Here is a 144,179-nt window from a genome sequence, read left to right as displayed (position 1 = left end):
GCAGAATATAAAGAGCGGCAGTTCCACTGAAGCACTTTTAGTGATCCTATTTTTTGGAAAGTGCCGCAGTCGAAACTGCCTTCTGCAGAATGTTATCCTTCAGCACATCACTGGACTGACTTTTCTTCGCTTTTGAGTGAGGACCGGAGGAGGAGTCTTCACTAATAGACGACATGGTTCTTTTATATGCTCGAGCATTTTGTTCTACCTCTGTCATCTCCAAATCTGTATTAACCAGATTACAAGTTGTAGGACCCGCAGAAGAGGGATTTGAAAGTCCAATATCGTTATTGCAAGGATTGGCGTCTGATCTTTCATGATTAGTTTGGTGCTCAGGATCAACTGTTTGCGTTGGTACAGGAGCTGGGCAGGTAGTTTGCATCAAATGAGATAAATGACTAGAAACGGCTTGTGAGATACATTCACCAAGGCTCATTGCCAACCTTTCCATAGCCTTTGTAACTGCCTTTTCCACAGCGGCCTCTATAGTTGCAGTAAGTGATCGGTCCGGGGTAAGATTTTGTCTACCTATTATCCCCGCATAGCCAGATGCCCTTTCTTTCACAATGTTTATGGCCTCCATCCTAGAGCAGCGTCGACGATCAATTATTTCAATCACCTGTAACTCTTGAGCCCTAACAGAACAGTTTAAATAATTGGCTGGATGATTTCCATCACAGAGGCAGCATCGCTCTTCTTGGGCATTACAATCACTTTGAGCGTGTTCTCCCCCACATGCGCAACAACGTTGTCTTGATTTACACCCTGCCGTACTATGGCCGTATCGCCAGCAATTGCGGCATTGAATCGGACGCGACGCCAGGGGTTCAACTCTGAACACAAGGGGCCACACCTTTAGCTCTGACGGGCAGGAAGTTCCAGCAAAAGTCGCAATCACTGATTCTGTTGGGACCCGCTTATTGTCTACCACTCGAGTGCATCGGTAAACAGCAATTACTCCAGTCCCAGACAATCTCTCAAGTGTTTCAGCGGGAGAAAGATCAGCATCGACACCTCTGACTATTCCCTTAGTGCAGGCGAGGTGAGCAGGGATAAAGGCACTCACCGGTAATGACGCGAATGACGAGCACTTTAGCAAATCCGCGACACAGGACTGGTCTGGTGACCGACACACGATACCTCCTCGGCCGAACTGCCTCACTTCCGTGATGGTCTGGTATGAAGAGGTAGCAGCTTGCAGGGATTTCTGGATCGCCTGGGGGTTGGTTAGACGTATAAAGCCTCCATTTGAAGGAACCAGAGCCACCGGGATGTTGCTCACACCACTGCGGATGAACAAATCTAGAGGTAATTCATCCGTTGGAATAGAGGCCGCCCATGGGGACAAACCCCTGCCTGGGGAGTTTTTAGACATCAGCCTAGGAAGAAGGTGGCGTTAGAATTAGTGAGAGCTCAAGAAATAAGATTAGTAAAGCCTAATATCACCCAAAACCTGGCCAAGTGACAGAAGCCGCAGCGAACGAGCAGGACGCCTTGGCTAACGTCGTTTTCCACTTTTTCCCTCTGGCTGTCTGCGCGGCAGCCGTGGTTCATGACAAAGCTCGTGACATTTCCCCCGCTGGCAGACGAAGCCCGCCGGGCAAGTCAGGCATCTCGTGGGTTGTAACGCCTCAGACGCGCGACGTGTGTCACTTCAGCCTTGGCCGAGCGTCGTCCATTGCTCGTGAGACGCGCAATACGATAGTTCACTTCGCTGAGGCGCTCCATAATAACGTAGGGGCCGACGTAGTGGGCGAGAAACTTCTGGCACAAGCCACGCTTCCGCAACTGCGTCCAGAGCCACACAAGGTCACCAGGATCGAAGTAAACGTGGCGGTGACGCCCGTCATAGCGCATCTTTGACCGGTCCTGCGATGCCAGGGTGCGTAGCCTAGCGAGGCGTCGCGCTTCTTCTGCTCGACAGAGCATCTCATCAATTGATTCGTTGTCATGGGCGAAGTAGGGAAATATTGTGTCGAGGGTGTAGCGCGGCGGACGAGCATAAAGAAGGAAAAATGGTGAGTAACCAGTGGTCTCGTGTCTCGTGGTATTGAAGGCATAGGTAATGAAAGGCAAGACACTGTCCCAATTGTGGGCTGAATCGACGTACAGTCGTAAAATTTATGAGCGTGAACACGGGAAAGCGTGCCGAACTGTACAATCAGCGCAGTCTAGCGCTCGCTGGCAGTAATTTCGCGAATGAGATATTCGCGGCTAAGGCTGTTAGATTAGCGGATGCACTCCCTGCCACCAATGCGGTCTGTTGTCCCTTCTAGACCCGCAATCTGCTGCGTTAGCTATCTGCAACACGTGGTGATAACAGGTCAAGAAAGGCGCACTGATGTGAACCCTACATGCCGAGCGCGTAACGATAAGAATACTGACGTGCTGTCCAACTCTGGAGTTTTTGTGCTTTTGTTTACAGCGCAGCTCTTATGCGCCCGTCCTTTGGTTTAACCGCGCCGCCGTCGGCGTTCCCGGTGTAACAGAGCGAAAGGGCCCGTGCAGCTAAAAACGGCCGAAAGAAGAGCTCTGCGTCGCTCGCTGGTTGAGACGTTTGTGATTGGTTGAATTTCTTGATCATAAAATAAAACACACATGCTTTTATAACGCTGATACAGTTTTGCGTATAAAAACATTCCTTGAGCGGTTTTCTTTCACTTCTTCGGGAGCCACACCATGGCGCGTGTACCCGACAAAGAGCGACGGCACATGATTGACCTAGCGTTGAAGGAATACAGCCAACGGTCTATTGCGGCCATGACCGGCCGACCGCTCAAGACTGTCAACAGAATATGTCAAGCCTGTAAGACAGAAGGAAGAATCGGCGATGCTCCACACCGGCGCCGACCAAGAGCAACGACGGAAGGGGAGGATCAAGGGGAGGACGGAAGGGGAGGATCGGAAGGGGAGGGCATGGCGGAAGCAATGACTAAGGCGCGGGAAGTGGTTGGGGTCAGTACGGAGAGCGACAGCTTGGTCATTATGCATTCTGGGCTCAATGACGTGCTTAAGGGGAGAAGCCAGGACCTTGAGAGGCACATTGCGACTGGGCTGAGTAAGCTTAGAGAGGCCTCCGGGAGGGTGCATGTAACCATATGCACTATCCCAGAGGTCCAGGGCCAGGCTTACCAGGTAGAAAGGAGGGTGGTTGAGGCCAATCGGGTCATTAGGAGTCTGAGCGGACGACTCGGGTACAGCGTGATGGAGATCAACAGGGACGTGTACGGAACCGGCTTCCGGCCTTTTGTGCAGGATGGCATTCACTACAGTGGTGCCACTGGCAAAAGGAAGGATAGGGGGCAGGATGGGTCGCCAGGCAACAGCTTTTTTAGGGGGACCCAGAGCCCTGAAAGAAGCAGTGTAGGCGTGGACGATTCGAGGCAGGAGCCACAAACACGCAAACATCGGTACTGTAGGAGAGGTGACAGGTATAAGCGCAAGAGCCAAATTCAGTCAGACATAGGGTTCATTAACATGCAAGGTGGCAGAAATAGGCCAAAATGGGAGGAAATTGAAGAACAACTAAGGCAGGAGAACTTAATGGTTTATGGGTTTGTAGAGACACATCTTAGGGACATGGAACAACCACCCTGTAACCCTGATTATGCATGGGAATACTGCAACAGAGTGCAGGGTAGCAGAAAGGGCGGGGGAATTGGAGCACTCATTCATAAAAATACAAATTGGCAAAGGGTCAAACAGGAATGCAAGGAGCATTTATGGCTAAAAGGAAAAGTAGCAGGGGCGAAAACACTTCTAGGCTTTGTATACCTTTGGACAGGATCAAATGCTAAAGAGGAAAACAAAAAAATGTTGGACTGTATAGCAGCGGACATCAATGAGCTAGGAAAAGGATGCGAAGTAATTGTATTAGGAGACATGAATGCGCATGTTGAAGATATGGATGGGTACACAGACTCCACAGGTAACATGCTGCTGGATATGTGTGAGAGGCTTAACTTAGTTGTTTGTAACTCTACTGAAAAGTGTGACGGGATCATAACATGGGAGGTAGGGGGTCGACACTCGACAATAGATTATGCGTTAATGTTACATAGGATGTACGATAGATTAGGAGCCATGAATATAGATGAACAGGGCTCCAGAAGTATAGGAAGCGACCACAAACGTATCAAGTTGAGTTTTAAGAGGGAAACTAAAGCACGAACGACGCGCGAGGAAATGCCAGATGTGATTTTTTACTCAGAAGACCAAGTGGAAATAGCGGCCAAACAAATTGAAGAGGAAATATCAGAGGGTACTGAAAAACTGATTGGACTTACCCAAAGGTAATGAGACTATTTGAGCGTGAGCTAGGTAAGGCGCGAGTCAGGAAAACAAGGCAAGGGATACGAAAACTCAAGAGCTGGTGGGATGAAGGCCATAAAGAAACGTCAGGAAGCCTCCAGGGAACACAGGTATTCCAAAAGTAAGGGAGAACCTGAAGCAGAAGTAGAGAGGAAATGGGTAAACTACATAAAATGCAAAAGGGAAGCATCCTATTTGATCAACGAGAAAATCAAGACAAAAGGGTCCCAATGGCTGTCAAAAATAAGCAATAAAAAAGATAAACAGGCAGCTAGAAAATTCTGGCAACATCTGAACTCCTTGGGTAATAGGACAAGCCTAGAGCAGAGGTATATAGTAACAGCTCAAGGTACTCGTTTAGAAGGAGAGGAGGCAATGGAGCATATAGGAACCATGATGAGGGAAAAATTTACAAAACAGAGAAATGGTACATGCAGTACGTCGGAGAGGGATAGCCCGGTCAACCCACTGCTTTCGCTTGGACAAAAAGAGTGGGAAAGGGCTGAGAAGAGGGTACCAAGTAGCACATCGGCAGGCCCCTATGGTATTCCAATTATGTTAATAAAAAAATTGGGCCCGAAATCTAAGAAAGCATTGAGGGAGGTGGTGAGCAAAATGCTAATGGATGGTAAAGTACCTGACGAATGGAGGCTAAGTAGGATGAGAATGATATATAAGGGAAAGGGGGACAAAGCTGACATAAATAACTACCGGCCTATAACAGTGACGTCAGTGGTTTACAGGGTGGTTATGCAGATTATAAAGGACAGACTGCAGGCATGGGTAGAGACGAGGGGATACTTGGAGAGCTACAAAATGGGTTCCGGAAGCATAGGAGGCTAGAAGACAATCTGTTCTCACTAACACAGTGCATTGAAATAGCTGAAAAGAAACACAGACCCCTATGGCTGGCTTTTTTGGACATCAAGGGAGCCTATGACAGTGTACTTCAAGAGGGCTTGTGGGGCATTCTGGAAACTTTAGGAGTGCAAGATGGAGTAACCAATTCCTTAAAAGATATCTATAAAGGTAACCGGGTGATTATACAATGGAAAAAGCAGGTTTCGGAGCCTGTAATGATTCGGCGGGGGCTTAGGCAGGGGTGCCCATTGTCACCTCTGATATTTATATTCTGTACCTACAAGGTTTAGAGGCCAAAATACAGCAAAGCGGACTCGGCTTCAACCTATCATTTTTCAAACAAGGAAAATTGATTGAACAGTCATTACCAGGACTGATGTACGCGGATGATATTGTATTAATGGCTGACAATGCAGAAGATCTGCAGGAATTAATGGACATATGTGGTACAGAAGGAGACAGATTAGGCTTGAAGTTTAGCAAAGAAAAATCAGCAGTCATGATTTTTAATGATAACATTTGCGGCGAGCATAAGATACAGGAGGCCACGCTGGAGATAGTCGATAAATACAAATACCTTGGGGTGTGGATAAATAATGGCATTGAGTATCTGATAGAGTACGAAAAATATCTAACGACTAAAGGTAACAGAAGTGCAGCGATTATGAAGAGTAGGGCACTGTGGAACTACAATAGGTACGAGGTAGTACGAGGGATATGGAAGGGGGTAATGGTTCCAGGCCTGACTTTTGCCAATGCAGTTCTATGTATTAGAGCAGAGACCCGGCAACAGTTGGAAATTAGGCAACGTGGTGTGGGTAGGCTCGCTCTGGGAGCACATGGCAAGACACCAAATCTTGGAGTGCAGGGGTATCTGGGATGGTCTTCTTTCGAGGGCAGAGAGGCTAGTAGCAAGGTAGCATTTGAGGAGCGATTGAGAAAAATGGGGGAAATTCGGTGGGCTATGAAGGTTTTCAGTTACTTATACACGAGGAATGTTGACACGAGGTGGAGGAAGCGAACTAGAAAATGAAACAGAGATGCAAACCAAATCGGCATTGGAGACATACAGGGCGTTTAAGCAAGAAATAGCCAAAGAAAATATTTACGATAACTCCAAGTGAAGCTCATTGTTGTTTGAAGCCAGGACAGGTGTACTGCGGACTAAAACGTACCGAGCCAGATACCAGGAGATAGATTTGGTGTGCGAGGCGTGTGGAGAGGAGGAGGAAACGGCTGAACACCTGATACTTGCTTGTAAACAATTTCACCCTGCAGTTGAATCTAACGGGGAACTATTCAAAGCTTTGGGTTTTAAAGACAGTAAAAGTAGAATAGACTTTGAACATGTAGAAATAACTAAACGGAGACTATCTGATTGGTGGATAATATCAACGCAAAAGTAAAGGAGTAAATACATAGGTATGCATGCATATAGAACCATTAAAGGCTAGGTGGCGCGCGCCGCCGTCGCCCGATTCAAAGGGTTGAGCCTCAATCATCCATCCATTCATCCACCCTGCCTGTTGCGGAGGAAGTTACGATTACTAGGCTGGCGCGCTCTCGACCAATGGCTTGACGAGAGAACGTGAGTCCTGCCTCCGAGATTGCAACAGACGCCGTTAAAACCTCGGAGGCAGGGCTACGTGATTTAGGTTTGCAGCGGCCACCGCAGCTAGCGCTCGCAGACGACCCGGGTTAGAGTTGCTACCAAATATGCTACCTTTGGTAGCATATACAGTAACTCCAACCCGGGTTAACCCGGGTGGGGAAGAGTAAAAAGGAGAGGGACAGGAAGTAAAGGAAGCATTTTTACTAATTACTATTTTTTTATAGTAAAGGAAGCATTGCTCTGACCTTCAGTCATGCCTTCCTCCATGGTTGCTTCAGTCGTGCCCATGTCTATGCCAGTGCCTCCTCTATTTTGCACTATGCCCATGCGCATAGAGTTTCTCACTATAACACCTAGAGGGTAATCTGGCGATACCGTCTATGGGAGTTTCTTAAGGGGGCACCGTGCCGTCATGGGAATGACGGTGTATGTGTCTGCGAGGCTCGTGTTGGCTGGTGTTGTAAGAGGCTTCGTCTAAAACGTGGATATGGCTACGCAAATAACGCGTTCTCAAAGTAAAATCTTCATAAAATGTTTCCATTCACGCATATTACATCTTTACTCACCCACGATCATAGAGTTTCTCACTATAACACCTAGAGGGTAATCTGGCGCCACCGTCTATGGGAGTTTCTTAAGGGGGCACCGTGCCGTCATGGGAATGACGGTATATGTGCCTGCGAGGCTCGTGTTGGCTGGTGTTGTAAGAGGCTGCGTCTAAAACGTGGATATGGCTACGCAAATTAGGCGTTCTCAAAGTAAAATCTTCATAAAATGTTTCCATTCACGTATATTACATCTTTACTCACCCACGATGCATGACCAAGCGAAGAAAAGCCAGAACAGACGACCAACTGTTTCAAAGCGAGCGCGAACCTTGTCGTCTGTCCTCCAGCTTTAGCGGCCCGCTGATACTTTTTACGTAACATGTAGTCGTACACACAATAACAAGTTCTCATAGTTAAAAAAAACATGTTTTCGCGTAATAATAAAGCTAAAACAGCTTTTCACGTGCTGTTCTAGTAGAAAATGAATCATTGTGACAGACGGAACGGTACTTGCCAAGCGCGTCTTCAAGGCGTCCTGTCTCTACGAGAACGATGCCAATCCGAATCCACAATATACCGGCATTCCCATGCATACCACAGCGCAGCAGCGCCAGATTTCCCTCTAGGTAATGTAGTGAGAAACTCTATGCCCACGATGCATGACCAAGCGAAGAAAACCAAGAACAGACGACTAACTGTTTCAAAGCGAGTGCGAACCTTGTCGTCTGTCCTCCAACTTTAGCGGCCCGCTGATACTTTTTACGTAACATGTAGTCGTACACACAATCACAAGTTCTCATAGTTAAACAAAACATGTTTTCGCGTAATAGTAAAGCTAAAACAGCCTTTCACGTGCTGTTTTAGTAGAAAATGAATCATTGTGACAGACGGAACGGTACTTGCCAAGCGCGTCTTCAAGGTGTCCTGTCTCTCCGAGAACGATCGAATCCGAATCCACAATATACCGGCATTCCCATGCATACCACAGCGCAGCAGCGCCAGATTTCCCTCTAGGTAATGTAGTGAGAAACTCTACGCCCATGCGGTCGCGCCAGTTTGTATAGACCGTTTCATCGGGCGAGGAGGATAGGGTGAGCCGAGAGCCTTTCCTCCTCTCTGGCTTGGGCGATCCGGCGCGGCGCTGCTTGAAAGTATGCTTGAAGTGCTGCGGAACGATTTAGAGATGTTTTAGATGGTACTTTGTGAAATGTACGCCATATCCGTTCTTATAAGGCCGTCAGGGAAGCCTTTCGCTGCATCGGTAAAACAGTAGGCGGAAATATCTCTTGGGGGCGCAAAAATGTGACGTGCGTAATCAGCCGCGGTGTACGCACATTATCAGTCGTGGTGTGTGTATGTGTTGTGAACTATTTTGCTTATATCGGTTTTAATTCAGCAAAGAAAACCGGTGTCTCTGTATTAGCAGCATGAAATGGTAAATCTGCTCACTATCTGATAGCTTGGCGTAGGGAGTAAAACAAAGCATAAGAGCGAACGCTCGTGCACGGCCAACCTAAGGCAACCACGAAACATCTAAGCGGCAGGCGCCATCAAATATTTGTGATGCACCGGCATCGTTCTCGCGCATTTCAAGTCTAGTAAGCTTCAAATGACCGGGGTAGTTGGAGAAGTATGGGAGAGGCCTTTGCCCTGCAGTGGGCGTAACTAGGATGATGATGATGATGATGATGATGATGATGAAGAAGCTTCAAATTACCATGCGTCTACGCTAGCCTTCCTACATGAAGCCGATGGCGCTGCTCAACACAGCGATCACTGCGGTTGGAGAACCAGCACGATACATATGTAAGCTGTGCGCTTCGGCATTGCTTTTTTGGCCTGCATATATCCATAATATATGAGAGGGATCGCATAAAAAGAATGCGATGCCTATTTTGAGGAAAAATTTCCGTAATACGTGTGAGTGCGTCGTAGAGAACGGAACGACCATAACCGAAAAAAAATTTCGGTTATCATCCGCTTTCTCGAAAAAGCAAGACGAAACGCGCTAACGCCGCAACAGGACCTCGCATAGTCACGCCGCACAAAGTTTATAAATATATAACCGCTGATGCCGTATGCTTGGACCATGCGGTATATAGAACAAAGATATATGTAATCCAGCACCTACCACTGCTTAGGACGCTCGCACAGTTCGTAAACAGTGCCTTTGCTGGAAAAGCTTAATTCATATTGTAAGGCATGCTGCTATTACTTGCCGAAACAATTTTATTCGGGGCGGAAACCTCATAAATCGAACTAAGTAGTCACGCAATGTAACATGCAGCGAACAGTTTAAACGCTTGTCAAAGTATAACGTCACAGCTCCTATCGTAGCAGAACGGTACCCACGCTGTTACGATCGTCGCGTATGTTTCATGGCTCCTAAACCGCAGCTTAGAAACAGAGGATAATACTGCAATAAGGTGACATTAGTGAGTGGAACATTCAGAAATACACAATTGATCTCCGAGGCTGATTGTAGGCTCAAACATGCGCGCACACATCGCGCTGCGTGTTCCGTCCAGCTCAACGCCAGCAGTAATTCCAGCCATGACGCCTTAAACCACTTCAGCACGTCTCACAGAACCGTTTACCACGTAGAAGACGCACGTCATACTAAACAGACCGCACGACCACGAAAACAAACGCCAGAACCTACCGCCGAGAGTATTGGTGGCGAGGAGTTACGGAGTCGCCATCTAGCGGAAGCGCCTCGCTGGCGTAGTATGAGGGATCACGTGGCGCGCTCCTCATAGGTTTTGCTGTCAGCGCTCACTGAAAACAGCACGCGCGAGCTCTCCCGGACATTTCTGTAAGTACTTTCGAAACGGGAGAAGTTTTTTACTGTCTAAATAATAACCTTGGGCAAACTGAAAGCACACAATCGTTTACAGACGCTATCTCTTTACCGAATACGTACCGTGAACGCCACTGCGCGCGGTCGCCGCGATGGAGTCTCCCGAACCAGCTTCTTGCGTGAAAGGTTGTTGAACGCTGAGAGGAAGCTATGTGAAATATGTTCTTATAGTGTTTGTATAACTAAATGGAGCGTAATAGAACGAAGCCTCAATGCAGCGATCGCGCAGATTCCCAGCGACCGGCAGGTCTGGATGCTTGTCCGCGCACTGTTTCGCTTTCCCCGCGCGCGCGTTTTCGCACCGCGCCATGAGCTTTAGGCCGCAGAATATGAGCATTTGACAGAATACAAGCAACCATTGTTGCGTGGGTGCTATCAGAGCTGCTCAAAGATAACTTCATTGTAGAGACTTCGACGCCTACGGGGACTGTGATGTGCCGTCGCGACGATTCAATCTTTTTTTTTCTTCTAAATTCTTTGACCTTTCCATATTATTTCTCGAGTTGCGTCGCACTGTATGTTTATCGGTGTTCTCAGCGTGCAATTTCCCGCTGCTCTTTTTTTGTAATCCAGTGCATGCATTAATTCATAACACAAACATGACCATATGCCAGGCTTTTTTTAATGTCCTTCTTACCGCTGCCTTTCCACTCCACTCAACTTGCCAGTATCTATAGCATCGACAAGTTCATAGACCAAACCGTCATGACATTAGTCGGGCGAGCGTCTCAGTGCACGTTTTCAGAACATCGCAGACCGGGCGCCGTAGCAGAAATCTTCCTCGCGTCTGTGCTTGCTGCATACCCGAGTTGTAGCCGATGACTGTTTGCCGGTTTTATGTTTCGCGAGCCAAGCTTCACCCAGCTTCTTGTCCTGCGGCTACGTGTGAATAAGGCTGACACCGGCCTCTGTTACGTGCGTTCGGCCCTGCGGCACTGAGCAGTAGCCTACTATGTTGCGCGCCTTCAAAGGCAGCCACTACCTATTGTAGTGCTTTCAAGCGTTGTAAAGGATACACTCGAAGCGCGAAAATTTCGCCACTTAATGAGGACCGCAGCGTACGAGAGAATTTAACCTCGTTTTCAGCTCGCTTCGGCGCTCCCGAAGCAGCCGACGCGGACGCTATGTCCACGTGATCCCTCCTAGCACGTCACGCCGACGGTGGCGCCAGCTTTTCCAGTGGTGGAGCTCGAGGCCAATACCTTCCATGCAAAAGACCGCTTTCACCCGGCTATGGGGCTCTTGCATTGCCCAGAGGGCGCTGCGAAAAAGATGCTAAAAAGCGCCCTCTGTCCTAAAATGGGTTGTACCAAGCTCGGTCGTCTGCCTCGGAAAGCACGTTTACAATATGGACCCCCCACTTTCGTTTGGGTTGTATCACGGCCTGCAGCGAATATCGGGCGCCGAAGATTTTTGCAGGGATGACACGCTGCGTAAAGGCAAGAAATTATGCAGTGCCGATTACGTGTACGCCGTTCAAGAATTAAGCGGTGAAGTTTTAGCGCGGTGTCAATGGCAAGTGAAGCGAGTCGCGTACGAAGTAGAACTTCAGGTAAGGTTTGCACGCTGCTAGATTCAGGCGCACAAACGCGAGGAAATGCTCGCTATAAATGAATCCACAGCAGCGATAAGCAGACATCATGTGTACGCACTGCTCGAGCACACGACGGTACTCGCCGCGATGTACGAACTGCTCGAGCGCACAGTCGTACGCGCCGCGACGGCAGCGGTCTTTCGACATGCCGCGAAACGGCGGGCCTCTTGCAATCTTTGTTGACTGAATGCCGCTAAACAAGTAGTTATGCCTGCGCTGTAGTAGCGGCCATCTGTCCCTTTTAATAACTGGTACTAACTGATGCAATGCATATGAGCTCGCACGTACGTGTGAATCGCGCTGCAGCGCGAGCTCGTGCGCTGCTGGCTTGATGTAGCTTTTAATTATAGCGCTCGAACATCGATCTGCTTCCATCAATACTACCTTGCTGCGCCGCCTCAACATGCTGGTTTGAGGTCAAGTATGAGCACATTTAACTCTATAACCTGTGCTGCTCGTAGTGGGGTAGTGAATTGTCACCGAATCGGCCCGGCCATTTGTGGTCATTTGCACACACCTGGTCACTTCACCACTTCGCATCTGTCGAATTGTTAATTGTCGCTGTAGCCGGGTCTCTAATCGTGAATCACAAGCCATGCCTGCTGATATATATGTCGGTCTGCTGTCGGGACTGTAGGTGCAAAAGGCCGAATTATTAAGAACGCAGATAATCAAGCAAGCTTCAAGACAGGCGAAGCAGTCAGCATGCCGCGAAGTTTCGCTTACTCAGCGCGACGAACTGCAGCTATGCAGCGCGCCCGTCGCTCCACTTCGTGAGGCCTTGAAGAAAAACGGTAGAACCTGATGTTGGGATTCAGGCCTTCTTGTTCATGGCAGCCCACGACGCAGAAGTAATGACGGTGACGCCTTTTCGAGGCTGCGCTAAGTCTCTCCGGATCGGCGTCACCGATTCCTTCTGCTCCCAGCATTACGTCCCACGGCACACGGAGAGTCCGTTTTCGTTAAACTATACACCAGAACACCGTGAATTCAAAGGGCGCCGCCATATTGATGAGCGCCGGTCGCGCCATCTATCCCAAGCGCCGCGAAGTAGCAGGCCTGGGCTGCCACGCCGGGAGATGCGACCCGGCGCGAAAGCGAAACTTGGGCTTTTTAGCTGGGCGGAAGGCATGTTTCGCGTTTTTTCTAACCTGTCATTTTCGCTGTCTGGATTCAATCAAACTTCAAGACCTCATGCAAGTCCGCAATGGCCACACTGCGTGCTGTGCAGACTGCAGAAGCGAATACATCGGGTAGGTACGCTATTACGTTTGTACAAACCGCGCGGTACGCTATTACGTTTGTACAAACCGCGCGGTATATGCTAGAATACGTGTGAGCTTTTTGGCACGTAATCTGTGAAGGAATTTACAGCACTGTGTTGGTGCCATATATTATGAAAGCACGCAGAACACTGTCATCTGCACTTTCAGTTTGGTCTTGTTTGTCATGGTCTCTACTGGGTTGGCCGCGTTTGGCAACCAACCGGCGAGGTCGTTTGACTGCCTTGTTAGCAGACGCCTGCCCTTCACCACCTGCACATTGAAAACAAAATAGATGTTATAGTAAGAAGGGCTGTAGTTCTTTCCCATGCCACCACTGTTGCGAAGATATAAAGTCCTCTCAAAATGAAATAGAAAATAAACCAGGCCAATTGTATCCTGCAACCACTTAAGAGTAAAACATTCAGAACAAAAGCCTACAGCACTCGAACAAGCAGCATATGATGCTAAACCTGCACTCATTGGAAAATGAGGTACTACAGTAGTTATATTATAATGTTCAACTACATGTGCATTCAGAGCCCGTATAACAGGGCGAGCATGACAGATGCAGGTGTTGTACAGTTGCACAAACCATGACAGGGCACGTAAAATTACCATCCCTACTTAAAGCTGCATCATCAGGACCCCTTTGGTACAAGACAACAACCGCACCTGCATTCCAAGAAATTAGCCCCACCAACTGCAGCTACCTGGTACCAGATCTGTTTCGCTTGTGCGAGGCCATCGGATTGTTGGCGCTCCCTTAGAAAAGAAAACAGTAAAAAAAAAACTAGTGAGAACGATCAAAATTTTGTTACGATATACAAGAATAATTAAGCACCTTATTTTCCTCGCCATATGAACGGAAATATTTTGCGCTTTGCCCCGCATAACAGCCCGCACGCAGTTTAAAGCTCGGGAGGCTCAAATGAATTCGTTACGAATGACACCTGCAACACCAGCTCGTAAAGGTAGGTGCGCTGCAAGAACACCTTCGGCGACGAGTAGTCGTCGTTTACGTTTTTGTGGACGCATGCTACGTGACGAGCAGACTTCGGTTTACTTTCTTTAGCAATAACGCTCACCAGCAAGGCCTACAACTTGTCGTTCACGCTTAATGGTCATTCCGTGCACCAGCTGCAAGTATCGCTAACCGCAAACTCAACTGTTCCGCTTAACCGTCGGGAGCTCTGCCTGAATGAAAACACGAAAAGGCTTGCCTTTTTGTTATAGCCAAGGCGAAGCACCGGCGCGGGATTCTGCTCTCTAGGCTTGTTGCCCAGAAAGTGCTCGGAGCAAACCTGCGTGTTACACGTATTACGTTCGTAGGGCGCAAAGTTGAACGTGGCACCAAAATATACACACATCGAATACTCACTCGTGCATTTTCACTGGGTTGGTAGTTCTTCCTATTCACTGCAGCTATCTACCGGTGGCGCAGCTTGGCATTCTTCGTTGCGGATGGAAATCGGCGCAGGCTGAAAACACCGCACCGGCACGATTCCCTACGTGTGTTGTGCTCTTCGCAAACAGCGCTAAGCGACCTGCTCCTTTTCCGCTGGTTGTTTTGGCATCCAAACACGACGCAATGATGCCCAGATGACTTCTTCTACTTTGGATCCGTGTGAACGGGCACATTTCCGCACTTTGGAGCCCTAGAGCTGCCGCTTGCCATGTCTACTGGTCGCCGGCGAACACACTTTGGCAGCCCAGTACAAAATTGCGCCGGTCGACCGGGCAACCCGGGTGCGAGAGTATGCGTTCGGTTAGTCTGGGTGCGAGACTAGCGTGTTCTGGTCTATAGGCTGCGGCGAGCTCGCAGCGTGGTCAGCATGGTCTGTGAGAAGTGACGAGCCTTTTCGCACTCGCAACAGGGCAGAAATAAGTGCGAATCGACGCAAAACTCGGCCTAGAAACGTGCTTCGCCACAGCCAGGGCTCAATACGACCCAAGCTTGTACGACCCAGATGTCGTTTCCCGCGCCGCCACCAGGCGCCGCTACCATACCTCAAACTCCAGCGCAAGACGCCCATGGTCACCATAACCTGGCTTTCACCCAAGCCAGTATGGCCGTATGGCGCTGCTCATAGGTGGCGCCACTGCGTTCCCAATATGGCGGCGCCTACGAAAAAACGTTCTGGTCGCGCCACGCCAGTCGATGCCAGTCGCGCCATGGTCGCGCTATGGTCGCGCTTATTGACGTGGCGTCGACCGTGCGTGTGTCTGGGCAGCGCGCGCACGCGAACCCGATATGGAACTTTTTCCTTAAAGTGCCTGCTGAAGGTGAAGCGCAGTGCGAGACCTGCGGAGTTGTTTTGAAGACGTCTACTAGCACTACGACGACGCTTGTCACCCACTTGAAGAAACATCCAGGCAAGTAGAAAGAATACTCGGAAATGCGCCAACTTTAGTTAGCCGAAAAATAAAAGCGAATCAAAGGGGCTATCATCGCAGCTGTCCGTGGCAAGTTTGTTTAAGCCTAAACTTCAGTCGTCATCGATAAAAGCGCAAGAAATGACAGCATTCTTTGCACGCGGCCTGCAGCCGTACAGCGTGGTCGAAGAAGAAAGCTTCATCGAAATGATGCGCTGTGCAATTCCGGAGTACGTCGTTCCGTCGCGGAACACCTTTTCACGAACGGTCATTCCGAACTTGTACGCGACGAAGAAAAATGACCTGAAGAAGCGCGTTATGGACGTATTCGGCAACGGTGGTGCCGTGTGCTTCACTTTGACAACGGATGGGTTGACATCGAGGCCCGGCGGCAGCTACGGGTGTGTTAGGCGCACGTGATGGATCGCGACTTCAAACAGCACGCATACAACAGCCTGCTAACCAATGCCACAAGAGCATACTGGAGAAAATATAGTTCAGTTTCTCCAAGACGTGATGAAAGAGTGGGATTCTCCCGATACATCCCGACTTTTGTAATTACTGACAACGGCGTTTCAACTGTTGCCCAATCGCAGTGGTCAGGACTTCTCTGTTTTGCGCATACCCTGCAGCTGTGTATAAATGATGCTAAAAGGGAAGCGGTAAGTTTTTCCCAGCTTTGTGCGAAGTGTCGAGCGATTGTGTGTCGCTAGAAGAGAAGTGCGCATGCACGTGCACGGCTTATGGACATTCAAAAGGATATGCACATGGTCCAGGATAAAGGGATTCAAGACGTCCCCACACGCTGGAACACCGAGTACGCCATGATGGAGAGACTCGTCACACTCCGTGCCCCTGTTTCAGTTGAAGTTTGCGAATGTGGTGTGGACAACTTGAACTCCTAAGAATGGAAATTAATGGCTGCAGCTGTAAAAGTCTTGCAGCCCCTTGACCAAGCAACCACCGAGCTGTGCGCAGACCGCTACCCCACACTTTCTCAAGTGATACCTCTAATGCATTGTACACAAGTGGTGCTGCATTGGCATGTGTCTGTTGAAGAAGCAGCACCATTTGCAAAGAGCCTTCTGCACAGTCTTGCAACAAGGTTCCCTGGCTTAAAAAATGGCACATGTTCCAGCAAATGCAATGCTAGTTCACCCTCACTACTGAGACATTTGCTACACTGAAGACAGAAAAAAAAAGTGGGCAAAAGCCACACTTTCAACTGCAGCAAATGAGCTCATGCCAGCCCAAAACGATTGTGCCCGGACATCTGTTTGCCCAGACATGGACAAGCTTCCAGCTAACACTCAGTGAAGTGTTTTATGCGAAGCATATTACGAGAGCTCAACCCAGCTCCTCAGGCGCGGCGGTGTCGCCTTCAATACCACGTGACACCGTGACGTCACGACAGCGGAGAAACGGCGCTCCAGCTCGCGCCGTCGCCCCCCGCACCGGACGCGGTGAGCGTCGAGCAACGCAGCGTTCGGCGCGACTACGAAATGTGCGCCTGAGCCGACGCCGACGACACCGGCTTTTCTGCGACACGAGCTCCTTAACGCTGTCGCGTTAAAATAAAGGCTTGTATGCTTCGCATCCTGGGCTTAACCTTAGCTAAGCCACAGCCATTTTTTTCCTTCATTACGCTCCAACGTAGTGCACAAGAATGCACATGAAAGTGTTTCTTGCCAAGTGGCAGACTACTTGGCTACCTACCCCTGTGCTTCCAAGGTCAGAAAACACTTTGGAGTCGTGGAAGGGCCACGGCAGCCGGCTGTACCCAGCGCAGGCCAAGGTTGCACAAAAGTACGTCTTGATTCCTGCCACACAGGCAAGGAGTGAGAGGCTGTTTTCAGCAGCAGGAAATGTTAGCAGCCGGCGAGAACTACTGCTCCCTGACGATGTGGAGCAGCTGGTATTTTTGCATGAAAACTTGTGAATGTAGTAAAGAAAAGCAGTGTGTGATTTCTGAATAAAATTCAACTATAATAGTTGTCAATTTCACAAAATGATATGCCTACAGGTGTTCTAATTCTTTAAAAGTTGTGTAAAATAGTCAGGTCATGGTAAAAAAAAATTTTAAATTATGTGATGTATACTATTTCATTTGAGATTACCCACCAAATCACTATTCGCTTCGAGCCTCAGATTCGCTATTTGCCCATCCCTAAAATATGCACATATATTGTGATTTTAATGCTTGCAGGATAACTTAAAGTGGTGCAAATTAATCTGCGAACCCCCATGGCATCCCTAGCAGCCAAACTATGGCTTTGGGACATCTATGGAGAGCTGTGTTGGGTAGTATCTTCACAGAAACCAGAACCAACATGTACAGTCGCCCAAATCTTTAACTGGTGTGCGGGAGCGGCGACTTTTCCGTGCGTCAGCGCCGTTTGACGGGGCGAGGCTGGAAACAGTCTGAGGCTAAGCGCATGCGGACAAAGCGCGCTCAGCTGGGCCCATCGTCTACTAGGCTGTTTCCAGCCTCGCCGCGTCATACGGCGCTGACGCCCGGAAAAGTCGCCGCTCCCGCACACCAGTTAAAGATTTGGGCGACTGTACATAAATGCTACATGGCTCTTCGCTGCCTGCGGCAACGCCATGACAAACTTTGGGCATGTCCAAAGTATCGTAGATGTCTGCCCTAAGCTTTGGACGGGCCCTGGGGACAAAGACAGTCCACAATAGTGGTAGCGCTTGCAGTGGATTATCAGTGGCCAAGCTCAATTGAGAACAAACAGGAATCATTGTGACTAACACAGGAATTTGTCAGGTCAACAAGTTAAGATAAGGCCTGCCATTTCTTTTTCTCCAATAATGCCTTAAAGAACTCTACCAGGGAATTTCTTTTTTGAAGCTTCCATCAAGAATTTTGCAAAATTAGTTTATCTTGGATTACTATATTCTGCTCGGCATTGTGAATGTAAATTCTAACGATTGGCTTGTGGGGTTTAATGCTGACCCAAAGTAACAAGGGAGTTATGCAATATACACTGTGGTAGCTGCTACAAGAGGGTTCCATATTTATTTTCACCACCCGAGTTCTTTATGTGCTCCTGATGCTTGGTATTTGGGTGTTATTGCACTCTGCCCCCATTGGAAGGCAGCTTCTGCAGCAAGATGCGAGAGTGGGCTAGTTGATATTCCATGATGATGTAACCAGCCCGAGAGGCAGTGCCTATTGCAGGAGGCAACTGTGTTAGTAAACCATCCATAGCGTTGACTGATGAATTTGCTCACTTGGGGTCTGCAAGCGGGGGCCACCTTAGGCCTTCGCACGCTCTTGTTGATTTGTGGTGCTTACGTTAACTTACACAAGTATATCTGGTTGTAGTCACGTTCATGAAGTTGTATATTTATGCCTTTTTGTAACAAATACCAGTTGGAAGTCAGCGCACGTCCTTGTTGCTTTTATTGTGTTCTGTGTCCACTGTTACATTGATTACATGAACAGCTTCTGCAGCAAGGAATTGAACCTGTGACGTCATGCTCACGAGCAGAGAACCATAGTCGCTGAGCGACCGCAGCGGCGTAGTTACAACTAAAAAGCTCGTCCAGTTACATTGTTCAGTCATACATTTCTCATAGTTCTTTTTAATGTTGAATAGCTGCAAGGATGATGGAATTGGTACACAGGTGACAGCCTGTCTTCAAGAAATACTATGACTCATTGCTATAACAATGTCTCGTGTGTATATATAATTATTTGATAATGGCTGTCACCGTCAAATGTTATAACATTGCTTTAAACATGAAACATTGGTGGATTTCATCAGCCTTTCTTTTTAAATCTCTTGTTCAATTTTATATATATATATATATATATATATATATATATATATATATTTGGAAAGTTACCAATTTACCAGTTGTTTCGTAGATTACTTTCAATACATTCGTAAAGAGATCGTCTCAAAGAATTTTCTTCAGTAACATGCCAGTGAATGTCACGCCTGACACCGGCGAAAGATGCCGAGAGTGAGTGGGGCTATACTAATCCAGGTACAACCAAATTAGGAAGGCGCACTAAGCTGAGCAAAGACACTCGCTCACCAGAAGAGGAATTGGCTTCCCTAGTGCAGTATTCAGCCGCAATCTCCCTCGTGATATCTTCAATTAACCGATGGCCCTCTGTCCCCGACTGCTGCGGAGCACCTGACCAAGGCAGCAGCAGACCTGTAATGCAGCAGAAGGTTTTAAGAATACCTGGGTCCGGACAGGCCACCAATGGAAACTGACCCTTGCAACATTTCACACCCGAGAGAGAGAGAGAGTAAACGTTTATTGTAGTATAGGTTGTTTGGTTATGGTGGGTGGAGCCCCTCCTCCAGGGCCCCACTGGTTACAACGGCTCGCCGGGCTTGGTCAAGGGTCGCCAGTTGGCTTCCCAATTCCACTTCCGCGAGTCGCGTCTCCCACACCAGTTATGGAGAGTGTTGTCTAGCAGCAGCGAGGTGGCAGCCGCCGGACGTAACGCACACTGGAATGTTATGTGTTTCGATTTTGGTGTTCCTTCGCACCATGGGCATTTGTTGCTGTATTTGTCTGGGTACATTTTGTGTAGCCTGTATTAATGTGGGAAAGTGTTTGTTTGCAGACGGCACCAGTCCTGTGCTTGCCTCCTGTCTAGGTCTGGGTGAGGAAGGGCTTTGGTTCACCTACTTAGCCGTTGTAATTCGAGGATTTCTCTTGGCGCACCGGGTGTCGAGGTGTTCTCTCGGGCGGTGTGGCCCGTGGCTCGGCCTGTCATGCCTTGAGCCATACGGTCTGCCCGTTCGTTCCCTGCTATCCGTGTGCGATGAGCACCAGGTCACGCAATGATCCATAGTGAGTTCCATTCCTAGGATGCGGAAGACGCAGCCCGGTAAAGCCCCCTCCCCCCACAAGGAAGAGGCAGCAGGCGTGCTGCGAGTCTGTCAGCACATATGCCGATTGGCCTTTAGCTTCTGCGGCACGTGTGGCCAGGACTATGGCCACAGCTTCGGCTGTTGCAACCGATTTCGTGTGTATTGATGCTGCTGCGGTTGTTCGTCCTTGGCTAGTCACGACTGCTGCAAATGTATTGACGGTGCCTGTATTCCTGTGATACGAACTTGCGTCTGTAAAGTAAGTATCCAGATCGCTTTGCCGCCTTAGTAGGGTGGCTGCCCGCGCGCATCTCTGTGCCGCATGATGGACTGGGTGTATGTGACGGGGGATTGGCGCCATGTGGATCCGCTCTCGGATTTCAGATGGCAGTAGTATTGTTTCATCGCCGCAATATTGTGGTGTCAGTGGATAGTGAAGTCTTTGTAGCACCCAGCATCCCTGAGGTGTCGTGTTTAGCCGTTCACGCTGCGCCATTAGTGTGGCCGCTGCATATTCCTCGAAAGTGTTCATCATTCCCAATTCGTTCAGTCGGATCGTGCTTGTGCTTTCAGGCAGGCCGAGTGCTGCTTTACAGGCGATTCTTATGAGCTTATCCGCATGTTCGATGTCGTTGCGCCGCGTGGTTTGGAAAGGCAGGGCGTACGCTAGACGATTAATGACTAAGGCGTTTACTAGTTGCATGTTGTCTGCTTTGGTCATGCCTTCTCGGCTGCGCGCAGCTCTGCTAATAAGCCCGCTTACGCCCTGAACAGTGCGTCTGAGATTGGAGAGCGCTATGCTAACGCTGCCCGTTTCTTGAATGCACATTCCCAGTGTACGCAGGTGGGATGCCCTCTTGATGGGCTCTCCCTCCAAGGTGAGCTGCAGATCCAGAGCCCTGGTCGCTTGGGTATGTCTAGGTCCCATATGAATGTACTCCGATTTCACTGGAGCGCACCTCATGCCTGCTCGCCTCGTATAGCTTTCAATGGTGCTGATGGCCTGTTGAAGCATGTCCTGTCAGTTTTCGTAGGACCCTTTGCAGGCCCAGAGTGCAATGTCGTCTGCATATATGGAGCAGCGAAGGTCCCGGTTCTTCTGTAAGTCCAGGGCCATTCTGCATAAGCCAATGTTAAAGAGAAGTGGTGACAGTGGGGATCCTTGAGGAGTTCCCTTATCTGGTAGGCGATACAGGGCAGAACGTGCTGAACCCAGTCTTATTTTCGCGGACCGGGTGCTTAGGAAGTCTTGAAGGTAATGAAATACTCTTTCTCCACACTCGACATCTCGTAGTCCGTCTATTATTGTAGTGTGTGAGATGTTATCAAATGCCTTATGGACGTCGAGTGCTAGCAGGATTCTGTCCATACTGCCCGGAGGAGGATCGAGAACCTCATCTCTTAATAGAAGAAAGACGTTCTGTGCACAGATTCCCCTGCGGAAACCAAACATGGATTCAGGGAAGAGTGAGTTTCGTTCGATGTGGGCTTCGAGTCGGGTTAGAATTATTCATTGAAAGAGCTTGCCCATGCAAGACGTGAGTGATATGAGCCTGAGATGATTGAGCTCGCGCGGCTTGCCCGGTTTTGGTATAAGCACGATGTCTGCCTCCTTCCATTCTCACGGTAGTATTCCGTCCGGTCGCCAGACCTCTCCATTGAAGAAGTTAACTAAGTGCTGTAGGGCTACGTCACTAAGGTTGTGCAGCATTGCGTTGGTGATTTGGTCAGGTCCAGGAGCCATGTTCTTGAAGGTTTGTGCCGCTGCGTAGAGCTCTGAGAAGGTGATGGGGGCGTCCAAGCTCGAGTTATCCTGTCCTTGGTATTCTCTCATAACGCGTGAAGATGTCTGGGCAGCGCCGGTGTGGGTGCGTTTTAGGTGCTTGAGTAGTTCTTGTTCTGAGCCCTTGTATTCTCCTAAGAGTCATCGCATGAAGTTAGACGTTTCGGTGCGCGTGATGGTTGGGTCTAACATGCACCGAAGAATGGCCCAGGTCTTCTTGGTGCTGAGGGTGCCTCTGAGAGAGTCGTAGAAGCTGCGCCAATTTTGATTATTCAGCTCCTTTGCATAGGCGTTAGCTTCGTTTGCCAGCAAGGCTATTCGGCGCCTAAGTTTGCAATTACGCCGCTGCCGCTTCCAGCGTTTGGTGAGGCTTCTGTGGGCATCCCAGAGGTGGGCGAGATGGCTGTCTACTGCTGGTGCTTCTGTTGTGGTCTTGATCTTTCTGGTGGTGGCAGCATGGGCTTCCTTGAAGAAAGTTGTCCAAAACGCGGCGGTGGCTGGAAATGAGGAAGCAACCTGTTGTCGTTCTCTATACTTTTTCCAATCGGTGAGCCTGGCCACCCCTAGGGGCTGTCGAACTTTAGCTGTGTTAACATTGACACACAATAGATACTGATCACTACCTAGCGTTTCGTCTAGGTTACAGGTGACCCCCGTCTCATTGTTGACAAACGTAAGGTCCGGCGTGGTGTCCCGGGCAATGCTGTTTCCTATCCATGTAGGAGTGCCTGGCTGCGTAATCAGTACAAGTTCGTGGGACTGAGTTTCTCGTAGTAGATTGAAGCCCTTGGTGGTGTCACGTTGATAACCCCATGCGGAGTGCCAAGCGTTAAAGTCTCCAAGATAGATTAGTCGGTCTTTCGTTGAGAGCAAGGTAGATACATTACTTAAAATTGATGAAAAATCGGCCCTCTTATCCCTAGGGGGGCTATATACGTTGGTTATCAGGCACTTGGGACGACCCTTCTTAACTGGCCAAATGGCGAGTATTTGGTGGTGCATTTCTACGCCAGCTGCTATGGTGACAGTGATTGTCAGGTCCTTGCGGGCCAATGCTGCCAGTTCAGGGTAGTTCGAATCGCTGTAAAAACGGTAGCCCCCAATAGGTATCCGCATTTTCCCCACTTCCTGAAGACAAATAATGTCAGGTGGGACGAGCGCCGCCTTGATATATTGTGTAAGTGCAGCATGTTTGTTATGTAGTGATCGGCAGTTCCACTACCAAATTACGAGATTCTCTTGGTGTGTAGGTGTGTAGTCAGCCAGAGTATGGGCTCTCAATATGTTCTGTGTGTGTGGTTACGGTGACCTTTGGATCTCGGTTGTCCAGGCTAAGGTTGCTACGACATTTTCGCGTTTCTTTTTTTACTCCTTTGAGCGAATCGTCGACGTACCGCTTAAGGTTGTGAAGCTCCGCAAAAAAAATAGTTGCATTTGTGCGCAAATATTGTCTAGTTTCCCTTCCAGATGAGTGATGGGTGTAGGCGTCTGTGCTATAGGCTGTGTTTGTGATAGTGATTTGGTCTGTGTTGGTTTCATCTGTGTGTTGGGCAGTTGGGCGGGTGCGTTTGTTTTATGGGTTCCTCCGTGTGTCATCATGCTTGCCATTTGTCGTTTAAGCGTTTCGAGTTCATTTTTCATGCTGTCCAAGCTTGCCTTAAGTTGTCTGTTTTCGGCAACTATTTCCTTGTACTCCTCGTTTAGTGTGATAGGTGTGGTTGTGGAGGACGCGACCGCTGCCCAGCTTACCTGTGGATTTTTCAGAACTGAGGCCACCTTCGGTGCTTCTCTGGATGATCGTTGCGTCTGCCTTGTTTCTCCTCCCTGAACGGGCTCTCGTGTTCGAGAGCGGGATCTGCTCAGGTGAGGTGACGCTGATCTGGACCGAGCATTCAGTTGGTGCGGAGATGGCGATCTCGTCCTTCTCTGTCGGTCGCATTGGTCGCTTCTATGGCCTTTTGTGTAGTCTGATTCCTCATCCTCTGAGGTGAACCAGCTTGGTTTTTTCTGCCATTCACTGTGCTTGTCAGTGCTCTTTCTGACTTGAGGTTTTTTTGGTTGCTTGAGGCGTCATTGGCAGCTGCGGTCCCCAGGGACGTGGGCCCCCTCACACGAGGCACACTTTGGCTCACACGAGTGTCCATCCACTGGGTTTCTGAGTCCGCAAATTCGGCACACTCGCAGGTCGGGCTGTGGACAGACGTCTGTCCAATGCCCTTTTCCATGGCATGTTTTGCACACCTGAACAGTAGCACGGTAAGGATGACACAGGAGTTCGCCTCTGTTGTAGTACACTACCCGAGGTAGTGACGGGCCGCAGAATGTAAGGGCGGCACTCTTTGTTTTTCCGATCATTCTTGCTTGGATAAGTTCGACGGCTTGAGTCCGTATACGTATGTTTGCTATGATGGTCTCTGGTGGCATTCGGGATGGAAGTCCGTGTATAACTCCTCGGATAGCTTCCTCTCCGGTGGCAGCGTATACGTTAACGTCATGCAAATGTCTGTTGATAGTGAGGAAGTGGACTCGCCGTGCCTGCTCCGCGACCTCCTGACTCGATGTCTAAAATATAGCGATATTGGAGCCGGGCTTTATACGGAGCAAAAATTGCTCACCTCTTATTTGGTAGTCGCAGGCCGTGACGATCGCTTCGGCGAGGTCCGGCGTGCTGATAGTCTTCAAAGGCAGTCCGTGGTGTGGTCGGATAACTATCTTGAAGTCATCCTTAGGAAGAGCAGGAAGTTTGGGTATGCCTCTGCATCGTTTTTTTAGTTTTGCAGGGTTAGTGCCACCCGTTGAGTCCGTTTCTCGCTTGCACTCTCGAGCCTGCTGCTTCTTTTGCCGTAGTGTCAGGACTGTCTGCCAGTCGTCGTCCGTCCGCTGGCGTCCCCCGGTGTTGTGGCGAACGGAGCCTGCTATTCCGTCTTCTGTTCTGTCTACATTTCTTAGATCAATGTTGTCTGCTGGTGTGGTCTCGCCTTGCATTGTCGTCATCGTCTGAAGTTCGCTAAGCGTTCCCGTAGCCATGCTCAGGCAGAACAGTTGCTGCTGTTCACGTTCGTCAAGCGTCGGAGCAGCACCGGCTGCTGCGGTGCGTGAGAAGCACCGGCGGAAAAGCAATACGGGGTAGAATTCCTAATCCATAAGGACATAGTGGTCAACATTGATTAATTCTACAGCATTAACGAGATGGTAGCAGTAGTCGTAATCAAACTTACTAAGAGGTATAGATGAAAGGTAGTACAAGCTTATGCTCCAACATCCAGTCACGACGATGAGGAAGTAAATCAGTTTTATGAAGGTGTTGAATTAGCAATGAGAAAAGTGCAAACTTGGTATACAATAGTAATCGGTTACTTCAATGCAAAAGTGGGGAAAAAGCAGGTGGGTGAACAGGCAATTGGCAACTATGGCGTTGGTTCTAGAAACGCTAGAGGATAGATGCTGGTAGAATTCACAGAAAGCAATAAGCTGAGAATAATGAACATCTTTTTCAGGAAACGTAGGAACAGAAAGTGGGCCTGGAAAAGCCCTAATGGTGAAACAAGAAATGACATTGATTTCATACTTTCTGCCGATCCCAGCATAGTGCAGGATGTTCTAGTAATAAGTAGGGTAAAATGTAATGATCATAGGTTAGTGAGGGCCAGGACCCACCTGAATTTAAAGAGAAAAGAGTAAAATTGGTCCAAAAAACACAGGTCACCTTAGAGGCAGTAAGGGTAAAAGCAAACAAATTTAGGCTGGTACTTGCAAACAAATATGCAGCCTTAAAACAGGGAGATGATGGTAATGACATAGACGTAATGAATGAAACCATAACAAGGCTGACTTCAGAGGCAGCAATTGAAGTCTGAGGCAAGGCACCAAGGCAACCAGCAGGCAAGCTCTCCCAACATAATAAACAAACGACAAAGAGATACGATAGAATTCTCGGAACTGTCAAAACAGATCAGCAAAGCAAAATTAAGTGATATTCGAAATTGTAATGTGAGAAAGACTGAAGAAGCCATAAAAAATGGATGCAGCCTGAAATCAGTGAGAAGGAAACTTGGCATAGGACAACCCAAGATGTATGCACTGAAAGATCAGCAGGTTAATATCATCAGCAATTTCGAAGGTATAGTAAGAGTAGTGGAACAATTCTATACTGACCTGTACAGTACCCAGAGGACTCAGGAACACCCTATTCGAAACACTAATGAACAGTATACAGAAACTCCTCCTATAATTAGCGATGAGGTCAGAAGGGCCTTGCAAGACATGAAACGACGAAGAGCGGCACAAGAAGATGGAATAACAGTCGGTTTAATCAAAGATGAAGGAGACATAATGACTCACCCGCCGAGGTTGCTTAGTGGCTATGGTGTTAGGCTGCTGAGCACGAGGTCACGGGATCGAATCCCGGCCACGGCGGCCGCATTTCGATGGGGGCGAAATGCGAAAACACCTGTGTACTTAAATTTAGGTGCACGTTAAAGAACCCCAGGTGGTCAAAATTTCCGGAGTCCTCCACTACGGCGTGCCTCATAATCGGAAAGTGGTTTTGGCACGTGAAACCCCTTAATTTTTTTTTTGAGACCTAATGCTTGGAAAACTGGCGGCTCTTTATACAAAGTGTCTATCGACTGTAAGGGTCCCAGAAAACTGGAAGAATGCAAACATTATACTAATCCACAAAAGAGGGAGACGTTAAAGAACTGAAAAATTATAGGCCCATTAGCTTACTCCCAGTATTATATAGAATATTTACCAAAATAATCTCCAATAGAATAAGGGCAACACTGGACTTTAATCAACCAAAGGAACAGGCTGGCTTCAGGAAGAAATACTCTACAATGGATCACATCCATGTCATTATTTAGGTTATCGAGAAATCCGCAGAGTACAATAAGCTTGTCTTTATGGCTTTCGTAGATTACGAAAAAGCATTTGATTCAGCAGAGATACCAGCAGTCATAGAGGCATTGCGTAGTCAAGGAGTACAGACTGCTTACGTAAATACTCTGGAAAATATCTACAGATTCCACAGCCACCTTAATTCTACACAAGTACAAAGATACCTATAAAGAAAGGGGTCATACAAGGAGACACAATCTCTCCAATGCTATTCACTGCGTGCTTGGAAGAAGTATTCAAGCTATTAGACTGGGAAGGTTTAGGAGTAAGGATCGACGGCGAATACCTCAGCATCCTTCGGTTTGCCGATGACATTGTTCTATTCATCAACCCTGCGGACGAGTTACAACAAATGATTGCGGACTTTAACAGGGAGAGTGTAAGAGTGGGGTTGATGAATAATATACAGAAGACAAAGATAATGATAAATAACCGTGCAAGAGAACAAGAGTTCAAGATTGAAAGTCAGCCTCTTGAGTCTGTGAAGGAGTACGTTTACCTTAGTCAACTAATCACAGGGAACCCTGACCATGAGAAGGAAATTCACAGAAGAATAAAAATGAGTTGGATCGCATACGGCAGACATCGTGAGCTCCTGAATGGGAGCTTACCGTTATCATTGAAAAGAAAGGTATACAATCAGTGCAATTTACCGGTGCTGACATATGGGGCAGAGACTTGGAGACTGACAAAGAAGCTTGAGAATAAGTTAAGGACCGCGCGAAGAGCGATGGAACGAAGATTGCTTGGCATAATGTTAAGAGACAGAAAGAGAGCGGTTTGGATTGGAGAGCAAACAGGTATAGACGATATTCTAATTGACATCAAGAGAAAAAAAGGGCGCTGCGCAGGTAATGTAATGCGCAGATTAGATAACGGTTGGACCATTAGGGTGACAGAATGGGTGCCAAGAGAAGGGAAGCGCAGTAGAGGACGGCAGAAGACTAGAGGGTGCTACGAAATCAGAAAATTTGCGGGTGCTAGTTGGAATCGGTTGGCACATGATAGGGGTAATTGGAGATCGCGGGGAGAGGCCTTCGTCCTGCAGTCGACATAAAACAGGCTTATGATGATGATGAGGATGATGATCAACATCGTTAGTAAGGTATAACCAGTGGCAAACTCGATAGTTATGAAACATACTAATTCAATTTTGAAGCTATAAAATTTAGTGTACTCATATTTCTAGAAATAAAGACAACCATTAAATGAGTATCTACAAACCAGCAACATTGAGATGGGCCGTGGGTGTGAGAGGTCTATCCCTAAAATGCAGGGCAAATGTGTCAGTGTTGTGTTTAAAAGAACAGTAAAGATATTCTTCCTTTCCTTCCGAACATTAGAACCCACGTTCATGGACTGTGTTCTATGAAACTATGTTCATATACCATGTTTCACAGACTCTTGCTAGTTTCTTAAGAGGTGCAAGTAAAAAAAAAAAGAAAGCCTCTTTGTATTTCATGTGCCTCCAATTATTTTCTGATATAACCTAACCACGAAAAAAGCGCTGGGGATACTCTACAGTGGGTGCTACTAGCAGATGCTACAGCAGCTGTGTGATGCTTTTTGCTTGGCTCCGCTTCAGTATACATTAGCTCACATACAGTCAAACCCAAATAATATGAACGTGGTTAAAGTAAACTACTCTCTATACAGAACATGCAATTCTTGGTGACCAACGCGCACGTAAAACTGCTTCACCACGAACTGGACATATTGAACTTGAGGCGTCTGCTATGATTGCCATAAGGCTATAAAGGGAAGTGGACTAGAACAGATCTACTCAATCGCATGCATCAACAATGCCATTGTTAGTGATACTGACAGAAAGTTCCATGCACAGGCAAAAATTACTGCCTCCTGCACGTTGTTGTCTTCAATAATTGTATTTTTCTTTACTTTTCTCCATTGCAGATAACAAATCTGTATATAGCAAACGCATCACAAAAGTTCATTTAAATTCATTCTAGGTGTGTATGTATCTCATCGATTTTTTTCTTGTGCACAACCGTGTTCATTATAAGTGGGAATGACTGTATAGCACCACACAAATTGTGAGGTGCGGCACTCGGTACGTACCTAATTCTTTTTTTGAGAAAAGTGTCCCCTGATTGCACACAGGTAGCTGGTGTCAGAAATGGAGTATCATTTCCACATGCGAAGGGAAGACACAGGTCACAAACTTTTTCACTGTAGCACTTACGAATGCGGGCTCCAGCGCTGTTTTTCAACATTGGGACTTGTCACCTAATTTCAAATTCACTTCCATGAACAAATTCGAGGTGCCGTCTACAGTCAAGACCGTGTACCACAGGAGACGATGTTTTGAATGAAGCTGTTAATCAATGTGCTACTTGACAGGGCTAGTGCTGCAATTCACTTACTTTCGCTTGTTTTTCAAACCTTTACAGTTCTGGCGTAAGTAAACATGCTACAAAAAATGAAGTAGACAGAACACAACTGCATTGAATTATGCAGTCAAGGACATTATGGCGGTATCAACAAACCACATGGGAATTAGCTGCTTCTGGCTTGTGCCAATTCATGCCAGCGCCAGTGGATTTGCCATGCATGCCCTCTCTTAACTTATTTAAAGCTATAGACCGCCAAAGTATGGTACTTTAGCGACCTCTGCAACATGTCATATACTAATGTACATCTGGAATTAAAATTTATTTGGTGTCCCTCTAATAAGTTGCAAAAAAGAAAAGGCACTCCAGAGGTGGTTCAGGACAATGCTATGTAGAACAGCAATGTACTTTGCCACAAATTTCAAGGGCACAGTAAACTAGTTCCACTGTACAGAAAGAAATGAAACAATGGCACCCATGGTACCTTGTCTGTTGGCTTTGTTTGATTGCTATTGAGAATGGCTTGATCTCCTCAGTTCCCTTTATTCTTCTTGCTAGTTCCTGTTTATGTCCATAGAATGTGCTTAATTAGTGGGTAACCGGTGGATACCACATTGTTAAAAGTAGTGTGTTGCCAAATATAAATTTCTGATCGCTGGCATGAACCATTGTGTTACCAATGAAACTATTCTTGCTTTTGTCATCTTCAGATATCGTAATTTCTACTGAACTATATACCAATGTGCTTGTCCATTGAATAGCTCAAGCTTTGCAGTGTGATGTGTATGGTCACAGCATGGCATATTCTATACTAGATGCTTTGTCACCTTCAAAAGGAAATGAAGTGATGATCTTTACTTGGACCACCACTCAACCTATGTACAAAAAAAAGTCCCGTTTGTGATTAAGTCATTCTTTGTCAAGATTTCCACCACTACATCAAATGTGTGTTAATCACAACCACCTTTATCTTGTCCCTGAAGCAGCTGGCATTCAGCAAAGGCCAATGCTTCTGCACTCTGGGCAATCTAAAAGCCATGATTTATAGGTCTGCATAGTGAAAGCAGATGTATTATTTATTTATTCACTCAAAATTATTCTGCCTCATTTTTGGAAGTCTGCTGATTATAAACACAGATATATATATAACAAGTGAATTTCAAGTGTCAACCAAGTTTGTTCCATGTACTTCTAATGGCTGTCAAGAAAAAAATACTTTGTTTCTGCTTATTTAGTTGTGAATGATATTGGTGATTCATAACTTGAAAGTGTAACGTATAGCTCGCATGCCTTAATTTGCCGGGATTGGTGCCATAATCTTATGAAAGATTTTCTTCTGGATGGAAGAGGCTGCATCTGCAACATAGCGGGGCTGGTTTTTTGATGGTTTAGCACCTCCAAACTAATTCAACTCGTATTTTTATAGTTCTACTTCTTTTTTTTCCAACTTCACCTGCTGCAGTAGCGCAGTGACTATGACATTGCACTGCTAAGCTCGAGGTTGCAGGTTCAACCCCAGCTATGGTGGCAAGATTTCTATCGGGCGAAATGCAAAAGCGCTCGTGTACTTAGACTTAAGCGCATGTTAAAGAAACCCAAGTAGTCAAAATAATTTGGAATCCCTCAGTATGGTGTTCCTCATAATCATATCGTCATTTCGGTAGCTAAATCCCCAGAATTTAAGTTTTTGTAATTCCAGTATTTGAATATGTACAGATTATATAGGTAACGTTTTAGAGGCTGAAGTGGTAATTTGATGTTGCTGCCTTTAGGCGCAGCCATCACATTTTAGGAAGATTCAAAATACTTGCTTACAGAAGCATTCCACTGGCACAGCCATTAGTTTTATGATGGTCAAGTATAGTATATAGTATAGGCAATGGCCTCCCTGTTGCAGTATTCGGCCACTCCCTCCCAAATGACTCATTCAGTCAACCAATGGCCCTCAGTCCCCAGCAGCTGCGGAGCACTTGACCAGGCCACCAATGGAAAGTTACCCTGGCAACTTTTAACACCCCGAACTCTGTCGAGTGAGGCTGGCTTAGCAGGATTCTTTGAGGAACTATCAGGCATTGTTTGTGATATCGTTGGTCTTAGATTAGAAGAACGGGTGAGGCTCATAGAGTGCTGACTAATGGTGATTTCCTCTGCTTAGAGGTCTCCCGGATAAGAAGCAATGCGGGGTAGGATTCCTAATTCATAAGGCCACAGGGGGCAACATTGACAAATTCTACAGCATTAATGAGAGGGTAGCAGTAGTAGTAATCAAACTTAATAAGAGGTATAGATTAAAGGTAGTACAAACCTATGCTCCACATACATTCATGATGATGAAGTAGGTCAGTTTTATGAAGATGCTGAATTAGCGATGACAAAAGTGCAAACTCGCTATACTGTAGTAATCAGTGACTTCAATGCACAAGTGGGCAAAAAGCAGGCTGATGAACAAACAATTGGCAACTATGGCGTCGATTATAAGAACGCTAGAGGAGAGATGCTGGTAGAATTAATGGAAAGGAATAAGCTGCGAATAATGAACACCTTCTTCAGGAAGTGTAGCAACGGAAAGTGGACCTGGAAAAGCCCTAATGGTGAAACAAGAAATGAAATGGATTTCATACTTTCTTCCAATCCCAGCATAGTGAAGGATGTTGAAGTGTTAGGTAGAATAAAGTGCAGTGATCATAGATTAGTGAGGTCTAGAATTCACCTCAATTTGAAGCAAGAAAGAGTAAAATTGGTCAGGAAGAAACGGTCCAACCTAGACGCAGTAAGGGTAAAAGCAGGCCAATTCAGGCTGCTACTTGCAAACAAATATGCAGCCTTAGAACAGAGAGCTAAAGATGACATAGATGTAAAGAATGAAACCGTAACTACGCTGGCTTCAGAGGCAGCAACTGAAGTTGGAGGTAAGGCACCCAGGCAACCAGTAGGCAAGCTCTCCCAAGCAACAAGGGTCTAATAAATAAACGACAAGGTATGGAAGTGTCCAACTCAAGAGATAAGACAGAATTAGTGGAACTGTCAAAACTGATCAACAAGGAGAAAATGAGGGATATTCTAAATTATAACGTGACAAAGACTGAAGAAGCAGTAAAAAATGGACGCAGCATGAAATCAGTGAGAAGGAAACTTGGCATAGGACAAACCAAGATGTATACACTGAAAGATAGCAGGGTAATATCATCAGTAATCTCAAAGGTATAGTAAAAGCAGCAGAAGAATTCTATACTGACCTGTGCAGTACCCAGAGGAGCCACGATATCTCCATTTGAAACAGTAATGAACAGGTTGCAGAGACCCCTTCTATCAATAGCAATGAGGTTAGAAGGTACTTGCAAGACATGAAACAGGGAAAAGCAACAGGAGAAGATGGAATAACAGTCCATTTACTCGGAGATGGAGGAGACATAATGCTTGAAAAACTGGCAGCTGTCTATATGAACTGTCTATTGACTTTAAGGGTCCCAGAGAACTGGAAGAATGCGAACATTATAGTAATCCGCAAGAAGGGGGACATTAAAGAATTGAAGAATTATGGGCCCATTAGGTTACTCCCAGTATTACATAAAATAGCCACGAAGATAATGTCGAATAGAATAAGGGCAACACTAGACTTAAGTCAACCAAGGGAACAGGCTGGTTTCAGGATGGGATACTCTACGATGGATCACATCCATATCATTAATCAGGTAATCGAGAAATACGCAGGGTACAACCAGCCTATCTATATAGCTTTCATAGATTACGAAAAGGCATTTGATTCAGTAGAGATACCAGCAGTCACAGAGGCATTATGTAATCAAGGAGTACAGGCTGCTTACGTAAATATCTTGGAAAATGTCTACAAAGATTCCACAGCTATGTTAATTCTCCACAAGAAAACTAGGAAGGTACCTATAAAGAAAGGAGACAAACTCAAGAACAAGTTAAGGACCACGCAAAGAGCGATGGAACGAAAAATGCTAGGCATAACATTAAGAGACGGAAAGAGTCCAGTTTGGATCAGAGATCAAACGGGTATAGCCGATATTCTGACTGACATTAAGAGAAAAAAAAATGGAGCTGGGCAGGTCATGTAATGCATAGGTTAGATAACCAGTGGACCATTAGGGCTACAGAATGGGTGCCAAGAGAAGGGAAGCGCAGTCGAGGATGGCAGAAGGCTAGGTGGGGTGATGAAATTAAGAAATTCGCAGGCGCTAGCTGAAATCGGCGTAGAACAGAGGTAATTGGAGATCACAGAGGCCTTCGTCCTGCAGTGGACATAAAATAGACTGATGATGATGATATTAAATATGCTATTTCGTAGCATATGTATAATGCACATTCTCTGCGACTGTTGACGGCCACTGGGAAACTTTGAAATTTTCCTCTAGCATTTCATGGAGCCTGCCAGTTATTGTGCTTTTGCTTATTTGGTACTAGCGTCATTGTTACGATTTGTTGTATAGCGCGTTAGCAGTAATGACAGAACCTGCCAGGCAATGTTGTGTTTGACTTTCACATTCGCTTGATTGGGTTTACAGATCTCCTAATTTAACCAACAGGTGTTTTCATAATGTGCATTAAAGTATTCGGCTTCCAAGTTTCACAGTTCTGCAATGTTTTCTCTCCTTCTTTTGTTCCTCTATTTTCATATTATACTGCAGCATCACGGATGCCACACATGCGCTTTAGGGACACATGCTTTACAAGAAGAAGCAACACATCGGAGTGAAGGGTGGGTGGTATCCCCATGCTGGTGGACACCTAACTGTCTCATTTGCTCAGGCTAGGTTCCTGGACTGCTCTGTTGCAGAAAAGGAGCCATCAGTGCTCAGTCTTCCCAGGTGGCACCCCTCCAAAAGATTGACTGCAGCCAACGCTGCTCAGCTTCAGTGATCCGACAAGATCAAGTGTATCCAACACGACATGGCTGGCGATATTCAAAAACAAGAAGCTGTGCCTGCAGTTTTGCTGCACTTTAGCTGCAATATGAGCACAAGGCATGATAACAAATGTTGCAACAGGCAGACAACACTGCATGTAGTCTATTTTGTGGCAAAGGTGGTATATGCTAATAGAATCAGCCGTTAACCTAGACAGAGGTGTTGCAGAAAGTTCACACACACAGCAATATGAACCTGCACCCAATGCAAGAGAATCTGAAAGTTGGTGGATCGAAACTTTGCAGGTATGACATCATGTATGATATGCAGGCAAAACTGTGGACAAGCCACAGAAGTCCATAAGTCTGTAACTTCAAGTAACACTCACTGAAATGTTGAAATAATTGCTGTTTGAAAACTAAAATGAAGCACATACTCAAAAGGTTGCAAATATGTAGAATAATTATGAGAAGAAACTTTCAATGTCCCACCAATTGGAGCACGCTGCACGGATATTTAATTGCAAGTTGAATATCTGGCAGGTACCGACGTGCGAAGTTGCAGCCAGTACCAAAACAACTCTGTTAGTTATTTGCATCTGAAAAGGCATTTAATATAAGACTCAAATGTTAACTTCCAAGTGTGTTGGTTATTGCTTCTGATGTCTTTTATCAGGTTTAATTATTAAGGTATGATCAAGTGAGACCTTTAGGCAGGCCACAAACTGTTAAAACAATGGTGTGCCAAATGAGTCTGCTGTGAAATGGTGAAAGAAAGCGTAGCTTGTCTCGTGCTCATAAAAGTCAAAACAGGGCTACATTTCAGAGTGAAAGGCTGTGGCAAAATGCTCGCCAGTTGAATACACTGCACAAAGAGCAGTTAATTCTTCACGCTTGAATGCCATCTGCTAGGTTCAAATCTGTATATCGGCCTGAGGACACCACATATTTACAGGCAGTCAATTGCTCTTCAGTCAGACGCACCGAGCAACGCGTCAGCTAATTTGGCGAGGTCAAAAGCATAGCAAAACTGTGAATCATTTAAACGAGAATCTGTGGCATGTGCATGGCGCAGCGATCCCATCGCAGGTCTCGTCCAGATATATCAGCTAGAACCACTATCGCTGGCCTACTATTGGATACGGACGATATCCCCGAGCCCACTCGTGCGGCCGACCAATGGGCCCAGCGTAGATCGCGTGCGCAGCACTGTCGCCGTGGCGGGCCAAGGGCGTTTCCAACCGCTGGCCCAAGTGCGGTTCGTGGCAGGCGCAGTTAGGTAACACCACCTAGACAACTGTTGTTGAGCGAGGCAACAACACACACACACAAAAAAAAAGCTTTATTAGCACTGGCAACATTGCCACTTGCCACTGCCTTGACTCATTTTTTTTTGGGGGGGGGGGGGGGGACTGCTGGCAGTTCTGACGTCTAGATCGACTGTTCTGATATCTGTCAGCCATATCGTAAAGTGCCTTCGGCACAGCCTGGCTGGCCTCCTCCAATATTCGAATGAGTTCGGGGGCGTGCATCCAGTTCTCGCGAGTCACCAAGGTGACTGCCTCTCCAAAACGCCCTGCGCGGCCAGTCCTTCCTACACGGTGAACATAGTCTTCAATGTTGCGGGGAAAATCAAAGTTGAAGATGTGAGTCACGTCCTTGATGTCCAAACCTCGGGCTGCAACATCTGTAGCGATCAAAACTTGCACCTTCCCACTTGCAAGTTCATCCAGGGCTCTTTCTCGGTCTGGCTGTTCACGATCTCCATGTATGGAGTCGCACTCAGTGCCAGCCAAGACAAGTTCGACCGTGAGACGGTGAACCATTGCTTTAGTGCTTTAAAAAATGATCACCTTGTCTTGAGGCTGCATGGAGCCGAGGAAAGTGAAAAGGTGCTGTCTTTTCTCAATCTCTTCACAAAGAATGATAGTTTGCGTCACTGTGTGAACTGCATGCAAGTCCAGTGAGCCAATGAAGACTTGGAATGGGTTGCTTGTGTACTTTTTAGACAGACGATGCACGTCCTCTGGCCATGTGGCACTTGTCATCACGGTTTGGCGGTCTGGCCTGATGTCCAACATAATCTTCTTTATTTCCAACTCAAAGCCCATGTCCAGCATGCGGTCGGCTTCATCCATGACGAGAAAGGTCACGTATTTCAGGTCGATGTACTTGTTCATGGCTAAGTCGTTAAGCCGGCCAGGAGTCGCGATTACTATCTCCACACCTTGTTTTACAGCTGCGATCTGCTCCCGCCGATTGCCACCTCCATATATGCACACTGACTTTATGCCTCGGTAGTTGTATTTCTTTGTTTCTCGCTCTATTTGCAGGGCGAGTTCGCGTGTTGGGGCCAAGATGAGACAGGTTGGCCCTTTCCTCTTCTCCCTTGGAAGATCCTGGTTGTCGACGTGCACCAATGCAGGTAAGAGAAATGCCAATGTCTTGCCTGTGCCGGTCTGTGCAATACCAATCAGGTCCTGACCTTGCAGAAGTGGCCAGGCTTGTCTCTGAATTGGAGTCGGCTTCGGGAATTTGTTCTTGTAGATTTCCCCCAAAATTTCTGGATGCTTTGAAAATGCCTGTTCGAATGATTCTACTGGCTTGGTTGTTATGGGTGGACACGACTGCTCTCCGAGATACTTGACAACTATATCATAGTCTGCCCTCAATTTTTCTACGTCTTCTGCAGTCATGCGCGCAACATTGGGATGCTCGATGTAGAAATCTTTCCTTACCGGTGGAAAGTTGGCCCAGCGCGTCCGTTCTGCTTCATCACTTTTTGCAAGCAGCTCGGCCCAGTTTATCAGAGGTCGTACTTTTTCTTCCATGTCGGGTTCTTTTTTCACGAAGCACGTTTCAAGCTTCGGCGGCTGTGTCAGTTTTTCAATGCGTTCCCGTGCTTTGCGGCGTGCTTCTTCTCTTCCCGCAAAGATCTCCACGGTGGTTACGTTACCAATATCACGTAGGACGATGTACGCACGTGTGTCATCCTCGATCTTCCGGACCGTGTTGCCATCTCTTCCGATGATTATCCCTGCGTAATCCCTTGATACAATCATTTCTTCTGTATCTTCTCTTGTAAAATTGTGTCGGTGGCGTGGTCTGGCGAAGCGGTAGTTCGGGACGGGAGGTGGATCGTCGGGAAACACATTCTCCTCCCAGACGTAGCTAAGTTCTTCACTACTACCGGACGCCATCGACGATCAATGGGCCGAATGACGACTGCACCACCTGTCACAACAGGCTTAATTCTTGCTGGCCAATGCCTGGCAGCCACATTCGATGGCAGCACGTGCGTGCGAGCTCGCGCTACAGGCGGAGAGAAAGAAGAAGATGTTTGAGCCTTCCGGACATAACGCATTCCACGCACAATATAGCACAAGATCGCCTGTTGCAAATAACATTTCTTGTCCTTACACATATCACGCCCAAGGACAAGGGATATTGCGCGTGATATGCGTTATGTCCGGAGGGCTCAAACATCTTCTTCTTTCTCTCCGCCTGTAGCGCGAGCTCGCACGCACGTGCTGCCATCGAATGTGGCTGCCAGACATTGGCCAGCAAGAATTAAGCCTCTGGTGAAAGGCAGTGCAGTCGTCATTCGGCCCATCGAACACCCATGGCCTCAGGCAGTAGCGAAGAACATAGCTACGTCTGGGAGGAGAATGTGTTTCCCGACGATCCTCCTCCCGTAGGTCGGGACGGGAGGAGGAGAAGTAGAAAAGTAGAAGTAGAACTATAAAAGTACGAGTTGAATTAGTTTGGAGGAGCTAAACCATCAAAAAACCAGCCCCGCTATGCTGCATATGCAACCTCTCCCATCCAGGAGAAAATCTTTCATAAGATTATGGCACCAATCCCGGCAAATTAAGGCATGCGAGCTATACATTTCGCTTTCAAGTTATGAATCACTAATATCATTCACAACTAAATAAGCAGAAACAAAGTATTTTTTTTCTTAACAGCCATTAGAAGTACATACAGCAAACTTGGTTGACACTTGAAATTCACTTGTTACATATATATCTGTGTTTACAATCAGCAGACTTCCAAAAATGAGGCAGAATAATTTTGAATGAATAAATAAATAATACATCTGTTTTCACTATGCAGACCTATAAATCATGGCCTTTAGATTGCCCAGAGTACAGAAGCATTGGTCTTTGCTGAATGCCAGCTGCTTTAGGGACAAGATAAAGGTGGTTGTGATTGACACCAGTGGCGTAGCTAGGTTGTCTGGCACCCGGGGCCCTTAGCTCTTCTGTCACCCCCCCCCCCCCCCGGGTGTAGTCAATTTTCGGGTGTCTTCAGACGTATATTCAGACGTATTTCGGGTGTCTTCAGACGTATAGTTGTGTTCTGTCTACTTCATTTTTTGTAGCATGTTTACTTTTGCCAGAACTATAAAGGTTTGAAAAACAAGCAAAAGTAAATGAATTGCAGCACCAGCCCTGTCAAGTAGCACATTGATCAACAGCTTCATTCAAGACATGGTCTCCTGCGGTACACGATCTTGACTGTAGATCGCACCTCGAATTTGTTCATGGAAGTGAATTTGAAATTAGGTGAAAAGCCCCAATGTTAAAAAAAATTGTCTGGGGTTCTGGGGTTTTACGTCCCACAACCACTTCTTGATTATGAGGCACACCGTAGTGATGGGCTCCGGAAATTTTGACCACCTGGGGTTCTTTAACGTGCACCTAAATCTAAACACACGGGTGTTTTCACATTTCACCTCCACCGAAATGCGGCCGCCGTGGCGGGGATTCGATACCACGACCTCGTGTTTAGCAGCCCAACACCATAGCCACTGAGTAACCACGGCGGGTGACAAGTCCCAATGTTGAAAAACAGCGCTGGAGCCCGCATTCGTAAGCGCTACAGCGAAAAAGTTTGTGACCTGTGTCTTCCTTCGCATGTGGAAGTGATTCTCCATTTCTGACACCAGCTACCTGTGTGCAATCAGGGGAGACCGTGCTGAAGGAAAGAATTAGGTACGTACGGAGTGTCGCACCTCACAATGTGTGTGGTGCTATACAGTCATACCCACTTATAATGAACACGGTTGTGCACAAAAAAAAATTTGACGATATACATACACACCTAGAATGAACTTAAATGAACTTTTGTGATGCGTTTGCTATATACAGATTTGTTATGTGCAATGGAAAAAAGTAAAGAAAAATACAATTATTGAAGACAACAATGTGCAGGAGGCAGTAATTTTTGCCTGTGCATGGAACTTCCTGTCAGTATCACTAACAATGGCATTGTTGATGCACGCGGAGTAGACCTGTTCCAGTCCACTTTCCTTTATAGCCTTATGGCGATCATAGCAGACGCCTCAAGTTCTATATGTCCAGTTCGTCGTGAAGCAGTTTTACGTGCACATTGGTCACTAAGAATTGCATGTTCTGTATAGAGAGTCGTTTACTTTAACCACGTTCATATTATTTGGGTTTGACTGTATGTGAGCTAATGTATACTGAAGCGGAGCCAAGCAAAAAGCATCACACAGCTGCTGTAGCATCTGCTAGTAGCACCCACTGTAGAGTATCCTCAGCGCTTTTTTCGTGGTTAGGTTATATCAGAAAATAATTGGAGGCACATGAAATACAAAGAGGCTTTCTTTTTTTTTTTACATTGCACCTCTCAAGAAACTAGCAAAAGTCCGTGAAACATGGCATATGAACATGGTTTCATGGAACACGGTCCATATACGTGGGTTCTAATTTTTGGAAGGAAAGGAAGAATATCTTTACTGTTCTTTTAAACACAACACTGACACATTTGTCCTGCATTTCACGGATAGACCTCTAGCACCCACTGCCCATCTCAATGTTGTTCGTTTGTAGATACTCATTTAATGGTTGTCTTCAGTTCTAGAAATACAAGTACACTAAATTTTATAGCTTCAAAAATAAATTAGTATGTTTATAACTATGGAGTTCGCCACTGGTTTTACCTTACTAATGATGTTCTCTGGCATGCTGCTGAAGACAATTCTTTAGACAATCTCTTTATGAATGTATCGAAAGTAATAGATGAAAGAACTAGTAAATTGGTGACTTTCCAAATATATATATAAAAAAACTGAACAAGAGATTTAAAGGAAAGGCTTATGTAATCCAACAATGTTTCATGTTTGCTGCAATGTCTTAACAATTGACGGTCACGGCCATCATCAAATAACTATATATACACACACAGGAGACATTATTACAGCAATGAGACCCACATTTTTTCTTGAAGACAGGCTGTCCCCTGTGTACCAATTCCATCACCCTTGCAGCTATTTAACATTAAGAAGGTCTATGAGAAATTTATGACTGAGCAGTGCAACTGGACGAGCTTTTTAGTTGTTACTATGCTGCTGCAGTTGCTCAGTGACTGTGGTTTTCTGTTCGTGAGCTTGACGTCACAGGTTCAATTCCTAGCTGCAGAAGCTGATCATGTAACCAACGCAACAGTGGACACACAACACAAAAAAAGCGACAAGGACAAGCACCGCCTTCCAACTGGAATTTATTACAAAAAGGCATAAATATACAACTTCATGCATGTGATTACAACCAGATATACTTGTGTAAGTTAATGTGAGCACCACAAATCAACAAGAGCGCACGAAGGCCTAAGGTGGCCCCACGCTTGCAGACCCCAAGTGAGCAAATTCTTCATCAGTCAACGCTATGGACGGTTTACTAACACAGTTGCTGCCTGCAATAGGCACTGCCTCTCGGGCTGGTTACATCATCATGGAATATCAACTAGCCCCGTCTCACACCTCTGCAGAAGCTGCCTTCCAACGGGGGCAGGGTGCAATAACACCCAAATACCAAGCATCTGGAGCACATAAAGAACTCGGGTGGTGAAATTAAATACGGAACCCTCTTGCTGCAGCTACCACAGTGTATTTTGCATAAGTCCCTTGTTACTTTGGGTCAGCATCAAACCCCACAAGCCAATTGTTAGAATTTACATTCACAATGCAGAGCAGAATATAGTAATCCAAGATAAGCTAACTTTCTGAAATTCTTTTTTGGAGCTTCAAAAAAGAAATTCCCCAGTAAAGTTATTGAATGCTTTATTAGAGAAAAAGAAATTGAGGGTCGTCTCTCAACCTTTTGATCAGACGAATTCCTGTATTGGCTTTGCTGAGCTTCGCTACTCATAATCTACTGCAAGCATCGCCACATTAACATACATAATTATTCACCAACACATTGGCATGGCACTTCCTTATGACACTGACACCCAGGTGCCATACATCTTGGCAAAATCACACATCTGCAAAAGCAGAATCACTGTTCCAGTTACAACTAACTTTTCTAATATATGCTAGAAATTCTAAACGCTTTCTACTGCCATCTACAAGCATGACAGATTTGTACTTGTTGGTGCAGTGATAACTACATGCTCAAAGCAATGCTAGTTAAAGTTTACTCAAACTGGTAACTTCGGGGTAATTTTTTGGGGCCATGTCCTTGTAGGTTTGAGGCTGCAAAAGAAAGAAAAGAAGATTGTGTTAATGATGTCTAAGTAAGGCAGATGATTGAACAGCTTCTTCATTCAAACAAACAAAAAAAGTCGCACGCAGTGAGGTCAGGCGAGCAAGGGGTTTGGGCACCTGATGTTCCTTACTTTTTTTTTTCTTTTTTGTTTCCTCGAATGAACAAGAACATGAAAGGACTGTGACTTCAAAATGTAGAAGAGGTGAAGGAAAAAACAGAAAGGAGCTATCAGCCATGAAAATAGAAGAGTTTGCAAAATGTTTCGAAGAATGAAATCGAAGATTGGACAAATTTATTAAGTGTAATGGAGAGTACTTTGAAGGTGATAAGGTTGTCATATAAAAAATCAATAAATAAACAGCCTTGTAAAAAGAATTCCGGTTATTTCCCACTGCCCCCTAGTATTACTTTGTTGTCATCTCACCTTTTGAATCAATTTTTGTGCATTTGTAATGTTGAGTTGCATATGTCATGTAATGTCAGATTATCTTTATTCTAGTCATGTTTACGTAATATGTTCAGTCTATGCAAGTTGTACATAATTATTGTATTTTTTGCCAGAATGTGAAATGTCTGCATTAGCTGGATGTATTTTCTATGCCAAATTTTTTTAAGACCTTGTATCTGCTGATTCTCATCCAACTAAAATCTCAAACAGGGATTGTAGTATAAATAAATAAATAAATTTAAAACAATTGCTACTAAAAAGTATGCAAACATTCTTACAAAGTTCGAAAGCATGTTTCACAGATCAGCTCCAGGCTCTGACCTTGCACTGAAGTTTCCATTATACAGTTGAACATGAGCGGTGCATGAGTGGTGGAAGAACATAATTTGGACATGAGTGGTGGAAGAAATAATTTTTCTTTCTGGTTACATTCAGGCACACTGTTTTGTTTAAAGTTAGTTTCATACGTCACTGGCTGCACCATTGATAAACATTACTAAGGCAAGTATTTAGAAGCAGCTGTTCTTCTATGCAAACAATTTCCTTAAACATAACACAATCATCAGCGAATAGCCTTACTTTAAGTTCAGGGATAGCTTTTACGTACCATTAATATATATTAAAGAAAGCAGGGGCCCTAGAAAACTTCCCTCAAGAACACCTGAAGTTTGGATGCGCTGTAACCGTTTATATTAATGAACTGTATGCAATTAGATAAGTAAGCAGAAAACCAATTTACAATAAAATTTGGAAGGCCGGTAGTTTTAAGTTTGAAAATAAGTTTAGCATGAGGAACTAAATCAAAAGCTTTCTTGAAGTCTAAAAAAATAACATCAATTTGCCCAGATTTTGATAGAATAGAGGCTAAAGTATGTACGACTGAGACCAATTGACTAACAGGGGCGCGATTGGAGATATTTTGTTTGATACGCGTTCTGTTCGGTTGCTGCAACGTCACAAAGTGGCAGTATGCAAAATTTGTGACAACGGAGCAGAGAGCAGCCAATCAAGAAGCGGTGACCTCCCCGGAAGTTTACTTCCGTCGTTTGTCGTCTGCTTGCAGACAGTATACTACAAAACGAAATGTTTCTCGTCTTCCAAATGTATGAAATCTTTATCTAAAAAAATTTATTTTTTTCTTCTCAAGCCTGAACACGTTTTCAAATAGTAGTACGTGTGACTACTGCAATTTATCCCTATTAGTTTATTTGCGCCGTCCCTAGGTGGTGTCGCGCACAGCGAGAAGAAAAAGAAAAAGAAACGACGGGAAGAGTGGTGCTCTTTTCAAGAGGCAGCGACAACATTCCAGTGGCTCGCTGGCACCGATGATGGGGTCGATTTCTCTGTACAAACACTGAATTATTTGTTTCGAGAAACAAAAACGACGCCGGAATTCACTTTCTGCCATTTCTTCAAACGCGCTTCGCACTGCCACCCGCTCTCCTCCTTCCTCTAGAAATGCCAGCGCAACAACCTAAGTTCCCAACGGAAGTGCCATTTTCTCGAATTAAACTATCGGTTGGATCCAAACATGCCATGCCGCAGCCGCCAGTTGGATCCAATCCAATCCACCAGGCACGTCATGCGAAGCCGTATGATCACTCTAAACTTCCCAGCTCCTGTCGCGTTCGGCGCCTAGCAGGAGAAATGCTTGGTGGGAGGATGATTGACAGGAGCGTGTCGTCATTTTGACGTCGCCAAAAACGTGGCCGCGCCCCGCGGCTGGTGACGTCAGCGTGGAGTAGGCCAATCGCGCACGCCGGTAACCGAACGAACGCGCCAATCGGAGATGGTTGTTTACCAGAATGGTAAACAACCATCTCCGATTGCACCCAGCTAGTGGAAAAACCTTTACAGAAACCACGTTGCAAAGGGGTTAATATATTCCTCTTGTTTAGAAAGTCAATGATATAGTTGGCTATGACATGCTCAAAAATTTTGCAACAAGAATAAGTGAGAGATATGGGATGATAACTTGAGACCAATGATTTATCCCCTGTTTTGAATACTGGCATGATTCGTGCTGTTTTCCAATTGTTGGGAATGTTAGATGAACGTAGGGAAGCATGAAAAACGATTACAAGAAAATTGGCAACCATCTTCGAATATCGATGCAGAAACACATTATGAATATTATCAGGGCCTGGTGAAGTTTTAGTCTTTAAATTGAGAGGCATAGACACCATGCCTGATAATGATACGATGTCAGAGTCGAGATGACATGACGTGGTATCGACACATGCGCCATAGCAAGCCTTTAAGAAAAGGCTCTGAAAGTGCACATTAAAATGCCAAGCGATGCTCTGCTTAGCTGTAAAAAGGGTGTCGTTATGCATTTTTTGTTTAATCCCCTCTTTTTTTCCGACACAAGTGGGACCAGAATTGTTCAGGGGCCATCTGGATAAAGTTTGGCAGCGTATGTTTAAGATAGTTTTGCTTTGCACAGCTTACAGATTGGTTGAATAGTATCTGATTAGGTAGAAAATGTATGTCTTTTATAGCGTTCTTGTATATATCTCCTTAAACTTCCTTTTTCTTCCTCAAACTTTCTTTAACTGCCTTGTAACGCTACATGGCATTCTACCTGGAGTAGTAATATGCAAGTGCAATAGAAAATGTGCACGTATCGATGCTACGCAGCGAGCATGTCACATCGCATGTCTCCTCGCACGTTAGGACGCATATATAGGGAATTTTTTCGCCGCATGCTAGCAAGTGCTGGAGTGGCTCAGTGGTAGAGTAGCTGATTCCCACACAGCAGACCTGGGTTTGAACACACGGGAACTGGGTCTTTTTTTTCTCATTCCCGGCAATAGCTGCTATGGACATTAGACACCAGCAGCAGAGGACACCATGCATCATTCGTGCATCTTCGCTTGCTTGCATGTGTGCTGTCACTAAAAAGCTGTCTGTTGACAGTCGGCACTTGTCAATGTATCTTTTCTGTGTCGTTCATGTCATTTTGCACTGCCAATCGTTTTCAGTATGAATTACCAACGTGCCCAATGTAATGTCCTTATGAACAAAGACTTGTCACCTAGTAGTACTGGTTGTTATTTGTGTCCTACCAGAAAGCTGGGCAAACTAGCGAGTGCTAACAAGGAGATACAGAAATGATCGCGTTCAGAGTTATCTCTGGCACTGATCACCTTTACTTGAAAGAATAGCCGTAACACCTGCATTAGCTCTGTAGTACCCTGCAAGTAGTGGATAATTGATAGCTCTGCTGCAGCTAATCACACATTCATCCCCACCATGAATAAAGGGGGGGGGGGGGGGGTAGGTAACACATCATCGCCCTTAGATGGGATGGTCTGGATTTTATTATCATCATTTTTGGGCAGTGTCACGTACTGCAATATGACCACTCTAGTCAACGGTCACTTGCACTGATACATTTTACCGTCAACTGCACATAATTAGCAAGGAAGTCAAGCACAAAAGAAAGAAAAACTGAAACTCCTGCTGTTGTGCCCTTTCCAGTCTTGGATAATGACGTAGGACAGAAATGAAAAGATCAGAACGTGGCAACAGAGCCATAAGTTCCCCACAAGTTTGGTGCTATCAGTCAGGCACTTGCAGACGTTACCCTCCAGTCAATTTGAAAAATTGACTGGAGTGCGACTTGTGAATTGACTGGAGTGACTGGACTGGAATGTGCTTAAGGTTAATGCAGGTTGAAATACCACACATTTCTAAATTATAGTAAAGAAATCAAATCAAAATTTCAGCTAGAAGATGCAAAAGGGCATCTAATGTAGTGATGGCAGCTTGAAGCACCACACACTTCACCACATTTGAGCATCTGCACAATGTCACTATGGCCATTGTCTAGAGGCTGCAACTCAGTTGAAAAAAAACCTGCTTGCTATATGATGAAAATTTCATCAGTTTTGCATTCCAGTACAAAACAGACCAACAAAAAATAAGCACATCTTTATAACATCTCAGCATTCCCACCCGTTCTATGAGTGCATCTTTTTTCTGTTGCAACAGTAGTTTCCAAATTTCATGTGTGTGTTTATATATTTTGGGGGGGGGGGGGGGGAGTTGCTACAAAATAGTGAAAGCTTGCATACATAGTTTTTGATGCACACACAATGTGAGAATAGTTACTTATGTATCTTTATAGTCTCTATGATAGGGAGTTATTAAAAAAAACATTTTTCACAAAGGTGGCTTAAAATACAAGCATGTGAAATTATGAACAAATTTTGAAAATGCAGCCTTTAGAGACAAATTCCAACAGTTGATTTGCAATCTAAAGCAATCAATTAAGGTGTAAAAGAAACTGGTACATGACATTTATTGCGAAAGAGCAGCATGTGAAGGAATAAAGAAAAGAACAAAACGGTAATTTGGGCTCCCCAGAATAAAAGAACCTCCACCAAAATAAGTGCCAATTTTTAAAAGAGCACACAATGCTCTATCAATGCGTGCAATGTTATAACAACATAAATAAGAAAGCAATGGCATATCCACAAGCATCACCTGACACTAGAATGTTATGGGAGATCGAAAGCTGCGTGTCTCCTGTTCCTGGTGGCATATAAATAGCAAGGTAGCCTAATAGGTCCCATGCTACCTGCAACATATTGGGAGTTAATCAACACTACAGAAGTAAAATGTTCATTTCAGTTTTCAAAAGCGTGCTGAAGGTGCACAAATGTCAGTACAGGTAACTATGATATCAAAACCCCCACAGCAAGTTCATACCAGCGACTTGCATAAGTCGTGGAACCGAGTCGGTTGCAAATGATCGCTTTGGTTGAAAAACGACACTTCCGGGTCGGTTTGCTGCTCGATTTTTGAGTCGTGCAATTGTGCTGACAAACCTATGGAACCAATCAGTGGCACAGCAGCAGGAAGTCTCTATACACTGATGCTTATTTTACGTGGTGACTGCGGTGCGAGCAGACGTAAAATGGAGTCAATGGAGAGACATTTCTGCGTGGTGACAGGCAGGTCGTACTTGTTGGTGTGAACATCGATCGTCATGAGTCGCTCCTTCATTGCCAGTTGCAGTCTATCGCACGACCGTTCTCCAATGCCAATCTCAATGAGCCCTTAGTGGTTCTCCATTACATGTCCGCCTAACCTGCAAATGCAACATCAGCATGGCAGCCTAAGCCTATTATGCTAAAATGTTTGGAAGGTCATACATAGTCGACCAGGCCACTGTCTGCCACCTTTCACTACTTTAGATGAAAAGATTAATAGCATGGATATATGTCATGCTGCTTGTGACACTTTAAACTACACAACATGCAATAAAATCTACAAACATAAAGACGACAACACATTTATGGTTGAGAGGCGTTTATCATACTTGAAGTTAACACTGAGACTGGACCAAATGGACATAAAAGAGCAATAGAAAACTCCTCAATATATATGCTCCATTGATAGTGGTTCACAAAACGGGTCTTTGGACATTCTGGGGACTGCAATAACAATCAGGTTGTCAGCAAAGGCCTTCCTTCTCAGTGAGCATGCTCCATTTCCTGTCTTGGTGCCTTATCAGACATTGTAATTTGTCCCCACACACCAAATGACATGCAGGTCAAATTGAATAGTAATTTTTTTGCAGGGGCAGTGGCATTCTTTCTTTGCAACACTGCTGAATCTGCACTTTTTGTAAGCGCTCGTTTTGACCAGTTGGTGAAGTACAGAAAAAGAGGGTGTGCTCAACCGCAACCCATAGGACAAAGTGACCCAGTGAGTGCTGCGCCACATCTTTCATGGCTAAATAGCAAGAAATGCCACCTATGCTTTTCCTGAAAGAGGGCTATCTGCTCCCCTCTACGTACTTAAAGCTATATAGGTATGTGCCCATCCTATAACTTTAACATGCTAGAAGATGTTTGTCCAGGATCCTGCAAATCCTGTTGAGTGTTCCCCAATCCTTCACCTTAAAGACAAGAACAAAAAATCCTCACTATGTTTATTTGCCTGCAGCATACTTGAAATTTACTTGTTATACTATGTTTCATATGGAGATGGAGTATGGATGTGTGAAAATGATGTGAAATTTTCAATTAAGTAATGTACTTGCTATACTGAGTATGTTCCATATATGCATGGAAATTTAAGCAATCTACTTGCTATGCTGAGTATATGCTGAATATGTTCCATATGCATGGAAATGTTGAAATGATGTAACACTTTCAATTAAGACAAAGTGAGTACTGTGATAACATGTAGCACTGTGTTGAAAGCTAGAAGCAAAACAAACAACAATATCTGCCTCGAAACACAACAGGGCTGAAGGGTACCACATAAAGTTGACTAGAGCTCACTACAGAGAACACAGGAAATTTAAAGACAATTCGAACATACCTGCCTAAGCAGTTTCTCATTGGCAGACATGACCACGAGTCCTCACCTCACAACAGGCATCTTAATGTCGACCAAAAACTCCATGGACATGCTGTACATTCAAACAGCACAAGAACATGAACATGTTAATGCAATGAAAGAAATTGGTTAAGCTAACTAGTGTAACAACTTAATATTAGAAAAATCTTAACATAGGTCATTACCGGCAAGGAAGAAGAAGACATCAGAACCAACAAACAACTTTAGTCTGAACACCATAAAAAAATTAAAAAGTGGACATCAAGAAAAGGCAACGTAAGAGCACACAAGCACTAATGCCTAGCAGATTCAGTAAATTTATCAATGTACTCTGACAATATGCTGACGATATACTTGTGCTTAAACAGCAAGAAATTTAAAAATTTAATAATGGGGCTTAACATACCAAAACCACAATCTGATTATGAGGGACACTGTAGTGTGGGACTCCGGAAATTTGTACCACCTGGGATTCTTTAACGTGCACTTGGGTGTCCTCACATTTCGCCCCCATCGAAATGCGGCTGCTGCAGCTGGTATTCGATCCCGCGACCTCGTACTTAGCCTAACACCATAGCCATTAAACAATCACGGTGGGTAATGGCAAGAAATGCTAGACAATGTGAAATTCTAGATCACATGGGACACTGGGCTTCATGCACTATCAATTCAACGGCCTAGGGTGCCACAGGATACGATGATGTATGATACATGATGCATGCAATCAAAAGTCACTCTCCCCACTCACACAACATATTCTCCGCAGCACTGCAACAGCCATTATATTTCACTAACAGCACATGATGATGCAACATGCTTCTGTGGAAGTATACACAACATAAGTCATTAAGACATGATATGGCTCACCACTTCATTCCAGAGCTTATGAGTGGTTTAATGAGGTTTTTCTGTGGAAAAAATAAAAACTAGTCACTTGTGTCCTACAAAAAAATCAATGTAGAACAACTGTTGAGGTGAACTAGTAGAAAAAAAGACACACTGGAAGAGCAGATGAACACATGCTCTGCTTCCAACTATATATTGGCAGGAAGGAGTTGTGTGTGCGCGCACGCACGCACAGACACACACCTTGCCACCTGTGCACATAAAGGTGTTCTACACTATCACACAATGACGCATGCGCTTCAATGGCGAATGCTCAAGAATTCAAATTCTGAGGTGTGCAGTGCAATTGATGGCTCACTTGGGCAAAATTCTGTTCTTTTCAATAAAATAGGCTTCCAGCACAAGTTTTAAGAAGGTGTTACTGCTCTTGCTTGAAATTGTTGTCCACAAGAAACAAGCCTCACAACCATACACAGCAAGTGTTCCAGAGGAGGGGTTTATGTTGTACCCATGTCTTGCAGTAGAATGTACATAATTGAAAACGAACGCTGCATGAGCAACTGCTTATGGGAGCATATGAAAAAAGTAAGCAAGAAAGAGGACAAGGATGCACATATGGTGGCCAGCATGTTACTGCATGTGGTTGCGAGGCTCACATATTGGGGACAATCATTCCAGGCAGGAGTGGTAACACCTCTTCAAGACTTGCGTTGGAAGCCTATCTTATTGAAAAGAACAGAGGGTGTTGCACAAAAGAGTCAATTGCACTGCACACCTCAGAACATCAACTCTTGTGCACCTGTCTGATGTGGATGTATCATCGTGATATTGCTGCTGGATATCTTGTGTGCATGTGTGCAACCTAGCTGCCCAAATTGGAATTTTCTCTAGTTCATCAATCAGTGTAACTTGCGGAGGATCCCATACGGCACCAGGCATAGTCTACACTCTAATAACAGTTGCACCCTTTGCAGTGTATATTTGCCATACAACAATAAACGTCATAGCTCTTGTCCGCATTTCCTTTCTTTAACGCTGCGTGCCCGGTGCTTCCAAGTCACAAACGGCATGCACGCTATCAGCATGACAGGGCATTCTCTACAGGAAAGTAGCGAGTGCAGCGTTTTCAAGAAAGGAAACGCAAGCAAGACGATCATTGTTGTGTGGCAAATATACACCCCAAAGAGTGCAACTGTTTTTAGAGTGTAGTATAGGTTGAACACATGTAAAATAGGCTATCATGTTTAAGCTTAGTTCCGAAGTTTTTAAGTAGCATTGTATAAAATTTAGTGCCCTTCCAGCTCTCCCAACCATGTCGCTTACATGCGCATTCCATGAGCAATCGGATGAAAAGGCTACACCTAGACATTTATATGGTAACTGCTTTTTTTACAAGCTCATTGTTTAAGAGGTACTGAGTCTTCATCAGCTTCCATTTCCTTGTAAAAGAAACATGGACACACTTTGAATTATTTAGGTTCATTTTCCATATAGAGCACCAATCCTGAACACATTTAAAGTCAGTTTACAGTTGGGCAACATCACTCTCACTCCTTATTGGTCTGTACACAATGCAATCATCTGCAAACAGTCTAAAATGCAATGAAATACCCACTGAAATATCATTAATATAAACTAAAAATAAATGTGGCCTCAATACAGAGCCCTGTGGGACTCCTGACATCATATCAACGTACCCAAAGCTTTTGCCATTTAAAACGACACATTGTCGACGTTGATACAAATAATTTTCTATCCACCTGAGCACAGCAGGGTCTATGTTTAGTAGTTTAAGTTTGTTGCAAAGAAATTAATGCATTACCGTGTCAAATGCATTATGGAAATCTAAGAAAATAGTCACCGCGCTTATAGTTGCGCCCATCCTCCTTCCTATTGAATTAGCGCTGTCATGTGACGCCATGCTCTTTTGATTTCACTGTTTAACTGCTTAGAAGAAAATTGCACGATTTACGCTCCGCCATTTTTGTTGCGGCTGCATGTCAGGGTCCTGCAGATTTTGCAGCGTACGTTCGAAAAAAAGATTTTGCGCTCATTGCTGCACTATTCTTGATCAAATTTTGCAGAAAGATTTATTTCGGAATCTACATAGTTTAGTATAACACTTGGCATAGTTAATTGCCTGGTTTTTAACAAAAAAAAAAGTAAATCTGCCTGCACTTATGTGGATGCGAGCTGCTGCCGCGACAGCGCAAGCATAAACTTATACCACAGCCTGCCGTTAGCTGTTGAAAGCAGCGTTTCAGTGAGGGCTGCTGCTTGCTGCCCCCTCCTAGAACCAGAGACTTCCCTCTGTGAAATGCTGCTTTCTGCAGCTGCCGGCGGGTGCAGACAAAAGTTTATGCTTGCGCCATGGTGGAGCAGCTCGCATCCCCATAAGTGCAGGCAAATTTGCACTTTTTTGTTAAAAACCAGGAAATGAACTGTGCCGAGTGTTATGCTAAATGACATAGAGCCCAAAATGAGATCTTTCTGCAAAGGTTGAGCAAGAACGGTGCAGCATTGAGCGCAAAACCTTTTTTCGAATGTACACAGCGAAATTTGCAGGACCCTATGCACCGGCTCTGTCGTGAATGCGCTGCCCAAAACGGCACGCTTGATGAGCTGTCACGCATACACTTGTAGGAAATGATTTAGTACAGGATGCCCTTTGTTAGGCACTGCGGATGGAGGCATGTAGCGAAAATAATTTGTGCGTGTTGGACCAATGGTTAGAGTGAATGGAGATGAATTTTAGCGAACAGCCATACTTGGTCGTGTTCTTGCGAGGTAAATAGAAAGCTCCAAAATTTCAGTGGATGCTACGAGCTTGCTCATCCCGTTGACGTCAAGTCCCCTGAGAATTAGTTCGTACAGTTGTTGCATTCGGTTTGTCCTTGGGCAAAATTAGGTGCTGCAGTTTGGCAAAGGATAATTCCCTTATATAGATAACTTCAAAGTTGATTTATACAAGGCTTTGACAATGCTGCAAGTAGAAAAAAATCAGTTTTACTAGCTATACACGACATGGATTTATTTATTAATTTTGATTATTTATTTATCTATTAATTTATACACAGGATTGAGAAAATGTAGCGAATGAGCATAAACAAGAAAATAGGTAAAACAAACTAGATACTCTAACAGTACTAACGACTATATAAAAGTTAAATTAATGGCAAGGAACGAACAGCAGTGGAAAATGAATTAATCTAGAACAAAGAAAAATGCCACATCTGCTATTTTATACAGTTTCTATTCAGGCATTCATGATGCACTTTTGTGCAGCGTTCACAAATTGATGAAGGACAAAGCAGAAGCACAGAAGACAGGCGCTGTTTCTTAAGCAACATTTATTTTGAAAAACATTAAGAAAGAAAGCAACCTGTAATCTTTGAACACATGATGAGTTCCCTGAAGCATTGCTGTCTTCTTGGCACATACTCAACTTTTAAAGCAAACAGCAACACTTCGAGGGGTTCATCCCGTGTTCAAAGATTAGGGATTCCCAGACAACACAAAGACATCCTGAGGTTGTCCGCAGGATGTGGAATCGCGGATACTTCAACAACCTCAAGTCATCCTACAACGTCTCCAACTGAACCTACTTGGATCCATTTGTCAATCCAAAGAACATACTATGAACAGTCTTTGGACATGTTGCCAGGACCATCTCTGGACCATTTAAGTACCTTTCCCGGATGTGCCCATGTACATATAAATAAGCCGTGAATGCGATTACATACTGGTGCTGTAAAATGGAATTACTTGTGTAAATGTCACTGCTGACCCAAATCTATTTCTTTTTCCAAATTACATACTGTGAACATTCTTTTGACACTCTGCCAGGACAATCTCTGGACCACTAAGGCATGTTTCTAGGATGGGCTCACGTCCACATCTAAAGAAGCCATGAATGTGAGTATATGGTGGTACTGTACCATAAAATCATTTGTGTAAATGTCACTGTTGACCTAGTCATTGGATATCTCATATACACATCACAATGCAGTGTAACACAGTTCTTTTTGCAAAAAAAAAAAGGCTCACGAAAGCTTACATATAAAATTTATTATAAAAAACATGAATACATAAGGTACCACTCTTAATGCTCAAAATATTGTCTGCCTGCTACAGCAATGTAAAAATGGGTAATAAAGTGTAACTGACTAAATATGACTAGAAAATGAGGAATTAAAATACAATCCTTAAACGTTAAAAACTGAAAAGCAAAAATGAGTATAAGAATGCAAAAATTGTCATTAAAAATAAGTTGTGGAAAAAAAGTCCTCTGCTGTGGTTGGAAATTGCTGCACTTCAGTGAGGCCTGCCTTGTCACTCCAGCAGCTCTAGAAAAGATGCACAATGCATCACAGATTCCGGGCCTCTGACTTACTTGTACAAGAGAAACAGGGAAAACAAAAGTGAAAGGACATGTCAGTAACTTAGCAATTCAAGGTGTACTGTTCAATTAAAAGGAGATTTTGGAAATTGTAACTCTCAATGAGGAGAAAGTAAAGGCATATACCATCGCGACAGAAAGTGACAGAAGGTAACTGTTTCCATTATAAATTCAGAAGTGCTTACAGAAAATACTTTCCATACAAACAACTCAAGCATGTGCGCAGAACCAAGAAACATTGGTTGACTAAGACTTGCCTCCAAGAAATAAATCGTAAAAATACATTTGAACTCTTCTTAAAAGATAAAAAACAAGGACACGTTAAAATGTTTTAAAGCCCATAAGAATGATGTTAACAGTCCCTTATGTTATCAAAAGAGAATGCACCTAAACAACCTATTCAACACTTATGTAATGAATCAATCAGAATTAGCTTGGAGTAGACTAAACAAGTTTCTTGGTCGTTGTGGTAATAAATTTTAGGCCTACTGAGCATCTGTTAGGCAGTAAAACTATCTGCAAGGCAGATTTGGCAAATGTGTTTAACGACTATTTTGTATCTTTAGCAAAGAAAGCGCACAATCCAGCATGTCCTACATACTTAACTGATAGGACCTCTGAAAGCATGTTTTTGGTGCTCACAATGGCCAGCGAAGTTATTAATGCTTTCGCGTGTGTAAAAAAAAGCGCCTGCTATTACGCAGATGACTTGCGGATTAGACACATTAAACATGTGTTAGATATTATTGCTGATGTACTGGAATATACCTATAACCTTATTTTTTCTACTGGAATCTTCCCACAGGAACTGCAGGTTGAGAAAGTACTAATGTTGCACAAGGGGGGGAGATAAAAACATGCTTAACAATTACAGCCCTATATCAATATTACCTGTAATATCAAAAGGTATGGAAAAACTGGTTTATAACCACATGGCTTCTTTCCTTGCTAAGCACCGTATCATCACTGCATCGCAATTCGGATTCATCAAAGGTCACTCAATTGAGCATGCTCTCTTGGAACCGAAGGAATTTATACGAGATGCTTTTGAACATGAACTTCATACATTAGGCATCTATGTAGATTACTCTAAGGATTTTGGTACCATAAATCATGTGACATTGTCAAAGAATCGCTACCATTACGGCTCTCGAAGTGTTTTTCTACAGTTGATTGAATCTTACTTAATGTATCGTCAGCAGATAGTTGTCATCAATAATCGCACCTCCAATTCACAAGCACTTTTATCGGGAGTGCCTCAGGGTAGTATTCTGGGACCTCTGTTATATTGCATACAGTCGAACCCAGCTAGTATATCAAACTTGCAAAAAAACGCCCTTTCAGTTCGATATAGAGCATAATACGATATAAGCCTGCTAAAGAATTCGATGTCATAAACGTACATACCATTTATAAAACCACTATTGATGAAACAGCTTAGTTTTGCATGAAATAGTCCTGTATTTTCTTCTGCTTGGGCAGTTTCGCTGCCTGCAATGCACGTACGTCTCCACATTGTCTGAGGAGTCCAAGCAGCTGAGGCCGCAACCTTCCACGTTCACGCAGAAGCACCGGACTAGCGTGAGTGCACTAATCACCTCGGAGAACGTGGCCAAAGGACTGTTGTTGCTTTCCTCATTGTGCCCACTTTCACTTGTACTCGGTACGATGTCGGCAATGTAGTCTTCATTTTCGGACTCTCCTGTGGTCACGACACCATCATCTGCACTCACAAACTCATCGCCCGTCGATTCGTCAACGGCTTCTGGACATTCTGACGGCTTGGTCCAAACTTCGGCAGCACCACCAGCGGCTTCATCGTACACATCAGAATTTACAGCCATCGCCGGGCATGTGGAAGCCGGCACGTCTGAAGTAATTTTGGAAGAACACTTGTACATGGCTGTGTGTACGTGCCGGGCGCCAAGGGCACCGGGTCGCGAGTTTGTCCGCTTTAGCTCTAATCTCGTCCGTTATTCTTCAAGATCGTGCTGAGAGCGCTCCTCAGATTTCTCACCGGGTTTGACCCGATTTACGATTTCGAGGCAAAAGGCGAATTCTGCCGCTTCATCACGGCGACACTGCGGGAGAAGGCCGACAAGGCGTAAACACAATGAACCCGAAAAGCAGCAAGACAACTCGCACTTGCGTCATCTTGCACAACGAGGGCACACGAGCCTCTGACTGGCTGTCTGAGCAGGCGCTGTGGGCGGGTCAGGATCATCTTTTGCAAGGGGGTGTCGACGGCTTGCTCTCCACGCAGTGCGGTCACGGTAGGGAGAGTGGTTTGATGGAGCCGCGCTGCCGGGTTTCCCTGCCACGGCGAGGGAAAGCCAACTTCTGGGGGCATTTTTCCACTGCTTGACGTTCAATATATCGGGAGTCGCTGCTATGTTTGTTCGATGCAAGCATAACTTTTGCTACATACAGTCGAACACGGATATATCGAACTCGAAGAGGATCACGAATTAATTCGATATATTAAAAATTCGATATAAAAAATACAGGCCCAGAGGCGACCTGTGGCGGACGATGACCTACCGATCGGCACATTCAAAAGCATACTAGCCTTTATTTTAACGCGACAGCGTTAAGGAGCTCGTGTCGCAGAAAAGCCGGTGTCGTCGGCGTCGGCTCAGGCGTGCGGCGCTTGCTCAGGCACACATTTCGTTGTCACGCCGAACGCTGCGTTGCTCGACGCTCACCGTGTCTAATGCGGGGGGGGGGCGACGCCGCGAGCGACAGCGCGAGTTGGAGCCCCGTTTCTCCTCTGTCGTGACGTCACGGTGTCACGTGGTATTGAAGGCGACACCGCCGCGCCTGAGGAGCTGGGTTGAGCTCTAGTAAAAATGACAACTATTTCCACACACATGACGCAACGTAATGCTTTATTTGCCTGAAAAAAAATCGCTTATGTTGATCTGCTTCTTCGCCTTGCAAATGAAATTAAAGACGCCAACCTCGATCTTATCGAGGCTGTTCAGGTGCGAAAGCCCGGTTCCTTCCATGTCACCGCAACAACGGCGAATCAAGCCTAACGCGGCCGCCACTTCAGCGGCGGAGTACGAGCGTGTAGCCGCCCCCTCGTCCGGACGATCTTCGCCGCCACTCGAGCTGTCGGCCTGGGTCCCTGCGACTGCAGCTACAATGTTCTCGTCGGCGAGGCTTGCAGCAGCCTGAACATTGGTGTCACCGTTCACAAAATCGGCAGCAGACACTTCGGCTGGAACGGCAGCCTCCGGGAAAAGGGACGACAACGCGCAAAACGCGTCGTCCATGCACTCGTCGCCGTAGCCGTCTTCGCAGGTTTCGGGAAGTTTGGCCGTCACAAGGTCTGCCTTCTGGAAGCAGTTGGCCACGGTATCCTGGTTCACGTCTCTCCAGGCGCCCGTCATCATTTGAATGGCCTCCAGCAGGTCAACCTTAAGCTCGGTGCCCATGCGGAGGTTCACCAAAAGCCTATCAATGAGTCGCCTCCTGTAGCCGACTTTGAACGACTTAATGATGCCCTGGTCGAGCGGCTGCAACTTCGCTGTCGTGTTCGCCGACAGAAACTTGAGCGCGATGTTTTCGAGCTCGCAGGTGGTGTGATGGGCCGAGCAATTATCGACGAGAAGGCAAGCGTGACGCCCCGACTTGCCCAGTTCGGCGTCCCACGCTTGCAGCCATTCTGTAAACAGCTGATGCGTCATCCACGCCTTCTTATTGAAGGCGTAGTGAACGGGGAGCTGCTTACAGTTTTTGAAGCAGCGCGGTGCCCTTGCTTTGCCGATCACAAAGGGCTGGAGCTTTTGAGAGCCATCCATGTTTGCAGCGAGCAGAACGCTCACGCGGACTTTGCTCATCTTGCCCCCGTGACACGTGCTGCCCCGGACGTCGAGCGTCTTGCTGGGCAGCATCTGCCAAAACAACCCGGCCTCGTCAGCTTTGAAGATTTCCACGGGTGAAAACTTCGCGCAAATTTCCGGCCATTCCTTCGAAATCCACTGCTGGATATCCTGGCTGATTACGGCTCCGCTTTCCCCAGAAATGGTTTTGCCAACTATCTTGTGGTGGTTCTTAAACCTCTGTAGCCACCCTGTGTTGTTGGCGAAGTTGTCATCACCGAGTGCAGCGGCAAACCATTTAGCTTTAGCCATTAGCATTGGGCCATGCACCGGAATGTTCTTAGCCCACACCTCTAAACCCCACGCATAGAGTGCCTTTTCAACTTTCTCGTGGGCAGGAGTGCACACACGACAAGCTCCCGACGTTCGTTGCTCTGCCAATTTCGACTTTATGTCCGCCTTGTTTTTTAACAAGGTGCTTAGAGTGCTAAGAGGAATCCCGAAGTCGTCTGCCACCGTCGCACTTTTCTCGCTCGCCTCAACACGCTGAATGGATTTCAGTTTTGTCACAAAGTCCAGGTTCTTCCGCTTCTTGACGATGCTTGTGCTTGCTGCGGCCATTGCTTCCGCGTCAGCCCACCACGATCCAGTCATACGTGTCGTGAGACGCACGCAAAACAATAATGCACACGAAACACAAGAATGCGCACAAAACACAAGAATTCACGTGCGCAGCCTCCGCCAACAAAGCGCTCGCGATGGCCACCTCCGAGGGCGACAGCGACATACGAAAGGCACGAGCTGTGGTTGGCTGAGCAAAACTCGTGGAAAAGCAACAGGAAAAAAAAAGGCAAAAGGAGGAGGCTGTCGGCGCCTTCGTTCCTGGCTACCTTTTCCGAGCCGATCACTATGGTTACGCGGGGGAAGGATGAGACATTGGGAGAGAGAAAAAAAAGCAGTTCCGCAAGTCGGAGAGCGTGCGCAGCGGGAGTACAGTCCGAGCCTCCCTCTCACTCTCACATTTTCCGAGCCTTTCGGGGGAGGTGCGGAGCTCGCGGGTGCGAGTGCCGAGATCGTGCGGTGTTCTATATATCCAATGGCGGGTAAAAATATCGTTCGATATAAACGTACGAATTTCTATACTTTAACACAGAATTTTCGAGGGGATAATTTACGAGTTCGATACAGACAATAATACGATATATGTGGGTTCGATATATCCGTGTTCGGCTGTATATATACTTTGGTAACTACACCGTGTTCAGAAATTGTTCGATATAAAGAATATTTCGGTGTAAACGGGTTCGATATAATCGGGTTCGACCAGGCACGTACCCAGGGGGGGGGCAGCCCCCCCCCCCCCCGAAATCAAGTGGCATAGCCGCCCCTCCCCCCCCTCCCCACCCACGCCACCACTCCTCACACATTCCTATAGTGTCGCCAGATCAATGTTGAGACTTGGCAGCTGTTCATCGGTCAGCATTATGCTGCCTTTTTCACTCCTTTTAGATGGCGGTAGTTATCGGCATCTCTTGTAAGGACAGTTTTCTCATAGATTCCGCACCCGCGCGATTGACTTGAGATGCGTTCAGTTGTCACCATCTATTAAACCGTCACGCGCATAGCTGTTGCTTTTGTTAGTTCAACCTTCTTTGTTTAGGCTGATCCTGGGACCAGGAGAGGGATGCGGCTGTTACTCAGCTGGTTTGTACTCTCATGGAACGAGTTGCAGCCGGAGAAAATGCCAATTGCGTTGAACTTTTCCCTTTGCTTCATTATTTCCTTGAGTTACGGCTCGCCGCGACGCTGGCAGATGCCCGGAACCATATACACGTGATATGGGTTAGATAAGGTGGGAAATAAAATAATGTGAAAGAGCGTCCATCATGAAACCCTGCAATAACCCTTAAACCCATAAGCAAGACCATTACCTCGTCTGTTTTTCCCTAATTGTATAGCACTTTTCGTGCAAAATTGGAAACTGGAAACAAAAATCGCAAGGAGTTGAGAAATTAGGTGATCTACTAAGGGAGAGAGCCAAGGCAACAACCAAACTGCAAGCAAAAGCGAATAATAAAAAGTTAACCGTTGTTTGTGAGAATATTTATGGATCAACATCTTTTTATTTAAAAAGGAAGTAGAGAAAACGCCGCCGGAAGTGGAGAATAATTACCTGCTTTGGATGACGCTTCTACAGTTATCGGTCGAACCGCCTCACGTAGCCACTTCTCTGCTGTGCTTATGTGGGTGTTTTTCTAACCTTTCGCGGTGAGCGCAGTACGTCTAGAATCGCAGAGTCCTGCGCTCTACGCGGTGGTATGGGACTGGCGGCTACACAGCGTTACGCAATTCGCGGAACTGTCAAAACTGATCCACAAGGCGAAAATAACTGATATTCGAAACTATAACATGAGAAAGACTGAAGAAGCTGTAAAAAAAAATTAACGCAGCCTGAAATCAGTAAAAAATAAACCTGGCATAGGACAAACCATGATGTATGCACTAAAAGATAAGAAGGATAATGTCATAAGCAATCTCCAAGATGTAGTAAAAGCAGCGGAAAAATTCTAAGCTTACCTGTATACAGTACCCAGAGGAGTCACGATACCGCACTTAGAAACAGTAATGAACAGGATACAGAAACTCTCCTGTAACTAGCGATGAGGTCAGAAGGGCCCTGCAAGAGATGAAACGATGAAAAGCGGGAGGAGAAGGTGGAATAACAGTCGATTTAATCGAAGATGGAGGAGATATAATGCTTGGAAAACTGGCAGTTCTTTATACGAAGTGTCTATCGACTGCAAGGGTCCCAGAAAGCTGGAAGAATGCAGACATTATACTAATCAACAAAAAAGGAGACGTTAAAGAATAGAAAAAATTATAGGACCATTAGCTTGCTCCTAGTATTATATAAGATATTTACCAAAATAATCTCCAATAGAATAAGGGCAACACTGGATTTTATCAACCAAGGGAACAAGCTGGCTTCAGGAAGAGATACCTTACAATGGATCACATCCATGTCATCAATCAGGTTATCGCGAAATCTGCAGAGTACAATAAGCCTCTCTATGTGACTTATATAGATTACAAAAATGCATTTGATTCAGTAGAGATACCACCAGTCTAGAGGCACTACGTAATCAAGGACTACAGAATGCTTACGTAAAAAGCTTGAAAAATATTGCTACATGCGTGTGGTATTTGTTTGCTTGAACGAGGTGCGTAGGCGCCATCACTCCAGAAAAGAGGAGGAAGAACGAACTGGGCTCGCACTGTGAATCTAACCGGTCAGCGCTGCAACCGTTGTTGTAAATATAATCTATAAATAGTTTCTCATCTTACTGACTCGTCCTTCGCGTAAGAATATCTACAGAGGTTCTACAGCTACCTTAATTCTACACAAGAAAAGCAGGGAGATACCTATAAGGAAAGGGGTCAGACAGGGAGACACAATTTCTCCAAAGCTATTCACTGCGTGCTTAGAAGAATTCAAGCTATTAAACTGGGAAGGCTTAGGAGTAAAGATCGACGGCAATTATCTCGGCAACCTTTGGTTTGCGGATGACATTGTTCTATTCAACAACAATGCAGACGAGTTACAACAAATGATTCGTGACCTTAAAAGAGAGAGTGTAAGAGTGGGGTTGAATATTAATATGCAGAAGATGAAGATAATGATAAATAGCCGGGCAAAGAAACAAGAGATCAGGACCGCCAGTCGGCCACTAGAGACTGAAGGAGTACATTTACCTAGGTTATTTAATCACAGGGAACCCTGATCATGAGAAGGAAATTCACAGAAGAATGAAAATAGGTTGGATCGCATACGGCAGACATTGCCAGCTCCTGACTGGAAGCTTACCATTATTATTGAAAAGTAAGGTGTGCAATCAGTGCATTTTGCCAGTGCTGACATATGAGGCAGAGACTTGAGAATAAGTTGAGGACCGCGCAAAGAGCGATCGAACGAAGATTGCTAGACATGACGTTAAGAGAGAGAAAGAGAGCGCTTTGGATCAGAGAGCGAACGGGTATAGACAATGTTCCAATTGACATCAAGAGGAAAAAATGTAGCTGGGCAGGTCATGTAATGTGCCGGTTAGATAACCATTGGACCATAAGGGTTACAGAATGGGTACCAAGAGAAGGAAAACGCAATCGAGGACGACAAAACACTAAGTGGAGTGAGGAAATTAGGAAATTCGCGGGCACTAGTTGGAATCGGTTGGCGCAGGACAGGGGTAAATGGAGATCGCAGGGAGATGCCTTCGTCCTGCAGTGGACATAAAACATTATGATGATGATGATGATGGAGGTGGTGGGCCCCCCCCCCTGAAAAAAAATCCTGGGTACGTGCCTGGGTTCGACTGTACACATCAATGACATTTTAAATATTGACACTTTCGTAAAGTATGTATGCTGATGATACAACAGACAGCACTTCTGACTGCATGAGATCATAAAAGCCTAATGAGCGATGCCAATAAAGTGCTGATGAAGTTATCGTTCGGGACACATGTAAACTCATTAACAATAAACACTTCCAAAACGAAAGTTGTTTTGTTTAGGCCTATAAATCGAAAAATTGTCTCCTACGCACCATTAGAACTTAATTAGGAAATCCAGGTGGTATCACGTTTCAAATGTCTAGGTGCAACTTTCAAATAACACATGTCATGGACTGTGCATGTTGAAACACTGCTTTCCAGTACATCCAGGATCTCTGACATTCTGTCAAGGAAGCGTTTTTCATTACCGAAAACAATCAATCTTCTCATCTATAATTCTTTGTTTTTATCTCATATAAACTACTGTCATCTTGTTTGGGGCACGGCTGACAAATAACTATAAATTACATATAATACAGAAAAATGCTATTTGTGCTATTGCAAATGTTCCTTATGGCAGTCACACTGCCCCACTTTTCAATGAAATTAATCTAATTACTCTACCAGACTTATCACACAATTATTATGAAGTGGTACCACGTAGGCCTTAGAAAGGATACATTTATAAGTAACTATGTATACACTTATACAGTAAAACCTTGTTAAACCGTACCCGCTTAAACAGTAGTTTCTTTTTAAAAGTAGCAAAGTCAAATCCCCGACTCAGCGGCCATTGAACATAAAGTGTTTTTTATCTGCATACACCGTACCAGCTTATTGCGTACATATCGGTTAACACGTAGTGTTTCCACTTTTCGTCGCGCAAACACGGTGGTGCGCCATCTCCATTGGGTGGCCCGGCAGAACAACAAGCCTCAGAGATCAGAACAACGGCCTCCAAGCGCCTTGTGCGTTTGTGCGTGAGGCAACATCAATATCAACAGCATTTCGGGGCCGTGCCAGAGAGCATTGTGGCGGCATGCAAACAAGGTCTCATGTTGTGCCGAAGCTCAGATAAAAAAGACGGCAGGTGCTCAGCATAGAAAAAAAACCAGACATTGTTCATGCTATCGAACATGACACAAAGCCGGCACTGGCACGCGACAGGGATCTAATGTTGCTTGCAGTGTGTGGCATTTGGAATGCGAAGAAGTTGCTTGGCAGCGCAGCCGCGACCGCAAAGCGATGTCGGCTATGAGGTTCGAGTTTTTGCCATCGTTGCCTCTGTTGCAGAAGTGTCGACTAGCGACAGTGATGAGGACGACACGGAAAGCGACAGCACGGGCGATTCAGGCCCGACAGTGGCAGAAGCTGCGTGTTACGTCAGCCTCGCAAATGCAATCGTGACGACGAGAACAGCACCCTGCAATGAAAAAGGTGCCCCACGACTTCTACAGCGCTACCGCCCACGTGCACGGAGAACATGCCATGCCAACAAGAAATCTGCCATGTGAGTGTTTGCCAAGAAGAGGGGGCTGGCTGAAAAGGTGGCTCGCAGCTTTAGTAAGTTTGAGACCGCTGTCGTCGCTGCTAGGCCGCCGCAGCATCTAACGAAAATAACACTTCTGTCGCGCAAAGTGAATAAATACTGCATGTTTTTTTTTTTGCTGTCATCGCAGTCTCTCTGAGTTCTGTTTTTGACAGGTGAGTGGGCGATCTCATGCTATTTCGGTTAAGCAGTACTACTGTTTAGTACATGCTTTTTCTCAGCTCCGGCCAACTACAGTTTAAAGGGGTTTCACTTTAATACTCATCTCGTTCAAATGTGGGAGGTTCAGTGCATGTGCACTAATTATGGTAAAGAAATGCTGCGATTTCTTTTGCTGTTGTACTTTAATTGACTAACAATCTGAAAATATCCGTTATGGCCCTTTATCGTTTTTTTTTTTGTACGTTGTTGAACTCACACTTGATGCACTATTTTGTTTATGCCACATAATCGCTTTTCTTATGCTATTACTGAACTAATGCCTGTTGTAGCGCAGTTTGGCTTTCACTCAGGACAGAGTACTGCGGGCCTGTTAGAAGATTTTAATGACTATATCTGTAACGAAGTCAATAAAAACAATGTTATTTTGACTCTTTTCGTTGACTTACAAAGAGCATTTGACACATTATATCACGAACGGTTACTACCAAACTAAGCAGATTTGGTTTCAGAGGCCCGTATTACTCATTAAAAAAAATTATTAAACAGGCAGACAGCAACGTGTCCTATAGTCCTATAATTCTTTGTTGTGTGTTAAATCAGGGGTACCGAAAGGGTCCATATTGGGACTGCTTTTGTTAACATTTACATGAATGACCTTGCTTGCTTAAGACTAAAATCGAAATTTATTTATACAACCTTTGTCCATAATGTTTCAAGACTGATTTATTTTCTTCTCTAGAACTGATTCCCCAATACAAATTTTTGGTGCGTATGTGTAGCGCCATCTTTTCGGGCTAACCTGAGCTATTTATGTTAATTTCTGTGGCAGCCGCTAGATGGCACTATATGTAGAAAAATACGTTGTCACTAGTTGTCTGCGCATTGTACTGTGAGTGAATGTGGTAAGATGGACATCCACCTCAAACAGCGTGTAAACATAAAATTCTGTGTGAAGCTTGGCAAGACAGCCACACAGATGGATGAGCTCCTTCGTGACACTTACGGCAACGAGACATTATCGTGGGCGCGAGTTTTCGACTGGCACATGAGGTTCGTTTCAGGGAGAATGTCAGTGAAAGACAACACAAGGCAGGGGCGCCCTGCAACCTCACATAATGAAAACAATGTGGCTCGGATTAGGGAGATCATACAGCAAGACCGCACCATTACACATGCTATCGGATACTCTCGACATTAGTGAGACAACATGCCACCAAATCTTGCGCGAGAACTTGGGGAAACGAAACCTGAATGCCAGATTTGTGCCGCGCTCCCTCATGCAGGACCAGAAGGACACGCGGGCATCGGTGAGCGCTGATTTGCTCTCCGAGGCAGAGAGGATGCTGCATTCGTCGACAGCATCATTGCTGAAGACGAAACATGGTGTTTTGAACACGATCCTCAAACAAAGAGACAGAGCACTGAATGGCAGTCCACAAGCTCTCCGGCATCGAGAAAGGTGCGGCAACAGCAGACCAAAACAAAAACGATGGCGACAGTTTTTTTTTTTTTAATGAGAGAGGCGTCATACACCACGAGTTCATCCCACAAGGGCAGACGGTGAATCAAGAGTTTTATATCCGCGTGCTCCAACACATCCGTGATGCACTGTGACGCCTTCGCCCTGACTTATGGACATCTGGACAATGGAGCCTTCTCCACGATAACACAAGGCCGCACACTGCTCTCAGCGTGACAAAATTTCTTGCCATGCACAGCATTACTGTACTTCCCCATTTGTCATACTCGCCTGACCTCTCCCCATGCGATTTTTTCCTGTTTCCTCATGTGAAGAGAGCACTAAAAGGTCGCTGGATGGGGAGCGTGGAGGCCATTCAACACGCCACGACAAAGGAACTGACAGCCCTGCCAAAAGAAGCATTTTCCAACTGTTTGCAAGATCTCATGCAAGAAGTGTTAGAAGCTGTGCATAGACTGCAAGGGAGACTATTTCAAAGGGGTGCTGCACAAATGATTTCAATGTTACACATTTTTTTTAATGGACTCAGTCTCGGAACTTTGACAAAAGTCTTATGCTGATGACACGGCTTTGGTTGTATCGAACAAACTTTTGAACGAAGCCACTATAGTACTACAGTATGATGTCTCTAAACTACTTGATTGGTTCATTGACAAAAAAATGTTTATTAATAAATCGAAGACTAACATATGTTTTCACAACCGATACAAAGTAGTTGCGGATATTTTCCCTGTTTATCTCCACACCAGTGACTGCCTTGCATGCTCATGTTCTCCGGTAACTCTGGTGAAAAACACAAAATACCTGGGGCTATACTTTGACGACACGTTGTCATGGAATGTCCACATTGAAGAGTTTGCAAGGCGCTTACGTGCCGTGCGCGCTCATTTGTCTGCTCTAAAATCTTTCTGTGATGTAAATGTTCATAAAATGGTTTACAAAGCACTTGGTGAATCGATCATTAGGTACGGAATAACAATTTACGGCTTTGCTTCTTCTAGTAGACTTAGGATAATTAACCGCATCCTAAAAAAAATTGCCTACAGCCTCTCGTATGGCACACTTGGTTATAGGGATGTCTTGCTGAGCATGTACCAGTCATGTTGTTTGTCGAGCACCAAGTTTTGTTTGACACCATGAGTAAGAATTGTTTTTCTACTAATTTCAAAAACGAACATGAAATCTCGCAGGTTACGTTAGATAGAAAAATATGTGGTACCTCGTGCGTACACAAACTACAGCAAGAGGACTCGTGCTTTCTACGTGCCGGCTAATTTCAATAATTTGAATGAGAATGATATCGCCGGAACATTGAAACAAATAAAATCACATTTAAGATCACGGGTGATACGTAATGCCCATATTTGTTGAACCTTTTCTTCAGGATTTTGAAGCATGTATACAAAGATGGAGCAATTCAGAAGGCTTCATACTTTGTACCCTTTCTTTTTCCATGTTGTTACCTATCCGAACCTGTTTGTGTGAGCCTGATTGTGAAGTTATCTTAAATGTCAATGCTTTTTCACACATTTTTTTTAATGTGTCATTATTTCCGTTGTGTACACATATCAGTACTTCCCACTCACTGCCCAACCTCGCACACAAGCATTGTTGCTTATGCGGGTTGGGTTGGGTTTGTAATGGCGACATGTTTGGATGTAATAAAGATTATTATTATTATTATTATTATTATTATTATTATTATTATTACTCCACTGTGGATTCCCCATTTGGCTTGCTTCTTTGTAAGACAAGAAACAGAAAGAAATAATCATGTTCACCAGCAGACCTTTAAAGTGTGCTACTGCTAAGTAGTGCCTGTGAAAGTAAACCAGTTGTGTTATAAGACAATGTTTAGAAGTTAAAGTTGTAGCCAAAAATGTGCAAAGGTTAAGAGGTTCTATAAAAAGCAGGAAAGAGACGATGCCAGATTACATACTTTTCATAAAAGAGTGAGCTGTCAATGATCTTTCAATGCCTGACGATTTTTGCTTTGCATCTTGTTCCCCTCCAGAGTCAACCTCACCCTCAGAGTCTGAAGTCTCGCTTGCACACATTTGTTCACACTGTACTGCACCTACATCACCTAAAAAAAGGAGAGGAAATACACTGACTCACGCGAATTACTGACAAGCACCAAATAATGTAGCAAGCAAATCACACGGAAAACCATTAAAGATAACTTATTAGATCCTCATCAAGAAGATACTAAGTACAAAAGCTCTGCTTTTTTGCCCAAGACTAAAAAAATTAAACTGGAGTTTTACACGCCACATCTGTGAAGTGGTTTTGGAACACACCGTAGTGGGGGACTCCAAGTTAATTTTGACCTCATGGTGCTCTTATCATTCACCAGAAAGTGACCGAAGCCAGGGTCAAACCTGTGACCTTGTGCTCAGCAGCACAATGCTACAGCCAGTTGGCTACCATGACAAGTGGTCTCTAACACCGATTGATATGTTTTAGTGTTCTAAAGAGAATCCTCAGTCGCTCTTGTGTCAAGTTTACTCTGTATTTCAAAATTCACGTCCGTTAAAATGCCATTAGAAACTGCTTTACATTCCACTTTTGCACCAACAGCTTCAAGTGTAAACCGTTGCGAAAACATGCCCTGCCATTTATTTATGTGCTCCACCTTATGCTGAGTGTTTTTCTATAACATGCTATGCTACCAGTAGATATATTTTTTAAAGATTATTGTGGCATTGTCAAGCATCATCTTGCAGCAGTTCCTTCTCAATATTCATTTTTTTTTTCAATAACAGCATTCTAAACATGTTTTCATTATATTATCAAACGGCACAGACTTACTGCACACGTTGGCAGCATTCGCCCTAGATGTTGATGCATGTGATGACTGCTTGTGAACAGATCTCCCATACCTCTTCTGTGCTCCTAAAATTGAAAAGACAGCATTGAAAGGATTCAGGAAACGGGCTATAATTCCTTAGTGGAACGACCACAAACAATGCAATTTCAAAGCTCAGATGTCCCCGGTTTCTAGTGAAAGCAGAGAGATCCATTTTACAGAGCTGTATATAAATTTACAATGTAGAGGTGACTCAGCAAAATGGCGGGTCACTGGCCACCTGCTAGGGGAACCATACAATTTTTGGGGAAATCGCATGTTTTCCTTGAAGGTGCAGGCCTACTCTCCGTTTTACCAAGAAAAATTATGTGGCATAGAAAAAGTAGTATGAAGAATATAGTGAAGTAAGAAAGCTTGCTAATATGAAAAACAAATAGGAAACACACTTTTCATCACAGAGGGCGGTGGAAGTGGTAGTCGCTGCACACTTTCCAGACTTGAGCAAGGGTTCTTCGTTGCTTCTTTCTTTTGCCCCTTCCCAGGTCCACCTCACTCTCCAAGTCTGACCCATTTTTCAGCTTGCTTGAGTTTTTGTTGCCCTGCATTATATGTTCCTAAGGAATGTGACAAATAATGGGCATAAATTCAAGCACTGCCCCAATAATTCAACTGACTAATTCTTGAAGTTTTTTAATAACCTTAAGAGATCTAGAGTTACCACGTAACCTTAAACAAGTTGCTGCGCCAGTGTGTATATAAGCTTTCATTTCTGAATGAAAAAGTGAGTGTACCCTTGTAAGCATGTAAAACCTACAGCTCTGTCACCAAAGAAAACAATCTTGCTAAAGTTCCTCTTTTTTTTTCCGAGATGTGTGCGCACATTGCAATTTTGAGTACATTGCCAACATGAATAAGGCTACTATGTGATGAGACATACTACAACATAATTAGTAGAGAAATAGAAAACTTACTGAATGTGTCTATGGGCACACAAGGCACAACTTGCCAGATGGACGATGGAAATGCTCCACATGTTGCTAAATACGAAATATTCTTGAAATCCTGTGGCCACAAGCACACATCACCATGCAGCCGCTTGGTATGTACAAGAACCACAGAGTCACCCTTCTCTGGAAACTTGATGACTGCACAGCGGTCACCTTAAAGGAAAACAATACACATATAGTAGAGTTATATATAAAGGGAAAACAGGGGGAAGGCGGTAGATGGAAATTCGAGATGATGAGCAAAACGAGAACAAGATGAAAGCGGGAGCCAACGTTTTGACAAGTGGACTGACCTTGAACAAGCATTGAAAAAGATAAGTTCATTTGTCGAAACGTTGGCTTCTGCTTTCACCTTGTTCTCGTTTTGCACATCAGTTCTATACACAGGAGTTTATTGATCATTTGCATATTCAGATGCACGAGAGGAAAAACAACCAGCTTCTTTTTGAATGGAACTCGCATGCATTTTTCTGACACCCATGTCAGAGGCCAAACCGCAGCAGAGAAGGCTTGGACACAATCAATATTACCAGTGCTGATGAGGGACATGGTGTCAAATATACATAATCTTTCTTCAGGAACTTCCTTCCAATTACGTATGGCATACCTTACGCATTATGGGCAAAGTTCTCTACCACAACTACACCTCCATCAAGGAGCTTGCAGAAGTTATTCCTCCTACTAGTGTCTAAGAGAATTCCTTCTGGAAAGGTCACTTTTTACAGCAAAGCTGTATACCTCTACCCTCCAAGGAAATTTTCATGTCGTAAGCAAAAAAAGCTCCCCACACGTGGGCCAATCCCGAAGATAGTGCAATGCCGGCCCGACTCGCGGCGGAGGTGAAGTAGGCGTTAAGCACTCTCCATATGTGGGCTGGTCCCAAAGATAGTGCAATACCGGCCCATCCCACGGTGAAGGTGAGGCATTAAGCGCTCCCCATATGTGAGCCGATCCCAGAGGTAGTGCAATGGCGGGCCGACCCGCGGTGGAGGTGGAGCAGGCGTTAAGCACTCCCCATACGTGGGCCATCCCGAAGATAGTGCCATGCCAGGCCGACTCGCAGCGGCGGTGCAGCTCCTCAGTAAGGGGCCCACATACACAGCTTCGCCGGTCATCCTTATTCACAGAGTGGAAGGGCACTGAGTTTTTTTACCTGTGGCCCTTGGCAAAGGGGCACAAGAGGCCCATCTTCATGTTGTGCAGTGAGCAAAGGGAACTGCTTACAATCATTTTCTTTCTGTACTGAAGCTTCTGTGTTTCAACTATTCTGTTCGACAGTTCCTCGAGCGAGTGCTGCGGCTTTCTCAGAAGCATTTCGATGGTGTTCAAGTGGCTCTCAAACGGAAATGCACTCCATGAGTCCAGTGGCCCCAAGTGTCTTGCATCATCGGCAAGGTGGCAAAGCCCATGTACATTACGGCATACACGGTGCTGACCATATATTTCCACAAAGCCTCTAACAAGTAACTTCAAAAGCTTCTTAGCACAGTTGAGCTCAGTGGCTTCTGTGCTTTTTGATGCAAGAATGGCTATTGCTACATGAAGACCAAGAAAGTTTTTATACATCCCTTGTGGCACTACAGAGGACAACACCAGTGTACTACTATAAGCACAAGGAACCTGAATTCTGTCACTTTCCAGCGATCTATGTCATGTAGGCCTCTTGGATGTTGGTTGAAGTCAGATGGTAGAAAAAGAGAAAGCTCTGTTTGCTTGGCTGAAATATGATTTTGTGCAGAAGCCCCTCATCTAATCTGCTTGGGATTTTGAATTCGCAGCAGCAATTTTCGCACGTCTACTAGGCACACAAGATGCATATAATCCAGTGGCACATCTTTCACCAAGTCAACTGGCCACTCCTCAAGAACCATATTGCCAAAATGGTGTTGCTGTTGAAATTGGCCTCGAAATGTGGTGTTGGTGCGCAGACTCCCACTCTTTGCCAGAAAGCACACTCTCCCTTCAATGTAGAGGCCTTTCACAGTGCAGTTTGTACAGCTGTAGTACCCAATGTGGTTTCTTACAGTCAGGATAAATGCTATTGCAGGTGCGTCACAGATGATGGCATTTATTCTGACTGGTATAACCTGCGCGCCAAAACATATGCCATAGCTAACAACTTCCTTAACGTCATCAACTGATGAAGAAACTCATTTGCCTCATCAGGTTTTTTTCTCGCTAAAGAAGACACCTACAGCAAGTGGGCCACGAGCTCGACCAATGTAATATATATTACATTGGTCGAGTGCTTGAATGCATTTTGCTATAGTGACTCTGCTTTAAATAAACAAAAAATGAACCTACACCAACTTCCAAATACAATTAAACTTTTATTGTCACCTTATACATATAAAGACCAAAAAGCACATATATGCATATTGTTCAAAAAACAAATATACCCTGATTAATAAAGGAAAATTTACAATTCCAATAGCAAAGCAGAACAAAAATTCTTATTGCCACCCTGCTCGGACATTTGAGTTTGCAGCATGGAATAAAAAATAATGAAGCAAAAAGAAGATAGGAATTAGCATTATTAAACTGCGAAAGCAACAGAAATGACATGAAGGAATTAATCTTGACCACATCACTTCAATAGCACTGCAAACGCCTGCGGTTAAGACGTGTGCAGCAATGGAATTGTAACAAATTTGCCATGCCAGGGTAACCTGACAAGCTTACGCACATTCCTTAATGGCCAACATTTAGCATCAGTTAGCACCGCTGTATGCCCAACATTTTCCTTTATGGCCCAAATGCAGTTTTTCAGCAAAATCGAAGGGCGCCGATGAGTCCGCGGTAGCTAAAGCAAATGTAGGCTCCGGGGTCCTGCTTACCAGAGAACCCACATTGACTTGTGCGTACATTTCTCCTGAAGGATCCTGTTCCCTTCTCACAGCGAAGTGAACCATCCGAAGAGTCACGTAGAGTCGATCCATTAGGGAAGCAAGGCACATTGTCCTTAATGCGCGTAGTGTCACAACCACCATCCTGAACTTCCGATGTCGCCTCGGTGCAGCGGCCAGCATCACAAGGCGAACAAATGTTTGCAGGGACAGCACAACTGCACATGTTAATGCAAGTGTGTGGCGTATATGCGCCACTGCACAGTTCTAGACTTGCGAATTCTTGAGCCGTTGACTGCTGGTTGCCGGTGCGAGATCCGAAATCCTCGAATATCGTCTTTGTTTCCAGCGACGCTCTCTTTCGCGTGTACGGCTTCTCCCGCAGTCTAGGCATGCTGGCACCTGGGAAGAAAACATTTTTCAATACCCAAACGAAATAAAAAAGAAATTGATGTAGCTGCCATACCTTAGTAGCTGAGCAGGAAACTTCGGCAGGCACGGCACGTGAAAACGATGCTCCGCTGCCCTTAAAACGATGGCTAGAGCTTGGATTGGATTGGATTACTACAGGGCTTTGCTTTGCCAAGGCTATAACACTTCAACGTGCATCTACGCAAATATAAATAGGTTTTTAAAATATTGTATTATTACACAGTGAAAAATTTACTTATTTTGGGAATATTCGGTATCTGATTTTCGGGTTGTTAGTTTCTGCTAACCCTCTCGGCGCCTTAAGGGCAGGAAAACGTAACCTTTGAGATTACTGTCAATGCATAGCGGCTCTGGCATATTGTAGCTTTCGTAATCGCTTTCAACGCACGCACGACACGCAGCCACCACAAGCGTAGCCTTCGAGATTTGTTTTTGTTACCTACAATGATTTAATTGTATGCAAAATTGAACACAGTAGACTACTTCCTGTTTTAAGAAACCAGCCAAAAACAGACGCACACAGGAAACATACAAGAATACAGGAAAGAGGCTGGAAGAGGCCTGTCTTTGAAATCTTCGTTTGCAAGACTTGTCACCGGTAGGATGATCGCCTTCACAAAATTTACACTTAGGTACGGACACATATATGTTCATCTCCTGGGTTGCGAGTACCACATCCCCTGCACTGAACAAAGTCAGGTGTTGGACACACATCAGAGCGGTGCTCGACCCTTCCGCAGGTGAAGCAGACGTCGAATTGCGTCTTGTAAAGGTAGCATCTCACTAGAGTGGATCCATATCTGACAATATTGGGCACTTTGAGTCCATCGAAAAGTACAATGACCGATCCAGACGTCTTGGTGCGCTTGGCAGCCAGCGCAAGCGGATTCAAATAATGCACGATATTTCTTGTTATCATAGCTTGCGAGTCTAATGTCCACTCTTGAGATGTCACCTCTTCATGTGGCATGTGGTGCCGCTTTGCATGCATTTACTTCGTATTCCGCTTCCATGATCTTGAAGGACTTTGATTCTAACGTACTTCGCCGCGTGTTCGGGCTTAGGTGTGCTGACTACGATAATATCTTGAGTGAAGTTTGGGCAAACATCCGGGCCTCCTCTTCCGTTAGGCCTGACGCCTTGATTACTGCGGAACCAATCGCGGTGGTGCTCACCTTGTTTAAATTGAGTCCTCCTCGAGGTCGTTTAATGCTTTTTCTGTGCTCCTCAGACAGTTGAGGCATCCTCGAAGCTTTGATAATCCGATTTTTAACCATTCCACCGACGGTGGTTCCATTGACGCCATGCTATCGCTGATTAGGTGGCAATGTACTCCCCTCATCCACAGCCTTTGTGCTAACTCGTGATCCTCGGCCAGCCACTACCTGCCAGCCGAAGTCGTCCTGAGCATTGTTTCCTTAATTTCCAGCAAAATCTTCATTTTCCATGTTTGTATCCGCCATGCCTGCTGGCAGGTGGGCTTACTAGGCCCAACAAAAGCCCTACTCCTCACTAAGCTTAGCTCCGCTAAGCTCAGCTCGGCGTGTAGGAGCAGAAAAAGTCCCGTAATATTGTGAAAATAGAGGCCCCACGTCGAATCTTGGTGTCAGTCGATTCGCCGTCGCTTCGTACGTGGATCTGGTGTATTTCTTTTCGTTGTACTCTCAAGATTGGCGAGCGGAGCATGGAAAAAAACGGAGCCGATGCTTCCACGTTTGCACTGCTCGGCTGTTCTTCTTCTTCCACCTCTCTTTCTTAGTAGATGGCTTAGTTTCTCAACTCCTTGCGACTCTTGTTTCCTGTTGCCAATTTTGCATGAAACGTGCTGTACAATTAAGGAAAAACCAGACAAGGTAACGGGTGACAGTCATATTGCTTATGCGTTTAAAGGTTATTGCAGGGTTTGATGATGGACGCTGTTTCCCATTATTTTACGTTCCACCTTATCTAACCCATATCGTGGGTATATGGTTCCGAGGGTCTGCCAGCGTCGCGGCGAGCTTCACCCGAGGAAGTAATGAAGCAAAAGGAAAAGTTAAACGCAACGGGTGTGTTCTCCGGCCGCAACGCGTTCCACGAGCATACAGACGAGCTGACCATGAACCGAATCCCTTTCCTGGTTCCTGGATCAGTCTAAACAAAGAATGTTAAACTAACGAAGCAACAGCGATGCGCGTTACCGCTGAAGAGACTGTGAGAACTGAAATCATCTCGAGTTAATCGCGCAGGCACCAAATCTATGAGAAAACTGGCCTTTACACCCCAGGAGATTCTTCTCTACTTCATCTACCTCGTACCGCTACCTATGCTTGTAATGTATCCGGTCGTATAATTTTTCCCCACCAATATTCTAAAGGTCTCTGACCGGCTGATTCGTATATGAAAATGGACTATTAAGTATTTTCGAATATCGAAACTAACCAAATATTTCGGAACGAACGACTCCGTCTGCTAAGCAAAGTATCGCAAATTAGTTAAAAATTAACACAACAAACGTTTTCGCTGCAGTGCTGGAACACAATGTGTGACGCAAGCTTTGTTTTTGGTTTCGCTGTGGTAGGCTATATGACGACTTGTGAATTCTGCTTGTAGTCTGTAATTCAGTGTTTCTCATAGTCTAGCCGCGTTTAGCAGCTAGCTTTAACTTCTACGCTAAAACCAGTCGTGTTTTCCTTGCAACGGGCCATTTTACATGCGTCTGCGGCACAGAAGTCTTTCAGCAGCTTCTTTTCTTTTTACACAAGCAAGTTAGACAGCAGCCATTCATCTTGGGAAAGCTTGTTTGCAACTGTGCTCTAAGGGTTTTGAGAGGTTGTTTGTGGAGTTCTTTTATTGACAATTAGTGATCTTGTGTTTAAGACTGATCCTAATTGTCCTTGATAGGTAATTGTACTAATCGGTACAAGGGTAGTGCATAATTATACGAATTCCTGATTATATATATATATATATATATATATATATATATATATATATATATATATATATATATATATTATGTATGTATATGTGAGGAGAGGAAATTTAGCGAGGGGCCTGATTGAACTGCTGGCACATTTCGAAATTCCAGAGACGCACTGTTCACCTCTCCGTCAAACGGGGAACCGAGAAACGGTGCATTAGGTGAAGCAGCGCAAACAACCGCCTCGGCGCTCAGTTATGCCAACTGCGTCAGCGAAGGCATTCGCGGCTTCGTGAAAGAACAACACGGCCGATAAATGAGCGCTCATGAGAGCACAGTCGCAATTGTCTTTATTAATGTTTTATGACGCGCAAAAAAGCGAGACTCACTAATCACCAAAAGAAAAGCGAGGATCAGTAATAAATGAACAGCCCGCAATATATGTAACACAGCTGCCGCGTTTTAAGTGACTGATATTGACTCGCCTCAGGGTGGAACAACGCGGCTCATATGCGCAGATATGTACGCTTTGCCACATTTTGACATTACTTCATACCAGCGATGCATCTTTTCCCCGATATTTGACGTTAACAACTATCAGTGGCTGTATATGTCGACGCAAACAAGTGCACCGCTTTGGTAAATCCGACGCGGAAGGCTGCGCTCGAGGAACTCTTGAATGCGGTAAATGGCGGTGTGCAAGTGCAGAAATCAGCGACGAGAAACTCCTAGGCATCATGTAGTGTCGCTGAGCGGAAATACGGGCCTGTAGAAACGGTGTGGAGAAGGACAGACGAAAAAAAAAAAAAAAGCGTCTGTCCCGTCTACTCCGTTTCTTCACGCCCGTATTTCCTCTCAACGACACTACATGATGCACCCCAACTGTCCCAACAGACTATGCTTCTGTACTCCAAGGCGCCGCGTCGGCAGACGGCACTCAGGGTGCCTTTATATCGGCCGCACTATTAGCACAACCGAACGCACTCCGGCCTGCTCACCCAGTAGTCGGTGAGGGCTACATGGCTTCGAGGAACGACATGCTGCCTCGGAGAAGCCATTAATAATTATTCGAGATCCACGAAACGCACAACCGACGTGCACTCAACATGGGTGGAGGGACACAAATCAACCGGCGAAAGTCACGGCGCCCTTCTAAAACGTTTCCAGCGGCGTACGGCAAAGGGTAGTACAGGAAAAAAAAAAAAAAAAAAGAAAGGCGTATTGAGCAACCGCGGCGCCCTTCTCCCATCACTTCTCCCATCCATTATTATTATTGAAATCATAATTTGACTGATAATATTCATGCGTCTGCGTTCCACTATTCGATTCGGTATTCCATACTTACTATTCGTAATCGAAAAACATGGTATTCGCGCACCTCTAATATATATGTGTTTGCATGCTGAATCAGAAGAAGACAATGACAGGAGATAAACAAATATATATTTAGTATAGAAAGATTGCCTCTATCCCAATGAAGGACCAACCCCGACTTCTCATTGAAGTCGGGGTTGAACTACTTGAATCCCAGTCGCCGTGGCTTTGTTGCGGATTCATCGAAAATCTCATCCGCAAATACAGAAACTCCTCTGTGCAGGTCTGACAATGCTAGGTTATTGAATCTCAACGCCCCTGCCGTGCTGTGTAGGGAGGTTTTCAAGCGCTTCAATGCGCAGCGGCCGCATTTCGATGGGGCCGAAAAGGCTCGGGCGACTATGGCCTCTAGTGTTGCACCCTATTCGTCTTGCGTACGTGGGGTGCAGACGATTCCACCAAGTGTCACATGTCGATGTGATTGATGATGATACTGAATGCGGCCGGCCGCCTTCCTGGCAGGCGCGTCGCCTGCCTCTGCTGGCGGCCGTTTCCCGTCCAGTGCGGTTTCCTCTTTATCGCCTATTTGTGGAACGCTCCACCGAAGTCGCGTAACAATAAATGTTTCTTTTTTTTTCTTCCTGTTTTATTTTAAATTTTTTCCTTTGCTTTGTTTTTGTGTGAGTGCCGCTCTCTCTTCCCCGCGCCTCTGGCGTTCGCGGAAGCCCAGGGTGCTGGTGTTCGTGGTGCGGACGGCGCGACAGGCATCGCGTTCTCGTTGCGCGTTTGCCCCAACGGGCATTCGCCATAGCGGCGGTGCCTGAAGACTTTAACACGCGCTCCGAGCGCGCCAGCCTCAGGTTGGTGCGCTCGGGAGACGGCACATGCGCGGCTTGTTGCTCGGCGGGGAACCCAGGGTTCTCGGACGTGCGGCCGTGTCGCGGCTGTCCGCGGGCGCCTCGTCTGTCGTTTAGTGACTTGCAGCGGGCGTACTCAATAAGATCAGCGCGTTTGATCACCTCACAGCTGGGACGTGTATTTCATTACCACATATCTAGTTTCAAGCACTAGCGTCTCATTTCACACAGTTCGTAATTTTTTTCTTTTCTTTTTTCTCTTTCATTCAAATTTTTCGTTCAATTCGCCTGCGCGTTCCACCGCCCTGCTTACGGGCGTGTGGAGGAGCGGGGCTGCTACCGGTGAAAGCATGGATGGAATGATCCAGTGGCCCATTCTGGTTAATATGTTTGCCGGTATCTATATATCTGAACTATGTAATTCTCGGGTTACAGCTTTTATTACTACACTTTCTTTTGCACAATCTAGTTGTTGTCGCCTTTTGTGTAGGTAATGACCACTAGTTTGGTTGCCAGTGCCCATTCTACGGGTCACTGCCAGGAGATTACTCTTCTTCATATTAGTTTTTCAGCTTCCTCTCCCTGGACCCGTCTTCAGGCATTGCTGTCCTCGGAAACCTGATGATGATTCAGGCCTACCAACTCTTCGGGCACCTGCGTCATGATCCCTTTGCTTCATCGTCTAATATTCTTCCGGTTTTATCATTAGACGCTTTACGCGAGGCCTTTTCGTCCTCGCTGAGTGAGTATTAGGACATTAGTAGTTACCGTGCCCACCTTTTATTTTTCCAATTGGCTTTTATCTTAAATTATGCGCTTTGGGACTTTCACCCCTTAATTTTTACCTTTCATTGGCTTTAAAACCGTTATTGCTTTTTAGTAGGTACGGGTTTCCCCCCTTTTTCTTTAGATTGCTTTAATAATTTTGGGGAAAAGATGAAATCCGGGGCCGAAATGCGAAAACACCCGTGTACTTAGATTTAGGTGCACGTTAAAGAACCCCAGGTGGTCCAAATTATTCCGGAGTCCTCCACTACGACGTGCCTCATAATCAGAAAGTGGTTTTAGCACGTAAAACTCAATAACTTTATTTAATTTTTTAAGCGCTTCAATAGAGAGGTATAGATTGGGAGACGCAAGTGGCTTGCGTCCTTTAATGGAAAGCTTATCTAATGTTGAAAAACGACCTCTCACTTGTAGATGTTACCCTCACTCTAACATCTACTCTCACTTATAGGTGTCGATGAATGCGCAGCTTGAGCAAGACGATCGGCGCTTTATAGGCAGAGGTGGTCAGATCATGCGTTGCGTGAAAACTATAGGCGAGCGTACCCTCATCGTTTCTAAAACGTCCTTACTATTGGCTAACGGGTTCCTCCGGGGGTAACAAAACTGATCTGCACTCTCGTAACTCGTGTTACTTATGCTGCTTGTTATTATTTATGCTGTATTGTGATACAGGAAGCAGGCTTCAAGACGCGGATGGTTCAAAGGAAACGACACGCTGTCTGATAAAATGCTAGCTAGTAATGCTACCTGCCCAGTAATGGTACTTGGCTAAAACCAGTCCGCACATGTGCCGAATCTGAGCCTTCGCGCCTATGCACGTGTCTGGCGACAAAGCCAGTCTCGTGCGCCAGCCGGGTGGATGACAATTTTCCCTTTCATGAAACTTCCTCCACCTCGCGGGATTCCGCAGAACTGACTTGCCATGTTAAGCCTGTATCACACTGCAGTGCAAATATTTTTTTCTTGTTTTTCTGACATATGTTGAGACAAACACTCCATGAAAATGTACCTCATGCTACCATTCTAAATAATGTTCAAAACACGACAGTTTTTTGAAGTTGACCTGAAAACGTCAATGGAAGCTTCTGTGGCTACCTTTCGCTCGGTTAACCCCGGCTGTTAGTTCCGGAAAGCGGGGCGAAGAAGGGAAGGGGGGGGGGGGATATGACGCTCAAAATTTGTGTAGAAACAAGGGTTCAGTTATTATTTGCAACGTTTCCGTTTTTTCCAGGAGCGTGAAAGTTCGCCACAAATTCATGCAAGATTTTCCCTATTTGCACCAAATTCGAAGGCGCTATTTCATGCAGTTGTTTTAGGAGCCTGGGAAACATTGCGAATAACGGCAGCATGACACCATCGAATGCTTGAACAAGTAACTTTCAACAGAGGCTGTAATTCGCATACACAGATTAAACGTTTATCGCTCGTCACTCAGAATGTGGCTTCCTACTGAACGATATATTGTTACGCGAAAACAATGTAAGGAAACTATCTACAAGCTGTATTTACAATGGGTAGCAAGCACTGGCCAACATGGAAGCCAGCCAGCATCAAGCAAGGCACAGAGTTTCTCGCTATATTACGTGTTCTAGTGAGAAACTCTATGAATCGAGGCACGTCGTCGTCCTCGCATCATCCAGAGGCCGCTCATGGGTTCGTCCCACTAAATCCAAAAGTCGACAGCATCTTCTTCGAGTATATAGCACGTAGCTTGACCCCCGGTGGCAGAAGCGCCGACCCGGCGCCTCGCCTTGTTCACCAAAGAAACCGGGAAGATATAACTACATACTTTGTATAAGGCATAAAAATTGGGAGAAGGCTAGTATTCAGGTAATCATTTTCGAAGCATGCGAGTAACTTACACACTTCAAACATTTCTCAACTGTCACCTCTAAAGTGACCTCCGTTTCCTCTTAATAAGAAATCTCTGCCATTCTTTGTGCTTTCAGGAAAGCAGAGAAACTTTTGTAGCGCTTCATATAATGCCTCTAAACAAACAATGGTTCTGCACATTCGACATGGTCGTTTACACCAACGCATCTAGGATAAGTCGATTCCACAATCCAATTCGTCAGTCAGACATGTCTGATGTTTTATTCCCTCCCCCCCCCCTTTTTTTTTTGAAGGTGATAAGAAACAGACTAAAACACTATGTCGAATATCTCGACAGCAATTTAACAGTATTGGTATTTGATAACCGAAAAATCGCATGCCGTAATCGTTGGGCGCTGCTGCTCATCATACTTTATCCGGACCGTCCCCTGGCTCTTAGGTTAAGTGGAGCAAGCTGATTTTGTATTTTCAAATATGGTTTAGCTGGTACAAAATAATGCAGGATGATAAAAGCACCGCAGGCTGAAATTTGTTTTGGAGAGAACTTCCTGACGCCAGTCTTCTGCGCAATGCGGAGGTGCAGGGCGTGTCCCGCGCGTCGTCTGCTAGTGCACGTCCTGGCGATACACGAAAGACAATCGTCGCTGCCAAAGCATGGAATACGTAATAAAGAAGAGCTTTACTTGCGCTGCCACCATAGAGTTCATTATTTCCACTATGTTCAGAAAGAAAATTTGGCCTCAGCTGTTTTGTTGGATATACCAGTGTGCAACAAAAGTGACTGCTTGAAAGGGAGGGGGGTCAAGTAGCATGCTTTGTTTCTGGCCTGATGATGATGATGATGATGATGAAGATGAAGAAGAAGATGATTATGATTATGTAGTGGTGGCCAGCACAAGAAATGTCAAAAGGAGCAACACTCCTATTTGGGCGCGCCTTGTATTGCACTTTCCGATGGGCTGCATGGCGCCTCAAGGCACGCTTTTCCTGCTTGCGGCCGCTGTGCGCCGCAAAACAGCCAACGTGCGCACTTGTTGTTTCGGCTGTTTGAAGAGTTGTTCTGGAATTATCGTCTCATGACATGGTTACGACTTTGTCAAGGTGCTGACAGGTTGTCGTACGGAAGAGAATGTCTTTAAAAAGAGCCAGAGATAAACTTAACAAGAGCGCCTTAAATAATAAAAAAAAAGAGTATCGAGGAGTGGTTCAGCGGTGGGCTCTTCCTGGTTGCTATATGTGGCCGTCTGAAGCGCAGTAATGTGCGGAATCATCCGAAAAAAAAAAACTTTAGGAACAGAAGCGGGAAGATATTTCACAACATTCTGACCATAATACAGCCTTAATTTATTCAATGCTCGCGAAGAGTGCTTGCGCCAATCTCACGCTGGGCAACTGTTGGGCTGAACACTATACGTGCTTTATTACTAGGCTTCTGCGCCCCTCTGTAACTTCCCATACATTGGCTATACTTTGCCGGCGCACGCCTCTCCTTTCCACTTCCAGGCGCCCTCCTGCCCCGGAGCTCGCTTTCTTCTCCGAGCTCGGTGGCTTCCGACATAATCTCACCGATTTCTCAGACGCGACATGTGCGCATCTGCGTAAAAACTGCCAAACAAGTTTCATGACGTGCCGCCGACGTGAGTTCAGCTGACGGGGCGCGCTTTCTCTCGCCGCAGCCAGTTAGCGTTCATGTAAGTCCGGAGCGGCGGAAGCGAGGAGGAAAGAAAAGATCAGGATGCGATGGCAAAGATCTACGAGTGCGGCCACTTTCCAGAATAAAGACGTTTTAGAGGCAATAATTTATTGGCATCCCTTTTGAAATGGGGCGGTGACAAATAGTAACCTAATCTAGCTGCTGGAGCGAGCAATGTTATACTTGCTTATCAGTCTAGCCTTTTGCCTACATCTTCTTGATAATTTGTCTCTTCCTTAAAAGCTCTAACTCGACCTTGTACAGTCACCTAAGCCTGTAATTGATGCGGTCCTATTAATCTCTTCCTTGTTTTCTTTTTTTTTTAACCCATTAAACTCTAACCGTTCCTCGCTTATCTCGACTGCTGGCAGGTTAAAGGGGCATGGTAGCCGGAGAAAAGACTTTAACGTTCGGTGAATATCTCAACTTCCACTCGCTACAAACAATTCAAAATTTGCGCAGCGATATAAATTTGCTTCTGCTTCTTTCATATGAAAATTCGACCAAAAATGTTGAGTAGTATGTAAGTTATAAAAACATAAATGAAAGAAATTTGTTACTTTGGTGAAGGAACATTTAAAAAATAACAATTCATTCTAAAGCGACGAAAGTGCTTCCATAAAACACGTTTTTTTATTGAAATAAAAGAAATAAGCTTCATAATAGCATTCCTCAAATACAGTTTTTTTTATAGATTTGGCATTATAACTAGGCGGTCTTTTGGATCGAGACAACGCTAAATAAAGAAAGTTTTCAATGGAAAATTATGTTTTTAATTAGTCTCTGCGATGACCACTGATCAATTATAGACTGAAATTTCGAAGAAAAGCGTTTATTCATTGTAGATAAAATGTTCCTTATACAAGTCGAAACAGTGTTTTCAAAAATCTTGTTTAAAGTTATAGCTTTTCGGCCATACTAGTACGCGCCTGGGGCGTAGTCTGCACCATCATCTGCGTCAGATTTCTTTCGGCGACCTTTTCTGGCACTTGCCTCGGCCTTCTTTCTTTGTCTGCATCACTGTTCCATTACTTTATTTATAGTGAAAATTGCAACGCATACAACCTGTTTAGAAGCCACGCCCACTTTCACGAGCAGGTATGCATCAGAAGCGCGATTTTTGAACCGCTTGTGGTGCAACTACAAGCGCGTCACTTGCTGGACATGTCCACAAGATGAAGTGTTTAATGGGCCTACTTTTGAAAGAAAAATTGTCTTGGGTACCGTCCCCCCTTAAAGCTTCCATCCACTTTGAATCCCAGCGCTTATGGAAAGTGGATGTTACCTAAGGGTCTCGCTTGGGGGTTACCTTCGCATTCGAATAGGATGCGCTGAGTTGTCCCTGGATTTTCGCTGCAGGTTTTGCGGCAGCAAACTGTGGGGTTCTCCTACCCAAGCTCTTGGGACAAAGGAACGACAACACAGTAGTGCAAACAATCACAAGGGCATTTATTGCACCTTTCATAGATCAATGCCTGCTAGGCGAGTTGCTATCCACAAAACATGCCGATGGGCGCCCGACAAATCTAGAAGTCCGACTCACCGCCACCGGATAGCGAGCGAATATGTTCGCTCCATGCTGGATCCCAACGCCTGGTCGTTCGCGCGTACGGTCACGCGAACGGTGGCGCGTTCCAAGGCGGCCACGCGAGATGGTCTCGCAGAAGCATGGATCGGCGCACGCGCGGCACGGCACGTCCGCACTGCTTGCTGTCCCGAACCAAAGAGAGCAAGCGCCTTGTCCTTCGGCGCCCAAGTAACCCCGCCTGTCGGCGGCGTTAGCAGCACAACACTCGCGCCATCTCTCGTACTGCGCCTCGACCACTCCGACTGCCGCGGGCGCCAGGCCACGCGGCGAAGCCGGATTACAGGACATGCGCTATGCGGGAAAAACGTATCAGGGGACGCGCGAGAGTCGCGCATCCCCACAAAACATGTCTCATCCTGTTGGGAATATGTGCTCCGCTATGTTTTGTCCTTTGGCAATCAGCTCGTGCATGAAATAGCAAGGCATTACGCTTTGTGTTATTTAGATTTTCTCTTCTAATTTCTCCTTGCATTACTGGTGAATCTCCGTGGTCTTTCTTGTTTCAATTGTTTGCGTCCAATTTACTGTCTCTGCTCCCACTTTTGTTTTAATGACTCCCAGTTGATACTTACTCTTAGATTACCCTGTACTTGGCTGCCAACTTTCTTGGCCTCTTCCTCCATTCTGTGTCCACGCTTTTGAGGTATACAAATATTTGTACCTCAAAGTAAGTGTGGGCGAGGGCACTTCCATGCAAAACAGGTTTACAGGGTGGTGTACAGGTGGAGACGCACCGTTTCCGACGCCGCCGTCTTTCCGGCTTGGGGCACGTCGCCCCTACGTGGATTTCGAGACTTTCAGGAGAAAAAAAATGCGTTTGCCATCTATGACGGCGTCTGCGTCATAGATGACAAGAAACTTGGCAATTTGTTGTCGCTAGTTGCCTGCAGAACTGCTTGGCATCACTAAGCTTTTCAGATCTGTTCTGTATACCTAACTCTTAGGCACTGGTTCAGTTCCTGAAAGAGGGTAATTCTGGTATGTGTTTAGCTTTCAGTATTGATTTTGAAGTCTTGCAGACATTTATTACTCTGTGCCGCATATCAAGTTGTTGATATGTGCTAAGGAGTGTACCAACGAACAAGTTAAGAAATCAGTGTTCACGGACTAATCACAAATGTGGTATTTCAACGGGTGCTTTCCTCTTGCCCATGTATTTGCAGTCGACGCTAGTAAGGCAAAAAGACTATGTGCATGTCCGGTGGTGCTGGTAGCAACCATTTTAGCAGGAAGGGGAGCATCGAGGGGGCCGGACCGAAGGGAGGGATAGGTTGGGGCTCATGGGGCCGCAACTTTCGCCACCGACTCGGTTAGCCTGGCTTGGAGTAGATGTTTTGCTGTTCGGAGCCCGCACCCTCCAGACCTCCCCGGAGGGGGTCGATCGCATGAGGTCACCCGGGGGGCGGGTTACGGGTGCACCCCCACGTTATGTACTCTTGCCCTACCGGCGTCAAGCCGCAATGCGTGCACCTGGACACGCTGTCGTCTTTAACAATGGCCGCCAGCATCCAGAGGGCTCAGACACTGTGTGTTTGAGCCCTCCGGATGGCGGCAGCTTGGCGTCGTTCCAGAGTGTTACATGGAGGTGGATACGCGCATCGCTCCTGGCGCTGTTGTCTGAGCCTATCCCCATAGCTCTTTGAGCCCTCTTCATGAGCACCTGGGCGAGCTGCCTCTGCCCTCCGGTTCGTGTGTGCGCGGGTGGCTAGGTGGGCAATTTCATTGCCTAGATTGCCTTCGTGGCTTGAGACCCAGAGAAGTTTGATGTATCGCCTCTGACTCTCGCAGTTTTCGCAGGGCTGCGCGACTAACATGTCCTGTACGGTAATTTTTAATGGTCGTCATTGGATCAGACACTATGTAGCATGTAGCAGAGATGTTGGTGGCTTGAGAAATAACAACCTCTTCCACTTGGAGTATGGTTTGCGCTCTGATGGTCTCTCTAGGAAATTAGGACATTTACCACTAGCGCCATCTGTAGGCTGTGGGTGCTGTCTGGTTGCGTTACTCAATGAGAAGCGAATTTCAAAAATTGACTACGAAGAAACGCTTCTTCATATCACCTAAATATTCTGCAGGCCGTCATCTGACTGTGGGCCAAGTTTGACTTTAGTGCAGTAGCTTTCCTGGGTTCGACGACCACTTTTTTTTTTCACCATTGGAAACTGTATAGCGATGTGTTTAGAAATTAAGCCACCGAAATCACTGAAGTGACGTAATCACTATGACTTACTCTTCGTACTTGTGACATTTGGCTTAATTCCGCGAAGTTTCTGAGGTTAGAAAGGCACGTTTGTAAAGCTGCACTGCAGTGAAACCACATTACGGGGAATGTGCCCTTCATAAAAACATTAGGCACAATAAATTTGCAGCGCTTTGATGTAAAGTAGCATTTGTGGAAGTTAAAAACATATGTTCAAAACACCACGGCGTGAACAACTTCTTTCTAGTAAGAATCGGTTTTTTCAAAATTACGCATCCACAGTCCCGCAAAGCACTAACGTAATGCAGTGAAAACAACACATAAGTTAAAGCTGCGAACGAAGAAGGTGGAACAAGTTTCTCGGTAAATAATGAAATGAATAAAGAGGCGCTCTCCGCACAAGAAATATTAAAGACATGCAATTATTACTACAAGAGCGAGAAAAATTTTTTGAGTTACTGATGTTGCGGAACCTGCGAAGTAATTCCGATGTCCCAAATTCATGTTTCTAAAGGTCGTGAATTTATATTAGCTCTAAGGTTGCCGCTCTCTTGAGCGTCATTCACTTAAGAGGAAACTTTAGGTTGGGGGCTCCTATCTAAATACATGGGAAAGGAGAAACCGTTCTTTTCGGCAACGACTGCACGAAGTTTCATGAGGTATGTTGCATTTTTAAGAGAAAGTTATAGTGACGAAATTTTAGTTATACGAAGTTATAGTGAGTTTACGAGATAGTTATAGTGACGAAATTTTTATTTAGAACGTCAATATTTTAATAAATACTGTTGAAAATAGCAAATTTTCAGAAAACTAAAGTATCACATTTTCAAGTCCTTAACTCAACAATGATAAGCAATATCACAATTCTGTAAATTGCGTCTAATAGTACATCTAAGGCGGACAGAATTATTGCAATATACATGGCTCTCAAGTTAGTAACTAACTAATATATTAGGCGGACTTTCGCAAAACCTTTGTAAACAATGTGAAAAATTCACATGAGATCTAAATTGATATATGAGTTTGTCCACTTTGAATGATCTAATGGAGGCAGTTTACAGAATGGCGATATCTGTTTTTGTGCGGAGCTACGAATTTGTAAACTTCGTGCTTCTATTTTTTTTAAATCACCAATGTCTGAAAATTCCATTGAAAACATTCAAGCACCAAATCACTGGAATTTATGTTTCTCTCTCAAATGCAGCAAATTTAATTAAAATCGGCCTTGTGGTTATCTCAGAAAAACGTTTTTGCGTTTTTCATGAATTTGAAAAGGCGGCATCAGAGTTGGGCCCGAGCTAAAGCTTCCTCTTAAGTAATGTTGATGAGTTAAACCTCTCCTTGTGGGATTGCGTACTTAAAATATTTCTTTGTGAAGACGATTACTTGGTTTTATTGTTCTAGTGATCGATTTCACATTGTCGTTGCCTGTGTAACTGAGGAAATAGAAGTAAATTCGCAGAGAGAACAAGGCGCAGAGCTGTCCGTAGAACGTGCTTTTTTGTTAGCGTGACGAGCTAACAAAAGCTAACGCTTTAAAATATGAACTCAACGTACTCAACGCGGAAGGCAAGAAAAACACGAACAGAATGAAGCGTACAACACCATGAAGGACACTACAAGCAGCAGGAGTATTACCGTGACATCAAGTATATGCCATATTGTTTTACTTTCCACCGCATTTCTATAGCCAAGTGGATCGAGATAACGCACAGATTTTCGCAGTGCCAGCTGTACAACAGCACGCCGGCATCAATGACGTCAGTTCATCCCCCCCGCAAGACGTGTGGAAAGGAGTCATGGTTACTGGAATTTCATGTAGAAACTCAGTGTTGTGTTTAAAATCCGAAGCGGAAATTGGATTAGAGAATAATGAAAGGGCTGTCGGAAGGCAGACTTTAGGTTTTTCCTTTACAAAGAGACTTGGGCTGAGCATCCTTCGAAGTACGGCATGCCAAGGGCAAAATCTTATTCGAAAAACAACTGAGGAATATGATGGAAAATACAGCGCCGTCTAGAGTACTTAGCGAAATAAAAACGTCGCCGTTCACAGATGAGAAAGGGACCCAGGAAACTAGTCAGTAATTATCGCGTTAATGGTGACAAGATGTAACGCAGTGTTGTAATCATCGTCAGCCATCTTTCCACCTTTCTGCCTTCCACTAGTGCAGAGTAGCTGGGTACAGGAATGTGGCCCAGGCCGACCACTCTGCCTTTATTTTCATTAAAGCTTTTTCGCTCTCTGGAGATGAAGAAGCCAGCGATAGAACTATACCAAACAGCAAAGTACGAATTGAAAAGATAGTTTTTATATGACAATTCAAAGGGAACTGCATAGATGTTGGAAACTAGACCAGAATGCCTCAGAACACAGTGCGTTTAAGAATTGTTGCCGATGGTGACTATACACGCTCAGGGTGTGGAAATAAGGTAGAATGAATGAATGAATAAATCCTTTATTTTAAGGAAGGGGACGGCTCTAGGCCACTGATGGGGATTAGGAGGGAAGGGAATGTGGGAACAACTGCACATGCCTTGATAGCATATCACAGCATCCATACTTGAGGTAAATTAGGACGTAATTATCGTGCCCGAGGCACTGGGCTTCAAGGATGACAGAAAAATGTTGGTGAATCTGGTGGCGAATAACACTATATAGTCGGACACAACTAAAGCCTGCAGTGAAGCCCCGCCCACGCCCTCATAACCTCCAGCCACTGTTCCCATGCGAGGCTGCAAATAGTTCGTACTTCAAACTTTCCCTGTTACCTAAATAAGGCGGAAACCACAAAATAAAATTATAAGCGCGTAATTTTTTACGTTTTCACTCGTACATTATAGCGGATCTGTGAACGAATAATCCTTTATTGAACTGAAATAAAACGCTTGCTGCGCTGCAACTATTTATTGCCAAGTTTCACTTCAGTTGGCTTTGAGTTTCATGAGTAAAACGGGGTCAGCAGTGATATCGCCCAATCTCTCTCCTATGCGGAGCTTCGAAAATTATGGAACACATCGTATACAGCAACCTAATAAGGCACCTTAAATCGCAAAACGTTTTTTACAATGAACGGCATGGTTTTCGCCCCGGGTTTTCTTGTGACACAAAGTTAACGGAATTTTCTTTTGACATAACTGCATTAGATCAAGGTACTAGCGCTGACTGTTTGTTTTTAGATTTCAACAAAGCATTCGATCGGGCACGACACGATTGTATAATACACAAGCTTCAGCATTTAAATATTCCCGCTTATCTAATGAACTGGTTAATTAACTACTTCGTAAATCTCAGACAGATAACGGTGGTAAATGGGTATCGCTCATCAGCTGTTCCAGTCACGTCCGATAAACAATCCAAGTGACAGCAAAATTCCTTCAAGAGGACCTTAATAATATTTCGAACTGGTGTGCCACTTGGTGCATGACACTAAATGAATCAAAATGCAACTACGTGTGCTTTTCTAGGAAAAAAACTGACGTTTCCCATTCTTACAGGCTGAATAATTCGACCATTTCGAGCGTAACAGGGGCCAAGTACCTCGGCGTTCACTTCTCAAGTCATCTTACTTGGCAGGATCACATTGCGGAGATTGCCGCGAAAGGGAATAGAAAAATTAAATTACGGGGTTTTACGTGCCAAAGCCACTTTCTGATTATGAGGCACGCCGTAGTGAAGGACTCCAGAAACTTCGACAACCTGGGGTTCTTTAACGTGCACCTAAATGGTGCACACGGGTGTTTTCGCATTTCGCCCCCATCGAAATGCGGCCGCCGTGGCCAGAATTCGATCCCGCGACCCCGTGCTCAGTAGCCAAACACCATAGCTATTGAGCAACCATGGTGGGCTCGAAAGGGAATAATATACAATGTTCTTGGCTCGAAATTTCCACCCCTGTCCTCTGGCAACCGAGAAGTTATTATGCACGACATACGTAAGGCCTATTCTTGAATACGCGTGCACGATATGGGACCCTTATCAGGACCACCTTAAATACGTCTTAGAGCGCGTACAAAACTGAACGGCACGCATTATCACTGGGAGAAAACACGCCTAGCGCTTTCGACGTCAGCCGAACGCCGGCGTTGCTTGCGTCTCAGATTTTTTCATAAGATCTTTTACGACAATACTGGCATTAATAAATCGAAATACATGCTTAACCCGCATTACATATCCCATCGCGATGAACACACATTAAAAGTAAGGCCAATGAAGTCAAGAACAAACTTGTTAAGGTATTCTGTTTTTTTTCCCAAAACCATCAATGAATGGAATACTCTGCCTGAGGACACCGTTTCTAAAAGATCAAATTCAGCCTTTTTTAATGAACTGTTTGACATGTGATCAATTCGTGTGTTTCTATGGTTCTTGTTCATTGTTTTTCTTTCGCGTTTGCTCGCCTACTATATATATATATATATATATATATATATATATATATATGAGTGTATGCCCATGTATGTGAATATATGTACATATAGTCCTTTGAATTTCTTTTCCCTTTTTTGTTTTGAGATAGTTATGCTCCCTGCACTGCATTATTCGTCACCATGTTTTTTTGTTATGTAACGTTAATTACAACTGTTTTACATTTGTATTGCTCTCCGTATTGCCCCCACTGTAATGCTCTGAGCGAATGTGGGACTGTACAGTAATTAAGAATAAAAAAAAATGAACTGTACCGCGAACTTATGAAGAGTGAAATGTTCAGACTCCGTACACTTTGTCCATGTCTGTTGCACACCTCATCGCTTCCACCGATGAAAAGTCTCTCCAATAACCGCAGACTCTCCGGGGCTATCAAGTACGGCGCCATTTTGAAAAGGTCGCATGACGACGACGTTGTTTGCTTCTGTGATTGGCAGGCGGAGTAACACAACCACACGCGGTCCGTGTGCCTTGTTTGCCAACTGCTAGTTTTTTTTTATTTTTTAATTTGTATCCTACTATAGTAAAACGCGGCTGGATTACGCGTGTCGTGAAGACGAGTGGCATGGAGAAGGAAAAAAAAAACGATACTTTGAAGCCAATTTCTTTCAAGTTTCATAGCTGTTAGTACGAGCCGCGGATTTGAAGGGCCGATAATAAGCACAGGAGAAAGGTAAATGTAACGAACTTGACATAAGCCACCACCCCACTTCGAAGAGGATGTTGATATCTACGCCAGTAGCGCCCGTAGCGTCGCCTGGTCGAGGCTGTCGATACTTGTCGGCTTACATTTTCGTCGTCTTTTCTTCGCTTGTAGCAGTATGCGCCTACAACCCGTTCGCGAAGAACGAACGCCGCACGTGCGCACGACTAGGAAGCGCAGGAAAAAGAAGAAGCGACAGGTGCAAGTGCTCCCCGTGCACGTGCCGGATCTCGTGAGGCGACGTGTCGAGCGCTGACGAGGCAGACCAGCGTTCTTTGCCGTTCGGCGTGGTCAGCGTGTCTTGGAAGCTTCCCCGGCGCAACGCTAAGGTTGTCGAACGACGCCATCGGCTTCATGAAGTCTCAACGAAGGAACAAGCAGGTGAGGCACGCGGATGTTATTGGGCTCGTCTTGAGCACCGCGAGAGGCTTCAACGAAGGATCGGGCTTGTGCTTCGAGATGTTCCAAGAAGGGTTCGGATCGAGCGCGCCTTGCCTGTTCAGGCGCCGAGCAAGCATGGCTGCCAAAACTGTGCGGTAATCGCTCTCTCGCGGTCGTTCTCGAGTTCAATCGGCGTACGCACGCGCCGTGTTTCGGCTGTTTGCCTGTGCCGCAGTTGGAGCCGGCTGTTACGACTGCGAGTGGGCTCCGTTTGTTAATTGTTCGCTGCCGCACCTCATAGCTCTGTGCAGGCCTTAGACCTTACATGCCTGCCAAGACCCATGGCGGGGGCTTCGTCGAACATTTTAATTTTAGAAGTGGACCTGTATTCCTGATGGCTCATCACTATTTTGCCTGCCGTCGTTTTTGTTTGTTAGCGAGCGCATTCATAGCTTGCTACGCCAGAATAGCATGGCTCTGCAACCACAAAGCCTTCCGTAGAGAGCAGCAAAAATATTCCTTCGTCAATCGCCAATCTGATATCGCGTTTCACCGCGAAAGAAAAAGGAAGCAACGTAGGGAAAAAAATCGTCTTGCGGTAATTAATGTACAAACCGTCAGCGATCTGTCGGAAACAAATACTTTCGATGCGGAAATCACTATAGAGAAATGCATGGCGATTGACGACAAGCAAAATATACGCGCCTGTGTACGGCTTCACTGCTGCACGTCGAGATGTCCAGGCGTTTGAATCGATCGGACTAAAGTCCACAGAGAAATCTAAGCGCATAATTAAATAAAAGTAGTCACGCGTTGGGTCTTTCAGTGTGCTCGTATTTGGTGAAGGCGTGAAACTACGCGAATGCTCAAACACCGGCGTGTAATAATTTTATCAAGGAATAGGTAACTGTGTTGTATACAAAGATGGCCGACCCAGGAGAGCTGCACCGCATTCTTGTTGCACTGCTTGATTCAGAGGTGGAGCTTCACAGATGGTTAAATCACTGCGCATAACGGTTAGGCTTGATATGTTTTAGGGCTCGGCTGTTCTGCCATCAGAATAATGCATTGATCCCCCCCCCCCCCCGCTCGATTCCCCTTGGGTGCCTTTGAGTTACTGCGCCGCCCGCTTTATAATCTGAGGCGTTCACTTGTGGCTTCCGTCTCCCGGTATTATCGGATATTAAATGATCTCATAGGACATAGGACGAAACCACAGTAGGGACAAAGCAGGTCGGTTCGACCTAAGGGCAGTAAGGCAGTATACCTGACAGTATGACTGGGCAGTGTACGTATTCTGCTCAATTTCCGGCAGAATAGGTACTTTTTATTTTTAAGGATAAGTTTTGCGCGTTTTGTCTTGTGCGGGAAACTGACGATGTAAGTTGAGTTAATGATAACGAAGTCTATGTGCATAGATCTAGTGGCATTTCAGATGGTGGCTTATCCCTCTTTTGTGCGAAAATCTATATACTCGAAGCTTGAGACTGGTGAGGACTGAGCGTTAAGATTCACTCCGCACCCGGCCTTCCTCTTGACGCCCCACCTGAACTGTCCATTCCTCGTGCTTTTGAGCCGCCCTCTCCACACCCTGTTGCGTAGATATTAGACCCGGACTCGACTAGAAATACTCTACGTTCAGTCACGCTGTCGTCATACGATGCGCAGGCGCACAACCGCCGAGCGGACGGACGCGGACGTGCCATGCGTCCCAACATTCCTCTGCTGGAGCACTTCCGGTGGCCCCGCCTTCGGCGTCCGTTCTACAAACACTGGCTGCTCAACGTACTGCGTCTCGTGGAGCTCTTCTGTTGGGTCATGCTGTTCCGCCTGCTGATCGCGCTGTCCGCGGTCACTGTGGTTGTCTTGGCATGCCTTCTGGTCGCTGCAATGGTGGTGGGCGGTCCGGCCCTGCTGCGCTCCCTCGCCGACTTCATGACCGACACGTTCCGCGAGGTGTTCACCCTGTGCTCCCAGTTCCTCCAAGACCCTGTCCAGGCGCGCCTGTTAGACTTTGCCAGGAGGGGAACACATATGTGACTGGAGACTCCCGCTCCAGGCCTCGCTGACTTGACCACCAAGCTGGCGGGTAGGCAGGCGGCGGGCGCGTAACGCAGCGACTGTCAGCGTCCACTCGGTGCCCAAGGCACGAAGCTAAACGCCGGTCGCGGGCGCGCGTGGTGTGTGTGGTGTGGGTTTTTGTCTTGTTTCGTCTCTCGGGTGAGCTGCAGCAAGTCATTTGCTACCGTGCTGTGCTGTCTCGGCTAGTTGGCGGCCACATATTTGACGCGGCGGCTACGCAACGCACTTGATGCCAAGCAGGGCACTTAAAGGTCTCGTGGCGACCGAGCAGTCGTGGCGTTCGTGCGGCTTGTTTATCTGGTGTGAACTGTCGGCATACCGGCGCACAGGCCCGTCGCCTCGCCCAGCTTTTACGCACGTGATGCAACTGGTGTAAAGCGCGTTCTGCAGGTTTACGCTGGGGATATGCACCGACCGCGACAGTGCACCTTGCGCTTGTTCTGTGTCCAGCTTTTTTTTTTTTTTTCACGGTCAGAGGCAGCCGTGCCATGGTGTTGTGCTGCGGCAGCCTTACGGAGCGCTGGTACAGCTGCAAGCGACCGTGATCAACATTGTGTGGTCTTTGACTTGCATCAAGTGCATTGTAAGCTGCCTCGTTAACAGGAATTGGAACTCCCCCAGAATTCCACAATGGCTGCACAGTGATTCAGCCACAGTTCCCTTTATTTGCTTTCGTTTGAAGACAACCGCGCCCAGAATGAGAGTTTACATGTATGTACTAGCGCTTTTTTAGCAGGACAAGACCTTCCAAGCTTGTGTACGGGCAACCCTTAAAACACGACGCCTATGACTGGACGCTCGTAAAGTGACATCAAGAACCTGGCATTGAAAATGAGGGCAAGGAGGGAATAAAGCAATCGCAAGACCGTGGTGCTCGCCCTGTGGAGTCGCCTGGCAAAAGTGCCGCGTTTGTCTGCCATTGGCTGAAATACAAGTCGTTTGTTAGGACTACCAAGGAAATCGCATTTTACAGCCAAGACGGGCGAACGCACTTGCCTGTAAGGAGGTCACGGCTCGACGACAGCGCTTGGACACTGTGAATGAACGAAGTGGCCAGTGCAAGTTTGAGAAGAGGCATCGCGTGAGAGACGGAAAGAGTTCGCCAGCCAGCTGAGACAGTGGGTTGAGAGCTAAAGAATAACAGTGCATATCGGCATTGCTACTTCCAGGGTCAAGAATCAATTCTTTCACTTGTAGGGTTTGAAAACGGCACGCGAACAGTTGTCTTCTCAGACATCCGTGCACACTACGCGTCTGTGGCCAGCAGACACGTAAAAAGAGAAAAAGAAAACAGCCAGAACTATCAATATAATTTGAAGTCTTAGCATGCTACGTCTTTTTTGTTTTTGTCTCCTCTACCTGCAGTGTTATCCCGTCCCGTGACTTGCACTTTCCTCACCCGAAGTACGGAATGTGTTTTCATAGGCTTTTGCCATGAACTTTCTTGGAGTGTTTTTTTTGTCTTGTGTGGTAGTTTTGCTCACTACAAGCAGTTTGTTGCAACCAACTGCGCGATATGTAGGTGAACTGTGCTTGTTCAAAATGTTCTGTTATGGGCATTAAACTTTGCTGTTGAGGCGTGACATTGCCATCCTGCTCTTTATTGTACGCTGCAACATAAGATGGTGCTGCTGCATGTGAGCACATTTATTTATTTACCTATTTACTTAAATAATCTATCTATATATTTATTTATTTACACATACTGCAGGAGTGGGTTAACAGAGGGAAAGTATACACATAAAAATATGATACAACGATGGAGGTGATAGGCTAAGACCCTTTATCTTAGATGGCAGATGCGAAACTTCGGGATGAGCATGAGCGAATAGACCCTGGTAAGGAATTCCAGTCTCCTATGTAATGAAGGAAAAAGCTGAATTTAAGCATATTAGTGCGTAGAAAGTAGGGCATCGAGTTGAAGTTGTGAAGTATCGTAGATGACTCTGGCGCGAGTTTAGTAGTTTTTCGAAAGTCTAACTGAAGAATTGACGATGCTGTGCAAGAAATGAAACGATGCTATACGGTGACGTGAATAGAGCCAAGTTAAATTTAAGGAATGAAGTGCAGACGAGGATGAAAAGTCACGATCATAACCGTGACATAACTCTTAGCCTTTTCCTGAACTGCTTCTGGTATGTTAATCTCGCACTGCTTATAAGGGTTCCAAAAGACAGATGCGTAGTCAACAACAGGACGGATTAGCGATTTAATAGTAGTAGATTAGCGATATAATAGTAGCTTAGTATCTTTCGGAGAGTTGGATGGTGTACGAAGTTGGTAACCTAATTTTTTAGTGCTTTGTTAGAAATGTTATCAATGGGATAAGACCATAACATGTTATGCGTAAAAATGACACCGAGATACTTATACTCAGATACCCTACACACAACGTGGTTATTGATGTAATGAAAAAGAGAACGAGAAGAGTTTTTACAGAGAGACATAAGGAAGGTTTTACCTAAATTAATGTCAAGTTGCCAGGTGTTGCACCAAGTGCAAAACCTAGAATATGACTCCTGGAGACGTTAATGATCATTAGAACAGTTAATCACTTCCTATAAAACACAATTATCGGTCTAAAGAAGAATACTAGGAGATGTGAACAGGCAAATAATTTATGCAGATTAAAAAAAAGAAACAGTGGCCCAAGGACGGAGCCCTGGGGCACTCCAGAGGTCACAACAATAGCAGTAAAGTCGGTCCATCTGTAAGAGAGAAACTGAACTGGGAACGATGTGAAAGAAAGCATGAAATCCTCGTTAACTGAGGATTATTTAGTACAGCGGTAAATTTACCAAGTAGTGTAGAATGTAATACTGTCTCAAATGCCTTAGAGAAGTCTATAAAGATAGCGTCAACCTGGTTTGCCAACATCAAGGCAAATAAAAATGTCACGCGTAAACTCAACTGTGTTGTCGTACTAAAACCGCGCCTAAACCCATGCTATATCTGAGAATATTATGTGATTCCAGGAAAATCACTATGTGTTTATGAATTATATGCTCTAAGATATTGCATGACTGTGAGGTTATTGAAGTTGGTCTGCAGTTTGACAAAGACTGCTTATCACCGGATTTATAAAGAGGAAGCATTTTAGCTAACTTCCATAAGGAAGGAACAGTGGCAGATGATAAAGAATTGTTGAATATGACCGTCAGATATCTTGATGACCACATGGAACAGCGAACCAAGAATGCATTGTGTATTCCGTCCGTAACGGTGCATTTCTTTGTATCCAAGTTTAATACGAGGTTAAGAATGCCTTCATTGTTAATGTAAATGTGACTGATTGCTTCAGAACAAACTATATTGGTGAGAGAAGGAATGAAGTTGTTATCGGGTACAAATACGGATTGAAAATACTTGTTGAAAACATCCCATATTACTGACAGATCACGGATGCGTCATTGTCAATTAACTTCGCCTTAATTAACAACAAATGTCGTGGGTTCGACTCCCACCAAAGGTCGAAGGTTCGTAGCCTTTTTGTGCCATCCGTGTGGTCACGCCGACAACCGCAGGTTTTCCGCCTCGTGAGCCATTTAATGCTTTCGCATTAATGAATGATTAAGGGTCTTAGCGGACAAAGTATAAAAGTACGGTTGAACTTAAGTATGCAGAGTACAAAAGAACTGTTTAATAGCCTTGCAAGAAAACTAGAATCCATGATTCTAGTTGGCCAGCCTCTGAAATATGTGCAAGAGTACGTTTATTTAGGCCAGCTGCACACACGGGAACCCTGATAATGAGGTGGAAATTTACAGAAGAATAAAAATGGATCAGAGCGCATATGGCAGGCGTTAACAAGTCATGACCGGCAACTTACCGCTGTTCTTGAAGAGAAAAGCCTACAATTGTCTCGCATTCGACTGGCACTAACATATGGAGCGGAAACATGGAGGTTAACAAATAAACTTGGAAAAGATGTTAAAAATCGCCCAAGGAGCGATGGAAAGTAAAATATTAGGCCTGCGTAACGTTAAGAGACAGGCAGACTGCGGTGTTGATTATAGAGAACAACCGGGGATAGCCGATATTCTGGATGACGTTAAGAGGAAGACACGGAGCTGGCCAGGTCACGTAATGCACAGGGCAGGTAACCGGTCGTTACAGAATGGATGGAGGCAACGGAACTATGATAGCAACGGAGAACTGTGGGGTTTGATGAAATGAGGAAATTTGTCGGCAGAAAATGGGATCAGCTGGCACAAGACAGGGGTAATTGTAGATCGCTGAGAGAGGCTTTCGGCCTGCTGTGGACATAAATAGGCTGCGCTTGATAAAGTAACTTACATGTCCGTCCACGGACAAATGCTCCAAAATACGGGCACCAGGAGTCTTAAAGGAATGACAAACTTCTACCTGTGTATGTCTGAATATTAAAGAAAGCATACAAAATTTCCGTTTTCACGGACGAAAGGACGGACGAAAGGTAATTGGTTTGATTCTGCAACATGAAGCTTAAGGTCGTTTTTAAGAACATCGAGAGTCATTGTATTATACGCGGTTGTATACGTCACTGACGTCCTTTGTATGCGGCCTTTGTGCGATCATTTTAACTGTCCAACTTCATCGCACTGAGTAAGCCTGCGCATATTGGAGTAACTCTTTGTGCAATGGTGAAAAGGGTGCCAAAGGCTGCTGCACACAAATAGAGAATAACGCGCATGCCGTCAATGGTGTTCTTTGAGGAGTTATGCAGGTCAGTCACAGACGCCTGCAGCCGCGCACGCTAGTTGCTTTTTTCCTTTTTTTTTGTCTCTTGGAGGACATACTACGGCAAACAACACGTCTGATCGACGGCTTCTATATTGTTCGGTGCTCTTCACAAGTTAATTATACGGGCGTGTGGGATACGCGAAGCACGGCCTTAGCTGCTCGAGTCGCTTATTGCGACCGCCAAGCGTGAGTAGCTTCGCGTCGGTGTTGTTTGCAAACACACGGCGCTGCAGCTGCGCAGAACGCGCCTGCGAAGCCACGTTGCCGCGTATACGGCCGCTATCGAACGCTGGGAAACTCCGGCATCAGTCCAACTAATAGACCGAGGAAAGACCTGGCGTGCGTGCAGTAATAGGCGCAGTTGCACGCGTTTACCTGCATGATACCGCAGGCGCTGCCGCGAGCGAGAGTGAATTCCGTGGGCGGTGAAAGCCTTGGGCAGCTAGGGAGAACCGCGGCGATAACCTTCACTGCCAGCACTGTGTGCGGACGCGCCTTATTCTAGCTGGTCCAGTCCGTCGAGAGAATGAGCAAGCACGTGCTCGCGAGCACTTGAATGGCGGCCAGAGAGCGCGGCCCGATCGGAGAGGTGTGTTTATTTCTTCTCTCTTTTTTCTTTTGTCGTCGCAGCGGTAGGTAATTACTCGTTTCCGGTGGCGGAAGCGCGGCAACACTTAACTGCAGCTGTTTACACTGCCGTCGCATGTATGACCACGTGAGTACGTTGCGAGAAGCCGAAAGTCGGGGACCTGGGAGGTTCGCGGGGGCGCGAAAACGTTGGTCCGGTGTTTAATCCCGCTTGCATGGGCAACCACCGACGTCGTTTGGACAACATCGTCTGGCTGGAAATTCAGTGTGCGTGGGTGCGTTTGTGTCGATCCTTAGGGGCGGCTTAGTGGCTATGATTCTGTGGTGCTTAAGACGAGGTCATAGGTTCGATTCCCAGGCGCAGAATATTGATGGCGACATGCGAGAACGCTTGCGCCCACTTAGATTTAGGCGCATCACAACGAAACCTCATAGATGTAAATAAGAGATGTCATCGCATTTCCTGTTTAGAGCGCTTGTTGCCACTTTTGAAATGCAAAGTTGTATACCGTTCGCAGCCGTGTAATCACACAGTTGGCAGCAATATGTTTTGCGAGCACCTCCATCACAATCGGAAAAACTTCAACATGAGTTTTTTTTCATTTCAGTGAAAGTCTCCTAATTCTCGCTTCTTGCATTGTCACGTAACCATCGATATCTGCTACAGTATAGAGATCAGCAGTGCACGCAACTGCTGCTGTACAATCGACAACTGTGGTCGCAGATTGCAGGTCAAATGACCGCTGCTGATCGCGCGGTGGCATTAGTTCTTCCGGCGGACGCTGGTGCGGAGGAGTTCGCTAGCCGTCTTGGCCAAATTGCGTATCCCATGCCAACTATGCGAACTGAACTGAACCGCGTACAAGACGCGATTGGTGTGCCTTCTCAGATGGCTCAGGGCCGAGGGCACTCTCGCGGTGAAGCGGAAGCAATAAACGGAACGCTGGCACTCCCTCCGCACAGAGAGAGTGACCTGTGGCTGGTGGAGAGAATATGAATTACCAGGGAGGTTCGTAGTCAACAACTATGTTGAAAAGCAGTGCTAAGTATTTTTCTAGGAGCCTGCATAATCTTGGAGGCGCATTACATTGTTGTTTTCTTTTGTCTATGCTATCCATGTGAATATACACCGCATAGACTCGAGTAAGAGCCGCACCTTTCTGTACTTTTTTTCCAGGATTTCGTCCAGAAGAGAGGTGTGCAGCTGTCACAAGAATAAAAACGTATTTCTTTTACCGTTGCTTTACAGAGGCTGACCTGTTTCACCTTGAAGAAACCGAACTGGTGTAAATAATCGTGTAGGCTGAGATGAGTAACGCACTTACAAACAAACAAACAAACAAACAAACAAACAAACAAACAAGCAAGCAAGCAAGCAACCAAGCAACCAAGCAAGCAAGCAAGCAAACAAACAAACAAACAAAAATAACACTTTCATGTCAGGCTATGGATACAAGGCGACACAGCTAAGCTAGGTTTATTGCTTCCGAAAAAGAAGATGACTCATTTAAACTCTTATAGCTCGAGGAGAGGCTTACACAGCTGCCACCTCCCTCTTTCTTTCCCAGCGAGTAATTCCCTAGCTTATAGATATGAAAAATTGTCCGCTCTCGTAGGGTACTAATTTTGGACCGTTGCTTTAACAGGTGTCACGAAGAGTTCGTCTTTTCTTGTTAACTGCTACATACGTATAGCTCCAACTTACTGACAGCATGCATGCGTTTGAAGTTGTAAACCTTTTTTTTCTTGCTTTGCGACTCGCAAACAAGCGTGACTGTGTCCTTCAATAATTCTTCCTTTTTCTAATTTTCATTCGATATGTGCACTTTGTTATGGTATCTTCAATCATTCTAAAGATTCATAGCGTCTCAGTGCTCACATTCCCAACTGTATAATTAGCAGGTGTATAAGTTCAGGTGAAGCGTTGCATTTTGGTGTTTATTAAAAGGTGAAATGCCCAGTAGCATGTTCTGATACCTCACTTGACCGACCTTATACTTTGTACGCGCTCTTGAATCAAAATCGTATAGGTTGAATACAGGAATGCGTTGCGATCAAATTAATATTTTTAGCTTGTGTTGTAGACCGGCATATTTACTGCGCGACCTTTCTTAAATAGATTTTTTTTTCTTTTTTTCGTCTCTACCAAAGGATATCCGCGGTTAGTATTCGATGGGCTCCCGCAGTCAGGATATTCTTTATTTGTGCCCGTGTGCTGACTTATTATCTACTGTAGGATAGTACGCTGCGTGAAAATACGAGTAGAAGCGGACCAGGGCACCGAGTGTAGACAGCCAAGCAAATCACATAATGTGTTTATACAGCATTTCTTTGCTTCGGTTATTTTTTCCCGCGGGTCCTTTATAGCACGCCCGTGAACCATCGCGCGATATACGTATTCGGGTCGCCTGTAAAAGAAGTTGCGCGGCTATCGTGGCCCGAGACCAACTGATCGAGCTAGCTCTTTCACCCGACACATACAGGCGCAGTGATCAGGAATTCCTGTTGGCCAAGTCAGTGGCATGAAAAATGAAACCGTCACGCAAAAAGCGAACGACAAAGAAAAATTTCATGACTAGTTAGAATCATAGTGCACGTTGGGCGCATATTTGGGGCCGTGCTTTGACCAGACGTATATACTGTAACGCATGATGCGGGTGTGGTTATTTGCTTATTTGTGATCATTGGCAGTTCGGAGCGCATGAGAGACACAAACCTCGGCAACGTTCACAGATGCTCCGTAAACACGGCGTTGATTTCATTTTTTTTACTATGTGAATGCATGTCGTTATTTATTTAGGCTCGGTGGGCGTTCCTCTGCAGTTATGTGCTGGCAACGATGCACGTATGTTAAACCGCACAACGCTGCAAATAGCCGTTGAAAAGAGGGAGCAGTCGTGGCTGATTGAGACACAATAGCGAAGTGAGACAAGATCTTAGTCATTCCTATTACAACGAAAGCAAAGAGCTGAATGCGGCGCCTAAGCTTCGATGTCTTACTCTTCCACGACCGTTAACAAAAATATTTCATTAGAACGGAGCGTGATAGAATGACGTCAGAGTGATGGCAGCTTCGTCTCGTTCGCCACGAGAGTGTTCAGTGCTGCGCTGTCCCTTCTTGCAGGCAGTTTCCACGCGGCCCCACTCTCACTGCGTGGCGCACGCCGAGCTCGTGATTCTTGGCGTCGCTGCCTGGCGACTGCGTATACCTCCAGCTGATGGCCGTAATGTATTCTCCCTGCGGGAGAGCACCGCATCCTCGCGTACGGCGCACACTCGTCCCGAAAACGACTGCGCAATATGGAGATTAGTGGCAGCGGGCGTCCGCCACAACAGTTGCACGGGAGGACAGCGCGGCAGCCCGGAGGAAGGCGAGCCTTATGAACATCGGTGGCGGCGTCCAGAAGCGACCCGCGGGTGGCTGCCAAAAGACCGCGGGACCTTCGCAGCGCGCGGGGCGCCGTGCGTAAAAAAGCGAGGCCCATTATGCTCCGCGTTGCGTCAAGTCGCGCACGCCTGCCGCGTGCCACGTCCTTCCTGGCCGCCTCGGGCAGCCGCGGTGTACTGCAGTGCGCGACGCCAGGAAGGAGACAGGAAGGAAGGCAAAGGAAAAAAAAAAAGTGGGCGATATCGGCGTAGCCGCGCTCATCTCGTCTTGCCTGGGAAATTTCGTGACAGCGAGTTGTTGAAAGCGACCGCGATCGACCTGCAAGGAAATCTTAACCGAGACATTAAAGATCCGCAAGTGTAATTCTAGGAAGCATCCAAACATTTTTGTTAACCTTACAGTGTGACCAGCGCACTTTCCGTGAAACTTCTTTTTTGGGTTGTTTGATTTATCTGAACGTTAAAGTATTTGATCCGACAGGGCTCTTCTCCAGACTATAGTTGGTTTAATGTTCTCGAAGAAAAAAAAAAGAGAATAGACGGGACGCGTAAAATACGGGTACTGTGCCCGTCATGCACATGTTTCTTTGTTACCTATATTCTGGCGACTCGAACTTTAGTATTTGCTTTTCAAGCGCTATTACGCAATACGTGCCGTTCTCACTGGGCTCGATAAGTTCATAAGCAGAGCATAGCGCATAATTTATACAAACAAAAGTTGCAAATATGCACCTCACTTTAGGTGATTCGTGGCCGTGGCCTGCAGATTTGAGCCGCACACCGTAGCTGCAAATATGCGACTTCTCGTTGGAGCAGCGCGTAACAATCGATAATTATTGATTCCCCTTCGACCGCAGCCGTGATACTGCGATTTACAAGGCCGGGATGGGTATTCAAATAGGCGAATTTCGGGGCTGTCGCGAGTCCTGAGGGTGATTTCCGAACGTCGGGGTCGCGTTTCCGGCGCGTAACGCTTACCAATCAAACTGTCTTGCCAGTAAGCTGGAAAAAGGAAACAACAAACATCAGGCGGCGTCAGCCCTCTTGAACGTGCGCACGCTCAAGACAAGAGCGGAGGGGTGATACCGTGCACGGAACAAAGCCTTACTTGCAACGTGATTGCGTCAGAAGCAATGAGGAGGCATAGATTGAGAGACACCGGGCACAGCACGATCCACCTTGACCTTTGAATATGCTGGAGCGTATCCAAAATTGCCGGCCTTCCTTTTTTTTTGCGGTCGGTATAAGGGCGCTGGTCAAGGTTTCGCGCCGTTCACGTGGGAAAGGGCTGCAATTGCGTACGCACAGGATATGGTTTGTGTGCCCTAACAGACGCAGTTTGATTCTCATCGGTGTCTATGCTGTCGACTGAGACATTCTCTGCTCCCGAGCGATGCCCAAACTTCCGATTCTCCCCTTTAGGCCACGTCGAAACAGATCGGTACCATTCGTCCTTCGGCCGCAAGCGCATCGTTTCGCAGAGATTAGCTCAGTTTTTAGGGTGCTCATCTGTTACAGGGATCCTACGGAGATTTCGTGGCAGCGGCTTAAGCTTACGTGGCGGTAGCCTTAGCTTTCAGGTAATCAGCATCATCGTCATAACGACACGTCAATGACGAGGTAAAACAATAGATGCAGAAGTGGGCGTGTAAGCTTGTTTACAAGAAAGTCGACAAATGGCCATGATGCGTAAGGCTCAGGCCGGCTCTCGACATTATGAGATTAAAAATGCATGCGGAATATTTACATTTGAAAAGTAGCGCTATGACTACTGACACAACGACATCTGCGACGAACAAACGCCAAGAGCAGCAGTGCCTCACAAGACAACGTTCTCTATCCTTGCGCGAAGTAGTAAGCGAGAACCAGCATCAGCATGAAATAGTAAGTTATGCGAAGCCGCAGTGATCGCGATTTAAAGCATGGGATATGACAGTGGAATAAGTTAGATGACGAGGTGCTCCAGAGGTACACGTAAACGGCTAAGTACGCTGCTGTCGGCGCCGCGGGTGCATGACACTCCTAAGCTGCTTCCTTCCGCGCGCACATCTGGCTGACAGCGCCGGGAATCTCATGATGCTCCCCGACTTTCCAGGGCAGTCGGCTCTCGTACCCCTACTGCTCTGCAATCAATTGCTTGAGTGACGACAGCATGCGGGGTTGTACCGCAAAGACTATATGTGCTTTGCCGAACATGGGGACTATGGTGAACAAACTGACCAACTCACGAACTTTCTATACAGAACGTATGTTGCCCTTTTGTCATCTCATATCTTTTGGATATAGCTCCTCTCCCTGCACTGTTATTCCTGCAACCACTCGCCCTTTGCTCGCTGCCGTTTAAATGTTAGCCGCTAAAGCTAGACCGCTATACATGTATAGCGGTCTAGATTTAGCGGCTGGACACAACCGCTAAATAGCAGCTGGACACACACTAGTGTGTCCAGCTGCTATTTCCCTTTTTTTCCATTCCTCACATAGTTTATAAACAACCACTTTTGCTACATACTACACGGCTGTGTGCGGGACATTGGAGCGAGGGGAGAGCGCATGTTTTGAGGCACATCGCCTGTTCCCTCGTTATCGCTCGCCCGAATGCCCGCCCACGACCACGTGCCGCGAACCGGCCACACGACTCTCCTTTATGTTCGGATTCCGGACGGTCTCGACGAAAGTACCGTTGTCATCCGATAGGCGGACTACAAGGACCAACTTAAGCGGACAGTGATGTGCTGATTGTGCTCGTGTCAATGAAGAAGTAAAACCAAGGACACCGACCAACATAGAAGTGCTGAAAAATGAAAAAATCTAAAAGACGTTTCGGCTTCGCTACGGAAGCATTGTGAACAAGGCTTCCGTAGCGAAGCCGAAACGTCTTTTAGATTTTTTCATTTTTTCATTTTTTAGCACTTCTATGTTGGTCGGTGTCCTTGGTTTTACTTCTTCAATGCTTCATCCCGACCAGACGGGCTTCCGTCGAACCCTCGATTTTTGGGCTCGTGTCAATGTTCACGGCAACTGCCATAGTTTGAAACTCAGCGGATTCTGGGCAAAAGTTGCAATTAATTACGCGGTGCTAGTGACGGAACTGACGCGTCTTAGGTTCCACATTATCAATAGGTCACAAGCTGTCGGCAGTTCCTTGCTGGCAGTTGGAGTGAAATGGGGAAACGGTGTAAGTTCAGTGTACGAGCACCATTTGTCCACTACTGCTCGCGAGGTGTAATAAGATCAAATCGATATACGTGCGTGGAGTTATCTTTCATTCGTTAACTGCTAAATAAAGAAAGTGAATGAGACAGTGAACTATCCTTTCTTACAGAAAGTTTTTCAGTAAGCGCTTCATTGCGGTACAAAGAACGTAGGAATACTGATGTCTGGTGAGCGAGACAAAATATTCTAGTTGGAATTAGTAGTTTGCCCGAAATGAGAAGGTAAGGATTTCTCCTCACGCCACGAACTGCCTTTCCTCTATGGCGCAGATAAGATTCCACATCGCCCCTTTAGAGTCGGCACGCTCTACAAGCAGAAGCTATTGGGTATGTGCTTGTAAAGCACTGTGTTAACAGAAAGCTGCATAAATACGTTTCCGGAGTGCTTGGGGCGGACGGATGGAAGATATATTTTCTTGGTACCAACAGGAGGTCCGTCCGTCCGTCCGTCCGTCCGTCCATCCATCCCAATATCTATCTATCTATCTATCTATCTATCTATCTATCTATCTATCTATCTATCTATCTATCTATCTATCTATCTATCTATCTATCTATCTATCTATCTATCTATCTATCTATCTATCTATCTATCTATCTATCTATCTATCTATCTATCTATCTATCTATCTATCTATCTATCTATCTATCTATCTATCTATCTATCTATCTATCTATCTATCTATCTATCTATCTATCTATCTATCTATCTATCTATCTGGTTTCAAGCGTATGTGTGTGTGTCACGTGCGTGCGCACGCATGCATCGTCCATTGGTGCTATAGTTGTTTTCATGAGCGACACGTGACCCTGTGAGCGCGCGTTCACGGAAAACGGCGCGATGACGAAACGTCGCCGCGTACTGTACACTAATGTGCCGTCAGCGGCTGGCAGTCCAAGCACCTTCTTTAAGATAATGTAATGTACATCGGCGGTCAAAAGCACAAGAGAGCCCCGAGCGGGCAATACTAGAGAGAGAAAATGTTCATCGCGCAGGCACGACTTTGCATGCAGCCCGCGTTACCTCACCGCTTTCGGGGCTGGAAAGAGGACTCGCTTCTTTGCGTCACTCCGCAAGTTGTTTTCTTCAAGTTTTTTTATATATATCTTTTAAATCTTCGCGTGGAGCTTTTAAGCCGGTTGCTGCAGGCACTTATGGCGTCGATTGCTTCTTCCTCATAGCGGCAACGGTCCATTGCGGGCTGCCGAAGCTTCGCTGTTAAGTGCAACCGTGGTTTGCAAACCTAATGCGCGCGCGGTTCTTTCACAACGTGTACGTATACGTAACACAAGTTTTAACGCGGTGTGGCGTTCCAAAGAGGTTGCGAGAACAACGTGCGAATTGAGATACCTTGCTTACAGTAGGTTGTTTACTATACCAGCCATCTTGGCCGAGCACGAAGCACAATGTCGGAAATCCTTGAAGCTGGAGGGACAGTAATTTCCTACAGCAAGTGAATCTGTGAACATCAGCATTAACGATGTATTTAGTGGATAGAAGCACAGCAACTGCGGCTCATCGTGTTGTCCGTGCAGACGGGGTTGATTGGGTAGACCGCTTTTGTGTCTGCTGTATTTACTCTGCCGGGCCGAGCTGGCTCAGTGGCCATGGCGTTCTGCATTTGAGCGCGAAGTCGAGGGTTCGATTGCTGGCATACCGATGAGACGAAATGCAAAAACCTCTGGTGCACCGTGCTTTAGGTGCGCCCTGAAAAACCACGCGGGGTTAAAATTGTTCCTACACCCTATATTCATCTCAACATGCATCCATTTGAACTGGTTGCATTTTTGCGTAGCTTGTGAACAGTTCAGTACAGTGGATAAACATAAACATTATCCGACATTAAAGTTGCGACCTGTGCGGTGCACAAACATTGCATGAGATTATACGTTGCATCAAAGAAATTACGGCAGGGCTCCTCTCACGATGACTGTCGACGGTAATGCGAACAGCAGTCGAGCAATGTAGCGACAGACCATATTCCTGAAGTCGCCGTTTATTTAACAAGGGTAGTGGTAATTCTGAGAGTTTCGTTAATTTGTCTATATGCCACATACTCCGACATCTTCCCACTTTGCTATGACACTCGCTTGTCAAAGGCGACCATCAGCATGGACTGTAGCGGTGTGTGAATAGGGATTTTTGAGACCGAATCGAATATGAATCGAATAGTGCGAAAAGAGACTCGAATGGAATACTTTTCGAATAATGAACAGCTCTTATGAGAAATAATACAAAACGATGTACGCATCCCAGTGTAGTTACACTTAGCAAGTTTCTGTCATTACATAATACATTATGAAGCGTTGTTTATGAAAAGCACAAATGGAGCGTTAGGAGCAAACAGGTAATTTCTTCGCATGCACAATGCTCTTCAGAGAGAGCGAATGACCGCTGTAGAGCCTGCAAAGTATGGCTACCTAAGCGACATAGTCTACTGCACTACCGAAGTTCTCGTGTTTTATGTCTGTATATGCCTGCGGGAGTGAAAAATTATTGTACTCTTGTTCCTATTTTATGTTGCAACGTTGTCGACCTGGTAACGTACGTCGAATTCCAGAAGGCCCGTAAACGCTTGTGCACACTAACCTATGCAGTGCATTGCTGATGTCTCGTGGCCTGAGTGCCCCGACTTCGCCAGTAGCCTAAAAAATGTCGTAGGGCTGCAGATTTTTTTAGTCTTCAGCTTTGCGGAGTTGCGAACAGCATCGTGTCCGACGCGAGCCCGAAGTTCCTAGGCCCGAGCCTGGCCCGGGAGCGAGTAAAAAATTGCTTACTCGACCCGGGTCCGAATTTTCGGGCAGTCCCAAGCCCGTGCAGTGGTCTACTTGGTGCTCGCAGGTTGCTGGTCATTCTGGCCGGAGGTTGAAAAAATGGCGCCGATGCAAAGGGGCGCGCGCGCTCACGTTGCGGGGCTTGTTCGTCGCCGAGGGCCAACAGTCGTAACTCTTTGAGACGCACGTGATGCCGACCTATATTATAGCGAGAGATGTGCTGGTCCATTACAGGATACTGCAGGTCTTGATGGGCCCAAACAGGAGGGAAAATTCAACAAAGACAAAAAAACCCCCGTCTTAACTATAAACATAGGCAACGGGGTAAATAGGGAGAAAATAAGCGGCTGAATAGTAAACACATTATGTAGAAAGTAAACATAGATATACAGCAAACATAATCAATGGCCGATAAAAAACACCTAACACTATTACCACGCATAGTTGTCACTATGCCTCAATGACACCACTGCAATTTCTGAGCGGTCTTGTTGACCAGATTTAGCTATACACTGCAAGTTCTAAAACGCCGTCTAGGGATCGTTTCATCGAAATATTTTTTTTCAAATCAGTATATTATTGGAGGAGGAGACAGAAGAAATTGAATGACCTGTTACCGCACCGCTAGGAGGCGCCTCGAGCAGCGTCCGCACGGGGCGTTCCTTCCCTTCGTTCTCCCCTACTGGAACGGAGGGACGCGACGAGCACCGACCATTCCCTTTTTCATCCTTTTTCGCTTTGTGGCGCATTTCCCGTAGCAGCGTTGCGCATTCCTCACTGGACGATTTACCGAAGTAACGTTTGATGGCCGGTGACGTTGCTAGCAATGCGTTTCACGTCACAGCGTTTGTGCGTGTTACCTCAACTTTCTGGCTGGGAGGGCGCTTCATCGAGAGGGAGGACGCGCGGCGTTTGCTTTGAAATTTCAGCTGTCTTTGGCAGATCACAGCGCTGTAATGCTTTGCAGACACAATCGTCATGCGCGTGAAGTATACGCCATGCATGTCTGTTTAAAATGGTAAAACCTGGTGTGGGGCCCTTTAAGCAACCCCACTCCCTGTAGCAACCACCCAGGAGCGTTATTCGAAAACACTGCCTTCTACTGTCGGGTGGTGGTGCCGTGCATTCTTCACTCTGCGGATGGAATCTCAATCATTTCTATTCTTACTCCTCATGTCTGTTTAGTTAGATAGCACGTTTATTCATATCAGTTTAAATACAATGATAATCAGGCCTACGAAAGCCTCAAAGGGCTTAAATGGCAGCAGGAAAAGTTTCGGCAGAATTAGAGGAACATATCCGGCACAACGCATCTCACGATGAATGTGCACGTTAATACGATTAGCGTGGAATCAATGTAACGACACACCGTATTGGCAACGCAGAAACGTGGCATGTATGAAGCTTGTATAGTACACTGTCGTGCTCTTCTATCGCGTTTCCCCTTGGACACGCTGCAACATCTAGCGGTGCCTACATGAAGACCGCACGTGCTAATACATATTCAGGCAAGATTGTCTGTGTATATATGACGTGGATTCGCTTCCGTCTAGCACCGGACAAATTTTAAATATCCCGCTGGAGGTCAGTGAACTATCATCTCTCCGAAAAAGAGGATAGAAGTAGCGGTGGAAAATTGTGCTCAAGGAAAAAAGAAGAAAAAAACAACAACAAAGAAAACAACGAAAGAAAGGGAGGTGGGGAGGTTGGAATATTATTTCAAATCCCCCCCCCCCCCCAAAAAAATATCAACAAGAAAATACTAAGCAACTCAATTAAATATAACTAAGTGCTGGTGCCTATAGCTTGAAATTTAGCACAGCGAATAGATACTAAAGCTTCCTTTGAAACGTTTATGCCTATTGGTTGTAATGTCTTGAACTTGTGGATGAGGTATGAGTCTATTTTCCGTCTCGCGCAGAACGGAAATTTAACTGTAGGATATAGGGTTTAAGTTCACCTAAGTTATCACCTAGTTGGTTGAAATGCTCGGCGACGGCTTTGGGAAGCTTTTTAGCTGTGTCCGCGCAATATCCGTTTGACCTGACGTTCTCTGAGTGTCCCGTTTTACCAATATATTGCTTCTTACAGAAGAAACATTCGAGCATACAAATTACATCAGAACTGGTGCAAGTAAAGCTAGTTTTCAGTTCGTGTACGTGTATAGCTGCTTGCGGTGCTTTTAATTTTATGGTCACTTTGAAGGTGCCTGCAGGTTTTGCACCTGGGACGAGAACATGCTTTTATTACGGGAGAATGATGTTGGCTGACTTTTGCCTGCCCTAACACGTCTTTAAAATTTCTGTTGGGGCGATGGGCCACTCTTGGTATCACCGGGAGTGCTTTTCTCAGATGCTCGTTCCTTGATAATATTGGGTGGCATTTTCGCAGGATGTTGTTTATGTTTGCGAGGGCATTAGAATATCTTGTTGTAAAGTCTGCTGGTTTCTCAGGTTCTGGTGTAGGCTGTTTCTTAGCTCATTTTGACTGCCGCTCCAATTTTGACGCGAGGTCATAGGCCTTGTCGAGAGGAACTTGTGAATAGTTTCCTTCTGGTAACCTTGTTTAAAGGTCATTTAGGTGGTGGATATAATGGTTGTCTTCGGTGCTGATTCTTCTTATTCGTTTCGCTTGTCCGACGAAAATTCCTTGTTTGAAATGTCGCGGGTGATGACTGTTGTAGTCTGAATATTGCTGGCTGTCCGTTGGCTTTCAGTAAAATGTCGTTCTCAGTTTTCCATTATCTATGGAGACCGTCGTGTCGAGAAAGTTGATTTGACTAGGAGAGTGGTGAGCAGTAAATTTAATACTCGAGCGGAAGCGGTTGAAATGGCTAATTAGATCGGTTAAAGCGCTTGTGCCATGTTCCCATATGTTAAATGTCGTCAATGTAACGCAGATAGATGTACGGTTTTAAAGGGTATGGCTTTATCAAGTTTCTTCAAGCTGACCCTTGAAAATGTTGGCATAGGTGGGAGCGAATAGTGCTCCCATGCTAGTGCCGAAAGTTTTCGGGTAGTGAACGTAATCGAATTGGAACTAGTTGAGCTTGAAAACTAACGTAATGAGTGACAGGTAAACTTGAGGAGCGTGCGCTTAGAGATTGACTGCGAGAATTTCGATACGGCTTCAATTCCTTGACTCCTGGGTATATGAGTGTAAAGGGCAGAAACATTTAAAGTGATTAGAATAGCGCGTTCGGAAAGGGTTTGGCTGGCGTGAATGCCGTCGATAACTCGAAGGAAGTGGGCTGTGTCTTGAACAAAAGATGGAAGAGTGGTCGGAATGTTTGACAGGTGGTGATTTAAGAATTTAGGTAGTGACTCGGCAGGTGTGTTGTTATTGGACATTATAGGCCGACCTGGGATTGCTGCTATAAATATTTCTTCTACGGGAACCTTATGTATTTTAGGAAGAAGATAAAGGTGGCCTGCGTCATTGTTCTTGCGCATCATGAAGCGATATTCAGATTGGGTGATTAGTTACCTGGACAGGAGCTCCGCCATTGTACTTTGTACAAGGTTGATGTAGTCTGAAGTTGGGCTAGAGTCGAGTTTTCTGTAATGGGTGTAACACACATACGCACACGCGCATACACGCACAAACAGAGAGATAGATAGAGAAATAGATATAGATATAGATAGAGATATAGATAGCTATACATATATAGAGTGAGTGAGAGTGAGTGAGTGAGTGAGTGAGTGAGTGAGTGAGTGAGTGAGTGAGTGAGTGAGTGAGTGAGTGAGTGAGTGAGTGAGTGAGTGAGTGAGTGAGTGAGTGAGTGAGTGAGTGAGTGAGTGAGTGAGTGAGTGAGTGAGTGAGTGAGTGAGTGAGTGAGTGAGTGAGTGAGTGAGTGAGTGAGTGAGTGAGCGAGCAAACCTTTATTTGGTCCAGCAAAACGCGATAAAACGCGCACCCGGTTAATCCTATGACGGGACTGACAGATCTAGTCTGCCGGCCGGATCGCGGGCGCACTCGACGGCCAGGATTTCGTGCTCAAAGACGGGACTTCGCAGGAGCGCGTCCCACTCTTCCTTAGTGAACTTCGGGCCCAGCGACCCGCACTCCCAGAGCATATGAGGCAAAGTTGCAACTTCACCACAGGCCACGCAAGAACAAGTCGGATAAATCTCAGGATATATATGCTGTTAGGGGCGCCGGATTTGGGTAGGAGTTCGTTTGCAGGAGTCTGAGTGTGACCGCCTGCGGCCTGCTTAGCTTGGAGTGACCCTTCACTCTAAGTAAAATAATTTAGTAAGTTCATTGTGCTTCATAGGAGCGCCTGTGTGTTCGGGAAGAGAGTCGCCCGATCCAAGGGCAGCGCGGCCGGTAAAGTCACGCGCAGCCTCGTGGGCAGACTCATTGAGGTTCAGAGGAACCCCCTCAATCACCCGGACGTGTACAGGGAACCAAAGGATGGAGTGTGTGGAGGTGTCGCCGTGTTTGGCGCCTTTCAGAATTTGAATTACCTGCCGGGCTACCCGGCCTTTCTGGAATGCCCTGACGGCCACTTTCGAATCGCTATACACCCTTTCTCTCCGACCGTCTTGGATGACGAGTGCAATGGCCACTTGCTCGGCCACCTCGGGGTTCGTCGTCCGGATGGAAGCACAGTTGATGACTTTGCCCAGCGTGTCCACGACGGAAACCGCAAAAGCCTTGCCGTCTCGGTATGCAGCTGCGTCCACGAAGCTTGCTTCGATCTTGTCCTTGTTTATTTGCTTCAGTATATTCAATGCTCTTACCTTGCGACGACCTGCGTTGTGAACGGGATGAACGTTGCGGGTCAAAGGGATGACCACGATTTTCACCCCTATTTCTGTGGGAATCTGAATGTTTTCAGCCATGTTCTTGGTGGGTGCCAGTCCGACCTCCTCGAGGATACGCCTGCCGGCCGGCGTGGTGGACAGCCGCGTTAGCTGGGCCCGTTCCTGAGCCTCGGCTATCTCCTCCATGGTGTTGTGTATGCCGAGCCGAAGGAGGTCCTCAGTATGTGTTCTGACTGGCAGCCCGAGGGCTCTCTCGACGAATTTTCTAATGAGGGAATTAAGCTTTCTCCCTCTCGGCTCTGAGCCAGTTGTGCATGGCCACCGTGTAGGTGAAGTGACACCACGAAGGCGTTGGTGAGCCAAAGCAGGTTGTCCTCCTTGAGGCCGCGATGTCTGTTCGTGACCCTTCGGACGAGGCGAAAAGCATTGTCGGTTTTCGCAATTATCTTGCTTAACGCAGTGCCGTTGCCGCCGCGTGATTCTATGAGCATACCCAGGACTCTGATGGTGTCAACCCTAGGTATCGGGTCACTGCTCCGAGTGAACAGGTGAATGTCACTTTCCGAGACCGGTTTCCCGCCTTGGGTCCACGGCCTTTTTCTTTTCTATGAAGCAGAAGCTCAGATTTGGTCGGGGAGCATCTGAGTCCGGTGGGTAGCATGTGCTGCTCCGTGACGTCTACCGCCTTTTGCATTTGCATGGCGCTTTCCACTTGCCCTTCGCTACCGCCGATGCACCAGATCGTGATGTCGGCGTAGATGGTGCGTTTGATACCTTCAACTCGGGCCAGATTGAGTGAGTTGAGTTGAGTTGTTGTAGGCTACTGGTGGGATTAGCCTTACAGTTGCTGCCGGCAATTGCTCCACCGTAGCGACACTTAAATAAATAAATCACATAATCAGACACAGACCTCACAATTACAAATGGTTACTCCTCAGTTCACCATGTGGAGGCCAAATCCGTGTCCTGTAGGTAATTTAAAAGAAGGCGAGACACCTCCTTCATACACAACCGGTTCCCGCGCGGGAAAACAATGTCCTGAAGAGAACTGTGAGGGACTCCTGTCTTCTTGAGGGACCCGAATAACACCCTCCTTTCCGCGTTATACACAGTACAGCACATTAGGTAATGTGCTATGTCACCGCACACACCACACGTTGAACATAATGGTGATAACGCCAGGCCAGTCTTATACATCCACGCAGGGGTACGAGCAGAGCCCGTGCGAATGCGGAGCAGTAAGGTGGCTTGGTTTCTTTTGAGACCCTTGATCACACATGGCTTGTGAGGTGAGCTCCACAAAGAACTGAAGTGGCACAACACCGCTTCTCTGAAGAGTCTGTTGTCCTCTTGAGGCACTCCTCTCAATGGATTCCCTCGAGAGGCCGATCATGTAGATGTTAAAGAGAGCAGGCGAAATGACCGAGCCTTGCGGCGTGCCCCGTGGGCCCACGAGCACCTCGTCGGAGACAAAGTCGCCGATCCGCAGCTTCGCTTTCCTCCCTGTCAGGAACGAACGGATGTAGTTATATAGTCTGGGGCCCAGCTCGAGGTGTGCGACGGAGGCCAGAATGTATTCGTGGAGAATGTTGTCAAACTCTTTCTCGAGGTCGAGTCCGAGCAGGGCCCTGGTGTCCCTGGTAGATATATATATATATATATATATATATATATATATATATATATATATATATATATATATATATATATATATATATATATATATATATATATATATATATATATATATATATATATATATATATATATATATATATATATATAGAGAGAGAGAGAGAGAGAGAGAGAGAGAGAGAGAGATAGGTAGATAGATAGAGATAGATATAGATAGATAGATATAACGCGTGAAATATCCTAAGAATGGTAACTGCACTAAAAAAAGACAATACAGATCATTAATTCTGTTCGTTTTCTTTTTCGGCGTGTTCAAAGTTGGATTAATGCATTTCTTAAGATTATCTCAGCAACAACGTGCTGAGATAATCAACGTGCAAGGTTGAACGTCAGTTCGCCTCCATGCACATTGATGTAACCGCATTGTTTCGCTGCCGATGCAACAAAGGCAACCAGCAGCTCATGGCGGTGCGTGAGACAGCATCGCCAAGTGACCACACAAGTGCCGCCACCCGAGATCGCATCGGCATCTACAGCGACCCCATATGGACCTCGGCTATCATACCCTAATATAATTTCCGTGGACCAGCTGAATAGAACCTTTAGTCTGACGATGTGCAGTCGTAAACACGTGGCTATATTTAGTGAAAATAAATACAGGCAGGAATATTTCCTAGGTATACTACATTTCGTGAAAAGGGTCAGAAAAAAGCAGACAGTGAAGCGCCAAACTACGAACTGTTTAATGACAGCCTGAAAAAACGTATAGAAGAAAAGAACTTCCGCTCATGCGCAGAGAGCCAAGATATGACACAGAACTAGTCATGAGAACATACCTTGGATAAAATACACTTCTGCAGAATACAATAGGATAGATATATCGCTCACGCAGTCAGACCCTTTCTTTTTAATATAAAGCGCTTCCAACAACTCCCTTGCAGTTTGGCCCCTACTTTCGCCAAGAATCATTACGTGCTCAAAGCATGGCGTAACGACAGTTTTTACAGTGCGCAGGAAGAAGTCCTTTTGGCTGTGATATTTGCTGAGACTGCCTACGTTCTGGAAATATTAAGAACGGATACGTTGATGTATACCTTTGAACATCGCCGGTCTCTTCCTTTTTGGCAAAGAAGAGAACGCCCACGTGCGGTAAACTTGACTCTTATTTTATGCGGTTCCACTCTCTTCGATATCCGGGCGCAATAAAAATGCCGCAATTAGTTGTACATCCCGTGAGCATTATTATTACTATTCTTTATCGGAGCGGCTCTCATAGTTACTCCGCGTCGTATGGCTGTATACGTACATCGTCAAAGTACGTCATTCTCTGTGCTTGGGTAGTTTAGTGCAAGCGAAGCGATCGCGTCGCTTCAGCGTGCGAGTTTTATGTTTCCTCTTTCTTTTTTTTTTTGTCCAAGAGAAAACATAATTCATATTCATGCCTTTAGCCAGTTGTCCTTGGCCAACTGACCGCCAAAATGAGTACCCGCGTAAACAGACAGTCTTCCGCTCGTGTAGAATCGTTTTAGGCTGCACATCTTTTCGTTCGACTCACGCGGGTGCTTTTATGCTCGGCGCGTAGTAAAATACCGCTTTCCGGGCTCACTTCGGCTCTGACAGTGCCAAGAAGTTCCTTTCGCAAGCGGCAGGCACGACTCCTGATTAATGTCGCGTGATCGATGCCAAAAGCAGCGAAATGCGGCGAATCAGTGAAAGAGAACATCTCACTCTTCGTTTCGGCAGTGTGCTCGAAAAGAAAACGTATTTATGCTTAGCCGATCGTAGCTCCGATAAGATCTCCGTCTTTCTTTCTTTTTGCATTCGGAAGGCCAGTTACCGGAAGGGAGAAAGATCGAATGCGGTAGCCGCTTCGACGCTTGTTAACGCCAGGTGGCCCCGAGATGGGGAAGATGGACATTTATCCTTAAGGCGCTGAGACCAGCCGGTGTCATTGGAAGGGAGAAAGCTGACCTGGCAAGCGGCACATGCCGCGGGAGAAATGCCGGAAGAGGATTTGCGAAGTACTTGTAAATGAAGACAAAACCCACACTGAAGAAGAGGTAAGTGAATAAATTAGGTCCATCTCAATACTTTTTCTTTTCGTTGGACCTCCGTACACATTAAAGGTAAGACCAAAAAACTGAATAAGGTTGCCCTAGCTCTCTCGGAAATAAACAAACACAATGTATTTGCTTATACAGGCATGGCGAACATTAGAAAAAAGAAAGAATATAGGAGATTCCATCATTAGAGGAGGAGGGCATTTGGGATTTCTGGATAGTCGGCTTTAAAGGGACACGAAAGCGAAACAATAAATCAGTTTAGACTAATGAAGCATTGTTTGAGAACCCTGCAGGGAGCCATTTAAAAAAATAGTTTGATTATTAGATGAGAAAATGAATGTCCAAGTATGAGTATTTGAATTTCGTGTCGAAACCCCAGCGCGGGTACGTCTGCATGACGTCAAGGATTCCAAAGTATGTTTTCGCATTTGGGCAGCGTTGGCTGAATAAACGTTCCCGAAACTTGCCATGTTTAATATTTGGTTCCTTTAGAACACAATGTAGTCAATCTGTACCGCTATATATAATTAGTAGGCCTAAAAGATGCCATCAAAATACGAGGCGTCACAGCCCCCAGGTGCGGGAACCTAAGTAGGCGTCGCCACCCGTATTTCGTTCTTGGGCTTTTTCTGGCTTACCAAACGTCTTATCGTTGTAAGAGTGGTGTTTTTGGTGTTGTAGAACGGTAATTTACTGATGCAGAAGAAATCATTTTTCACTTTAGTGTCCCTTTAAGGAGGCCTACATTACATTTGAACTATATAAAAGACAAAGGGAGAACGCACTATACAGGCTGTAAAAATGAAACTCGTTGCTTTTAAGTAAGTATAACAACACTGTTATTCGTTAGCTATAGTACCGATGATTACTACATTATCGTACGTACGCACATTTTAGAATTAGTATTTTTATTTTGGAAACGCAAAGCCGTTGACAGGGTAGCGCTTCTCGGCAGTGCCTGCCCAACGGCCGCGCACATCAAGTGTGATTACGTGCAGGGGAGTCTTCTAAGTATTGCTGGACGTCTGCAGCCAGCGTGTCTGTTGCAGAGGCTGGCAGACGCGCATCGCGTCCTGTACTTTCCCACGCGGCCAATGGAATATTGTTATCGCGTGCCGCTGCGGCTTTCGTCAGTGGGCTTCCCCTCAGCTGAATGAGCCTCGCAGGCTAACGTTGGCTGAACTTGCCAAATTATGCGGTGCTGGGGAAGGGGTGAGGGAGGGAAAATGCAACTCGTTGCGGCGAGAAAAAAAAAGAACAAGACGAAAAAAAGTAACACCGTCTCGATTCTGTGAATACCTCGTGCGAGTGGTGCGCAATATTGCGCACTATACGGGAGGGAGTCCCGAGCGGCCTCCTTGCAGAGGTCTAGCAAAAAGTATGCAAATGAGCTTTTCTACACCGTTGCGCAGTTTATTTCACCGTGCATAACTAACCGTCCCTCCGCGTGCGTCACGGCGGCACAGAGAAATTGATTGATGGCAAACAGACGAACAAGAAAAAAACGTGATTAGAAGCAGTGACAGCGAATGATTGCGCGAGTACGGAGACATGCCCGGCTTGCGAATCTTTCATTATTATTATTTCTTTCCCCCCCCCCCCCCCCCCCCCAGTGCTTTGGCTGTGTTTCGTCGTGTCCTTCCTCCGTATATTTTAAGTGTCTCAGTGCTTCTTTTGTTACCATTAAAACAATTTCCGCCTGCGCACTGTTTACGGAACCTATCCAGTCGCACCTCTGAGTGCACAGCCTCAGGAAGCTGCCCGCCCACTACTCTCGCGGGCACGTTTGGACGCGTGCTGTTTTGAGGGTTTTTTTCACGTCTGGTTGTATTCCTGTCTTTAGCGACCCATTGAGATTACTCTTCGCATTCATCGTAAATAACCTGCAAATGGACTAATGGTCAAGTGTTGCACTAAGTTATAGAGAGTATTCGTTCACGATCTCTGGGAGAATGAGTTGTTATTGACGGAAAGATGCACATAGAGCTGTATTGCTCCCAGACAACCTTGGCTATGCAGTAGGCACTGCATGCATGAGTGCGAACCTTCATGCAATAACGTTTTATTCGATGGCGGCCACAGACATAAGAAGAAAAAAAAAAGAAATAGCAGTTTCACCCGAAGGGCGATGCGCTGACTGCGATAGCAAGGCTTAGCGTGGCGCTCGAACTTCTCGGACGGCGTTCTAACTATACGCGGGTCCGACTAACGCGTACGCGACATACGCGGGTGCGCGTATGTCGCGTCCGCTTTAAAACGCCTTAACACGCCTTGCAGGGCCTGTAATGGCATTGCGCAGGTGCCACTACGCGGCCCGCGTACAGGACCGCGCCTGCAAAATTACATTCATATTGCTTTGCACTTTTAATATTTAACAGTCTGAGAAGCTTTAACATAAAAGGCATGCGCCGAGAAGGTTACGGTCCATGACATTTGTTTGCGGGCAGCCATTCTCGGAATTCCGAGGAGTAATTTAGTCGAGAACGTAAGACCTGGTATGAGCAACTTTAGTGATCGCATGGTGCAGCCTTATAACCCGCATACACGGCATGGATAAGCATATACCACACATTTACCTAAATGTATGTGGACCATCAGGGCAACTCCTACGGCAATGGCGAAAACCCGCCTGGAGTGCCCATATAATTGCTGTCGCGATAAAAAGCGTCCATCTCACGAATTATTTACAGTTATCGTTGTAGAGAAGAGAGTGAACGCACGCTAAGGCGCGCACGAGAACAACCAAAACCAGTTCTTTGTACCAACGTGGCTACGGGGCCGGTATTATTTGGTGTGGATGACAAAACGCGTGGCAGAAGAATTGGATGAGGAAAATGGACGCTCTTTTGTACAATAGTGTGAAGTTATTTATAAATTATTTGCAAGAAACAAGAAGAAAGGAGGTTAACCGAGGGGCCCGATTTTAATTAGTCATATTATGAGAAGCCAACAAACGCTGACACCAAGGACAACATAGGGGAAATTACTTGTGCTTAATAAATGAAATAAAGAAACGATAAATTAATAGAAATTAAAGCGGATGAAAAAACAATTTGCCGCAGGTGGGAAGAAATTTGGGGCACATTTAGTTGATTATGCGTATTTCTATATCTAAAATATCCTGTCCTACTCTCCACTACATCGCATCGCTTTCAGGGCTGGCGACCAGAATAGCTTCTGGTCTACTTCCTGTTTCTTGCAGCCCTTCTGGTTCACCTCCTGAGGCGACTGGGGACGAAATCCAAAATGAATATAAAAAAATGAAAATAGTACACCGGCTTCGTTATAAATATGATATAAGAGCATAAGTTTAGTTACAAGTTCAGTTAGTGAAGGGCCATGAATAATTAAAATTAATTAGATATCAATGATAATTGCGCACCAAAGCACAGAATCGTAGACTTCAGAGACCCACCACGTGAGCAAGACTGGCGAAATTTCTGGAAACCCGTAAGTAAAAAGCGGAAGTAATGACGTCACTAATGAGGTCACACACAAGAAGGTGGCATGATATTTAACCGTCTCATTAATGGAAAAGATCTGCCTCCGAGTTCTTGCGTTGCGTTCGCCTAAAGTTAACCTAAAGAACACAAACGCCGAGGTGCGAGTGCTACTAAGAGACACCCAAGTCAAAGATTAGGGTCGCCTACCATTTTTTTTTGCCCATTTTAGCTAAGGCGATGAAACCGAAAAATATTTCTAAGAAATATTGAAAAGGTATCCTGCAAACCGAAAAGAACCTATGCAACTACAATGCGTATTTATGTCGTTATAAAATTTTTAAAAAATGCAAAAATAGCGAAAGTTAGAACATATCAGAGACGTTTTAACAAAATAATCACTGCAGATTTTTATGAAAATTTTATTCAATACCGACTGAGGACTAGTAAATCTAAGAATGCAAAAATATTTTGCATTTTATTTTATGTGCGAATATTCAGCCTATTTAATGACGCATGCATGGTTGCACCAACCATGTTTCTCGCTCTAATAGTAAAATAAAAATCACACTCTGACCTCTGAAAAATTCTGCACTCCTTCGTTTTGGTGTGGTAAAGAATAGTGACTTAGATCGTGTCTTTTTTGTCTGTTTTTATACATCAAATGAGTTGAGCTTGAGTTATCAGGGCTCCTGCAACCGTATTCCTTCTACAGTGAGTTGAGGCAGCATGTTTGGAAACGCAAGCAATGTTCATAAATAATGCCGCCATTTGTCTCATGCAAGAAAATGGGGGGTGAATTAGAAGATCAAGGAGCGATTGACCATTTGATGCGCGGTGCATACGTTCAATATAATTAAAAACTCTCTGGTCTGCTTGCAGCTTCAGGGGTAAGCGAGGCGCTTCAGTGAGTAATGCAACAGAATGCACCTCACGAGGTAATCAAAGCATTAGTAGGAGGACAACGCAATGATATCGTTCCAGTTGGGCCATTAAACTAGGTGGAACATTCAGAGTAGTAATGAATACATCATGCCTAAGAGTACAGACGACTGGTAGACTTACAGAGCCGTTGTTTGGTAGCAGCCGGCACCTCTAGCAGTCAAGACTGCCACATACGTCAGGAATGATTGCCATTTGCGTTGGAACACCTGTGGAAAACACGCATGTTGGATCGAAATGCCGAACCCATGATTTCATCAGCAACTTATTTTATTCAAATAATTGTCCAACTGAAAGATCTATACGAACAAATCGAATTTTGTCCAGATTGGTATTCTGTATCGTTAAGGTACTTATCCTTGCCACCGTTTTAGTGTTTCTTGTGAAGACTGACCACGAACTGAGCAGCGCGTTTCAAGAATGAAGAGGAACTCTATGGCGCTCCGTGTATGTGTCTTCGTCATCGTGCAACTAGAAGAGACTTCTTAGCTCGGTTATCTTTTGTTTCCCGCAGGAGTTACGCGTGCCTGAAATAAATACAATGAAATAAAAAAAAACTAAGAAGAACAGTGGCAGAGTGATAGCAATGGCGGTGGGAGGGAGGATCGAATCCTTAATGTGGAGACTGTTTCTTTAGTTAGATGAGGATGACGTAATTTGCGTGCCGTTTTTCTGCCACGGCCTTTTGATGACCGGTGAGTGGAGGGGGGCGGGGTCGCACAATGAGCCGACTAATGCTCTCACATTAAAAATAAAGTTTGGCAGATTTTTTAAGAACATGATGTGGGTGACAGAAAGTTAACTTCCCGTGGGGCCAATAGTCCTGTAGTGGCTTAGATTTACTGAAAAAGTTTTGGCAGAGTACAATGCGTTAAGTTTAGAGAGATAGGCGTTCGAACTTGTATACTCTGCTAGTCGTGAAATAAGAATTTTTTTCGAGAAATGCGTGCTAAGTTTTGCAAAGCGTAGGTTGATTCGTTTCTACAGAGACATTTCCCACCTCATATAAACATTTCGCTCAAAACTAAAAATATATAGTCGGAACCCCCCTTAGCCTGTCCTTACCTGGACGCACTCAGTTAACATTGCTCCCTCTTTAGTTACAGAAATAGACCCACTGCCTGTGGCCGTATGATATAAAGATTAATCGGAAGATCATCCGGTTGGTTTCAGTAGCCATGAGAAAAAAGTAACCCTCATAGGGAGTAACCGCCCTGTACCTTTCCTTATATAATATCCCTCTTTCTGTACGCTTATGAAAACGCTGTTTTATGCATCTAACCTCGAAAGTAACTGGAATGCCAATGCATTTCCTCGGACAGTTTCAACATTATTATATCGAAAGTCCTAAGAATTCGTTCCAATTGTATTAGTACTGTGAACTCGCTGGCTACAATTCGTAGATTGAAACTTGTGCTGTAAAGTAATTAATTAAATGGTTAATTAGTCTGTTTACGGGAATTATTCAATTAAGCATTTTTATTTCTCGTATAAGTAATTACCGCCTCATCCAGTGATTTAGGTCAACGGTTAGAGTTATGCTGTCTGCCACAAACAATATTTAGAAATCTTCGGTAACGGGGGGGTGGGGGGGGGGGGGGGGGGGCAGGTAACGAGGCTGATAACGAGGGCATAAAATTATGTGAACGCGAACGTACTCATGACTTGTCACGTAACATGGTCGCCGTCATCAAAGAAAGAAAGAAAGAAAGAAAGAAAGGAGGAAAGAAAGAAAGAAAGGAAGAAAGAAACGGGATAGCCACTGCTAAACCCGTCTGTTGGAATGTCGATCGGCGGCAGCAGTCTATATAAGTTGTAAAAAATAGCAGCCGCCACGAAGACTTAATAGCTATGCAATTCTGTTGCTGAGCACGAGGTCGCTTAGTTTGATTCCTGGGCTCGGCGTTCGCATATCAAAGGCCCCGAAAGCACACTCGTCTACTTAGATCAATCAAATCGACGTCAAGAGGAGTGGAGAGCGCACGTATTTGCGCCATAACCCGCAGCACTGGCAGGTTTCCTTGAAACTAACGTAAGTAACCAGCCAGGCGTTGATTTTTCTTCAGTGAATTCTTTGTTGCACTCGTGCGTGGCGTACAAAATGTTTTATATGACGTTACGCCCGCGTATTAGTGACTCATGACATTGATCGTGAACGTAGATTCCTAACGGAGAAGTCGCAACAGGATATATAGCAATAGTTTAGACAGCGGAACCTTAGATTTGCGATTCAGTTTTCAGAAATTTGAAACCTCACCGTGTTACTTAAACATTAACGAATCAAAATTATCGTTAATAAACGAATAGGTGTGTGAAGCTGCGCTGCTTTTGTTTCGGAGTATGGGCTCCGTGGCGAGAAATCGAACCAATGCAACGTCGTGCTCAGCAGCCGGACGCACGCGATAGCCGCAACTGCGGGCATACGCAGCCCACGAGGGTCTCTGGTTATCACTGCCAGGGCTAATCTTTACGCACGCGCAAACTGGAGGATGGCGGCCGCGGGAGCTTAATTGGCAAAGCATCGCACACGTAATTCGGAGGATGAAGGTTTCGGCTTCCCACCCGTGCCAAGTTGTCTTTGCGTCCAATGTCGTTTTCCTTTTCCTTGTTATTTCGATTAAAAGCTAACAGTTCATTTCACCCTATGCCTTCCTTGGCTTCAACGTCTGTCTGTTCCATGTGGTTGTAGGTAACAAAAAACAAAAAACAATATGGAACCCCCGGATTCTCTGATTCTTCTTGCTCACTGCGAGGAACAGCGCTATACGAGCAACAGGTTTATCAGAATTAGCCAACTTTCCACGTGTATCGAAAAATTTTAAGGCTTATCAATGATTTCGTTTTACAGGCGATACGCTGTATGTGGAACTTACTATTGAAATCCTGCTGAGGCTGCGTATACGTGTGTGTGCGCGCGCAGCTCACTGAAATGTGTTCATCGAAGCTGGCTTCTCCGCAATAATAGTCAACTTGGGGAGAAGCCCATTTTTACTTCTTGAATGGAAAGTTAAAGTTATGTTATCATTACCTATTTATCTTGCTTTGCAGGTGACAACCCAGTTGTTATATAGAAGCGTGTGTATGCGTGTGTTTACCAAGAGAGAGAGAGAGAGAGAAATGGTAAATGTTTACTAACACAATGGTGGTGTTCGTGAAATCTTAATAAGCGCGCATCACCCTGGACAAAACCTTGGCCATCTCTGTTTTGTTGTGACTTCGAGGTGGAGGACGAGGGACGGACTCTTGGAGCAGACGGAAAGGAGATGAAAAGCTTTATGCAATACCTACAGATATAGCAGAATATAGCGTACATGTAGCGGTAAGAATAAACCGGACCGACAGGGCGGCTGGTGGCGATGCTATCTATTAAATGTGGGCTGGTCCTTAAATCCCTTTCGTGACCCATCGTCGGCAGGAACAAGGCGGGATGGGTGCTGACGTCGCCCGCATCGCATTCCTCTTTCGTCGCGGTAGGAGTCTCGGTGTGACGCACCATGGGACTCTTCAGTTTGATCGACGGAAAGGGGTCGGCAGTTTCGTGGAACTTTGGAAGTTGTCAGTGGATGTTTGAAGCCCAGCACAAGGGCAACCACTTAAGAAAAACGAGGGGGGGTGGGGCGGGGAAGCTCCCGTTTGCGTCGATGATAGGCACGAAGTGCGGCACAACAGTTCGGAAACTGGAGCTCCTCCGATCGTACCACAAGGCACGTCAACTTCCCGTGTTCATTGCAAGGGGATCTAATGCTTCGTGATTCCGTGAACTGGGTGCGTGTCGCCCTCTCAAGGCTGATTATGCCCGAAGCGTCCACTCTCGGTGTCATATGGCAGTATTGAAGTATATGGTATTGAGAATACGGAGTATTGAAAAACAGCACATACGACAATGCGGGCGGATATCGGCTGATAATTGACTCGTGAGTTACGGCCTTTAACTGAACTTTTTTCTTTCTTTCAGTATAGCTGATGGTGGCATTATAACATGATCGCTACATCTTTGATGTTTTACTGCAGGTTTCCTGTTATAACTTATGTACTTAGCACAATTGAAGGCACAACCAGAGGTGCAGCTGTTACAAGACGCGCACGAGTGCTTGGTTACCGTTTGCTAAAATAAATGAATCTTAATGCACCTTCCGCATACTCCAAGTTACCACCGTAACAAGGAGGCTATATGCCTCAAGTAGTACCCGGAGAACAGACGTGCGCTCACTGAGGCAGCAGCGCGAAGCACTAGCGCTTGCGAGACACTTCTCAGTTGACAGCGGCTCTCGAACAGTGCATATGGCGCCATCAGCTTGTCGGTCACTCATGTGCACGGGATTCGTGCAGCTGCTATTACGTTCTCACCGCCTTCGTTCGACCGTGAGTGCCTCGTAACTTCGTCGTCATTAATCCCGAACTGATCGCAAGCAAGCTTGGGTGGCTTGAGTGGCACCGTTTCTTGCGAGCGGATTGTGATAGGTGGTAAAAACGAAAAAAAAAAGAAAGAACAAGGAACGGCGCGATGACTCGAACGGGTGCGCATATTAACGCGCGGCCTCAACGTTCCTAATCTTTCCTTTATAGCAACGACCGCGCAACGCGCATTCTTGGCAGCGCATATTGACACCGGTGCATGTAGTTGCTGCGGCAGTGCTACGTGCTCGTAAGAGGGAGCGTCGCGCCCCCTCGGTCATCGAGGTGCCGCGCCGGCCTTTCGCTTCTGTGCACTGCCATGGAAGTTGCAGCATTTTGCGCTTTTCTTTATCGCCACTTTGCGGCGGTGTCAGCTGCAGTGTTTGGCGCGCAGTTCTCAAGTCTTGGGGGGAACCTCGCAGGGCGAACGTGATACCAAATGCGAGAACAAAAGAAAGAGAAACATCGGGAAATAATCCGGAAGGAGACGCATATGCCTCTTTGGGGTCGATCAGCCGCGGCGGCAGCGACGCTCCATGCGACCTTGAAAATGAGCATATGTCATCGGCCTGTCACTGCCAGAGGCAGCCGCGCTGGTGCCGGCGGGTGCGTTGTCGGACGCTTACTTTTGATTGAATGCCACAGCCTGTTATTATACTGCATGCGGTATCTTTATGCAGCCGTCTCGCACAGATCGTCTAGTTTATATGCTCCGCCAGATATACTATATACGGACCCCCAGCAGCCGCACCTCTCTTTGGAGTGCGCGCGTAATACACGTTCCTACCGAGGGAGACTCCGCTTTCCGCACGAGCATTCGCGCTGAGCAGGTGGATTGCGCCGTACATTGTCATGGATGGCGACACGAAGTGATTTGGACGGGGCGGCGGGGGGCAAACGAAGCGAGAAAATATGGATGCGCGCAAGGACGTCGCATCTCTTTTGACATCGAAAGGTGCAGAAGGCGTATACGTACAGCGGAACGATTGAATCGTCTTCGGCCCGTTGTGGAGGTTAAGGTTTGCCGAATCGCTTTGGCGGCCGTGTACGAGAAATCGACGAAAGCGGCGTCCTTTGCCGCCGAGAAGAAGCGGCGTTTCTTACGAGGTTTTCATGAACATTTATCCAGTGTACTGGTTTGCCGGTGAGAGAGCGCCTTGCAGCGCGGGCCATGCCCTGAGAATTTGATGTTACACGATGAGGCGAGGCAGCGTCTAAAACGCCGGATGGATATCGATCCCGCCATTCTGGCCTCAGAATCATACGTTCCTCAATGATCGTCGCATCAGAGTTCGTCTTGGCGACACTTTGAGCGATGAAATACGTATATTTCGCGGCGTACCACAGAGGGGTGTTTTATCTCCCGTATTATTTAACATTGCCATGTCTAGCCTCCCAAGAGTACTAAACCATCGAACACCAGTGAAGATAACTATATATGCCTATGATATCTGCATATGGGTCTCCGGCTACCAGCATCGCCGCCTCGCACGAATAGCCCAGGGAGCAGTAAAAGCCATTCAGGGCCACTTGGCAACGATCGTATTATCACTATCAGCAGAGAAATCATGATTCGTACTATTTCCTGGAGTGAAAAGAAAATCATCTTGCTTGACTCTGAATTTGGACGGATACCAGACTCGACAAGTCACCAACGCCCGATTTCTTGGCTTTACCTTAGACCACAGGCTACTCTGGCGCCGCTGTGTTGACCACCTTGTGGCGTCATCGTCACCCAGTCTACATGTGCTCAAGCGAGTCGCTGGCATACGCTGGGGCAACCACCCGATGTCGATGCTACGGCTACATACAGCGTTGGTTATCAGTTGGATCCTGTATCAGCTACCTCTGATGACACCTTCAGATAGCCAATACGAGTGCTTAGAAGCCATCCACAAAAAAGGTATTCGACTTTGCCTTGGAGTCCCACAGCCAGCATCAAACAAGAAACTGCTCTACGAAGCTGAGTCACGCCCTCTGCGACTTCAGGCTTCCCAGGCTCTCATGATTCGGCTACTACGATTGAGTGAGTACGCCCGGTAAAGCCCTGTTACGACGTATAAGTAACAGGCCGCGCTCACATTTTTATGCAGCACTGAACACGTTTCGCGTCTTAGGGTTGCGCTGCTCGAGACAGAGGGAAAGGATAGAACCACCCTGGACCATTCGAGGATATCACATGCAACTTAAGTGTACCACGATTTCAGTCAAAGAGCTGCATTCCATCTGCAGAAGCCAAGTCACTAGTCCTGGAACATTTGAACACGACTTACCCGAATCACCTACAAGTATACACAGATAGCTTTGTCAAAGCAGACGAGAACCGCTGCGCAGCTGCAGTCTATATTACCTCTCTAAAATATACGTGGTCTGGCCGTCTGGACTGTATAGCCTCGTCGACAGTGGAAGGCGTAGCAATAACTTCCGCTCTGCGCAAACTAAAAAACTTTACCTCCGCAGAATGGAGTCTGAGTCCTTACGGACTGAAAGGCCGCGTTACAACAACTACACCGTGGTCTGCCATCCCTCAAGTTCCCATGAAAATCACTAGCCATCGTGAAAGAACTCAAGAACAACGGTTTCACAGTAATGTTTCAGTGGATTCCTTCTCACATTGGTATTTCTGGCAACGACAAAGCTGATGCGCTTGCATACGCAGCGCTCTATCATGCTCCCAAAGTCAAGGCTCCAAAGAGTAATCAAGTGCAAAAATCTGACTTTCGAAATCACTTTGGGTCGCTTTGGTTTCCACCGCATATGCCCTGCGTAACCAAGAGATTTCACCGAGAGGAAGCCTCACTTCTATATCGAATAAGGACAGGATCTGCTAATACACCGGCATGGTTATTTAAGACGGGGCGAATGAATTCTTCGAACTGCACGGCATGCAATGAGACAAGAGACATTGAGCACTTTTTGTGGTCCTGCCAGAAATTCCTAGATGAAAGGGATGCTCTCCTGAAGAATCTGCAAAAAAAAAAAGGACCTTCCGCATGCGTGCCTGCAACACCTTATATTTCTCGAGGGATCAGTCATAGCCCGCAAAGAAACTTCGCGTCTCCTTATCGAATTCTTAAGAGACACTGGTTAATTGGACATATGGTGAAACCCTTCAGCGGTATTGTAAGAGACGCTCGGGCGGAGCAATTGCCGGCCTTGATCACCAGGCTAAACCCGCCTCTTGCTACAATTCACCACCACAATGTGACATCACGATGAGTATAGTATGAGGAGGACCCAAGGTATTTGACCATGTTGTCGGATAGCGTAAGGGCGTCATAAAATTAAGGCAGAAAAAAATTCTTGAATACACTTCAGCAAATATAAAAAGTCGTGTCGTTTTTCTTGCCCCATCGAACTTTCCTGCAGGATATGGTTCGCTGCAGTGGACATCCGCAACGGCGCAGTAATCATCAATGGGCTCATTAACTAACTTTTCCAGCTTTTTTTTCATCCGTAACTTTAGAGCACATTATTCCACCATTTTTCCTCATTTTCATAATTTCAACACATGTCCTAAAAACGAGACTCAATGTATACAAGTTGAAATTTTACTTGGCCGATGCACTTATACCTGATGATAACAGAATTAGTGACGCCCACTGCTCGAATCGAGCGTAATCACGTCTTTACCTCTACAACAGTACATATGAAAAAAAATTTCGGCGTTCGCAGAAAAAAAAGAGGAGAAAAAGAAAGGAGGAAGGAATAAGTGTTTTGCAGAATAATAAATACAACGATACAGAAAAGCACGTGAAGCTGGTGGCAAGGGAACAAAAGTGCATTCCTGCGCTGTTGCTGGGTCGCGCGTAGCGGCTGGCGTCTCGTGCGTTCGGCACTTACAGCGTCAGATGTGCTATACGAATCCGCTAACGATGCGAGAAACCGAGACATCCCGGCGCCTCTCTTCACGCGCGCTGCTGAATGGCCGTCGCAGCGCCGGGTGAGCAACTGTTGCCCGACGGTGGAGTCTCCCAAACAACGACGCTACGGGAAGTAAGCAACGGCGGGTCACAAGGACGCGACGGTCGCGCTGATACCGACGATGGACCGACGGGCATCCGTAGAATAATGAAGAGCTCAAAATAATTGGTGCCAGTAGTTGCATGCGGCCAGACTTCTAAATATTGAGGGGGTGTTGGGGGGGGGGTGCTGGGGGGGTGAGGGGGCAGAGGCAAGTGCCAAAATGCCAACTTCCTTGTTATCGTATCCGACCTGAACTTATGCTGCATACGGTGCGGGTGTTGAATGAGCTATAGACGAACATTTGTTGATGCAGCTTCGTGCAAGCAGACTAAATGGAGGAGGGGACAAAGAGGGGGAAGAAGGGAGAGGGGTGTTTGAAGGTAACAGCGGCCACGCCATACTTTCTCGCTTTGGACACTGCTGCGCCAACCTTGAGTTGTGAAGAGTGCAATTTCAGAAACTTGATTTGGAGACTGCACTACGCTTCACCATGAAGGCACTAAAGAAAAATTTGGAGGACGCTTAAGGTTCGCGTTTAAGAACGGAACGCGATAGCATTCAAAGACCCCTGACTGCTTCTTACGCTTCTCGGCAACTGCAGCGTATGTAACAGTAATGTTTAGCGGGAAACGCTGGCAGTGAACACTATGCCCGAAGGCGGGCTTTCTGGTAGAAACGCGGACTCTTGCGTGGGCCGCGATGGATGGATGCTAATAGCGTCCCCTTTGGAACGGGGTGGTGGGTTGCGCCACCAAGCTAATGTTATTATATTGCCTAATGTCCTATCTATGCTGAAGAAGCAAAAAAAAGAAAAGAAAAACCCACGATCCATTCCCATAACCCAACTTTCCGAGCCCCTATTGTGAACTTCGTTTTTGTACGCCTCCGTGGTTCGTCATTTCCCTACTTTCCTTCCACCACTCCTGCAATGGCCCCTTACCAATCTCTATTGCGGACATGTTTACTTTCCCCCTGCTCTCGCTGAACCTGAGGGCTTCAAGGAGGCCAGAGGTGCTCAATCAACCGCTGGGCAGCGAGCGTCATCTGGAGATGTTTCACGTAACTAGGCGCGCCGGTTTATGACCTATGAGATTTGCGCGCGCGCATATGGCGGACGCCGTGGCGGTCTATGAATGGTAGAAATGGCGGAAAAGGGGTTTGAGTTTTCGCGTAACAGAATTATGTTTTATCGTATATTCAAATTACAGACCGACGTTATCACGTGTGTAGTTTGTGTGTAAGTCGTATTTATTATCCATCCATCCATATCCATCCATCCATCTATCTATATCTATCTATATCTATCTATCGTATTCAATTAGTTCGGTAACTTCCTTGCGCCACATGGAGGGTCTGGGTATGCGTGGTTCGAAATTCTTTGTGCGGCAACGACGCCCGACGCTGGACGCCAGAGGTGGTGCGCCGACGCCGGACTACCTGCGACACGGGGCCCTTAACGCTGTCGCGTTAATAAAGGGGCTTTAGAAGGAACACGAGGACCACGCCACGCTTTGGTAGGATCAGAATTCAGTTTTTGTTCCGTACTGAACACAGCACAGAAGACGACGCAAGCGAGAAAAGTGCACGTGTATATCTTGCGCTCTTTTCGGCATGGAACCTAACCAACTAGACCAAGTCAACACCTTTCAGAACTTCAGTTATTTATTGTTCCTGATGGCAGAGGGCTTTTCTGCACGTTTTTACATTCTTGCGTGTTTTTCGCAGAAACGTGCAGGAATGGTAAATACTCTAACATGCGCGCTGGAACGGTGGATAAAATAGCAAAAAAAATTGCGATGTTACTACACGATAACACTTCGCGCTCCTCGCAATTAAACCACACAAAAGACAAACTATTGTAGCTTTACCGCACATGCCGTAGCGTACGAATAAAAGAAAGGGAAAAAAAATCAGCAGACAAACAATTCACCCGGCTCTCCCCTTGTTTGTAGCGACGGAAGCACGTTTCACCACCATTATCTCGAGAATTTCTTCACGACGTGCATAACTTCGTTCCCGCTTTGGTATGGCCGGCAGTGGCCTCTTATATGCACGCACAGATGCCACCAGTGGGAGTCTGCACGGCGCACAATATCCCGCACGAATTTCAAATCGCGAATGTTTCGCGGTAGCTCAGCAGCTGGGGGATTAGGATCCCAGCTGCACAGAAGTTAATGAAGTTTCCTACTTGCTTCCAGTATTTCGATACAGTATGGGCGCATAAACTAATCCAGTGTTGTTATGAGTCACATTGCGCAGTACAGGAAGCATGTTATGCTACTTTATTAACTGAGATGAACTAAACATGTTGTTTACCGATTCTTTTTTTATCGACAGTGTACCTGAAGTAAGAAATTTTGGGCTGCTTAACTGTTCGCATCACCACGATATTTCGCGTAGTGAATTCTGTCTGCGCTGAATAGAGAGTGCGTAAGAGAAAGGTGTTTCACCGCGAAGTGCGGGTTGTGCGTCGCCACCACGCGCACGCCCTCATGCGCGCTGCGACCCATCGAACTTGCAGCAACGACGTAAATGCGACATGGCATCCATTGCATTGTCATCCGTGACGTTCCCGCCAGTCGCTCTCCTACAGAGAACGTCGAAACAGCGCGTACTGTTGCGTGATGTCCATAAATGGCGTACGAGAACGGAGCTATAACACAATGAGGCCGGCTATTAGCAATTCTTTAAGGGACCGATCGCTTGAGTTTGCACATGGTTCGATATCCAAGAGGTTTGAGCGTGCTTTTGTCGTGGTAGGCGAGCAGGCCGCCACAGAAAAATTTCTCGATTAACGCCCCTGAACACCTGCAACATGTTCTGCGGGACTGCAGTACGCTTCAGAGAGACAGTCTTTGAAGGTGGCACTACACCGGCAAAGGGTCTCGAGCTAACTGCGGCACATTCACGGCCCGTGGCACAGCACTACCTGCACGTTACGCGCCACGAAAGGTCTGCTGATGTTCTTGCCTTAACGAAACTTTGTAAACATCTCTCACCCAACCCCTGGAGTAGCATGTCAGGCGATCAGCCAGGTTGGTTAACATCTCCTGCACATAATTAAAATTTGTAGTGCTCTCTTTATTTTGAGATATTTTTGTTCATTGCAGAAAGAAAAGATCTACACGAGATATAGCAGGCTTCAATTAAACGACCTAATTTGAGGTTATCTGTTGTTTCGATGGTGTAGTAAGGCTAGTTAGTGCATAGTTAGTGCATAGTTAGTCACGCCATATAGTGGGGGACTCGGGATTAATTTTGACCATTGGGACTTCTTTAACTTGCACCTAAGTATAAGTAGACGGGTGTTGTCATAAGGGAAAGGCAGGGAGGTTAATCAGGTTGAGCCCGGTAGGCTACCCTGCACTGGGGAAAGGGAATCGAAAGACAAAGAGAGAAATTCACATTTTGCACTGTTACACACACAAGCGTTCATCGCTGAGTGAGTCGCAGGCGGTCATACAGGCTGGTGCACTTCAAGAAACACAGCAGTGCCTTTGTAGCCTTGCACATAGCGGACGTACTGGGCCACGGGCCCAAAATCTACTCTGTAAAGGGCCTGTCATCTAAGTGCCCCAAAGTTGTACGAAGGGCATTCCTCTCATCTTCGTATGTGGGGCACTTACATAAGATGTGTTTGGTGGTTTCCTCAACACCACATGGGCTGCAACTGGCACTGCATGTCCGCCATTTCAATTAGGAACGAATAAGCATGCGTTTGTGAAAGAAACTCCTAGGCGCAGGCGGCGCAGTAATGTTTCTTCTCGTCGCTTAAAACCCCGTAAAAGTTGTAGTTTCTTATGTGGGCCCATGGCATATAGGCGCCGGCATGTGAACTCCGGTGTATTCCCTTTTCTTAGAGTAATAATATGGGCAAGACCGCTGAGGTGCCGCGCTGCATCCATTCTCGACAACTATATTCAGGGACTTTCACGTTCACCATGTGCCTCACTGCCAGCTTTGTCGGCACTTTCATTGCCAGTAATGTTGCAGTGCCCAGGTATCCACTGAAATACAATGTTGTGTCCGTTGCCCACCGCTTGATGGTAGCATAATCCTATCTCTGCTACCAATTGTTCATGCTCGCTGCAGCGCAGACCTGACAAGAGTGACTGCAGCGCTGCCTGTGAGTCACAGAATATATCCCATTGATTTGGCGACTGTTGCTGGACATAAACCACTGCGCTACGGAGAGCGGTGAATTCGGACAATCTCGGTGTTTTGACGTGGCTGATTTTGAACTTTTGGCTGATTGAAGTCGAAGGAATAACTACCGCACCAGTATAGCTGGTTAGAGTCGAAGAGCCATCTGTATAAATGTGAACTGGATTGGAGTAGGAAAGAGAGAGAGAGATGAAGAGGAAAGGCAGGGACGTTAACAAGATATTAGTATCCGGTTTTCTACCCTACCATGGGGTTGGGAGATAGGGATAGAAAGAAGACAGAGAGGAAAGGATAAACAAAAATGCACACACAGAGACATGAAGGGCGTTCCAGTTATAGACGCAGTGTAAAGCTTTAGTTAAAGGTGCAGCAGTGCTTCCACAGCCTTCCGTGACGTTAGGTCCTGTATATAGTGTAGAATTCCTTCTTCCGATGGTGGTCGGTCGTCCAGCTGGTTGAGTTCGTGGCGAAGGAATTCCTTCTGTGAACTGTACTGCGGGCAGTCGCACAAAATATGGCCAATCGATTCTTTTTTTTTAAAGCGAGGGTTAATGCCTCAGGGAATACAGGGGTATGGGATGCTTCATGGCTGCAGTGGTCGCAGGTTGCGGTGTTGGCCATTCCTACGCCGAATACATAGGCTTTCGTAAAAGCAACGCCCATCGACAGTATATACAAAAGCGTGGCGTCTCCACGGCGAAAATTTGATGGGACTCGAAAGCTTAATGTGGCATCAATGGAGTATAGTCAGAAATTCCTGAAATGTGGCTCATTCCAATGCGACGTGATGCACTGGCGAGAAAGCAGGCGAAGCTAGCGTACTGTGTCAGTTCTAGAAAGTGGTATTGGTACGTAGTGGTCCTCAGGTACGGGCTGAACGGGCAGCTTGATAGGCCCGTTCATTGCCGATAATCCCGCAGTGACTTGGAAGCCATTGGAAAGTTATTTCATGACCTGCATCTCTTATATGGTGCATCGTCTCTGTAATCTGAAATACTAGCTGTTCGTGCGGTCTGCGCCGTGAAGGTGACAGTAGAGACTGCAGTGGCCGCCTTTGAATCGCAGAATATCGTTCACTTGTATGGCTGTTCATTACCGCTGTAATGAAGGGCGGTGTCGTAACGGCGCGCGCCGCTATCAGTGCGTGATCGGCGAAAGTGGTTTTTGATGAGTGGTTTTCGCGCGCAGCATTTAGAACACCCGCACATGAACAAAAAGCAAGAACCCTCAGTGGTAACCGACCACGATCAAAACCTTATTCATCAATCCCGTATCGAACTGGTCGCTTAACCACTCTACGAGAATTGGTCACGGTAACTGAAGCAGAAGGTACTAAAGTTGAAGTCATAGCCCCTGATGCTAAAGGTAACGAAGCTGTTAAGGTAGCGGGTGACTCCCTGTTCATATAAACAAATTCGGATGAATCACTTTCATTTGGAAACTGGTAGCTGCCTTCTGCCTTCCTCTGTTCTGGCAAGCGGTTGAGCATTCGTCGGTTACGCTGCAGCGTACTCCCTTTCCTGGGTGCGTATTATGTAGGACAGCGGTGCAGCGGCTGTGGCTAGCACCGTTGCTCTGGTCTTCATGTCCGTTAACCAAACGGAATCAGCAGCTTTTAGTTTCTTCAATTCCCGGGTTCTGTGGTGCCTGTCGTACCGTGCTTGTAGCTTCTTGTTGACACTGTCTTTAGCCCCAACATTAAGCAGCGGTGGCTGCACTGGACCACGCAGCTGCGACGCCATTAGAACTCTTGTCCTATGACGCCGGTCCACGAGGATTTTAGCCGGACTAGAGCCAAGAATGCCTGGGGTGGCCCTGTAGGCAAACAGAGCCAGGTACGAGTCTTTAGATTTGCGAATTCTTTGCACCGTACGTTCCATTTCCCCATTAGCCTGACGGTACACAGGGCTAGTAGTGACGTGACCAAAGCCATAATCGTCTACAAACTTATCAAACTCTGTACAAAAAAATTGTGGTCCATTGTCTGTCACTATGGCCTCTGGGATGCCATGGCGTGCAATAATGCTTTTTAGTCTTTCTATCACAGCACTAGTTTTTGTTGAGGGAAGGAGGGCTACTTCCGGATACCGTGACAGGTAGTCGACCACGACAAGATAACGACAGTTGTTAATAAAGCACAAGTCGACTTCAACTCGTTCCCACGTGAACCTTCGTGTTGGGGTTGAAATCAATGGCTCCGAGTTCTGGGTGACAAAGCGCACACAAGTAACACATTCTTTCACTTGCCGCGCAAGTTGTTCGCCGAGCCCTGGCCACCAGCCCAATTCTTTTGCCAAAGCTCTAGTCCTCGAGATGCCCTGATGTCCATCATGTAGTTTTTTAGTACTTCCTGTCTTAGGCACTGAGGTACCACCAATATGGTCCCCTATAGCAGCATGCCGTTGCATTCGGCAATTAGTGCTCGTTCTTGCCAGTACGGAACTAGGTAGCAAGGAAGCTTTGGTTTTTTTCAGCCAGCCTTGGCGGCACAACTTAAGCAAGGCTTGACAAACGACGTCAGTCTTTCGCACATCGCGTATTCTGTTAACAAAGTTGTCGCCCATTTGGATCCCTTGCACACATGTTTTGACGAAAGTTGACACTTCCGAGACGGTTAGTTCACCGGCTAGTTTATCTGCTTTCGTCGGTGCTCTTAAAAGAGCGTCTGTTATCAAGCTTTTACCGGGAACGTACACAATATGAAAGTGATACCGCATCAGCCACATTCTGGAGCGCTGAACCCTTGGCAGCAACACATCAATAGGCATTTTACCAAGCAACGAAACAAGTGGTTTGTGGTCTGTTTCAAGCATCACATCAATACCTCTTATATATTCGTCGAATCTTTCGGCAGCCCATGTTAACGCTAGTGCCTCCTTTCCCACTTGCGCATAGCGCTGCTCAGTTTTGGTCAGTGACCTTGAAGCAAACACTATCGGCCGGCGCTCGCCATTGCGTTGTGTCTGGAAAAGGATGGCACCGAGACCATAAGACGAGGCGTCCGCCGAAAGAATCGTGGGAAGACGTGGATCGTACATAGTCATGCACTTTGCTGAGCAGATAAGAGATTTAAAGCTTTCAAAAGCGGTGTTCTGAGCAGGGCCCGAAGCCCAGTTTGTCTCTTTCTGCAAGAGCTCCCGTAACGGGGCAGTGGTTTGCGCCAAGTTCAGCAAAGAACGGGTTAGGTGGTTGGTCATGCCAAGAACACTGCGTAATTGCGATATATCAGAGGGTGCTTTCAGGTCTTTAATGGCTCCGAGTTTGGCCGGATCCGGCTTTACGCCTTCCTCGCTGAGTAAGTGGACCAGAAAGCTTATGCTTCGAACACCGAACACTTTCTTTTGTTTAGGGCAACGTTAGACTGGGGCCAGCCTAGCTAAGACGTTCGATAGTCTAGAGTCATGTTGCGCTTTGCTGTCGCCAAATATGAGAATATCGTTCATCAGGTTAATGACGCCAGGAAGGCCTGTCAGGATTTCAGACATTCTTTTTTGAAAATACTCTGGAGCTGATGTAATCCCGAACGGCAACCTAGTGAAACAGTACCGCCGAAACGGTGTAATGAACGTGGTCAGCTCTTCCGAGGCGTTGCTGAGTCGCACCTGATGTAAGCCGGAATTGGTGTCCAATTCGGAAAACCATTTTGCACCGGCAAGAGAGCCCAGTGCCTGGTCGACAATAGGCAATGTGTATCTTTCTCTTAGGACAAACTTGTTCAATTGCGTAAGGTCTACACAGATCCTTAAATTTCCCGAGTACTTTTGTACAGGCACAATGCCGGCACACCACTCTGTTGGCTCTTCGGCTTTACGAATGACGCCCATTTGTTCCATCTTCTAGAGTTCTCGCTTTACAGGCTCCTGAAGCGGTATAGGTGTCCTGCGTGGTGCGCTTATTGTAAATGGAACAGCATCTGGTTTAAGCCTTATTGCATACTCCCTGGGCATAGTGTCCAAGTTATTGAAAACCTGAGGGCACAAAACTTCGTAGTTGGGTTCCTTGTGAACCACAGAGTCAACGAACTTTACGACTCCCAACGCTTCGAGAACGGGCAAACTCAGCAGTACATAGCGCAAAGGACTGACCACATAACACGTTTGGCGAGAAGTTTGTCCCCTCCAAAATATATCCGCCTGAAACTTGCCCAGAACATTTAAGCGGTCACCGCTAACGCCAATCAAGACCTCTTCGGCCTTTTCCAAACTCGTGGGAAGTCCCGGAAACGATGCTCGAATTATGGACACTTCTGCGCCTGAGTCGACCTTTGCGAAAAAAAGGCACGGAGTTAATACTTGAACGTAACCCGCCTTGGCGCCAGGCGCCTCGACCGCGCCACCCCTCCCCCCCCCCCCCCCCAATGTCATTTCGTACAAACGACACTCGTACCTTTCGCTGGTAGTCTGAAAAAGTTCCTTTGAGGCACATGTTGCCGAAATGTCCCCTTAAGCCGCAGTTGAAGCACCTCTGGTCCCTCGCTGGGCAGGCGAGTTGCATCCGCAGAAGATGCACGGTCCCTCGGAACGAGATGATGTCGGCCGGGTTTCCTAGCTGCGTTGCGGTTTCCTGCGGTAGCCCACTGCGTCGACACTGACGTCCTCACATGGCATGCACAGCGTGTATTCATGGACTTCGTTGCAGTTTCGAAGTGCTTGCTGCTTCTGAACGGTCTTTTAGGCAGGCTCACGCCAGAGCTGTTGCGAGAGACAGCTTACGACCCATTTGGAGCGACTCGGAAAGTTTTTCATTCCGCATGCCCACGACGAACCGGTCTCTGATGAGGCGCTGCTTGAATTCTCTGAAGTCGCATTTGTCCGTCAAGACGTGTACAGCAGTCAAACTTCGCAGTTGACTCGCCAGGCATCTGGTGCCGCTTGTGAAAGCAAGCGCTCTCGTAGACAACGTTGCTTTCCTTGATGAAGTAATCGTCGAACTTCTTGACCAGCTCAAATTTCTTCGAATCATCTGCAGAAAGATTGAAAGTGGCGAAGATGTCCCTTGCTTGTCCACCCATGGTATAAAGCAAAGTGCGTACTTGTGCCTCTTCCAAGCGCTCATTCAGGCCCGACGCGATGCGATAGTCGTCGAAGTACAGTATCGACGCCGGCCACTCCGAGGTAGTGTCGAAGTCCAGCGGTGGCGGCTGCTGAAGGCCCCGCGGCGATGCAGTGGCCATTGCAGCCTACTTTTCTGACGACGTCTCGATCCACTTTTTCCAATCGCCTGCAAAAGTGGGTGGATCACATCATTTTGACACTATGTTGTAACGGCGCCTGCCGCTATCAGTGCGTGATCGGCGAAAGACCGGAGACGACTGTAGTCCAACCCAAAGGCTAGCGGAAAAAGCCCCGTCTTTATTTCCACAGCAGTTTAAGTAGAACAAGCGTAAAGTCAGCGACAGGTTCCATACATGCGTCAGACACAATGAATCGACGCGTCATGCGGGACCGTGCTTTCAGCCGCAGGGAAATACATTCCAGCACAGGCGGTAAGGAGCACTGCGAGCTCTGCTGTCTTCCATGATGTCGCGTGAGTGTTCTTAAATTTGATGCTTGTAACTTTCACTGGTATCACGATTGCTGCAGCGGAGCTGTTTGGCAGGACAGATCCATCAGTGTAGATATGCGTAGTCACGGTTCTTCTCGTACAAAAGTAGTTTAGTACAAAGTACAAAAGTACAAAATTTGCATGCTCTCAAGTACTCTGGGATTTGTCTTACGGGTGCTTGACAGTACCGGAGTGCTGTAACGCAAGAAGCCTATGCAGGGTGCCTTGTGCAGTTGAAGCAGAGAACATACCGACGGTTCCCATGATTTTCCAGCGATCGCTTTGAGAAGTGACTGATACAGAGGAGTGTATTTCTTAGGGAGGATACATGGGTGCTCCAGGGGAGGTCGCGGTCGACAATGGCCCCTAACAATTTATGGGTTCTCTTGTACGAGATAGGTTGACCATTAATATACACGGGGTATCCAGTCATCGATTTTCGCGTGAAGGCTACTAATGCGCGTTTTGCTGTTTAGACGCCGAGGTCTTGTCTCCGAAGATAAACAGACGTCAGCGTTGTAGCGCCTTTTTAATCTTGCTCGAACCTGCGGGCGAGTTACTTCTGAAGCCCAGATGCAAATTTCATCTGCCTAAATTGACAGACTGAACGAGTGTGGCAGGGATTCCGTTAGCCAAATCAGAGCTAGGTTGAACAAAACTGAGCTCAAAACTCCACCTTGTGGAACGCCATGGCTGGTGTAGTGGTTGGTAGTTTGACGATGCTCAGTGAATAAAAAGAAGTTCCTTTCGGTTAGGTAGCTCCAAGTCCACCAAAAAATGCGGCCTCTGATTTCAGCAGCCGCGGGCGCGTCAAGGATGGCTTTATGAGAAACATTATCATAAGCACCACTCAAATCTAAACATAGCGCTACGGAGAGCCGTTTGAATGGTTTTTGTTGTTGAATCGAAAACACAAAATCAATGACGTTGTCGGCCGACAAACGACCACGTTGAAAGCCTCTCATTACGTCTGGATAAACATTGTAATGTTCAAGAAACCATTCTAGGCGCGTGAGGATCATCCTTTCTATCAACTTGCTAACACAGCTGGCGAGAGCAATAAGTAGGCCGATATGACGTTCAAGAGGAAATTTTCCTTGTTTTAGGATTGGAACAAGACGGCTACGCTTGCACTCAGAGATAACAACGCCGTCACTCGATGAAACGTTGGCATGACGCCGCAGGATCTTTCGTGCTTCATGGTGAATCAGACGTAGAACAGCGTACGTTATATTGTTGGGTGCGGTCGAAGAAGAATGCCTGCAAATGTCTGGAGCAGCCTCCAGTTCTTCTATGGAGAAATGTTCGGTCGTTGCCGAATCTTGCGTGATTGAAAGATTGCACTTCGTATATTTCCAGATCCTTTAGTAGCACTCTGTCACCTGCAAGTGTCTCACAAAAGTATTCTCAAACATCCACTTCTCGACAGCATTGGCCGAGAGGCAGTGCCTTAAGTGGGTAGCGTAGCTGTGGAGAAGAGCGAAGGCCCTGGAGAGTTCGCCATACGCGAGTACGCAAGGTAGTGCTTTGCGCGGGCCCAACGAGTTACCGACTGATTTCCACCGTTTGTTGTCTAACTTGTCCATGCGACGACGTATTTTTTCTGCGTGTGCGTGGCCTCCCTAAGGTCTAGAATCAAATCTGTGCGTCTATATCTTTTCTCGATGCTCAGGCGTACTGCACGAAGCCTTTCCAATTCAATGTCAAAGTCCGTGCGAGTAGCTGACCGTGAGAAGCAGCGCGTTGCCACATGCATTGCGTCCGCAATCATAAGCTCTATGCTACGTGCTTGGTGCTTGAAATGCAGACCAATCAATTGTTCGAGAGGCTATAGGAGAGGACGTACTGCTTAGACCTTTGATGGCAACGTATGTAGAAATATTATCCCTTCTACGTATTTCCAAGTCAGGAAACCAGTAGACGCTCGAAGTGAGGCATCGTGACACCAAAGTCAGATCTAGACAGCTGCTGTACGACGACCTCCTCAGTTATGTCAGACTGCCGTCTTCCAAGAGGCAGAGGTCATGGTCCGAAGCAAAAGATACAAGAGTCCTGCCTCTTAAATTGGTTCTAGTACTACCCAAGAGTGGGTGATGAGCATTAAATTCCCCTGTGATTAACCAAGAACTGGAGGTCGTTGTCAAAACAATTTGAAGCCTTTCGCAATCTGAACGACTTGATGTGGAAATGAGAGACGAAGGCATCGATGAGGGGCTCGATTTTGTCATGACCACATAACCACATATATTGACCTTGTGTGGTCAAGGTGGGGAAATGTAACTTGCGACGAGTGTAATGAGAGCCTTTCCTTCTTTATGCTGAGGCACATAAAATCCCTTTATGAGGTTTTCTAAAAAAAGTCTATGTACCGAAAACGTTTGCGGCGCCGCCGACGCACTTTATTGGACAGCACCCACTTCCGGCTGGGAGCTGCTTCAGTCCGCCATGTTCTTCCTGGGCCGGACCAACTGCTGAATTCGACGGCACTAGCACGCTTGTTTTCTTGCTTGTGCAGTTGTGTCGTCTACAGATTTTCAGCGAAGGTGACTTTTGTATATCTGTCGCTGCTTGCTGGAAGTCAGCGTACCTTTCCGGACGGTTCTTGCTGCCTGCTGCTGCAGCAGCACCCGCCGCCGCCGAAATGTGCGTTAGGAAGAAAAAGCGCGGGAAAGGTTGCGGTAGAAAGAAAAAGCGCGTTAGGAAGAACATGGCGGCCGACGCGAGCCGCAAGGAAAAGCGAGGTAGGAGAGGAGGAACTTGTCGCTACTTGGCAAAAGCTGATCTGAGGACTTTAGAGGCACACATACTGGTTGTCATCATGGGGAGGCACGGCCTGGGCCACGTAGGTGAGCTCCTTGCGAAGATAAACGAGGACCTTGCTACTTTTGTCACACGTGGCAGAAACAAAAGCTTCGTATCCTGATAACCCGAGGTTAGTTCACCCGTTTGGTTCACAGATGACTAGCACCTGGAACTGATTTACGTATACAAATTGACGAAAATCGGAAATAAGTGATTTCAGGCTTCTACATTTCGCTGAAGAATTCAGGCAACCTTGATTTCTTGAGAGGGTTGCTTCTGCAGAAGTGAAAGAGCCATGTTTCTAATGCAAGCTTTCAAGCACAGGAACGGGAGCATCCAGCACTTGTAAAGTGCATCGAGCAGTCTAAGTTTGTGCATTTCGCAAAAGTGTGGGAATCGCAGCCATTAGTGACTTCAGTAATATGACCACCTGCACATCCTGTTCAAGCAACTTTTTGGAAGCAGTAGGTACGTTCGATGAAGGCGATGTATGCTGCTCATGCTCAGCAGGTGGGCGCGGACTTGGCAGTGCAGGCCAGGCAACGTCATAAGCCCTTTTCCCGGCCTCTTTGTCATTCATAACGTTGCGTCGGGTCTCGCTCAAGGACTGCTGTTTAAGGATGCGTGGTGATGAAGCCGCTGGACTACGTTGGCGATGTGGGGGGCCTTTCGCGTTCTTTGGTGAACGTAGGAGTTGGCGGCGGGAGCGTCGTTTCTTCACAAAATCGGCGGCGTCCCGGTGCGTAGAGCCTTCCCTTACCATCTCCTTAAGTATACTCCACTCCCTCTTCATTCGGGGGCAATCTCTCAACGTGGCTTCATACGATTCTTAGCAGTTTCTGCACTTAATACAGTTGCTTCACAGGATTCCGCGGTGTGGGGTTCAGCACAGCGCGCAAACACGGCCGCGTTATTACAAACACCACTGACGTGACCGAACCGAAGGCACTTGTGATACTGCAGAGGTTTCGGAATGAACGGTTTTACGGGGTGGCGAAAATGGCCCACCTTGACGTTTGATGGTATGGTATTGCTTTTAAAGACTATGTTCACACACCGTGAATTGCCAGTCCGAGAAACCTGCATAATGGTAGTACCAGGAGTGGCTGTCTTGACTAGGATAGACAGGCCTTCATTTGGTATTGCAACATCTACGTCGTAGATGACGCCTGTTGCTGTATACTTGTCGACTGGAATGTGGAAGTGCACTCTGATCCCGTTCAAATCGTTTACTGTGCGCAAGATGTCAAAATAGGTTGAATGCACATCTACGGCGAGAATGTTCTTGCGAGTGTCAATTCTTTGATCTGTTATTTCATTTGGCACTAATCTTTCAAGGAAGGTGGAAACAGCTTTCCTATTCAGATGCCGCAGATTTTCCGACGGAACAACCGACATAAAGAGTATGGCAGGGGCTCGGGGAAATCTCGTGTTCTGCACTGTAGACGTATTGAAGGCGAAGGTGCCCTGAGGCTCCTCCACTTACCTTGCGGCCTCGTACGGATTCGAAGCCAAGCCGCGTTCGGAGTCTTCTCCGCTGGCCGTGTAAAGTTCTGTACAGTCACTGGCGGTATCACCCTGTTCGCTGCTACGCTTCCGCGATGGCACCGCGGAAACGCGAGGCCAAGTCTGGAAATGGTCGGGCAGTATCCTAAAACTGGTACAGCGCAACAAGGAAAGAAAGAAACAAACCGTGCTGGCCAGAAGAAGGAACAGAGCGCTGACTTCCTACTGGTTTTATTGGCAGATTGCACGAAATATGTAGCCACAAGAAAGCATCAAGCAATGTTGTCACATACGTCACAAAACGTCACACCATGAGAAGACTACACCATCATAAGTCACAGAACACGCGCAATACTGTCGTGCACGGTTAAGCTGATCAATAAATCTTGCTTCCTGTGAAGATATGCACAATGGTGGCGCACTAACACACGTGCTGCCAGCCCTTGCTAAGAAATCGGCTTCAATAATCTCCCGCGTAAGTTGTGATTGGTGCTTATTCAGCACTTCACACGATAAAAATTCGGCTTGCATCCACAGTCGCGACAGTGAATTCCTATACGTCCCTGAATACTCGGTGCACATTTTAACATGTTCTTTTAGCCGTTCATTAAGGCAGCGACCAGTTTGACCTATATATCTCATCCCAAATGATAGTGGGATAGCGCTTCACGTGCTTGGCAGAACAAACAGTGGTGCGCGGGTGGAGCGGATTTTCCGCTTTACGGAGCCTCCGTTGCTTCCGGCGCGGCAAACACCACTTCCACGCGAACTTTTCGGCCAATCTCTTTTAATCTGGGGGAGACGTAATGCAAGTATGGTATGACCACTGGTCTCCTTATTTTATTATTTCTTTGCAGGGCCTCTGAGTTACTGTCCTTCTTTATCTGCTTTAATAGCTTTGCAGCTGTAACTAACAGTAGTGTAGCCGGGTACCCGGCGCAGAAGAGACGATCAGCCTGAGCCGCAAAAGTGCGATGCACGGCATGAAGGCAGGATTTCCTCAGGGCAATAATGAGACAATGATTAGTAATGCTTTGCTTAAACAGTTTACAATGGGCTGAGTCAAACGATAAAAGGGGTTTCCCACTTGGTTCGTACATCCAGTACACATGGTCATGTGAAAGAAGTAAATTCAGGTGTAAAAATCATAAGCTGTTGTCATTTGTCATCTCATGAATTTACTTCTTCAGTCAGCATCTCCTCAATTTACTTCGTTCATGTGACCATGTGTGCTGGATCTACGAACCAAGAAATGAAAACCCCTTTTATCAGTTGGAAGTAAGCGCTCTGTTTCTTCTTCTGGCCGGCTGGGCA

The 144,179-nt window shown here is 46.0% G+C and overlaps 3 protein-coding genes across 21 annotated transcripts; 1 reads left to right on the top strand and 2 right to left on the bottom strand.

The window, feature by feature from the left end:
• Window positions 1-35,878: 35,878 nt before the first annotated feature.
• LOC135915067 (probable ATP-dependent RNA helicase DDX43) lies at window positions 35,879-37,445 on the bottom strand. Its single transcript, XM_065448050.1, has one exon. The coding sequence runs from the start codon at window positions 37,375-37,377 to the stop codon at window positions 36,016-36,018; it is 1,362 nt and encodes a 453-aa protein (XP_065304122.1). The 5' UTR covers window positions 37,378-37,445; the 3' UTR covers window positions 35,879-36,015.
• Window positions 37,446-40,687: 3,242 nt separating this feature from the next.
• On the bottom strand, window positions 40,688-72,344 carry LOC135915092 (uncharacterized). 19 transcript variants are annotated; one of them, XR_011507666.1, is made up of 12 exons: window positions 72,219-72,344; window positions 71,744-72,154; window positions 68,871-69,059; window positions 68,346-68,513; window positions 67,902-67,985; window positions 67,030-67,176; window positions 60,146-60,245; window positions 52,111-52,325; window positions 49,364-49,404; window positions 48,479-48,569; window positions 46,631-47,237; window positions 40,688-41,678 (listed from the first exon to the last, which is right to left on the bottom strand). XR_011507666.1 is itself a non-coding variant. In XM_065448089.1 (10 exons), exons 2-6 carry the CDS (start codon window positions 72,144-72,146, stop codon window positions 60,235-60,237), a joined length of 834 nt encoding a protein of 277 aa, XP_065304161.1. In that variant the 5' UTR covers window positions 72,147-72,154; window positions 72,219-72,344; the 3' UTR covers window positions 40,688-41,678; window positions 46,631-47,237; window positions 48,479-49,404; window positions 52,111-52,325; window positions 60,146-60,234. The 19 variants fall into 19 exon arrangements, 5 of the variants coding, with proteins under 5 accessions (XP_065304161.1, XP_065304154.1, XP_065304153.1 ...); XR_010568506.1 differs by having other exon boundaries at window positions 48,479-49,404; XR_011507668.1 differs by having other exon boundaries at window positions 47,112-47,237; window positions 48,479-49,404.
• An 18,338-nt stretch (window positions 72,345-90,682) lies between these two features.
• Window positions 90,683-94,538, top strand: LOC135915090 (uncharacterized). The gene is made up of 2 exons (XM_065448079.1): window positions 90,683-90,873; window positions 92,542-94,538. Exons 1-2 carry the CDS (start codon window positions 90,847-90,849, stop codon window positions 92,911-92,913), a joined length of 399 nt encoding a protein of 132 aa, XP_065304151.1. The 5' UTR covers window positions 90,683-90,846; the 3' UTR covers window positions 92,914-94,538.
• Window positions 94,539-144,179: the final 49,641 nt, after the last annotated feature.

Source organism: Dermacentor albipictus, chromosome 1, assembly GCF_038994185.2.
Source record: "Dermacentor albipictus isolate Rhodes 1998 colony chromosome 1, USDA_Dalb.pri_finalv2, whole genome shotgun sequence".
Classification (NCBI taxonomy): Eukaryota; Metazoa; Arthropoda; class Arachnida; order Ixodida; family Ixodidae; genus Dermacentor; species Dermacentor albipictus.
This window is presented reverse-complemented; position numbering and strand designations above follow the sequence as displayed.

Excerpts from the sequence above, each read along its gene's own strand:
- LOC135915067 (XM_065448050.1), bottom strand. The coding sequence starts at position 37,377 with ATGGCGTCCGGTAGTAGTGAAGAACTTAGCTACGTCTGGGAGGAGAAT.
- LOC135915090 (XM_065448079.1), top strand. The coding sequence starts at position 90,847 with ATGAAGTCTCAACGAAGGAACAAGCAG. Across the intron at positions 90,874-92,541 it reads CTCAACGAAGGAACAAGCAG|GCGCACAACCGCCGAGCGGA; the intron begins GTGAGGCACGCG and ends TACGATGCGCAG.
- LOC135915092 (XM_065448080.1), bottom strand. The coding sequence starts at position 72,146 with ATGCCTAGACTGCGGGAGAAGCCGTACACGCGAAAGAGAGCGTCGCTG. Across the intron at positions 69,060-71,743 it reads AAGTCAATGTGGGTTCTCTG|GTGACCGCTGTGCAGTCATC; the intron begins GTAAGCAGGACC and ends TTTTCCTTTAAG. Across the intron at positions 67,177-67,901 it reads GAATGCTGCCAACGTGTGCA|GTGATGTAGGTGCAGTACAG; the intron begins GTAAGTCTGTGC and ends TCCTTTTTTTAG.